General features: G+C 40.9%; 6 protein-coding genes across 9 annotated transcripts; 3 read left to right on the top strand and 3 right to left on the bottom strand.

Annotated features, from left to right (window-relative positions):
- The first annotated feature begins 579 nt into the window (after nucleotides 1-579).
- Nucleotides 580-7,277, top strand: Cyp18a1 (Cytochrome P450 18a1). The gene is made up of 5 exons (XM_071707435.1): nucleotides 580-1,513; nucleotides 2,044-2,165; nucleotides 2,572-3,001; nucleotides 3,168-3,432; nucleotides 4,247-7,277. The coding sequence occupies exons 1-5, from the start codon at nucleotides 1,096-1,098 to the stop codon at nucleotides 4,671-4,673; spliced, it is 1,662 nt and encodes a 553-aa protein (XP_071563536.1). The 5' UTR covers nucleotides 580-1,095; the 3' UTR covers nucleotides 4,674-7,277.
- A 3,707-nt stretch (nucleotides 7,278-10,984) lies between these two features.
- On the bottom strand, nucleotides 10,985-54,044 carry Phtm (cytochrome P450 enzyme phantom). The gene is made up of 13 exons (XM_071707430.1): nucleotides 53,907-54,044; nucleotides 48,270-48,454; nucleotides 47,619-47,875; nucleotides 44,898-45,013; nucleotides 36,605-36,695; nucleotides 28,091-28,218; nucleotides 25,720-26,091; nucleotides 13,714-13,862; nucleotides 13,100-13,302; nucleotides 12,023-12,308; nucleotides 11,738-11,890; nucleotides 11,330-11,504; nucleotides 10,985-11,242 (listed from the first exon to the last, which is right to left on the bottom strand). The coding sequence occupies exons 7-13, from the start codon at nucleotides 26,039-26,041 to the stop codon at nucleotides 11,064-11,066; spliced, it is 1,467 nt and encodes a 488-aa protein (XP_071563531.1). The 5' UTR covers nucleotides 26,042-26,091; nucleotides 28,091-28,218; nucleotides 36,605-36,695; nucleotides 44,898-45,013; nucleotides 47,619-47,875; nucleotides 48,270-48,454; nucleotides 53,907-54,044; the 3' UTR covers nucleotides 10,985-11,063.
- LOC139773162 (seminal metalloprotease 1-like) lies at nucleotides 52,985-54,777 on the top strand. The gene is made up of 5 exons (XM_071707434.1): nucleotides 52,985-53,192; nucleotides 53,353-53,532; nucleotides 53,844-54,146; nucleotides 54,407-54,540; nucleotides 54,613-54,777. The coding sequence occupies exons 1-5, from the start codon at nucleotides 53,042-53,044 to the stop codon at nucleotides 54,775-54,777; spliced, it is 933 nt and encodes a 310-aa protein (XP_071563535.1). The 5' UTR covers nucleotides 52,985-53,041.
- A 78-nt stretch (nucleotides 54,778-54,855) lies between these two features.
- Fu (STKc_STK36 domain-containing protein fused) lies at nucleotides 54,856-59,543 on the bottom strand. 3 transcript variants are annotated; one of them, XM_071707427.1, is made up of 10 exons: nucleotides 59,078-59,543; nucleotides 58,110-58,256; nucleotides 57,910-58,023; nucleotides 57,689-57,834; nucleotides 57,438-57,617; nucleotides 57,185-57,329; nucleotides 56,711-56,904; nucleotides 55,445-56,634; nucleotides 55,187-55,371; nucleotides 54,856-55,119 (listed from the first exon to the last, which is right to left on the bottom strand). In XM_071707427.1, the coding sequence occupies exons 1-10, from the start codon at nucleotides 59,078-59,080 to the stop codon at nucleotides 55,069-55,071; spliced, it is 2,355 nt and encodes a 784-aa protein (XP_071563528.1). In that variant the 5' UTR covers nucleotides 59,081-59,543; the 3' UTR covers nucleotides 54,856-55,068. The 3 variants fall into 3 exon arrangements, with proteins under 3 accessions (XP_071563528.1, XP_071563529.1, XP_071563530.1); XM_071707428.1 differs by lacking the exon at nucleotides 59,078-59,543 and having other exon boundaries at nucleotides 58,110-58,520; XM_071707429.1 differs by lacking the exons at nucleotides 58,110-58,256; nucleotides 59,078-59,543 and having other exon boundaries at nucleotides 57,689-57,818.
- LOC139773186 (zinc metalloproteinase nas-4-like) lies at nucleotides 59,178-60,953 on the top strand. The gene is made up of 5 exons (XM_071707462.1): nucleotides 59,178-59,388; nucleotides 59,532-59,684; nucleotides 59,849-60,175; nucleotides 60,240-60,376; nucleotides 60,543-60,953. The coding sequence occupies exons 1-5, from the start codon at nucleotides 59,178-59,180 to the stop codon at nucleotides 60,951-60,953; spliced, it is 1,239 nt and encodes a 412-aa protein (XP_071563563.1).
- A 117-nt stretch (nucleotides 60,954-61,070) lies between these two features.
- LOC139773161 (U11/U12 small nuclear ribonucleoprotein 48 kDa protein) lies at nucleotides 61,071-63,172 on the bottom strand. 2 transcript variants are annotated; one of them, XM_071707433.1, is made up of 5 exons: nucleotides 62,870-63,172; nucleotides 62,634-62,802; nucleotides 62,484-62,546; nucleotides 61,996-62,140; nucleotides 61,071-61,850 (listed from the first exon to the last, which is right to left on the bottom strand). In XM_071707433.1, exons 1-5 carry the CDS (start codon nucleotides 63,029-63,031, stop codon nucleotides 61,169-61,171), a joined length of 1,221 nt encoding a protein of 406 aa, XP_071563534.1. In that variant the 5' UTR covers nucleotides 63,032-63,172; the 3' UTR covers nucleotides 61,071-61,168. The 2 variants fall into 2 exon arrangements, with proteins under 2 accessions (XP_071563534.1, XP_071563533.1); XM_071707432.1 differs by having other exon boundaries at nucleotides 62,867-63,170.
- Between the last annotated feature and the right edge of the window lie 58,724 nt (nucleotides 63,173-121,896).

Genomic DNA, 121,896 nt, shown 5'->3' with positions numbered 1-121,896 from the left:
AGATCAAATGCGGATATTGAAAAATTCAAGATCCGTTTTTGAACCGAGACGAGATCAACAAATTCATTTATGCAATGAATCGTGCAATAAATATTCCGAGGAATGAAAATAGTAAATATTTATTTTCACAAAATTCCACGTACCACGTATCTATTTCTCCATTTTTCCGAACGAAGTGATGCATTCGACGAGACGCGATGCAGTCGCGATAGCTGTCTGCGCAAAGAATCCGATCGTCGTCGCAGCGTTGGTCGCGCCCCACCGCGATCAGGGAAGGACCCCGCGGGAAACCATCTCTCCCCACCATGATGTTCTAGGATAAGAAGCCTCGTGGTCTTGGGCCCTCCCGAGAGCGGGGATCATAGGTCCGCCCTCTACGATAAGTGGGAGAACGCCGATCGTGCGTAACATCGGTACATTTGTTGGGTGCTCCGCACTAAGGCGATCGGCGTATCCCCCACTTATACAAATCGACCCCACCGCCCACGGTGTTCCTCTCTCTGTCGTTCGGCCACCCCTCCATACCAAGGGACTGTTGGGGGCAGTAGATGATTCACTATATAAGACAGGCAAGGACAAGAAGGTGTATGCTAGTACATACAATCCTTCCGTGGCTCGCACATTTCACGACGTGGCGAGCGGCGGCGAATTCGGCTGCGGCGTTGACCGACTTTTCATTCTCTCTCTTCTTTTCCTCCTCCTCTTCTCCTAGTTGGGCTCCTTCTTACCTTCTCCTTCCTTTGCCTTGAAACTACATTGTCATTTTATATCTTTTGGGAACTTTGAACCGTCCCCTTGTAGTTTTTACCCTTCCTTACTACCCTACAGCCGAGACATCACTCATTTGTCTCGATAGGAGCAGTCACATATAAGACGTAGAGTCGAACGGACATAGTATAGTCCGAGCGGACGGAGCAAACTGTGTCGTTTTTTTTTCGTATCAAGAGACTAAGAGAAAGAGAAACGTACAAATATAGAGACTTTGTGCGATATATACGTCAGTGATAACCACGCAACGACAGGCACTCGAAGACATTTACCAGCGCTTCGAGATCACGGATCCTTGATCAATCGGTGGTCCGTGATCGATACAAGATGCTGGTGGAACAAATCATACCGCTGGTGGAACAAATCATGCCGCTGGTGGAACAAATCATGCTGTGGCTCTGGAACAAAATGGGCGGAAGCATCATCGGGGTCCTTTGCACCCTTTTAGTGTTCGCCGGCGCTTTCGCTGGTGCTTTTCTACTGGTGAAGTGGGTAATATACATCAAAAGCTTGCCGCCCGGCCCATTGGGAGTGCCGATCTGGGGCTACTTACCCTTTATGAAAAGCCCCACGCACTTGCATTTCCACGAGCTGGCCAAGAAGCACGGTAAAATATTCAGCGTCACCATAGGCTCCGGGTTGACTGTCGTTATCAGCGATTATCGCATCATCCGCGATGCGTTCAAAAGGGAGGAGTTCAGCGGCAGGCCGCGCACCGACTTCATGAGCATCCTCGACGGATACGGTAAGTGTCAAAAGCACAACAGATTCCAATAATACGCTTTAATCTCGCGACTTTATCACGCTCTCGTATCGTCGGGGCGGGTTAAAGCACTCTGCCGGCTTGCTCGTCTTTCGCACGATTTCCACATTTTATCGGTTTTATCGGGAGTTCTTCGCTCGTGCCGCGCGTCGGGATTATTCTCAATGCTGGCTGATATCGGAAACATTTTTTTTTTAGTGCGTTTTACTAAGCAAAACTAGCAAGACTATAACGAAATTGGAATACGACATTCGAGGAAACTTTACGGGTGACTTCTCTTCCGTGATCGTTTCTACGATATTTTCCGAACCGTCGCATTTCCGATCGGTCACGGCTATTGATTTCCACGGTTGCTTCTCGGTCAATGCTAGCTTGTGCTTTGAGATGTTGCAATCGATCGTCCGCGAACCGATCGATACCGTGAAAACGAAACGAGTCCACGGATGACGCGCCGCATATGAGAGAGTTATCGCGGTTTCCGTGGCTCAGCATCGTTCTCGTTGCTGTTGCAGGCATCATCAACACGGAGGGTGCCTTGTGGGAGGATCAGAGGAAATTCCTTCACAAAAATCTTAGAAGTTTCGGCATGTCGAATATCAGACGCGAAAAGACAAAAATGAACGAGAAAATCATGGTTAGTACCTAATTTGGATTTATAATCCTGCAATTTGTTGATTTATATAGCGAGTACTATAAAACTTTCAAGATGCGTATCTAAGCATTGCATCTCTACGTGATATTTTAAAATTGTGATATATAAAATATATCATTTATAATTTAATATAATACGAAGGAGATATTCTCGAGATATACGTTTTTCTTTAATTTACAATATTCTGTACTTAAATACAATATGTAAAAATTTTTTGTATTTAATTACTAATATTTTGTTTTATATTTATATTTTGTACTTAAATACAATATATAAAAATATTTTTGTGAGTACGATATTGATAAAAATTTTCATCGCATGAAAATAAATTATCAAAAAATTTAATCCAAAATACCATAAAATAAACGATCACAATATTTTGATTTAGCACGAGGTCAAAATATTTCTTAACCAAGTGGAGTCGAAGCGAGGGGCTCCCACAGACATCTCGTCCTATCTGGCTCTGTCGATCAGCAATGTCATCTGTAAGCTTACAATGAGCGTTCGCTTCCACCTTAATGACCCGAGATTCGGGAGGTTCATGAAACTCATTGACGAGGGATTCAAACTCTTCGCTTGTTTGGCGTCTGTGAATTACATACCACTGTTCCGCCACCTACCATGGTTCCACGATATCCGAAATAGGATCTCGCAGAATCGAGCGGAAATGGCTGAGTTTCACCAAAACATTATTGATGACCACAGAGAGAAATTCAACGAGGACAGCATTAACGACATCACTGATGCCTATATACACGAAATTCGGCAAGCCGAGAATAAAGGTCAAGCAGACGAGCTTTTCCAGGGAAAAGATAAAGGTGAGCAGAAATCAATTTTTTCAATCGGTTTTTTCAAAGGGTACACTACGCTAATCCCACGTCTCAGCATTATTTCAAGTAATATTAATAACATTATATTCGTATAATTTAATGATTTGTAATACGAACATTTCTTTGAACGGCTGGTTTTTTCTTCTTTACGCAGATCGTCAAATGCAACAAATTCTGGGCGATCTCTTCTCTGCGGGTATGGAGACAGTGAAAACGACATTGAAATGGGCGGAGCTTTTCATGGTGCTCAACCCGGAAATGGCAAGGGCGGTACAGGACGAATTGGATAGGGTTGTAACAAGGGCAAGATTACCCACGCTAGAGGATCTTCCCAACCTTCCAATCACAGAGGCAACGATTCAAGAGGTTCTTCGCAGGTCCAACCTCGTACCACTTGGAACTCCGCATGCTACCACAAAGTAAAACTTTACTATTTTATCTTCGATTTGTTCCCGTACGATCCTTTGACGAAAATGCTCTTTGTTGTCCATTGTGTCCGGATGGTCAGCCCTTTTGCTTTCTCTCTACGTGAGCTAAGATTTCACAACGGGTCCTCGCCTTCCTCCTCGGCGGCTTTCCGTCTGACATATCCCTCGTGCCTCGCTCGTGCGCGCGCGCGCGCGCGGGCGCGACCGTTTTGGACGATTATATTCGGCAAGAAAAAGTGAAAGCAAAAGGTGTGTGGCCTCTTGTCTGCTTTTCGGCTGGGTCGCCCCGCCTTTTCGAGGCGCCTTCGAGGTCGATGACACCGTTTCACAGAGAGCCTGTTTGAGCCGAGGCAGATGGATCGGATATCGATATCTATTGAAAATAGTTGTTAGGAATGATCGCGCATGAAAGCAGTGTTAGAAACGGCGCGGGCGGCACGGTTTCACTTCTTTGCGAAGAACGCGGCCAGAAAGAGCGTGACGAGCGCACGTGCGTGCGTGTAAAAAGCCAAGTTGGTGCCTGACTTCACCAACAGATTAATATCCCGTGACCATTGAAATATAAAATTATCAAACATTAAGCACAGCAATTAAATTTTGCGTGAAATTTTAGATTTACATGTATTATGGTTTTTTTTTATATTTAATAGAAAGTTATTGATAACGAAACGAGCCAATTTTTATCGCATATGCTTAATCATAAGAAAACATATCCTGATCCTCTCCAAGATCAATTATTTTCAATCGATTAATCGCCATTATTAGCTGGAATTTTAGTAAAAATGTTGCCTAATTAATGTTGCAGGGACGTGGAGTTGAACGGTTATAAAATCCCAGCTGGTACTACCGTGATACCGCTATTGTACTCAGTGCATATGGATACGGAACTCTGGGACGATCCGGAAGCCTTTCGGCCTAACCGTTTCCTTACCGAGGACGGTAAAGTCTTTAAGCCGAACTACTTCATACCCTTCGGAGTCGGTAAACGAATGTGCATGGGCGAAGTGTTGGCACGCATGGAACTCTTCCTGTTCTTCAGTTGCATGATGCACAACTTTAACTTGAGCCTGCCCAAAAACGCGCCTTTGCCCAGCTTGCGTGGCAATGCCGGTATCACAATATCGCCGGAACCCTTTGAGGTTTGCTTTCTGAAGAGGCCTCTTCAGACCAACTTGATGGCCTACAATAACGCTGAGGCCTCCACGCCTATTCGTAACATTGGCAGCCATTAAGTGTCCTCAACGGATTCCAGAACACGGGCACGGTACTTGTTCCTATTGCCACAGGAGAGGCGAACAAAGAGAAGAGATCCGCAAGTCGCGTGCTGACGCCATGGGGATCCCATCCACGTTCAGGCACGTGCGCATCAGCTGAGATGGAGACCCGTAAGATTATCTAATTGTACGATTAATTGTCGGAGAACGGTCGAACGTTCACGCTTTGTCAAAACCTTCACGTAAAATCAAATATTTGCAGTAAATCTTGAAATTGTTATAGCTGAAAAAATTACAGATTCATTTCGCTAAAAAATGAGAGAGTTTAGTTAAAAGTTTAGTTCTATTAAAAAACCTAAACTAACTTTTAAAAACTAAAAATTCTCTGAAATTATACATGAACGATCGTTCTCTGGAATTTAAAATAGTATATAATTAAAAATATTTTAGTGTATAATTAAAAGTGAATTGAGTCTTCAAGAACAAAAAAATTGATAGATTATAGAAAGTTACTGAAATAATTTTGCTAATAGAATAGAATGTAAGCTAGGTTCTCGAGCGTGTATCCAATACATGTCCGTCCATTTAATTTTGGCAAGATTTTATATGATCCGATTTCTAATTACGAAGTTCGTTATTGACAAATATACTTTTTACAATTTTATCTTTTATCTCTAAAATGAGATTTTATCCTTTATATCTAGGTTTTAAAAAATCTACAATTTAAATTATTAAAAAATTTTAAAAAATTTTTCAAAATTATTTAAAAAATCTACAATTTTAATTATTAAAATTTTTTTGAAAATTCGTGACCTTGCCAATCGTGGTTTCTTTTCACAGCGTTTACGAGATAAATAATTTCAAGCTGATAAAAAATTTGATTAAGAAAGAAAAGAATAGTCCACCGTATGGTAACGTATCACATACGAGCTGTGATACCGTTATCATAATCCTATTAAAAATTCTAAGTAGTCATTTTATTTTACTACGCCGGAACCGTAATAATAGATAAGTTTTGGCTACAAGTATAATAATAGGTAAATTTGTGGCTGCGGAGGTAGTTTCTTTGTAAGACAGCTAGTCTAACATCGGATGGTCGAAGGAAAGCGGAAGTCCTCCTCGGCTAGCTTAGAGTACAAAAGGAGCATTACTTCGAAGAGCCTACATCTCCTCCCTCCTCCTTCTTACTCTCACAGTCTTTTCCGAACTCATCACTCAATTCCTTAATCGTCCATGAGTATTTATTGCTTTGCAAATGTTACTTTGCTCCCGCTCACCCTTGCTCCTCGCCTCGTATTTATTCGCGCTTAGTTCTAGATCGGCGAGATCGACGGGATTCCGATGTGTCTTGGACGGTTTCGACAGCGATTTCGTGCCTAACGAGTTCGCAATCTGTCGGTTCGTCACGTTAATGACATTAATGACTCCAAATGCAACGAAACACCGATTTCGTGCCTAATGAATAACGTCAATTTTGCCACATTGTACTAAATCATGGCTCGTATCGAGGTGTTTCGTCTCTCGAAAGCTCTCAATTTGACACGGTTTTACAACGTTAACGACTTCAAAAGTGATCAAACGACACCGATCACGATCCCGAACGCCGTCGACTCGTCATAGATCTCCGCGGACGAACGAGGATGGCGGCTCATTATCCGATGCTCCTCTTTCGTTCACGATAATAACAGTTATCCGTTATTAAGACAGAGAGAAAGACAATGAGCGAGAGAGAGAGAGAGAGAGAGAGAGAGAAAGAGAGAGAGAGAGAAAGACAGTATATTTGCGTATGTAATGTTAGGTTGCATGTAAGTAAATAGATGATAGATTTGAGCGTGCGTGAACGTTAGCGTGTATTTGCTGTACGTGTTTTTAATATTATATACATAGCTGGTCGACGAATCACGTGCCGTTTGACGAGAAAATGCGAGACTGCCCTTGCACCCGAGACCGCTCGCGCCCAATATAGTTAATTTTTCTAGCGATTTTCTAACAGTGTGGGTCGTGCCAGTACTGGTCGACCCAGCTGAACAGAACAGGCCAGGCCCGTGAGCGATTTTCGTGAAAGTCGCCGTTGTGAGATTCCGTTGCGACATCCGCCATTCGGCGGACGACCACACAGCGCGGCGCGGCGGCCATTCGGAAATGAGAAAATGGAACAAAAAAATTATGTATCAAGCAAACATCGATCGGGCCGATCGGATTGATCGGCCGCTATACAGCTTGGGTGCGAGCGCGGGCTGAGGCTGTGAATCTAAGAGACCCGGGATGTACGGTCGACGAATCATTGTGACGTCGTGCAGTTCGATTTCCCAAAGATATCCCAGGCTGTGCATCCTAAACAGCGACGAGAAGCCGCGCGGCGACGTCCTGATCTCTGAGATCAGGAGGGCGAATCCGAAACGTGTACCTTTTAAGCGTACTCGACGACTGACGGACCCCTTTTAGCGGGATCGACGCCGCGCGGGCAAAGCTCCTTCGCTCAAGTATCCGATAGAGATAATTAGTCTTACCACATAGCATGCATGAATTACAGAATACCGCATTGTGTTCACCCATCGTCGACAGCGAAGAACATTTAACGTTCTTCTTTTTCTATGAAATAAAGATGTGTTTTACAACTGAGGTAACCGTCCGATAAGTGATTCATCCCTACCACCACAGTCCTAAAAAGATACTCGTTTTGTTAACAAGAATCCATTAAAAAAAAAAAGATAATAAGAAGACATTCATTTCACAGATTCTGAAAAGATTTCAAAATGCGACACAAACTTAAAATGATTCTTTTATTCTGTATTTTATAAATCATAAAACAACAAGCGTATTCAAGCGAAATAACAGTATTTAAGTGCACAGAAATATCGCTAGAGATTTCGATAGATATGCCAAGAAAACATACATTACCATTCGTAACGCTGACGAGTGTTCATCGGCCGAATATATATATATAAAAAAAACTTTGAATTCTTTATCGATCGTTCCCGCGAAAAATTTCGTCTGGAAACTGCAGTCTTGGGAACCGGATTCTTAAAGATGAGTAAAAAAAACTTGTGGTTCTTCGGCTGCATACACCATCGGCCTTCGACTCTGATCTCCGTGATCGCGCGCCCATCCCTTCCTGTCGCTGTTCAATACTTGGAGGACTTTTGCTTGGGGCCTACGAAAGAGAACTGAGCTGGACCTAGCTTTCTCTTCCACTGATCCGCTCAGTCTCGCATTTGGTAAAACGCTTTTTTTTCAATTCGTACAGGCATTCGTATTCTGCTGTGGCAAAAAACAGTCATGAATCTGATCTCGCTAGCTACTTTAACTGGGTGAGGTTAAAAAAAAAGGCCGTAATTAGCGTCAAATTGCGAAAAATTATTGCGTACTTTACTGGATAATTTTCGTGATAAAATCCTGTTTAAATGTTAAATAATAATTTTGAAAGGACAAGATTTTCATATTTGTTAGATGTTGGTTGTGATTGCTGTTTTTAAGATTTTTCTTAGCTGAAATTAACGGCTTATATACATAGCTTGAGCGTAATTGTCGGCTACAGTAATTAATTTGATATTTTCATGTATAAAATCTCGACGATTCCTGAAATTGTAAGAATAAGAAAGCTTTGGAAGCTGTTGGGGTAATTATTCACTGGTCAATAACTCTGTCAATAATCACGCGAGTTGACTCGTACGAACGGTACGTAAGATTCACGCGGCACTTCAGAACGAGAGACGAGCGCGCTTGGCGCGCGCTTACATAAGAGAAACTCGCGCGTTCTGGGTTTCTAACGAAATATCGTCGCCGAGTACATTACGCCGGGTAAGGTTAATGACACGAGAGTCAAGTGGCCCCAAACCGCGCGCAAGTTACGTAAGGTCAGCTCGGCCGGCCGCCGCGTCGCGCCGGTGCGTCCCGGGGACGTGCATTGATAATGGCGCATTTCCCGCAATATTCGTACACGCGAAAAACGCATCTTGGTTGCATCTGCTGTGCAACCGCGACACGTGGCGCCTGCTGCCCCAGTAAGGGCCCTTTTACCTCGCGCTTCGGTACGTAACTTCGTGGCCTTTTCTCGCCGAAGAGTCGGTCGAGCGCCAACTGGCCCGCCACAGTAAAGACAGAAAGTTTGAAGAACCGTTGCTTCAAGGCTTGGCTCAATGAAGCAGGAAGAGGCGTTTTGTGGTTTATTTTCTTCCTTTTTTTTATTACCCAGCACAAAGTTGAAAGTATGTTAGAGCAAGATCTCTTTTTATGGCCCGAGAGAGAATCGCTTGGATTTCTTCATTTCTATCCCGATAGAAATTCGGCTGAATATCACGATGTAATCTGTCAGAAAGTTAACCGATCGTTTCCATGTAAGAATTGATTGGCGTTTTGTTTCGTTCATCGATTTTACCTGTATTATGTGTATGCATTTACATGCACTTGCATTTTTTCCAAATTTTAAATGGACTTATTATTTGTTGTATCAATTATTTATCTTGTACGTTACCACAATCGCAAAAAACTATCTTACAGCATTTCTTACAATTAGTAAAAGTCATTAATTTATTCCTAGGTGTATTTTACCGTTAATATATAGAATGTCATCCACCTTACTATATGATAAATAACTAATTTAGATTACAGAAATAAACCTAGGGAGCAAAGTAAGATTAGTTGATTCCTTTACAAGTCAATTTCGCGTTGGCTGTGTGATTTTATATTCACAATGCGATTCGTGTATCCCCTAATGACATATTTGTACGCAAATATGTTAACGTGAATGAGAAGCAGGAAGAGGCCTTCACGAATGCATTCATCATTCATTTCGAAATTCACCTCGACCTTTTCTTTTCCTTTTAACGAAGCCAATTCCTGGTTCTTTCTTTTCTTTATCTTCGGCAGTATTTTTCTGTGGTTGAAAATGACTAGAAGAAACCGGAGTCAATTTCGGCTTAAGTGAACGGTGCGCTTATAATTTATCCAAGGTCGCTATATTGTGAGATAAAAACGCGTGTTGCATAATGCTGACGATATTTCACAAATCCGATGCGTGAAAAAGAAGAGTGGAAAAAGAGAGAGAGAGAAGAAGAGAGATATGGAGAAAGAGCGAAGCGAAGGAACGGTTTATGTAAAATCATCTCCAGACGCGCGTGATCGCGTTTGACATTTTAACGGCTTGTGTCCGCGTATTGGAAACGCATGGTGGTAAAGACGCGCCAATGCGTAAAATACGAGCGAGGTGCGTGCGAATAAGTGTACCGCTCCATTTCCATAGGGTGGACATTTTCTCGCTGCTCGCCTCGCACCGTGCGCTTTAATAAAGAACGTTCCGTTTAATATCGACGGATTGAGATATTTTGTCGATGTCGAAATATAATTTAACTGCCGCGGTTCGCAATGACGCTACAAACCGGCACGCGGACACACGTCTGACATCCTGCAGCATTCGCTATACCCATCTCGTTATTATCTGCCTTGTGAGCCTCGGCCTACCCTACATGTAAAATCGAGACGCACTTCGTCCCTCGATTTCGCTCGGCAGACATGTTAATGCAGTAAAGAAAACATACAATAGCGCAAACAATAGTGAGAGATTCTCAGTAAGGAAATGTTTTTAAAAGGAAATGCCGAAATTCCTAGATTCTTTCTTTTCTTTGTCTTCGTAGATACCTTAAGGTATCCTGAAAACAAAGAAAAGAAAGGACCTTTGGCATATCTTTTTTAATCTTTTTCATTTCCTATCTTCTTTTCGATTAGTTGCCACTCTCTCTATTTTATCTGAATAATTTCCGTCCTCTCTTTTATCTCAAGTTCAATGACTTATTCTTTCTATGTATTTCTTAGCTTTTCTGATTAGGTCTTATAACAGCTGTATCGTCGCTCCGCTATTTCTGGTGCACTCAATTTTTTGTTGAATTTCTGATTTTGACGAACTTTAATAAACTCGATAAGCTTGCAATATGCACCCAATAAAATTATTATCTATTATTATTAAAGAGATTATGACAGATTCTATTAAATAATATCGTGTATTTCAGTAACGTTTGTGATATAACTCATTACGCTTTGACCAAGTCCTCGGTCCTTGAGAAAGAAACGTAAATTGGCAGGATCGTTGAACTTTTAATAAATGTTGACATAATATGCAAAAAGAACGAGCTTGTTAATGTGTATGTTAATGTAATGTAAACGATCACTAGTCGAGTAAAATATATATTTTGTTTAAAGTTTATATTCGCAATCACAAACGGTATGAAGAAGTTCACAATAAAAGCGTGAAATATAACAGTTAAAGTGTAACGATTAATATTTGGAGTAAGAGCTAATACAGAAAAAAATAAAGCACGTATACGTAGACATAATATCTTTATGAAATTCATATGTATTTTATTTTATATAATGTCACACATATAAGAAACATTGTTGCAAGTGTATATAAGCTTATTCCCGCGATGTAAAAACTAAGCGATGCGGTTTCGGAATCAGGGTAATTCCACACTCACCCTCCAGATCGATACGCATACCGGATGGCACGGAGATAACAAATGAATGAAGAAATCTTGCGGCGAACAGAAATAATATCATCTTGGCCAGTTCGTCACCGACGCACATACGTTTACCTATCGTATTATATGAAACAAACAATGTATGTACGTTTAATATCATGCGAAACCGTTTCCGATCTTACGTCTCCCACGTAAACCTACCTGCTTGATACGGTAAAAAGGCTTTCGGCTTGACGAGGCTTCCATCCTCAGCAATAAATCTCTCCGGTTTAAACGAGAGCGGGTCGTGCCAGTACGAAGGATCGGTATGAATAGCCCATTGCAACGGAACAACCATAGTGCCTTTCGGTACATCGTAATCGCCTATTTGTGTGTCCTGAATGCAAATCATCCTGAGAGTTCACCTCAATTTTTATTTCGCGCGCACAGAAATATGTAAAATTAACCGTTCGATCGTTTGTTGCTGACGTTAATCGACTGCGAAGATATTAAATAATTATTAATGTAAGTCATAATTAGGCGCGTTCGACTTCATGGAATAAAACAGTACGAAGAAGCATCGCGCTGCCTGTTGATTCTTTCATTCTATTTGTTACTTGCTACAATTACCTCTATTGTTCCGTGAGGGATGCCGACCGGTACCACGCTCCGCAATCTTTGCGTCTCTGCGATGGCCGCCTCCAGTCGAATTAAAAGCAGTCTGTCCTCCAAACTGGGTAGCTTTTGTCCTAACAGCTCGTTCATTTCGTCCTGAATTATTTTCTGCACAGAGAGACAAGGACGCATAGGGTTCGAAGAGATTGCACGGCGGGTCGATAACTTTCCATTGAGAGGAACGTTCGCTTAAAATAATATCTCTTACGAAAAGGCATAAATTCAAGGATACAGGCGTACTTGCTCGTCCGGATGTGCTGCCATGAAGAGCAGGAACCAACGGAAAGTTGTCAAAGTTGTATCAGTGCCTGCACCATAAAGATCGGCTAGCAGGTGATAAAATTGCGGTTGTGTGAAATATCCATTGTCCTCATTGGCACTCATTGCCTCGTCGAAAGCCGCGAGGAAGCTATCCATTTTCTCGCGTCGAGCACGATGCTCGTCAATAATTTTTTGATATTCCTGATGCGTTTTTAACTTGCCACCGATAAGTGACTCCATTACTTTGCCATATCGTGGCAAAAATCTAAATAATTAGAGAAATATTCAACAAAAGAATTTAGCATTCAAATTATGTCGGTTGAAATTAATTTTTTTAACTCTTAAACGCAATGTAATTTCGCTGTTATTAACTGTAAAGTATGGTCGGTTAAATTTCTTTAAATATGCTTTATTTATATATGTAAAGAAATATATTGTTCACGTATAATATACGCCATCTAAACAAAATGAATATATAAAAGAAGATAGAAATTCGAAATAATAAATATGTGTCAGCGATTATCACAATATCCGTTTATTGACGGTGTAATTACGTTATCTTACATCCGCTTTACCATCGTTAGAACAAGCTAATTTGATTTTATAATTATAACCTTTTGTTGAGGACGTTTTATCGACAACCTTCCAGTCTAACTTATGCAAACTTAACGTGATGATTTTGCATGAATAAAAATGTCCTTCGCGCTATTTTTTTTAAACAAAGATTTGTATTTGCTCTTTGCTATACAGTTCAATTTATCATGTCACTTGCGTACGCACAAAAAGGCAGTTGCCTATCTTTCCATGTTTATCGCACAAAAGCCACCGCCTTCGATGAAAAACACGGCATTTTTTGCATGGTATAAACACTGAATAAATCATTGTCGCATCGTCAACGTGTTAATGGCTGTGCGGATCAATTTACTCAGTTTCTTTCTTCACAATAATGGTTTACTTTTCGTTAGGAGGATCAAAATCATGTGCTATAGGTATAAATCGGCGAGGATTTTCAAAGGATCTCTGTCAAGGATAATGTGTCAAGGGATATTGTCGTACCTGAGAAACGGCAAAAAATTAAGTGGCCCTGCTACTCCGATATGCTTAACTCCTTCCTCTTGCAGGTGTCGCAGCCATTTCCACACCTCGTCGTTCTCGTTGTAAACTTTACCAAACACGAGATCGTTCATCATGTTACCCACACAATGATGGAGCGTCTCGAGGGGATCAATACCGTCTTCCGTAGTGAGCTCTTTTAGTTTCTAAGATATCAATAAGGAAGGTATTTCGTCATTATTATTAATCTGCTTCCCTTTCCATATGCCTTTAGTTAACGTGAAACGATTTTGAAATATACGCTCGTAATACTTCAAATTCGTGGTAACATATCCGTGCTAACATAACGGATTGTCGAGCAAAAAAATTTTTCTTTCGATATTATATGCGCCTGTTTTTACATTAAGACTGTTAAGCGAAAACGATGGCATCGAAATGTCATGCAGAAATTAATAGCTTCATTAAATGCGATGACATTTCCAGATAAATAAATGTTAACTTGAGCATGAATTGAATATTCCTTCTAGAATGAAATGTTCGGTCATCGACATACTCGTTTAGGGGCAGATTTAGTGACACGACGGCCTTGTGTTAAATACTCTGGACGCTTAATTTACCGACGTGCACTCGTTCACGGCTACGAGAATCCTTTGTTCCATTTTGTCCCTTTTAGTACAGGGTAGTTTCGTCATGCCGAAATTCTTCAGACATCCGGCTACAAATCTTCTTTGATCTCTCCAGAGATCACCCTCCGCGCAAATGAGACCTGCGGAGTGCATAAAGAAACGCCGATAAAGGTCGATTGTCACTATCGGTAAGGCATGGTCACGAGCCGATTCAAAATCGTTGCCACTAAATTCAATGCTTTTTCGAGTTTGCGTTCACACTGCCGGTCACGCATGACCGTGTGTGAATGCAAACTCGAAAGAGCATTAAATTTGCAGTGTCAATGCAGACTCGAAAAAGCATTGCATTTATTAGTGGCAATGATTTTTGATTGATCGTGACCGGACCGCGACTGGACCGTGACTTAACCGATATGATAGTGAGAATATCGACCTTGAGTCTCGTTCGAATTTCCTCTTTCCTCTCTTTTTTTTTTCTTCCCTCGCGCGAAGGCGATCCTCGTCGCACCTTAATCACGCGGTCATAAATAAGCCGCCACCCGAACGTGCCTCCGTCGCGTTCCCTCTTTCTGCGTGGAGGCGAGCCGCGCTTCGTGGTGGGAGGGTGTAAAAAATAGCGAGAGGATTACTGTCATTCCGTAAGTAGGCGCAGCCACTGAACTCGCCGAAGGATAATCCTCGAATGAATAAACAATAATCTCTCACCGCACCCACTCACCGTCCCTCCCTTCGGCGCGCGCGTGTTCGCCGTATAAACCAGACACGGCGCGGTCGTTGATTAATAGCGATCGCGATTGCTGATTAGGCTGATGACGGCGATAGTGACAAAGTGTTCATCGCCGCTGACGTTATCCGCTCGAGTCCTTTTGTTTTCCGACTATTACCGTCGATTCCCTTTAATCGCATTTTCTACTAGTCCCCCCTTTTTTCGTGCTCGTGTGCTCACTTACTGCATATTATATTTTTATCTTGTATTTATTTTTTCAAATAGAAAACATAAAAAAGATGATAATGACAATTGAGCATAAGTACAAGTACAGATAGAATCTCACAGATGGAATCAATTTAAATTCACTCTTATATGCGCGCAGCAATCGCGCTTAATTAGCTCAATAGGAATAGTAATTATATGATTTTTATACGATGCTGGATAATTAAAGGATTATTAAGATCGAGAGACAAGACTTCGCGCCGAAGAGTTTATGCATCTGCGCGACGACGGTGAAGGTGTGTCGCTTATGTACATCTGCTACGTCGACTTTGCAGCCAGATCACACGCGAGTGTCGCCGGCGCGAGAATGATCTCGGAATCTTGATCATCGGTCAATGAGATTATCGAGGTTTACGGTCGATGTGCCGCGGGAATACAGATCGGGATCTGCGGCGTGCAATTTGTCATCATGGTATCTCGGATTATCTACTCTCTCTTTCTTTACGTTACGCGCGAATCCCTTATCAGTTATATAAGAGAAAAAAAGACGAACAGAAGTACACGTATATATCGCAAGCATATATATATAGCAAGACATCACGATTTTTAATCGGCTGTTGGCCGAGAATGGGGTCCACCTTGATTTTTGGCCGCGCATGTTTCCGCGGAACGAAAGCGAACTCGCATCGAGAGAGACGAGTATTTCTACGAATTTAGAATTCGTCATTTTGCACGCTCGAGAGTGACGAGCGCCGAGAGAAGAAATAATGAAAGTCCGCTAGAGTATAAACAGGTCACCGCGCGATGCGTGTTTGCGATACTATTTATCATTCGCAACTTGTTCTAAGAGGCAGCAGCGCTGTCGATAGGTCAGTGTCGTATTTAAATGACGCCAAGAAAACTTTCCGGGATCGCAGGTGCGCCACGTGTGCATTAATCTTTCTGCTTCATCGATCTTAAATTATCTTCGAAGTTCGCACGAAGAAATAAAATTCGTAACGTATAACTGAACTTTCGATTGTAAGATAAATTTTATATTTCTTCGCACAGTATCTCTTATAAGAGAAAAATAATTAATTCAAGGCAATTAACTTTAAGATTTATTTCGAAGTTTTGAGGCACACAAAAATAAATGTCTATTCTACATTTAATTGTAACTGACTATATTGTGTTTTCTTTATTTTTAGCAATTGACTATAATTCTAATATATATTGCAATATAGTATAAATTTCACAAGAAAATTGGAAAAGTATTAAAAAGAGAAGGGTGAAAGAGAATTGCGTATTATAGCTTTGAAGGAGTAATTTCTAAAAGGGAAAGATTACGTACACACAGCTCTAACTTTGTAGTTCGCACGTTTGTTTTTTTCATCCTCGCAATGCATCTGCGCGTGGCAGACGCGAAGCGGGGAAAGGGGGAGACTACGGACAATGAGCTCTCCTTGCCGGTCGATTCTTACGCAACTAAACACCCCGCCGCGGTGATTTCAGGGAATGACATCACTCGGGCACGGCGATCTCCGACGAATTCGCGAACCGCCAGAAATAAACCGGACGAGAGACGGATAATGCATATACACGTTCGAACGTTTCAGGGCCGGTCATTCCACCTCGACCGGCAAAAAACTCGACGAGTGCAGCGCGGGATGGAGGCGACGCGCGATAGTCGTCCTGTCCAAATACAGTCGACCGATCGATCGTGCGTTTTATGGCGTGCCATTAAAATGCCACGACAGCTTTGTCGGCCGGTTGAAAAGTGTGACTATTCGGTAATGATCCTTCGACGAGTGTCCACGACCGAATTATGCACGAGATTCCTAAGGCTGGCTGCGCGACGAGAAGCCATTAGGAAAATATAAGATCTGTTGTATCAAATAAATATAGGTATATAAAATAAAATAAATATTTGCCTACAATAATTCATTGTCCTTATCGCGCAGATAATTGCGAACAATTTTCCGATTGCAAGATTCGACGGATGAGTCAGAATAATCGTCGAAGGGATAATAACTGGTAGTCGAGGAATATTGAACAGCAAATGGTTTAAGAACTGCTCTTTAAAGATCGGAACTATTTTTCTAATTACCTGTTATTATTCAAAGAGCTAATATCGCGAACTGTTACCATTACTCAAAACTGTAAATTAATTCATTTTTTAGATATTGCTGGACATCTTGTTGTTGAAACAATTTCGAAGTTTAAGAATTTGTTCCTCCAACGTTGCTACTTTGCTAATTAATCTATCCTCTCATTAGTATACATGTATAAGAGAAAAAGATCAAGAAATTGATCGCTAATTTTTTTAAACGCATTTATCAGGCTTTAAACGGTCGCAAGCAATTAAATGCTGCTCATTTCCACTTAGCTGATGTTTTTCTTCGAAACTTTCGACCCCTAAGTGAAGTCATTATGACAAATGATACGTATTAAACATATTACCTTATTATTTGTCGAATAATTACTTGTTTGTCGATTCGCTCATTAATCGATCATCAGTACATATATGGAATTCAGGGAAAAGATTACGAGGCCGGTCATAATATTTGTATTTTATGTCCATTTCTACCAATGTAGATTAACTTTAATCTTGGTTTAACTTACTTTTTATCTTTTTTTAGCTCTAAGGATTAAAAGAAGATAAAAAGTAATTAGTTAAACCGAGATTAAAGTTAATCTACATTGGTAGAAATGGACATTTAGTTTTTATCGAGTGACAGGAAACCATTAAATATCATGTTTTTTCTGACACCATGGAAATCGTCGCAACAATTTTCTTTTACGAGGTGTGCGCTGTATGCGCAGTATGTATGTACATCTCGACTAATTGCGTTAACTCGTGAAAGCTGGGGGGGGAGGGGGGGACTCTAGATGATTACCGACGACCTTCGGGTACGCGGGTCGTGACAGGTCGACGATGTGAACGCCAGTCGTCCATACAACGCTCTGTCGCTCTTAACGGGAGAGGCCGTCGGCCCGTCCTTGCGGAGCTAACTGTAATTCCCCGCGGATGCAGAGCAGAACTGTCGACGACCGGGAGAACTTCCTTCAAGGAGACCGATAAAAGTGAGAGTCCTTCGCATCGGCGCGAGCCGCGGCCGGTCCGGGGTTCGCACGGACGTGCCTAACCTACCCAATTGCGAATAAACCGCTCGTTACGAAAACGGGAAAAGATTGATGGATCCCGAACGGCAGCCAGCGATCGAACTCGCTTCGATACGTGATCGTTAGTTGAAGGCGCATGTAAGCGCGGGAGACGGCAATTTATTTTAATTACGAGTACACAGTCGTTAACTGATATAGGTAACGTTTTCTGTAACAATTGGGCAAGCACTCTAATTTATAATAATTTACTTTTATAAATAAGTTCGTGCTATAAACAAGATTTCGAAACTGGAAGTCGTTCGGACAGGATTGCAATTTATGTTTCGGGTAGCTTTACGACGCAACGATGAAAGCTGTACAAAAGTAGTAGATGCTCAATAATTATGTAGAATGAAAAAAAGGGAGACACAAGGATAGTGCGTGGGGATCACCGCAAAGGAAAAAAATATAAAATTCCACCCACACCCAGTCCGGCGTTCGAAAGAGGAAAACAAGCCGTCCGCGGGAAAATCGCGGACGTCTTACGTCAGTGTTACACGCGCTTGTAACAAGCCAGGCGCGGGAATAGTCTCTTGGAAGCTCGGTTGTGTGTGTGTGTGTGTGTGTGTGTGTGTGTGTGTGTGTGTGTGTGTGTGTGTGTGTGTGTGTGTGTGTGTGTGTGTGTGTGTGTGTAATGTTTATTTTGCACGCGCGCCTGCACCGTTGAGTCAGTGCTGTGGTATGCCAAGTCCGATTGGAAACTGCGACGTTTCTATAACGATTTAGATCATCGGCGTTACGCGAACGTTCGCTTCTGCTCGTTACCTTCTTCGAACCCGTGTAAGAAGAACCTTACGTGGAGTGCAACTGAATTAAAAGTCTGTCAACTAACCATTCTGCATGTATCGATTCAATTTAATTGAGAATTGAGGAAGAGAGAAGTCTGACATGATTGATATTCTTTTCGCTAAATGGTGAAGCGGAAAAGCGCAACTTAAACAAAAAATAGAGAAACGAATTTCAATGGTATTCAAGCCTCTCAGAAACCAAACAGATCAACTTCTTTTTTTGTCAATTTCTTAATTTGAGTACCAGAGCGTATGATTATCTTATAGTTTCATTAAGGGGAAAATTGCTTTAAAAAAAAATTATTTTTACCATTTTTTTTCTTTAATTTTCTTAAAATATACATATATATTTAAAAATAACAGGCATCAGTATATGAACTGTCCGCTGAATGAACAGTTCACATCCTATTCATCCTATAATATTATATATTTAATTCTATAATAGAATTAAAGGCTAATTGCGCTTAAATAGGATTATCATGGATCTAAGAGGCTTATTGTAACTTTGAGAGGCTGTAATTTTGATTCAGATTAATATTTTCGGACTTTTTATTTTTATTTTTATTTTCATTTTTAAGCTCTCTCTCTCTCTCTCTCTCTCTCTCTCTCTCTCTCTCTCTCTCTCTCTCTCTCTCTCTGACATTTATGAATACGCCTTAATAATTTTTAATACCGAAAAGTTTTATTTTGTCAAATTATGAAATTAAAACTAAACGTCGGAAATTATTTTGGCTTCTGAGAAACTCATTTATTATTTTTATTATTATTTTTATTCCAGCCATAATGTAATTTTACACAACAAGTAATATACTGATTTGCGAATTTCGAATATTCGATAATATTAGGAGAGACAGTCAAGTCAATGAAAAATATGTCTAGGTGCGTTTTTTCAATAAGAATCTCCCTCCGTGATCGTTGAAGAAAGAAAAGGACGACGACGTCACCAGCAATTTTGGTATAAGTGGCCAAAAGTCGGTCGTCCTCGTCGAAGGATCCTACCAAGCGAATCGCGATGTCATAAAAGTGAATCGTGACAGAGCAATCATTTTTTTTTCTTTATCGGCCGAAATTAGCCGTCGACGTGTTGCAGTTCGTGTGGCAGCGGCAGCGGCACCAAGGACGTCGAGAATTTCAGGTTTCGTCGACCCGCTTAAAGGCCAACGCCGTCGCATCGTTCAGACACTTTTGACGATCGCCGCGATGCAGGTCGATGCACCGCGGTAACGAGAGTGGCGGCGACGATCTATCATTTTCCAAGATCAAGTCTCTCTCCCCCTTCTTCTCCCCTCTTTCCGCTGTACATCGGCGCGCCTTGCCCTCGCTGTACAAGGTGTAATGTGACAGTCTGGGATCCCCGCACTCGGTTGTTAGACTGTAATCGCGATGCCGTCATGTAATCGGCTTCAGTAACGATATCTTCGACTTTTCTACACTTGTTAGTCGGGACTAACGGCGTACGAATCGTCATATCGCATTTACATTTACATTTACATTAACACATTCGTTTTAATTATTGCCGATATTTATTTATTTTTATATATAATATTATTTTTTTGTAAGAATAAAATTTATTTAAGATAGCGTACTTTTTTTTCATTTCGCGACTGTACTCCAAATTATTGTTTAGCTAGAAAATCGCGATATATCGCATTGCGGAAAGCGTCTCAAAATTTATTATCCATATTGACGTGTCATAAAATGAAATTGTTTTCAACAAAGAATATTTCGCATGCAACGTGTAGTTTTGCGAGTGATATTCCAGGATTTAATCCAAATGCGAGAAACAGTCGATTATTTCCCGGTATTCCCGGTAGACGTGTCATAAGGATTAACATTTTCACTTTCGGTTTGTTTCCTAGAAACCTATTAATACCTTTGTGGCCGCCGGCGTTTTAGTTTCCGTTACCTTCTCGTACCTGATCACCGACCTACGGTATTTTCGATCCTTCTTAATCCTTCTTAATCTTGCCTGTTCAAATGCTCATTATAATAGGTTTCGCTAAAATGACTTCCTAGAACGAGTCTATTCCTAGAAATGCCACTATTGTATAGAATAATTTACAAGCCTCAGGTTGTGTATATTCCGATTGTTTTTCGTACTAGTTTTAATGAAAGGATCGTGCATATATTTTTAAATGCTCAAATTATCGCTGCAATTCAGTAACAGCGTCAGCATAAAAATATATATAAATCAATAGAATAGCACGCTTGTCTACAAGATTCTGTAAATCTGTACATTATAACTACATATCTATATTTTTTCGAATGCTAATTTAAAAAACGATAAAAAGAAGAATTTAGATAATTGTTAAAATATAATGATTGAATTAAATAATGGCGCGATTGCTGAAATCCAATCAGCAGAATCGATTACAAACAAATTAGACAAGAAATAAGATAAAAATATAAAAACCGTCAAACATAATGCCACAATTTATAATTCAAACCTTAATTTTTGTCATCTGTCTTTTTTTTTCTAATTCACGATTGACGGAATTCTATGAAACGCGAGTTGGTTGGTCGATTCGGCAATGCGACACGTGACGCGCGATACGAGTAGAGACTTGCGTAATATGTTTATTACGGACGGCGCGTTATCGCCATCTCGGCGCGCTCTATAATAAATTAACGCTATTACGCACGGCTTTATCCGAGCGTGGTGGGGCAACCAGTTTGCCGACCGCATAAGAAATGTGAGCGCGCCCATAAAGAGGCGCGTGTAAACGCACTGTCGAATAATTACTGGTTGCGCCGTCAGAAGGCACGCGTCGGTATTCTTCCCCGTGTCCATCTGTCAGGCATCTCCATTGTCGATTTATGTATGGCATTTCTCTCATAAATTTTTATTGAGCCACTCAAGTATAGGGTATACACCCTAAATTTACCGCGAGGCGGAGAATGAGATGCATAAATAATTGAAAAATATGAATAATTTCCAAGATACACACATTGTATTTTATCGAGAGAAACTGAAGTAATAATTTATTTACGATGCGCATAAATTTAAATAAAAAAAGAGTGAGGTATATAATTTCGAGAATTATATCGATAGTTAATGTCAAGAAGTGCAAATAGAATAAAATTTATTCCTTAATCTATTGCAAGTGGCTTTTATACAAGAAACTTTATCGAGATTTAGAACGGTATTGAATATTAGCTAGTCAAGTGTCAAATATAGTGAAATTATTGCTCTAAAGATGAAATTTTACGACATTATTAGTGCCCAGTTTTGAATGCAATTTTGCATTCTGATTCTGATATTTCAAATAACTATGTATTATTTTATAAATTATTGAGTTTATTTTCACAAACATCTTGTGAATACAATAAATGTATTTTCTTTCTTCTTTTTTTACAGACTATTTGATTATCAATTAAAATAAAATTTAAATATTGGGATATAAATGAAAAGCTATTGCATTCGTCGATTCGTCGGACAACGAGAGAGACAATGGGTTTTTATCGATAGTTTGATTTGACAGAGACATCAACGCGTGGTGATGCGCACTTTCAGACGCCTAAGTAGTAATGATCCGCAATGTCTGGTCGCTCGTCTGATTAATCCCGGCCCTCACTACTTGGAATAAGCGTTAGACACTTCAGAGAGTCTCCCTTTCCTGCCGAGTCGAATGCTCGCGGTCGATCTAACTTTAGCGAAAGTTCACGTATCACAAAATATACCTGCGGACAGTACCTGTTGTCAGAGGCGTGGCTCTCCCCACCGGGCGTTATTCCCGATGAAGAGAAAGAAAGGAAATCCACGGCGGGAGGATCTTTCCTGGATGCCCTGGTGGGGGGCACGAGAAGCGAAGGAAGGCTCTTCGAACGCAGGAGCCTTTTGTGAAAGGTAGCAGAAGCATCTCAATGTCGCGAGGGTGCACGTGCGAAGGATGTAGCTGTACTGAATGTAACTGTGCATCACGAATTCGTCGCATACGTCTAAACTGAGATAGCTTTGTTGCAATTGCTTTAGTTTTTAATTTTCAATTATTTTATCTTCAACATATATAGCTCTTTCTGCAATTTTTCCACGGCTTATTTCGCACTTTAAATTATTTCAAAAAACATGCAAGGCAAGTGTAATCTGTTATTCACATGATGAATTGATACGACGAAAATTAGAATAAATTAAAATTTTTTAAGACTCATAAAAATATGCATGAAATCTGTAAAAGTTGCGATAGCAACTCCTTGATGCAAAAGTAGCAATACAATTTTCATCAATAAGAGATATACGATATTTACAAGGATATTTTCTTAACAAGCCTATTTGCTTCTCTATGTATAAAATTAATTTCACATTATTATTCATTCTATATGCAGAACCGCATCCAAAGATATGACTTCCCAATCTCTGCTTACTCACTTTGTCGTTTATCAATTTATTGTCCTGATTATGAAATAAAGTTTTCACACAGTCCTTAAACTGTTAAGTCCTTAAACTGTCTAAATTTACTTAACAGCTATAAATATTGCATGTAAAATTCAAGAAAAGCAGGTTCTATTAAACCGTCGCCTACTGCGGAAATAAAACTTCCAATAAGTAACTGAATTCATATTTTTAAATTCGAATCCGCGAATGGCTAATCGTCCCGAGGTCGATATCGCGGTCAACTCGTGATGCACGCGAGTATTTATCGGCGCGCCGCTAGATCGGCGCGCATGTAAAAGATCGGCGGCGATAGCGGCGAAGGAAATGAATGGAGAAATCACGGGGCCGTTGACTTGGAGGCATGGCGCCTCGTAAACATCGCCGAAGGCTCACGTACACGCGCGTGTATGCACCGGGCATCGAGAGAAAAAAAAGAAAGAAAGAATGAAGAGGAAAGAAGGCTCGGGGGGGAGGGAGGGGGGAGGGACAAGGAGGCATAGGGAGCGGGGAAGGAGAGAAAGAAGCGCGCCGAAGACGGCGGATTGCGAACGGGAGAATGGGAGCTTTCGAAACGAGGTGTAAAGGTACCACCGGGTCCCGTGGTATACTTTGCCGTGAAATTATCGTCCCGCTCAACTCGGCACGGCACGGCACAGCACCGCCCGGCTCCGCTCAGCTCGGATCGCTGCCGCCGCCGCCGCCGCCGCCGCCGCTGCCGATGCCGACGACGGAATTTGTGGCCTTGCCGGCGAATTTTCAGTCGGCGGGCGAAACTTACGGCCGTTCGAGTAACCCTGTTTTCGTCTGGAAACAAAGGCCGCGCCGCACAAATCAAGGGACAGCCTCCGCGGCGAACGGTAATTTAATCCCGACTTCCGATATTCCCGATGTACATCGACGGAACGCGCCAGGCTCGGGCGTTTTGATTTCTGCATGAGATTAGAGGAACGAAGAAGCCCGGCGAGAGGCGGTAGACGTTCCCGCGATACTCTCTTATCTATCATGTATTATGTCCGCGACAGTCCGTATATCTCGAGTAACGGGGCGACTCGGAGACTCGTGTGCAGAGGACCCGCTATCAAATGTCGCGCCGCGATCGGTATAACGCTCAATCGTAAATCGAAAATCGTAACGGCACTTGGATCTAGAGTCCTCGTTATCGCGAGAACGGGACCATCCGGAGAGTAGGCTGACCAGCCTCTATTCTATTCTCCTTGATGGTTCATACCTTGGCGAAACACGCGGTTTTCTCTATCTTGACAATGATGTGCGACATCGCAATGAATTCCGACAAAAATTGCGCAATGCATACATTGCGCAATTAATTATTATAATCGCATGCTAGGCGATATTAAAGTAATGATTCGCACGTTCTTTCTGCAATGTTTCAACATTCGACATTTTAGGTACTTTATCATTACCCAAAACAAAAATGATTTTAATATAATAGACGGTGTATCTTCGGATTAAAGTAACAAATTAAGATACGAAGTTCTTCGCGCATTTATATTTATTTCAAGCCTTGGTAGGTATCAAAAGATACCGCGACCGTGTAAGAAGTAAAAATTCGATGAAGTAGAATCGGAACATAGATTCTAGAACGAGAATCGCGCGTTACTTTCGAGCGTATTCTAACGACTTCACGGAAATGTCTCAAGTGCTGTTAGAATGGCGTTGCGAGCAAATACGATGCGTTGCCGAAAGAAATTTATTTCTCGTTTACACTCCGAGCCGAGGGTATTGACGAAATGACTTTCACTGTGCGTACACGTCGGGTTATATATATGACGCGAAAGAAATGCTTGTAGGTCGAAGGTTTTAACGATCGGCAGAGACAACGAAGACGCGACGGACGCGACCCGGAAGCTCTCTAAATCCTGCGAGGGCCGAGTCGACCTCGTTCCCTTTTCCCGAGACGGTCGAGATGTTTTAGCTTCTTTTTTTTTGTGAATCCTAAAACACCACCGAACGGCCGATATGTTGTTCAACTGTTAGTAGGTTAGTCGGTCCATAGCGAATCTTCGTTCGTTAGAGGAACCGTTACGTCCTACAACGACAGTAGTGCCCTTTCATTATGACCGCCTCGCTCCATTGTTACCTGCTGACGAGTCATGCTCACATGCATACAATGCGATGCTGTACGCGCTGGGAGAGCTTGTATCTTCAAAGATTATTTAAATTGTAGGTCGAACGCGATTGGCAAAACTTTTTATAAGAACATTTTAATGGCCTTTATAAGCATTTATGTACACTGTTAAATTCGTAGTGTCAAATTATACTCAATTTAAGTCATTTTTAATCATTCCTATAGGTCGGCCACTGTTCCGCCTCAATATGTCGTTTACTGTTTTGTGTTAAAATAATAAATTTCGACACATGGTGGTAATTAAAAATAAAATGTTGTTTAACTCAAGGTATTGGTTTAAATTTCAACACATTTAATATTTAATAATGTAAGTCCATGATTCTTCTACTTATTCGAAATAAGCAGGATAATTGAAACGAATTGAGTAAGATTTACTATATCTTATCCATTACATCGATTTATAAAATGCTATGCTACCTAGGCTTTTTGTAGATTTGTAGTCAAAAATTTTAACCTGTTGCCTGCAAATATTATACCTTCCCTTTTACATTTTTATTTCAATCAGCTGTTTAATTTCAATTTTATATAGTTTGTCCTGCGATCTTTATAAATTTATTATACTTTTCTTTTATTTCTGTGGCGAATTTATTCTTATAATAAGAAAAGAAATTTCACTCACCGTATCCCTGCATCATTCCGTGCGTCAAGTACAACGGAGCCCGGCCGGCAAACGCATCCTTGGCAAAGGTCTGCCTTACCAGCTGTGGATCCGATAATAATACTGTGTACACAGAGCCCATTCGTAGCCCACAAATCGGGCCATACTTCCTCGCCAGTTCCGTCAGCGACACATGAGGACGTACGGGATCTATCCATGGTAGATAACCGAACAACGGAACCCCAGATGGTCCCGGTGGAAGTCGAAGTGACTTGCGATTTTTACAAAAGAAGACGTAGATAAGAAGCACGAGCGATACGCCCAGAATAATAAGGGCTATCATTGTGATCCCGTTTCAGCGGAAGCAGAAATGCTGCAACGATGCTGCGTCGCCTGCAAATGAAAGATGATGCTTTCGAGCGCGACACGAAATGTACTTTTTATTTTTAGCAGAAAAAGAATTACAACGTTATCTCGTTGCGAGATAATTTTTACGCAGATGCAGCCGTGCGTGAAACGACGGCATGGATCGTTTTCGTAATGAATAATGACTTTATAATCGAGTCGTTTGGATCGTCGCGTCACCGCGTTCCGTGAAAGATCCTCTCGCGCGAGATACGCGCGCGAGTCACGCGGATGTAGTAAATTACGCGAATGTGCCTCCCGACGATCCCTCGGTGATCGTGAACGTTCGTAATCGAGGGAACGCGATTTCAACTTCCAGGAACGGCAGAAGCGAGTGATAAACACAACCTTTCTCTGCGCCTACGGCGAGTGGCACGCACTCGTGTAAAGTTATCTCATTAGCGAGGCACGTGCACGTACACAATCGCCGAGAGGATAAGGAACGATTCCGTGCTGCGACTACGCGATATAGGCCGACACGTGGTCAAACACGTGCCGATGAGCCGGCGATGAATCGAGGAAGCTTACTTTCGATGGCGCGCCCGCGCCGGCGAGATTTTTATAGCCGTCAACCATCGGTTCGGTTCGCAAATGCTTAGCGGTTACGGCATTTCGTATTTTTATCAAATCCACTACGTATAAAGTTGACCCTTTCACGTCTAATGAATAATAAATGTTTCCAGTTTCCCGGATAAAATAGTAGAGATTCTCCGACAACTAGGAGAACGCTGCGCGCTTTGTTTGTGATTGATATAAATTATCTTGACTTAATAAATATTTGAATGCAGCAAATGTATTTAACCATGTAAAGAAAGAAATATATATGGATTTAAGTAATAATTACTTAATAATAAAAAATCTATTAACTGTATATATATATATATATATATATATATATATACAGTTAATAGATTTTTTATTAATGCTATATATATATATATATATAGCAAGTTCATAAAACAATTTTAGTCGCAGCGTGAAGCTATCGTACAACAACCTTAAATACAACTTATGTATGAGGGGGTACCGAAAAGTTTCTGGAATTATTTTTAAAAAAAATTTTCAAGTGTATTTACAGGTCTGAAACTTTAATCCCCTTTGAAGTACTCCACAAGTGGGAGAGGCGCTTGGATTGTTGTATTGAGTCACATGGAGAGTAGCTTAGCAATCGAACGTATTGGATCTTACTTTTAGAACCAATAAATTCAAATGGGCACTGAACGTGTCCAATGTGATTACTTTGCATTGAAGAAGAAATATATATTTACAAAAGGCGTTTATCGCACGAGTTTTTAGTCCCTGCGGTCACTTCATGTTGGTCCCTAAGGAATTCCTTTCAACATCAAATTCAAAGGAATTCCTTTGAACATTAAATTTGATTTTAGTTTAGAGACCATGATAAAGTCCGCAGGGACTAAAAACTCATGCGATAAGCGTCTTTTGTAAAGATATATTTCTTCTTCAACGCAAAATAATTTTCTTCATCTAACGTCTAATTTAAATTTTATTTTGAAACGTCACAATAGTTTTTAGAATATAATAGTAATTCGAAAATATGATTATTATATTTATACCTGTTTATTTCTTATGTAATAGAAATTGGATAATTATAAAAAAGATTCCTATTAAAATATTAAATTTGTAACTAAATCTATAAAAGTCTTTGTAACTGAAAGTTATGTTCATTAACTCATTATTTAAATATTAAAGGAATTAAAAATAACAAAACCCGTTTTCAAATATCAAAATTGAAATTCAAATTGACAGACGTGGTAAAATTAGGTATACATTCAACACTTGTTGTTCTAATATTAAACTTTGTAAAGCTTTAATAATTTTTTAGGTTATAATGCAATTTTATACACAAATCACACAAATCTGATTTCTGAGTAAGTTATGATTTAAAAACATAGGTATCCTCAGCGTATAACAATTATATAAAACGTTAGACTCGGGAAGCAAGTATAACGTTGGGAGTGAAACTTACCGAATCTGCGAGCACCGAAATCCTGCCACAGAAGCCTGCTACAGCAGCCACGATGTCCGTGGTCCTGGTGGTCCACGCCCGCTTGAATAATATTATAACTGGTTGAGCGGGAATTACGAAACTCGAATCTGTAGCAAGGAAAAAAGGATATGCGCGATTTTACATGAAGAAATGTACAGATAATTATTATTTACGTGATAAATGCCGATTGAGATAAATTCCACAATGTAGATATACATACAACTGTTGTTTTTTTTTCTTTTCGGAAGGAATACGTTGTAGGAAAGACTATTCGATGTAACATCGACCACAGTGTCGAGCTAAGTGGCGTTGCCAAGCAGTTGACGAAAGTGATCCCCGGATCGTTTGACTACCAAATGACAACTTCTCCTTGCTGCGACAGCAAAGATTTGTTCCGCGATATTCGACGACATTAGAGTAGAGATCACGTTTTCGTACGTATTAAAACTTGAGATCGAAAACTCGCATTTAAATTAAACGATATTTAATATTTTCTTAACCATTTTATCTGAACAATTACTAAGATATTTAGAGACGTCACAATATTTCACATCAGCCGATCAAGAAATCTCTTATGATATTGACATATTATTATGATATCGACATATCATGGAAGATGCTTGTGTCGTAATATCATTTATATTTAAAAATTGATTTGATATGTGTTATGAATTATTAAACGTATAATGTAGCAAGAGTAATAAAGATAAAATTTTGATACAGAATATCCTTCAAAATTCTGTATTCGCGGCACCTATGCGTCGGAAGTTTTCAATGCCTTGGAAATATTCTGCATGCATTCATGACGCCTATGCGTTCGGAAGTTTTTGGTGCCTTGGAAATATCGGAAGGTGTGCTTTGCTTTGGCTTTTATGAACCAATTAAATAATCTGTTTTGTTAGAAATGTTCGCGCTCATAATTTACGATTATTTGAAAAATATCTTATTGTTAGAACTAATTGCAGGCACGTATGTTTACTGACACTCCAATGTCCTATGCATTTTAATCTCGGTTTAATTTACTTTTTATTTTTTCCTAATTCTTATTGTCAGAACTAGAGAAAGATGAAAATTAATTTAAACCGTGATCAAAGTTAATCTACATTGGTAGAAATGGACATAAGAGTGAAATTCTATTAAATATTGCGTTTTTCTATATATAGGTACAAATTTATCGCGGATAAATAAAAGCTTCATGTAACCAAGTTCCTCATCAGTTGCGTTTATGGTCATGAGAGAACATTATGAATGTATTCCTAATACTTTTGTGCAAACGTAGACGCACACAAATTTACCAACGACCCATTGCCCTTACACACACGACTGGCCTTCTCGGCTCACCTTACGAGCACGTCTGTATGTGCACTCACCTCCGCTCACGTGAGAGCTATCGCTCGCCTCCGCCAATCACGTGCGAGTTTGTACGTCGATCGTGCAGGCCGAATTCAATTCATTTGATACGTGCCCGAACGAGTTAAAGTGAGGAAAAAAAAAGAAGAGGAAGAGCTCAATTTCCTATCGACCTACTGGCCCCTTGAAGAAGTTTGGAAGATACATTTCAACCGCCGAAGCATACTTCTCGATTTCTTGGAAAGCTATATTGGAAAGATGGTGAGAAACGGTTGAATCTTTTGGTACTAATACCCGAGACTCCCGAGAGTACTATTCCATTGTCGTGTATGGCTTATTCAAACATGCTGATTGGCTACAGGATAGAGAATTTCTGAAGACTCGAAAACTTCGAATCGAGTCGAGACTCGAAGACTTGTCGCTAACTAAACACAGTATCGATGTATACAACAGATGCTTTTATGTACAAAAATGCTGGAAAATATATAAAATATTCTATTTTTTAAAATTCGTAATGATATTTGGTTTTATCTTCATTTTTATCTTACAAAATCAAATATAATCTGTTCTATAGAAAATTAATAATTTTTTTTTCTCTTAATTTATGATTAAAAATTTACAATGGATAGTAATGACTTTCTTTGACGTTTGAAGCGCGATAAGATGAAAAGTGCGCCTTCAAATCGTTCTGAAGAAAGTGCGATGAGCCGTTGAGCGATCGGTGGACGCGCAAGCCGTCCTCGGCGCGTGCAGAATCTGCTCGCGCGCTACAGATAAATCACGCATTCGCAAACGCACGCGTACGCACAACGAAGGTACGCTACGTGAAGAGGCTGCTATGCTCGGTGAAGCCATAGCCATCGGACGCTGTAGCACCCGACGGGCGCGCCACTTTCCCTCCCGTGAATCGAACTGAATTGTGCGGAGGAGGAAGAGGAGCAGGAGAGGAGCCACCGGAGAAGATGACGAAGAGGAGACGCGCGCATGAAGAGAAGGCCGAAACGTGATCGGCCGTGCACGTTGCACGGCACGATAATTGAAACGCACTCCCGGGGCTCACCTACAATGACGGATCGCACGCACTCGGAAACGTGAGACACGTTGATGATAATTACGCGAACGCGCCGCGCAATTATCAACGATCGTACCGCCGGCGGTACCCGACCTGTCGTCATCCAGCTTTCTCGGAGGCACGCCGCGCGCTTACCCGCTGACAATGGTCCAATCCTTGCCTGACCGTGCACCCTTATGCCTACCAGATAACACGCGAGTGTTAAAACTTAAACACTGTATTAACTCGCCGAAGACTAATAATTTAATTGTCGGATTTCTAGGATTTGCACGCGCTGAGAAAAAAGGTAGAGAATTTACGCCCGATGGCTCTACAATTTCTTTTGGAGATCAGTTACTAAATAAATAGTTGCAATTGCGAGTAATTATCTCACTCTATGTTTTAATTAATTATAAATTCGACATACAAAAAAAGACGTCGAATATTCGAAGTTTCTCAAAAGAAACGGAAGACTGTGGGCTCGTTTTCTGCCCCAGAAATTAATTCGCCAGTTGTTTAAGAGAACGCACCTCAGACACTTCCTCCGACAAAGAGGCTCTAAAACTCGCAATCGATAACTGCTACGGCGCGATAGCGCGATCGCGGAGAAAAAGGGAGGAAGAGAACGAAGGGCGGACGTCGACTCCTTAATCGGCTCCTGCTCGGGCCTCGATGAATAAAACGAACGGCCGCTGATGAGAGATCAGTAGCCCCCGCAGTGGACCCCCGCGCGACTCCCTCTCCTTCTTCCGCGAGACCTCCTTGCACTGCGCCCGGTTCTGGTATGCGCCGCGGAACAGAATACAAATGCACCCGACACTATCTGACGGGACGTGCAACGACCGACAAAGGTCATTCACGACGTTAAATCTGCATATCGTTTTTCGCGCCTCTTCGCCTCGCGCGTGTCTCGTTTCATTCTCCCTCGGCGCGTTGAATTGGCCAGGTAAGGAACGTTAGGATCGCACCAGGCGAGCACCGGGCAGACGGTTGAGGTGGACGCGACCGCGTCCGACTCGATTTTGAAATGCGGGAGATTCTTGCCAGGCGCCAGGAAGACGGTTCCACGATTGACCATTTTCGTGTCGTACCGTACGATCGAGCGAAAGTAACACGAGTATTCTCAACCGCCGCGCCGTGTAAAAAACCGGTTCGACTTTTGGCATACACTGGAAACCAATTTAAATTTGATTGATCTCGAAACGTGAAAAACAATAAAATTTGTAAAATCAGCCTCGTTAAATTTACAACACTAATTATAATTCTCTTTTCATATTCGTTGCTCCCTTCTATTTTATCTCTTCTTTTCTTTCCTTGACAGACTCTACTCTTTCTTTTACAATAGAAATAGAGTAGTCTTTTCTAGTCGTGACAACGCGGAAATTTGAAACGACATAATCAATTTACGAATTTCCTTTTTTTGGCGGAGACGAGAGAATAAGCTTGGGAAGTAGACGGTAGAACAGAAGGAAGAAGCGTGGAGAGTTCGTCGTCTCGTCTAATGCGGCTGATAACCTCGCCTAAACCCGGTCGTCGTACCGGGTAGAGACGGAGGAGAGGGATGACGAATAAAAGAAAGAGAATGGTGCAGAGCGAAATAGAGGAGGGAATGGGACAGGGAGGAGGCAACCGATCGTTTCGAAATTCCGACGCAGATCACCGCACCACCGATCACGGCAGATAAATTGTAGAGCTCAATAGAATTAATCGCGGTGATCGATGTGCTCCAGATAATGGCTGCCCGCGTTAAGAGATCGTTAAGCCGCGCCGCCGAGTCGTTGAACCACTTTGAGTAATCGATGGTTTCATCCTCGGACGCATCCAGTCTGGTTTTCGCGAATCCGTGAAGCAAAAGATGCTGTTTATTATAAACTTACATTCATCCTTTCATCTACGTATTGTACTTTAAAAATGGATCTACATGCATAAGTACTTCGGACTGATCGTAACGATTTTAACAAATCCTCCACCTGTTTATAGCAAAGTTGCGTATTTGGAGACTCTGGTATTCTTAAAGAATGCGCAAATCGTAATGTACTGTTTTTCCTTTTGAGAAATGAAAGAACGCGAAAAATGGATTTCACGGTCAATCTAAAAAAATTTTTTCTTTACGACTTTTCTTTCATCTTCTCGATGATTTCGACATCTATATAATAGTTTCAACATCTTTCTTACAGCCCTATCTTATTCTAGTCAGTTTTTTCAGATTATTTCTTTTTTCATAAAGAGTTTGGGCTTACCGCCCGTTGCTTCGCGCGGCAATTCTCTTTCTTCCAAGTTTTATGAATGGCTTGTTCTTGTGTGAAACAGATTACCGTTTCCCAACAGAGCAATGAGTAGAAAATTTCAAAATTTCCACAATTCAAAAATTCCACACAGAAAATTTTTGAAAGAATTCTGTCGGGTGGTTTTGCAAAAGATTTGCCACAATGTGCCAAAGATAGCTTTTCAGTGAGAAGGCCCGCCCCTATCCCTTTGAAACATATAGACCGTTATTTACGGCCTCCACCTTCTCTTAGTCTGCACCGACCCCTAAGAACTCTCCCGAAGCACCGGCGCATAACTACCATCACCGTATAAGCGTAAGCCGGATTCTTCTCTCTGAGGCGGCGGCGGCGGCGGCGGCGGCGGCGGCGACGGCGACGGTAGACATCGGGCAGCCATCTAGATATCGTCTGCAGCGTGCATTGAACGCAGGGGGAATGCACTGAATGCAGAATGCAGGAGAGGGTACCAACCCCGGTGTTCTCTTGGGGGGCCCCAGGGCTGCAATCGCAACGGTGATCGATCGTACGTGACTGCAGAACTCAGCGCACCTTTCTCCGCAAGGATCCTTCGCGAACCTCGTCACGGATTTGAGGGTGAGAGTGTCCTCCACAGTGTCAAAGAGATCTAAAAGTGATTCGAGCGAGCAGGTCGGAAATACGAATCGGAAATACGATTATATTTCGAAGCGGCATGGAGAACGTTCGCTAAATCCGTACCTGCGAGACAGTACAAGCACCCAGAGTATGAAATATTTTTCTTTCGACTTAAGGACGACTACTCCGGGTTCAATGAAACGGATTTTTCTACGAGGACTGCCCGTGCGCGCGAAGCAACGGGCGGTAAGCAAAAGAGGTGGTACCGATAGGCACCATGTTGATAGATTTTTGTCCTGTCTTCGTTTTGCTCAAGAGAGAGAATAATGAACTCTGGGGTGCGTCGTTCTCTCAAAGCAGCATGGCTTCCCTATCGCGCGATTCTCCATGATGATCTCCTTGCTCCTTTCCAGCTCCCTCTATTCTGTCCTCAACGACCTCATAATTAAATGGATCCCATTTCGATTCCGTTGCTGCTTCCTTTGTGCTTCCAAGCGCAAAATGACCGAATGATCTTAAGCCTCCCGCTAACTTGATTTTCCGCTTTAACCGAGGCTTTAACGCTTCAAGCAGATTTTCTTTGACTTATTGTTAGAATCCGCCCGTCTTCGACATCTTTGACGATCTTTCATACGTCTTCAACGTACAAAAATAGACGACGCTTCGCTGTCTACCGAGGTAATGAAACGTGTCGTTCGACAATCAAAATATTTCATGTCAATAAATCGCTCATCAGCCACGCAAATTGATTTTTAAATAACGAAATTATTTCGGATAAAATTAATTTAAGTTTAAATCTACAGCAGTTTTTATTTAATTAACATGCATTTCTTTAGATAGGATACTAAGCAAAGATTTAAACTAGTAACGTATTTTTCAAATTGACAGAATATAATTTTCGTTAATACCAATTTTTTACTATTAACTACATTTCTGTACTAAATGTACGCCAAAGTTATGGCACGACAAATGCGCCAGTAGCGCTTATCCCTGATACGTGCACGTGCACCAATTGGAACGTCACGTTTTTGCAAGTAACGAAGAAAGTACCGGCTGCAGGCACGTTCGCGAAGAAGATTCAATTACCTTGCCATTGTTTCTCCTTTTGCTTGTCGTAGCGGCGCGGGAGTATCTATTTATATCTTGGAGATCCTGCATCTTTTTTTTTACAGGATTCCGAGGTAGGTGCTCGAGGCAACTAAGGATATCTACCAACCTATCTACCTGTTCCTGCTAAACCCTACAGGTATCGGCCTACGGTGCAACGAACGACCGGGGTCATTGGCTGGATCCAGTTATCAAGGTTGGGGTCCTTTTCCTTCGGAGAGAGATCGCCGTTTCTCCTCGGTACGGAACAACGAACTTTCCAAGCTCATTCTGTGCACCACCTATGTCTACACTAGTTAATAACGTCGACACATTCTTCGTTTTGTTTGAATTGAATAGGATGACCTCGCTATTTTAAGACTCTCTGATACGCACTTGACGAAAGAAGGAATTTTTGCACCTGACGAAAGGCTCCGCCCTCTAGATTTCCAAGAATGACCATAATGCTGTCTCGACTTGGGACTTATACGATCCTTGAGTTGTGGGGCAGTCGGCCATTCATTGGCCAAAGAATGCATTTTCGAAGGCCACCGGAGTGGAAGGTCTCAGGAATGCAGCACTTTCAAAAGACTGTAATTTATCTGCCTGTCTGCCTTAATGATAATCATTACATTTTAAATGACAGCAACATTATAAAACTAGTCGTAAGATTACAAATGTAATTTTAAAACGATTAAAATGGCTAAACGGAATCAAAAATTTTCGCTCAGGTGCAAAAATTCCATCTTTTCTCAGGTGCATATATCCAGGAGCGAGATTATCCTATTCAATCCTGACAGAGGAAGAATGTCTCGACGTCATTAAGTATCTCGTCTTTCTCCCACCAAAACTCTCTCTCTCTCTCTCTCTCTCTCTCTCTCTCTCTCTCTCTCTCTCTTCTCTGTCTTTTTGAAATCTCTTTTGGATCTCCTTGCAAGATGAAAAAAGATGGAGGTGAGCCAGAAAGGCAACAAAAGCCACGCGTACTTCGAGAACCTATGTCTATTTGAATAATACAGAGTAATAAAATAGAAATGTAATATCTATTAGCATGAAATCAAAGTTAACAAATTATTTATTTATCAAAATTGCTCAATATGATATATGCCATCTTATTGTATCTGTAAATATTTAAATGAATCAAGTAACTTTTGTTTAAAAGCATTATGTATATTATAAATCTAACAGATTTGTGCTTAAACTCTCTTTAACATTTAGAATGTAGTAATTTTAACATTTAGCAAAATTTATATTATATCATAAAGACACGTACATATATATAATTTTGAAGTTCTTCATTTCGCAGTTATTAATCGATACTCGACAATCTAATTAATAGATAGATCAAATCGTACCAGTAATACATTCTTTACAATCAATGTCGATAAGAAATATTACCATGTGATAACAATTACAACAGTTACTTGAAAAATTGACTGACGAACATATACTATTATAAATTAATATGTTAATTGTGGCACATAAGAATTTTCCAAAAATCTTCGAAGTTGTAGGTCTCTTTACTATCATCGAAATCAAAATAACGTTATCGGAGCACTTCTAATCGGACGAAAATGCGAAATGCCGATCTCTTTAGAGACGAGTGGGCGCTAATGAAAATAGAAGAGGACGAGAAGGAGGAGGAGAGAAGGAAAAGGAGGATCAAGCGTAACCGGTCCAAGGAGAGCTGCGTTCTGATAACCCAGTTTCATGTGCTATCGGTCAGATCGACCTCCCCCGCCTTTGTCGAAGCGGAACGATCCTAACTCTACCACCTCCGTAGCGCGACCGGCTCGGTCATTCAGCCGCGGATAGTCAGTGACTAGTTTGCGACTAGCGGACTAGCTCGGGCTTGGCGCTCGCCTCTTATCGTTCATCTCTTACGGCCATTTACCTCCATTCAAGAGAATATCCGCGACTCACCCCGCGCCGGCGGATTAGACGGACCTGTGGCTTTATCTTCTTTAGCGCCTCTCGGGCTAGAAAGCACGACGCGCGTTCCAAGTAGCCACGATTTTCACATAATCTCCACATAATCTCGCGCCGACGCGATTTATGTACAGATCGTATTTTCAGATACTTTCACAGAGAGGCAAACTCGGAGATTTACCTACTTATCAATTATTTTATCGCAGACGTGCTTACCTATGTGCTCGCGTAATTCCGTGCCCCTTTTCTCGTTCAAGAATAATTAGTCGCAATAGCAAGCCGCATTATGTCACAGGATCCGTCAAATCTTGAATCATAATAAAAACATTATTAATTATACAGAATTTTAGTTCATAAGTGTAGAATATTCGATATCGACTTCATAGAAATTGGAGATCCTCAATGTCGATCAAACTTAATCATGTGTTCTTGTGGATACTACATATTTTTTAAACAATTGCTCTTCACAAACGCAATTATATATTAACGTCAAGAGCTGTGCAGTTACTTGCATGCAAATGAAGTAAGTAAAACCGAACGTAACGATATATAGATATATAGATGTTATTGTACATTGCGACTGTCATAAAGATAAACAGAATTATTCGCGCCGCTTCGAATTTCTCGATATTTGTACGGCTTCGATAATCTATTTGTCGAATTCCAGTCTGCGTGGGGTACACACTCCGTTTATGTTCGCGTCGTTCTCCCGTAACAAGGCGACCGATATGATTCGCTCGGCGTAATTGGCATCGACGTACTCGTGACGAAACGTGCCGCTGCAGCGGCACACACAGGGAAGCATAAAGGCAAATTAGCAAGCCGCCGTCCATGTAGATGACTGTAACGCGAGTGCGTGATTTGAAAGTGCGATAGGCTCTGCACCCCCGCCCCGCGCCCGTCCCCTCGCCCATCCGTCCATCTCTCCCCCCGCGTGAGACAGCCAGGAAATTGGGTCGTCGAAAACCATCGATCTTCGCGATGTGCGTACACGTAGACCGGCGACCAGCTGATCGACGCTCCCCTCCCGGGTTCAACGACCTACCCTATTCGCCAACTAGATATTTGTGCCTACTTAAAGTGTTTGCACGACGGTGGACACCTCGCTGCAAAATAAACGCGGCGGCATCTCCGCCGCGTTGCACTTATGCAAGTGCGTCTTTGCACATCACTCCATCGCGATGTTACGTTTCAACCTGGCTCGCGTCGATGACTCCTTGTGGACAAACGTCGCCTTAATTTGAGTGCGCAAATATTTTGCCGCGACAGCGTTTTCACGTCGTCCCCGTCCTCTCGCACGTACGCGAGATCCCGACGCGGGAATTGTTATTTTCGCAAAGAGATCGTTACGTTGCCCGACGGGCAACGATACAACGGCTGTTTAAACGAGCTTTCCCGAAAATATCGTAATATCGCATCGACGATTACTTGACCAGTAATATAGATAATAATCAAAGAATTATTTCTTATGATATCGTACAGCGCCTGATTTAAATTTCTACGAGCATTCTTCAAAAATGAAAATAGAGGACCGATAAAATACCTATATATATAAGCTTAGCAACGTAAGAATCTAAATAAATAAACACGTTAGGAATTTGTGTCAGTCTCTTGATAGAAATCGTCGCGAAGTCGTCCAAGGGTTCAATAATAGTTTCCAAGTTGTTTTCGTCAATTTTTCACACGTGAGTAAAGAACGAAATGGACCAGATTGACTCCTTCGACGGGTGTCGAAGGGACGGTGGCAATTACGAATCTGCTCGCGCGCGCGTCAGTCGGAGATTTCACACGAGTTATGCGCGCCGGCTTTTTTTATCTCTTTCCTTCGAGAGCCGTTCCTTCGTTCGCACGGGAATTCGCAGATTCGGCACTCGCGCAAACGTGGTCGTGCGGCCGACGACCGCGACTTTCTCCTTTTATGCTAATTTCGTTAATATGCTATTTTCACGATTCTCGTATCCCCGGCTCACGCCATTGTGTGCCGGTGTTCGGCGTGCGAGAGAGAAGACGAACATTCTCCGGAGCTACGATAATTAGAGGCAAAACCAGCTGGCGACTTATTACGTAAAATTATATCAGTCGCCGTACCGCTGGGGCGAGCTTGAAAACTTAAAAGCTCATTTCTGGCTTTAATTATAAGAGGCGGGAGTGATCGAAAGTTATTGCTCGTTGTTGTTCGTGTATCGTGTATTATCTGCCTATATCAAATCGAGCGTACCGGTTTAAAATTAGTGACATTTATTTTTTTTTTCTCTGAAGATGACATATTCCGATAACGGCATTCTCGCCTTGCTCAAAGAAATACATAATTACATAAGTAACATAAGTACGGTACTTTATCGATTCAGAAGAACGTCATATCATGCGTGTACGTGTGATACGTTGCTAATTGATCGAACATTAACAACCGTTTATAGATTGCACGTAATTATCAACAAATTCAGTTCTGTTTCTGCAAGTCAGGTCAGAAGAAATTAGTATCTTTATTAAATATGCATTCTTTATTAATTATGCAATCTGACGATTCTTTGACATGTACAGGATGTTTTAAAAAAGTGTTATTTTGAGAGCAGGTAGTATTTATCGAAACAAAAAGAAAATGTCCAGTAAGCATGGGTATACCTGTTAAGATATGGGCCAGTCTTTATTGTATATACAATAGGAGGTGTGGTTTCCATTCATTGTCATACATCCTTTAACCCTACGTCTCTGAGAATCACGCACTCTTGCGAATACACCTATTATTTGCTCTCGGATTTGCTGACACGCATTAAATACTCAATATTTGTACGTCATCCATGGAAAGGGTTCAATATCTGGGTTAGGTATTGTCGCACGATGCGTACAAAGTGATGCCCCATCATGCATGAACCACATCCGTTGCCCTTGACAGAGAAGCACTTCCTCCAGTATGACAGGATTGAAGGATGTGTGACAATGAATGGGAACCACATATAAAGCACTTCCTATGGTATGTGGTAAAGATCGCCCCATATCTTAACAGATATTTGATGTAGAACTCATGTTTACTCGACATTTTCTTCCTGTTTTGATGAATACCTGGTCTCAAAATATGTAACACTTTTTTTTTTAACACTTTGTATACCCTGTTTTTTTCCTTCAAAGTATTTTAGAAATATTTACTGCATTTGAGCGAGAGCTATATTCTGATCAACTACGCTTAAACAATCATTTTAAAAATACATTCAGAAAGATTGCACGTTTCTTGAGTAGATCTATGCATAGGTAGTGCTAAAATACAGATTGACAACATTTTAAACTTATCATATATAGAAAGAAAGTTATGGAAATTTAAAGTTGAATAAAGATTTCATAATATTGATACTTTACGGCGATGAGAAATTAATTGCGCGTAAATGAAGGATTTTACGGGCGTAACATTTTCGTGCACAATTTAAGATTTATTTATCCCATCTCCGGACTTCTTAGATAAAAGATCGCAACGGTACCGACCACAGAGTCGTGTCTTATCAACGATATTAAAGCGTCTATCTACGTGGAGCTCTTGCCTATCGGATAAGGTGAGCGTGATATCCCTTGTTGCAGCATGGAATGTGCAGGCTGGTTTATTTCTCTCGTCATGTATACTCCTTGCACAAAATAATCGTCGTCGGGTTACATGTTGCTTTCCAGAACGTTGACATCAAAACAGGTTGTGACAATTATGCAAAAAGGTTTTTGATAAATTGATTATAAATATTATTTGCTACGATAACAGATTTTATACTATTTTAGTATGTATCCTTTCTTACAATTTCAGTCGTCTGCAACATGCAAATGGTAGACTTCTATTCCTAGGCAATACTTATCTGTCACAATAATCTCGACAATAATCGAGTTTTTCGAGAATGTTGCAACAAAAGTTCAGTTGCCGAATTAAAAAACCGCGTGTAGTTTCGAGAAAAATTTTAAGAAGTATTGATCTTCAGGAAAATTAATCAAATGCTCATAAACTCGATTGATTAATAGCTGTGTGGTTTGTCTTACGATAAGATGGATCGCGACAACGGCGCCGATTATGATCGCGGCTCCGTGAGGAATCGCAGAGAAAGAAACGCGCGTCCTCCTGGCTTGTTCGAGAAAAAAAAATGGATCGGACCTCGATCGATCGGTTTCTCCGAGTGGTTCGGCCAGTGCCGTAGTAAATGACATCCGCGGTATCGGTGCGAGAGCGGAGTTCGTTGCCCCGTGAAAGAAGACGGGCGCACCGGCCCCGTCGCGTTTCTGGGTTTACTGTTTCTGCCCGTTCGCGAGTGTATGCCAGCATCGCGCCTCCGTGCACGCGTTTCGTAAGCTGCACGCGAGGACTCGTCTGTGGTACCATATCGTACCGAAAGCACGAAACATAAAAGTGCGGCGCAGACGAGCACGAGGTGGACCGGCGAAAATTAGTTTCGGCGCGACGGCTCGACAGGGAATTACGAAATCGACTGTGATTGATAAACACGAAAATGCAGTTTGGACGGGTTATCTCTGCGTTGGCACACACACGTTCAGTCACTAAATCTAATTTGTACGATGAAATAATGAGTGGACACACATGTAGGATATTCGCGCACGATAAAAGATATAATTTCTTAAAAACATCGGCATTATTTAGGATTAAAATTGTTTTACTCGCAATTGATATATTTTTATTATAATCAATATATTTGACCAAAGAAAACTAAGAAAGAAAGAAAGACTAGTAATTACTTAGATTAGCAGCAATAATGGCACAAATAACAAATACTACTGACCTATGCGGGAGAAATATTGGAGGATACAAAAGAAATGAAAACTTCGAATCTTATCTTGTTATCTTTCGAGCAGAACTGAGCGTCTCTGCAGAGAATGTATTTCTGCAAGACCAATGAGCAAACCGATCATGGAACATTGTTTGTTCTTCCAGTAGCTATTTACGTACTAAAATACGTACTAACGAAGTTATTAGATAGTGTGAAATCGATTGCGCTTATGGTGACGAGTCAATATGTCACTGAAGATGCGTAGTCGTTGCGTACATGTGCGAAGTGACCCCGCAAACAGGAGCCGCTCGCGTGATAGCGCCTAGAAATGGGTAAAAAAATAAATTCACGTTGGGCAGATACGCCGCTACCACCGGTCGCGCTCGAGCAATAATCGGGACGATTGCCGCGGCTCGTAAGAAACAAATCGTGCGAAGCTGCCCGAGTGCACTTTCCTCGCGGCGTAAATGAAAACGGTCGAGTTTCTATGTCAACGCCTTCCCTCGAGGTCGTCCGGCGTGTGCGAGCGATTTCGTTTGATTTCCGTCATTTAAGGGAACGCGATCGTAGCATTACAAATTCAGACTAGACCGCATTGTAAGTTCGTCGCTATGAGAATGAGATCGCGACTCGATGTAATAACGGCGACGTATATAATTAACGTTTGATGAGGAGGCGACTTGAGCGTAAGTCACGATGTATACGAGAGGAGGCTGTGACTCACGCTTTATCAACGTCTTTGGAGCACGATCGAGGGCGAGATTGAATTGGTTTTATTACTTGATTGGAGCGACAAGAAATTGCGTAAGGTTTTATCTGAAATTTTACTTTGAACAAATTGATTATCAATATCTTAAGCGATATATTAAATTCTATTAAATGACCATACGTATACATTATTATTTTATACATTATCAAATGGTTATTTTTATTACTATCAATTTAATAAGTCGTTTCATTAGTATAAAAATTCCTTTTGGAGAATAGAAATATTTATTTTCTGCATTAGTTAAATTTAAAGTATCCAAAGAATTATAAATCTGTTATTAATTTTATATACTCGAGGTTTTACAATACATTTTCAAGTGGTAACGAAACGGAGAGAAGCGTAATATCGAAGCGTCGAGCAAGCATCTATGCTTTAACAAATGCGTCTATTTCGACTCTTTTAAGGAGAGAATCGACTGGCTCTCGAAGCAGAGTTATTGATATATTGAAGCCTAAATAATAAGTGTAAAGATATGGCTTGTTTGACATCACGAAGAACTGCGGGAGACACGTCGCGCGTAGGGCCCCACGGAAGAAGAGGGAAGTCGTCGAGCTCGTTTTTCCCGTCCTTACTTTGACGTCCACCTCCACCTCCTCTGTTTCTGATGTGGATAACCGTTTTTTTCTTTCTTCCTTTTTTTCAACCGGTCGGTTTTAGAGAGCGGAACCAGGGCCTACCCCACCAAACCACGTTTGTCCGTTTTATTACTGGGGGGAGGGGACATTAGTCCATACTCCGGGGCGTGCTCGTTATTGCACTCACGCTCTCGCCGCGCGATCGAGAGAGTCGGCCGAACAGAGAGACGCGATCGGTCGATCGTACGTATACGTACGTACGTACGTACCTGGCCGACCGGTCGTATTACGACCGCGTTTGTACCCCGTTTGGAACACACGGCGGGCCGGTCGTCGACCTGGCCCCGCGGTAGGCAAAGCAGCGCGGCGGAATTATAAAATTGTGTTACGACACCCAAAACGCGCGACGCACTCGGACTCCCCCCTCGCAAAGCGACGCAACGCTACCAGCCGTTGTCGCTGCAACTGTTTGCGCGCACCCCATTTTATATGCCGTTTTCTCAGGAAAACATCGCGAAAATGACTTTAGCTCTCGCGCAGAATTGTATTCTAGAAATATCAGTTTCTTTAGTTAGTTTCATGTTTTATTCGTGAAACACACACAACACGAATACTATATCGATTAGTTCTAACGTAGTTTAGCAATTTGCGAAAATCAGAGACAGTTTATGAAATACGGATTTAAAATTTGTGTAAAACAAGCCTTTAATGAAATTTTTAAATTGCTTAAATGGCTCATTTTATGGATAAAAGAACTGATTTTTGCGATAGTTACCGAAAAGAAGTATGCAAGTTAGTGTTAGGAAATGAAATTTCTCATGAAGAAAATATAAATAATAATACATCAAAGAAAATGTAAGGTGAACATGGATAATATCTTGTGTTTCAATAATTTAAAAATATTTTTGCACACTGTACGGACGAGTATTGATCACGGAAAGAAAGTTCTTCCATTGTAGCATCTGGAATCTTGAATCTCGAATCGAGAGGTGCGACGAACGCGTGAAATCGACCGTGAAAGAATACCGGATCGTCGAAAGCAGCGATGCTCAAAATTGCAGATTGGGCGCTATCCTGAGTATGGCAAAAAAAAGCAGAGTAATAAGAATAAAAGAAGAAGAAATAAATTTTACACGGTCAGAGAAAGATCGCCGATAGAAAAGAAGAATAAACAGAAAACTTAATTTAATTGTACGTTGCATCAAATAAAATGCACGCGATTCAAGAAACTCGAAGAGACTTTTTGAACTTATCTAATAATATTCACACACAATTTATTTTTCGAGATGCAAGATTTTTGGGAATAGAAGCTATAATATTTTAACTTAACTTATGTATATATTGCTTATATATTGTATATTTTATAAGTATTCGTTGTATCTCTTGCTTTAAGAATAAATTCTGATATGAATTTACGACTTGTTAAATTATAGTCAATGTTTGCTACGCGTTTGCAGAGTAATTTAGTTTAACACTCGAAAATATAAAAAAAAATACGATTTTACACAATTTTGTAAAATCATGATTCAGATCTCAGTAGAAAGGATGAACGAGACGTTTGGCCGATTGCTTCGGGTCATCAGGGGTCGACGTACTCGAAAGTCGAAGCTTTCCCGACTCATCGGCATGCGGGTCTCGCGAAATTGTCTATTAACGAAATTTCTAATGCGAATTTATGATAATGAACGGCCGATCGAAGATTATCCATTGCCCCGTGGCCATTTGATCTATCACGGGGCAGAGGTTCTCAATGTCCAAAATATTTCTTCCATTGCTACTGCGCGTATCTTTCTTATCTTCCTCTATTTCTTTGCCACTATATCGATATATTCGTAAATTATACATTTAAGATTAGACTGCAAGAATATTCATATGTTTGGCTACGCATTATTTTAATATGACATATATATTCATACTGTATCTTTATATGAAAAGCAAAATCTTTACCACATGAATTCCTCTAGCGTTAGAAACAATATTCGTTGCCGAAAAATATTTCACGTTCTTGTCTTAGCGATATGATATATTTTCAATGTTATTAATTTTTTATAATTCTTGATATGTTTTACAGATTTATAGCTTTTCTTTATATTAGTTAGATAAATGTCCGATAGAAATCTTGTATAATATCGAATTTGTTCTCCTAGTCGAATTTGTTTTTCAAAATTCTAATATTTTGTGCTTGACAACGATGTCTTTGGAGAGAACGAAGGCTATGAGACGGTAATAATTATTCTCTGATACAACCCGTTAGCGAATAATTCTGCTATTACAAAAAGTAAAAAAAAAACAAGTCTAAAAATGGTCTCAAGGCAAGCTTTACAGTTACTGAGAAGGAAGAACTGTTCCTTCTTCCAAAGTGTCCTTATCGAACAGTTCTACGAGAATCATACAGTCGATTCTTAAATAATACGTACCAAAAGTCACTTTGCAGGAAAATTGGAGTCATCCGGTTCCTCATCTCTTCGCGATCTCTTTGCGGTTGAAGAATAAACTCACGATGACTCAAGCTTTCTAACGCGTCACTAATGACCTGAAATTTAGAATCGTATTTTACTGCGCGCTTATGGTTTTTTAAGAAACCTGATGACATTTGTTATAACACATGAGTTAATTTTTAGATTTTAATTTGTCGATGTCGATATTAATTATACGCGAGCTCATTATCCGCACATTTCTTTATCTCTAATACATATAAACCATAAATCTCGGTATGAAAATAGAAATATATCTATACACAAAGTATAATTCAGACCAATATATTCTATGTGCAGGGGACGGATAAATTAGAAAAGAGAGAAGTGTGTAATAATGTATAAAATATATGTAACTTTAAGAACATCAATCTTATTTACGAACACCTCTTTCCGTATAAGATTATGTAATTTTACTATGTATAATAATACATAATAGTTATATAACTTTATGCATAAATATATAAAATCAGCAATAAAGTCTTTTTTATCAAGAATAATTTCTAATAAAAATATCAATGACTATGCAATTCATAAATCCGGATAAAACTTGAACAGACACATTAACAGTATAATTGTTTTAAAAAAACGTAAAGAAATTATTGCGAAAAATATTAGTATAATATAATATAATACAGTAGTATAGTACAGTATAATATAGATATAATAGTAAAGGCTCATAAGATTATAAATCAATTAAAGAATAATGGAGCGTAGAGCCGTAACAAGGTGTTGGTGTTCATATATTCTATACTTCCGTAAAGAATTAAACGAATTGTAATGTACATACTGTACATATACATATATTCCAATTTAATAAACTGCGCGCCGCAAATTTGTCGGACTTGAAACACAGCTATCTTGGAAAATTAATACCCTTCCCTACCCCGGAATTAAATCTAACCGATTTAATTGTTAAAAAAAAAACAGTATAATATATTCTCGACATTTTAAATAAACTATAATAAGCTAAGACTAGAGATTATACAGGATCATAATCGGAAAAGTTTGCCGCGGGCGAGGCCGTTTCGCGTCCCGCAAAAAGAAGAAATCCACGGAAAGAAATCGTCTCGCTGCACGGGGGGGCTGATGCGACGCGACAGGACGAGACGAGTCGTTTGGTCGAGGAGCTCGGCGATCTTGCGCGGAGGATGGGCAGCGTGTGTCGTCGGAGGTGTCGCGAAAGGTGGTGGTCGCCGAAAGGTAGTGGTCACCGAAGGTGGTGGTTTGATAAACGCGGGGGGGAAGGAACGCGCGGCGCAAGACGGAGGACACTTTCACTCTCACAGGTGCATGACCGACTCGAGAACATGAAGCTCCCCGTTCGAGAGAGCGAGAGAGAACGAAGCTGAAGGTGAGAAGGACAAGAGTGGAAGGAAGAGAGAAAGAAAGAGAGGGAGAAAGAGAGAGAAGATGACAGGGGCAGAGGGAAAGACACAGAACCACAGACAGAAAGAGAACGAAGAGCGATGGGGGGGGGGGAAGGGAAGAAGGAAGGTTTTAATGCCGCGGTAATCTCGGGTTGTTCCACAAAGTGGAGGGCTTCACGCGACCCGCTAGATAACGGCCCATCGGCCACGTGCTCGCGCGTACTAACGTCCACCTTCTCCGTCGCGCTAATACGAAATGTCTTGTACCTGTCCGTCCCTAATATCTGTCGTTAGGCCACTTTCCTACTGCGTCGGTTAGGCTCAGTTAAAAATCTAAGGCCGAGTCCAGATATGTATCGTATCACCTTATCGTATCATGATATCTTCTTATCAAAATACGAAATATATTGGTTATAATGATATGCCAAGGCCTTGTTTTTAATCTGTAAGATACGAGATACGAATACGAATTGAAAACAAGGCCTTGGCATATCATTATAACCAATATATACGATACATGTCTCATGTCTGGACCCGACCTAATGAAGCGAAAGATGCATTAGAATTATTCGAGATTCCGTTATACGTACAAAGGTTGTACTTTAATTAAAGCTCAATGCGTTAAGATTTTGATTATTCACAATCGTTATCCATATCAGAAATTAAATTACATAATTTTGTAGCCTCGACACATGATCTAATTAAGATAACCATGACGAAGAGAGATGTCTCTTAAATATTTCTTAATCCAGGTATTTGTTTTTTAAAATAGATTTTCGTAACATACGTTTAGACCTTTTCAAGACAGTGGACCCATATTTACGTATGTCTTATAATTAAGGAATGAATTAATAAAGATGGGAAATGGATATAAATCATATCTAGCTTCTTGGCAGAGAGCCATGTTACGATTGTTATCCGACATCCACGATAAAATCAGTTTATGTGAATCAACTTGGCCAACTCGCCTCGCGTTCTTTAACGATGGTGGAGCGAGTGCACGTAGCGAAACGGTGAATACGATGATCCATCGCGGTAGCGGATATGATCGCATTGAAAGCCGCGGGCACCATTGGCGACGACGAGAGGAGGGATAGAGAGGACTCGGCAGGGGGGCGAGAAAGAAAAAAAAAGAGAAAGAGAAAGAGGGAGGCAAAGAGTGAACGGGGGCGAATACGGAGGGGGAGGACGGCAGAAAGAAAGAGGGGAAGAGAGTAAGATAAAAAGAAAGAGAAAGATGGTGAACAGGGTCGATGAACCGAGGACGTTCGCGCTGTTCGCCGCGTTTACTTACTACCGAAATACATTGTTGGTCCCGATGGTCCGGAGTGGTCCCAGTGGGTCAGTGGTTCACGGGGGACCCAGAACCGAGCCCGCTGGAGATACGCGGCGCCGAAACATCCTTTACGATTTCGGCTTTCATCTGTGCCCGGAGATCAGCGAGGAGATCAACGAGGCGGTGTTACTTGTTTGCCGAAATCAGCGCGAACAATGATTATAGGAAACATGAAATTACAGCCGTTGTTCCCGCTCGCATTCGGACTAACGAAACTGAAACAGTTAAATTTATTTTGAATGAAATTTCATTCTTCTCGTTTCGCTACATCGTTCTATCATGTCTGTACTATGTATCAATTGTTGTCTGCCAAAGACGCTGAATGATAAATAACTCGTTTGTTAAATAAAGCGCGATTCGCCTAACTTTCAAATAGAGATGTTCAATTTCGCAAGTTTGATTCACTACAAGTAGCGCATCGTTCGGTGGTAGCACGTCAGATAGGCAAGCACAAAACGAGTTGACAACCGTTCATTGTTCCGAGGCAATCACAAAGCCATCGGTCGATTTTATTTGATGATCAGGCCCGAAGGGAAGAAAGGAAATTGCGTTGCAGAAGTAACGTTCGTCGAGGATCGTAAAGAAGAATAAAGAGGTTAACTGTCGTACCTAAAAATAACTCCATTCCGCCTTCGCACCCAGACTTCCATTCGCTGCATCTCAGATCCCCGTCTTTCACATTCGACAGCATCGTTTGGTAATGAACTTTGGATGCAATAGAACCGGCATGTGAAGTCAGTTAGAATAACAACTAACATTGCTCCGATATCTCTCGGTGCAGCAAACTCTGCAATCTATAAAAATTATATTTTGTTAATTAAAATATATTAAAGTGATAAACATTATTATATATATGTCTTCAAGATTTATTTGCTTTGTTATAAATAATATAATTAAAAAAAAGTAAATCTCTTTAATTTTCTCGAACATTAGACTTAGTATAATCAGTCCGCGTAAACAACAATTACAAATGAAAAGAAGTCTCATTAAAATGTAAAATACATGTCGACTGCATAAGTCACCGTGTTAGCGTATTTCTGCTAATTCTATCACTTAAAAAAAAAAAGAGTCGGTTTTACATCGCTGGCACAAAGATGAAACGTGTACTTATGTTGTTAAACCGGCGTAATTCGAGCAAGCCAAAACTTTCGCAAAAATAAAGAGGAAAAACGAAAGAGAGGAACTAAATAAACGTTGTATGTACATACAAGTGAAACTTCATGGGAAGACTTCCCCTCGGTGAAGACCGGTTACGTACTACATGATGTTGAGCGACTTCAATGAACGGACGAAACGACAGGAGAAGTCGAGTGCGAGATCTTCGAGATACTACAACCATACGCGGAATCACACCCTAATTTGGTTTATTGCGATGCTAATGATCGCGACGTTTCGTGACCGCGATGAATGTATAATACATAATACATACAGCAGCCGTAACGAAGCAGTTCGCCGGCTAGGGCTGCGTTCCAATATTCACTGCCATATTCACTGAAAATCTATAGTTTACGTCACATATACTATATAGATTTTTACTATTTTTAGTACTGGCAGTAGTGGCAGTGAATATCGGAATGTAGCTTAGAGGTTGCAGGTTATAATTTATGATCTTATTTCGTCCCATTTGTTCAATCTGCAACTGTTAACCGTAAACCCCAACCGCAATCGAGCCCGTAACCCGTAGTGTGATTACGGCTTAACGTTGCCAAGAACGGCAGTAAGCCAAGAAAATGTATTGAATAATAGTGGCCTTTTACAATTGAGGATTTACTCGCGAATGCTTTCAGCTCGGACATAGATAAATGTAAGATTACGTCTCAACTTCCTGATCGATTACGCAATGAATTACGCAGTTTGATCTTCAAGAGGGAGCTCGGCCGTTTATCAGCGACCCGGTAGCATCGTTGCGCTCGTCTTCCCAGAAACTGTGTCCCATGACGCGCGTTTACGTCCTCGAGCATATTAGAAACGGGGTAAAAGCACGCCGAATGCTCCCACGTCGGGCCAGGAGAGACCGCGGTTCGTTGACCCGCGACCACGTGGAGTAGCACGTGCATTCGCGAGAGATTTCGCGCGCGGTGCCGCGGTGAACGATCATTAAGCGACTATCGCTTGGCTCGACTCGCACGTTGGGAGCAAGGAACTGCTAATGCGACCGACGATCGTTAGAAATCTTTCACGTTTCTTGCGCCACCAGGCATTCGCCTGGCCTAATCGCTCGTTAGACAAGTCACGTGCTGCATATGCCACGCTGAATTCAACCCTACCCTACACAATGACTCCGACGATAGTACGACGACTACGACGACGGTGACGTGCCGCGGTACGCTCGTTTACATCTGCGCGAATATCTCGATCTCTGCTCTTTCGTGATTCTTTCGTGGGATTACTTATGCTCCTTTGCTCCGTTCTCGCAGCATTCGATGGAAAATAAATCCATGATACTGACGAGCATTAATAAATTTCAATAATTATTGAAAAATATGAAGTATATTTATTAACAGAGGAGTCTCTACACATTATTTTGGAATCTAAAACGAAATTTCTCTTCTTAATGAGAAATCTTAATGAGGAAAAGAGCACGCTATCTATGGAGATAAGATTTTAATATTTTCTCTTTTATCTTCCATTGCTATAGTGACAAAACTTTATTCGGCATGCGACAAATTAAAAAGAAAAATATATAGTTCTTGAAGAAATGGGCTGTTTTAGATTTATTCTAGTAATGAAATATATTATTATACAATTAAGAATGTAAAAGGAAATAAAAAGAAGTATTTTTCCCAAATATTAAAAAGAAATTTAACAGCTGAGTGCGGGAGAGTCGAACATCATTATTGCACGCGGTAGATTAATACAGAGATATTTGCTTGCTGTTCTCAGCAAAACATAGGAAGTATAACGTAGAAAATCAGTTTTGCATGAAGCTGAAAAATCGAAAATCATTATTTCAACAAACATTAAACAATTCCAAATTTTATCACTGAGAATTAACATTTGGATTACATGACGCAAACCAACTATAAGTAGTATTCTGGTCTTCGTGGGAGGTATTGATGAGAAAGAACTTGTTCGGTTCAGGAAAAGAGAAGGCAGAAAGAATGAGCAAGATTAACAACGGACAAAAGCCATTCAGTTACACAGTCGCAACAAAAGAGAATGATTTGCGGAAAGAACTATAAAAGACAAGGAGAACCTATGAAGTTTCGTTAGACGGTCGTAAAATTTTAGCTCCCCGTAGCGAACGTCAAAGAGTCATTCTGGTTCGCTTGCGGTTCCAAGAATTCCGGTTAGAATTTAGGCTATCAGAATCTGGAACGCCTCGGTCGTTGGCCTTGCCTTCGATTCCCAGCCTGCGAGATTTTCGGGCGCGACTCTGCGTATGCGGCGTGTTTGTATGTCCGTATGTTAAAACGGAGCTTTTATCTAATGAACGTCTAGACCGGTTCGCGAGCCGATCGTGCGGACGCTCGCGAATCACGCGACAATTTAGTCCCAGATCCGTTGAATGTGCGGAAGGAGAAGACGAGAAACGGCGTTCGCTTTAGCGATATACAAGCCACGGTACCATTAGAAATTTTCGATTACTCTGATTCCCCTTTGAGGTATCTAGCATCATTTTTGCTTTCTAGATAAAAATAAATAAAATCAACATTTGTTATAAGATAATAAACAACAAGTTTGTTAATGTATATACAAGTTATATTAAATAATAACGAAATACAGAAAATATTTCTAGACAGATGCAAAATTGGAGATATGAGAGATGTAGTGTGTAAACGTCTTTACTTTTCGTGTTTAGTATTCATTGTCAGTGAACTTCGTTTCTGCTTCTAAATCATATTTTTATCTATTTAAAAATGTCCAGCATCGCATTAAATAAAAGTCAGATATATATATTTTTGAATTAAATGTGTAGCATGTATAACACTGCAATAAGTATAATAATTATTACAATTGAATATATTGACAAGTGATAAAGAAAATTGATAATATTTTCGACTGTGCCGACTCTTTAAATATGAAATAATTTTTCAAATTAAAACTAACTTGATGTGCACTAAAACTATTTACAGGCATCATTGATTCGTGCAGATTGCATTTTACTCGAGTATTTAATTTCCTGTAATTATCTACGAATGCTGCATTTTGAATAGCGTTGGCTTGCTTTATGTGAGAATAACGTTCTAATTTTTGTGTTCTCTAACAATTCTAACTCGTAACAGAGTGGCTATTAGATGTGTACATTTACGTATATCGCAATCATTAATCATGCCGTTTTCGTGCATCGACGCGCGCGGCTACAAAGTCGCTATCGTTAATTTCACGCTGTATATTATAATTACACGCCTTTTTTTCTCGCCTCAGATGTGCCCGAGTGAAGACGGAGGCTGCGGACGGGCCTCGGACGCGCAGCGGAGACGGAGGGGTCCGCGGAGGGAAAGGCATGGAACGATTCGGAGATAATATACCGATGTACTGAATTACGCGGCCGGCTACCGAATCATTTTGACCCACATCCGTGAATCGTCGTTGCCTCGAGGCCGGAGATCCGAGGCGCCTTCTTCTCGGCGTTACTTTATCGAATCTGCCGTGCTGCGTTTTCAGAACGGCGATAAATAATCCGCCGAGCGAGTCGAAGAAGAAAAATCATGCCATATATTTATCTTCTAATTAATTTCTTTTAAAAAATTTAAATCAAAGTTTAATCACTAAATTATCTAATTCAAATATATGCTACATGTATAAGCAAAAGTTAATTTGAAATATATCTTTATAGAAAAAAGTATTTTATATAAACTTCTTTTGTACATATCGAGATAGTTGAGGGTAAGACTTAATTTGTATTTGCTTCGTGTATGCGTAGCTTCCTTTATGCAAATACATCGTCTCATTGTACACCGCAATAACATGTGATAATTCTGCCGGAACTTGCCATGAGACCTGTTTTCTGGCGCTATTGGGTCGCAACAGTCAGCGGGAAGATAAGCTGTGCAATTTATATTCAAGCTGTGCCCGCGATTATAATTTGTATTTGCGACTTAAATAGTTATCAAGAAGACAAGCAACACGAATATGACGATGATTATTGATGTTGCTGATCACAGGCGCCGAAGGTAACGCTAATATAGTATTAAAGAGATTGAACTGAAGAAAAAAAGAGAAAAGATGTCCACATTCCGGATTTGCGCACTTCTTATTTCACAAATCCTTTGAGATAATTTCCTTATTTGCATATCTGGTGTTTAAAAAATTCCGCTAGTGAGCGTGCTATAATGGATAAGGGTTTCGTATATAAGGAAAGGAAAGGTAGAGTTGACTTGCAGTGTCAGACTAACAATAAGTGGCGCTCTAGTTCAGGATATAAAGATAGACAGACAATGGTCTCAACGCGAATAATCTTGTTGTTCGTAGCGATCGGCGTTAGTTCAGGATTGCCTATAAGTCATCGTGGGTCCCATGGCCATCCTATACCGCCTGAGCCACGGTTTAATGGAGTTTTCGACAGTGATTACAATCACGAGGAAATTGGTAATTAAATTTCTGATGATAATTCCAGTTTTGACAGATTTGCAGCTATCCAAAATTTAAAATAAAAATTGATTTTACTCTATGGTGTTACTCGCAATAGGCGTAGTAATTTAAAAAATGCTTCGTTAAAATCTGTTGCTATTTCCTCTTTTTCTCTCAGCTAGTAACGTAAAATATTGGAGTCCGAATGATCTACAAAATGTTTGGGAATTAAGCGGTTTACACGAAGGTGATATAATGATACATCCCGATAGCCCATCGTGGAAAAATGGTCTTCTAGATGCTACAGCACGATGGCCTGGCGGTGTCGTGCCCTATTTCATACAAGAAGATGACTTTGGTAATTCTACATCTTCCTTTACATAATCGCGATAACAAATAGCGTTAGCATAAGTATTAATATTACAGATGTCATTCATTACATTTAAATTTACAAGCGAGTTTGCTACCGTTAATTAACTTATATCTTAAATTATTTGCATCGTTATCTCTTTCCGAAAGTAGAACTAGAAAGAAACAAAGAAACTCGTTTAAACTGAGACTGAACTATGTTGTTGAAATCAACTGTTAGTTCGTTATACATATATACTTCAAAACTTAGTCTTGATTCGGAAGGTTCAATTTTTGTCTAAGAATCATTAATACTTATAGATCGGGATCAAATCGAACTAATCAAAGAAGCCATGCAGGAGTATCATGAGAGAACATGCTTACGTTTTCGACCTTACAAGGATACTGACGATGATTACGTGACGATACAGGCGAAAAAGTCGGGCTGCTGGTCCTTGGTAGGTCGTCACGGTCACGGACAGGTGTTGAATCTACAGAATCCAGGATGCGTTCATCACGGTGTTGTCGTGCACGAGCTCATGCATGCCTTAGGCTTTTACCATCAGCAGAGCGCCGCGGACCGAGACGAGTGGGTCACCATACATTGGGAGAACATCAAGTCGGGTACGAACAGCTAATAATATTAATATTGCGTTTGTGTTAATAATAATTTACATTGATTTCTTATATCTATTTGTATAAAAGATCGTGTATTTATTTATTACTGTAATAATTTTTTACGGATATTTAAAATAATCTTTGAACGCCATTTGTTGAATACTTGAACGCTATTCGCATCCGAGTCAAAATGATGTCAACTAATGTGTTCTTAGAATGGATGCTCTTGTACGATGCATGAATAAAATTTTAATGAACTTTTGCAGGTAAGGAGCATAACTTCAACAAGTATGACAATCGCACTGTCACCGATTATGGTATCGCCTATGATTACAAGAGTGTCATGCACTATAGCTCCCACGCGTTCTCTAGAAATGGAGAACCTACCATTATGCCGAAGGTAATGACCGTGCGGCACTCGCAATATTCCTATTGATTTCGGTTTGTTCTCAATGTTTATGCTATTTCGCAGAAAGAGAAGGTGCAACTTGGTCAACGAGACGGACTCAGCGAAAAGGACGTGGCCAAAGTACAAGCAATGTATAAAGAGCAATGTGGCGATCGTAAACCAGAAGGAAACGGCGGCAATTCTTCTGATTCTTCCGAAGAAATTTCTATAGGATGGCTATTCAATTAAATTCACGTTTTTAAATAATCAAATTCTAAAATGTATAATAAAGCGTACCAACAAATATCTATATAGTACGTTTCCATGTTTTTAGATTAAAATGCATTTATTAATTTATAAGTCAATTTATAAAAATATCACATACTTAATTTCTTAAGTATAATTATTATCAGTCTGTCCAAAAATAAAATATTTAATCTTCAAGCATCATAAGACTTGTCGAGCAACAATAGCACTGCAAATTGGTCCCTAACAATCTCTGCTTATTTCATCCTATAACATTCAGCCGACAAGGTTTTCCTAATTGTAATACGTTAACTGTTTCAATTCATTTACAGCATCCTCTGCCGCCTAAAAATAATATTTATGTTGTATTATACAAAATCGCATAAAAATACTGTATCAATAATTAACTTACGCGTCGGACATATTCATCTTCATCCTTGATTAAGCCTTCCATGAGATTTCTGAATGATTTGTTCCAGACCTGTTGTAACGCTCTGCAGCAAAATCTACCCAACAATCTGATCATAGTACATGTCCTTGCTCGTAAGACAGTTTGTCGATGACTGAGAAGTTTATTGAGCTGTTCCACTGACGCTCCTTCAAAAAATTTCAAATATGTAAATTCATTACAAATACGATGTAAAATAGAAAATTTACAATTTCGGCTCACCGGGAGTTTTTGTACGCAGAACAACTTGTTCCACAAGCTCGGCATTCTCAGGTTGAGATCGTAGAACGTTATTTAAAATAGCGATGAGATCTGCAACGACCCTTGCCTTCCTTTTTTCTAACGTTAGTAGTTGCTGTAGAAGTGGCATTCCATTCACAATGTAAATAGCGTCGCAAAATTGCATGAGAAATTGATTCTCAATATAAACTAATCTACAAAGAACTAGCATCGCGCATTCGAGTGCTTGAAGTTCATCGGCGGATAAAGAAGATGCTGATCTCGTTCCCACGTTCACTATCGCATTCAACTCGTTATCGGAACGTTCCGACATCAACAGTTTGATGGCATAAACGAGATTTGGCACTACTCTCACATCTAAATAAACTCGTTCGATTTTCTTAAGATTTTCTTTGCTGACTGATACGGTGAATGGTAATGATAATAAACAAGTTACATATTCGACAACTCGGCAACCGGCTGCTGGATTTCTTAAAGGGGAAACAAACACCGAGACACAATTTTGTTGCAACAACGAATCAATTTCACCCTCCATAACTTCTTCCATCGATCTTTGTAAAAATGCGATCCATTCTTCGTTTTCGATCGGCTTTTCCACTGCCTTCGGGTCCCAATCTGGCAATCTCGTGTGTTTTTCAGTCAAGTTTCTTTTACCGAATTCCTGTTCATAATCCATGCTCAAGCAACTTTGCTTGCAATCACCATCACCATGTACAATTTGCTCTACGTGCGTAGATTTTTCAATTTGTTGATCTACATTGATTCCATCACCTTGAGCATTAGTATGATACATTTCCTCATTCAATTGTCGTATGGAATGACTATCATCCGTTTGCGTTTGAACAGGTTTCGAGTGATCGTCTAGTATTGGGAAATTATGTTGTACGTCTGCATTATGTGGACAGTCACTCTGACATAAAGCGTGATTTGCAGCTAAAAGATCACTTCTCAAAGATGCCCTGAGACTGAGATTTCCTAAGAGTACATCAATACTAGCGCTAGAATCAGTGCCACTTGGCTCACTACGACGTAATGCCTGACAGTGGTTTATCATATGATGGCAATATGCAGGAGACATTAGATAACCCGGTTGTGAAATACATGTTCGTTGCTGATACTCATAATGTCTTCTCTCCTGTTCTTGTAATTTTTTGATTGTTTTCTTCACAAATCTATACAAAAAATTTTAATTATTTGTATGTATACATATATGCTTTTAAAAAGAAACAATTAAAATCAATACTATACTTGGATTGATTTGCAGTACGCATGGCTAAACGCTCTAATTGTTCTTGCTTTGCTCTTGCTTGACTTGCAGATAACGGATTGGTAAATGGAGTAGATACGGTGCCACCTACTATTATTATTCGATCCTTGACAAACGGATGTTGGAGAAGATCGGGCCAAGTTAACCGCTGAGAAGGATCTTTCTGAAGTAATCCCTGAAATTAAAATTATGAATGAATTTATTAACAGAAAAATCAACACTTATTATAAGTTAAGCTATGTAAGAAGGTAAACGATCAAAATACGACTAAAATATTGGCGAGTAAGGATAATGTGGCCGTTGACCTTTTTACATATAACAGCTAACTTGAAATTATTATATAATTCAACCAATAATATAGTAATACATCTTTTCACAAATTAATAAACATCTTTACATGTACAATATACAATATACGATTGCAAAAGTATTAATATCACAATAAATATCTTTACCTCTAGGAAGCTTTTGCAGGTTGGAGAAATAAAGTCTGGCCACTTTATTTTTTCAAATTTGATCAACTTAACCAAGTGCAGTATTGAATTAGTTTGAAATGGAGGCGCACCAACCACCAACTCATAAACAATACAGCCTAAAGACCTTTTTAGAAATTATGAAATTAATTTCAAGATATATTTCCTATATAAATGAATCATAAATTATATATATATATGTATATTTAAAATATTTATGTGGCTGTACATTTACCATAAATCAGCGTTGTGATCATAGGGGTATGCGTCCATGAGTTCTGGTGCCATGTACAATGGCGTGCCTTTGATTGACGTAAGTACATGAGTACCAGTACTCATATTACGAGCAAATCCAAAATCACATAGTTTAGCTATGCCATTCGCTTCTAAGAGAACATTTTGTGGTTTGAGATCTCTAAATAACATTAATATAATTATTATAATTGCATATTATAAGCCATTCTTTGCCTTAGCTTAGATACAAACCTATGCATCACCCGATTTGAATGCAGATAATAAAGTGCGGATACTAGATCACAAGCTATTACTTGTGCTCTTTCCTCAGACAATCTACCTCCTTTGGCCAGTATGTCATATAATTCCTTATCTGCATATTCTGTTACAACCACGATCTAAATCAGATATTTTACAGAATATCTAGAAAGGTGTCTTACTTATAAACATAATTCTTTTCAAATCCGACATACTTCATTTTCTGTTTCGAATGAATCTATCATCTGCACGATATTTGGATGCTGCAGATAACGTTGAATCTCACACTCTTGACGCAGACTCTTGAGATCTGTGTCTGATCTGCCACACTGTGGAACAAGCATATCGGCGCGTTAGTCATGCAGCAAAACAAGTTATTTATAAATTTCTCTTGTTGTTTCATAGCCATTCATACCTTCCTTATCATTTTGAAAGCCACAATTTCACCATCTGAACGTTTTCTAGCTTTATACACTTGTCCAAAGGATCCCTCTCCGATGTGCTTCAGAATCTCGTACTTCTTCATCTTGAAGCTCTCGTATTTCTTCATTTTGTTGAAGTGCTGAAGATAAATGTCAAAAAATTTGCTTTTTGTATTAGTACGGTGTGCGCATGCAACAAAACGGAAACTTCACAACGCGTCAAATATAGATAACTAAATACAAGCGTCCATTATATATGTAGTGAAAGCGGGAACGAAAAGACAGCTGTTTAGTCCGCGGGATGTAACGTAGCTTGAAATTCTCTGTGTACTAACGCCATCTTAGCAAACGTGATTGAGGCAAAGCAGTAACTCAAAGTAGAAAAGTATTTGATGATAATAAAGAAATATAATTATAAAAAAAAATACAATCAGAATAATTTCAATTATAAAAAATAAATAAAGCCTGTGTTTGTTTATTCATCTTATCATAAATATGTTAAGACATTTTTAAATATTATTGTTACCATCCATCTATATTAAAATATTAAACTTTATCGAAATTGTATTGTTCTATATATGTGTATTGAAGATATTTTAATTTAATCTATGTATTAGAAAAGTCTATCTTCTTACGAAAAAATAAATTCTATTATTATCAATTATACATGATTAAACAAAAAGATTTAACAAAAATATTGATTCGCTAGAATAAAACAATTTTTTTGAAAACGAAAAATACAGATGATTTATATTAGAAGAATATTTTTCAATAAGACACACTTAATTGCTTCTGCATAATAATTCCTATCGCCGTAACAAATTAATTATACGGTGTTAAAAGATTTAACGAGAATAAAAATAAATAGAATCGTGATGGAATAATGCTTTTGTTACGCGCGACCATAACTTTTTTCTTACGACGAAACATATTCTTATGATAGCTCGAGCGTGTTACTCACCATTGGACCACCAATGAAAAGAATTCTAATACATCAACTGCGATATACGCCGGATCAGTTTTAATGCAATTATATTTTCACACTAGCGATTAGTCAGTCCATGTTTGTAGTTCGCCCAAGAAAGATGCAGGAAGCTCGATATCTTTGTGGCTCGTTTCCTTTAGCATTCCTTTTACTAGGTAGCTGGTTTGTCACGAACATTAATACATATCCGACGCAGCTTATCAATTCTTGGACAAGATCGCCACCAATATCGCTGAAACTGATAAAAACAAGGGAGACCACTTCTGGGACGACTATTAGCTATAAACGTGAGTAAAGAAATGAAGTTCATTCCTCGATTGTGCCTGGAGAACATGCAGATTTGTGTCTAGAAAATGCCATAAAGATATCTAAATAAAGATGACCTAAAAGTATTCTGATATTTTATAAATATAATATCATGTATTCACAGTTGATTCATGGTCTCAGTATGATAATCCAGAAGAAGGTGCAGAACGAGAAGGCGATATATATCAGTCGTTGAAAGCGAGGAAAACTATTACGAAGGATAAAACTTTATTATGGCCTAATGGTATCGTGAATTACTACGTTCATTCGTCCATAGGTAAGCCGTTCCTGCAATTCTAAATCGAAACAGTGACTTATATAACTAGCTAAAGACAAGCTCACAAATAATGGAATATTTTATGTATGCATTCCACTCAAAATCAAATATATTTAAGAATTGCTTGCAGGCCTAAATATTTAAGGATTTATTATCCGCTCTAGCTAATAAACCGATGAAACTCGCTATGCTGGAGGATGCGTTACGTACCATAATGTCAAAGACATGCATTAAATTCCTGCGCATTAAAGAATATGCAAAGCTCCCAGCAAATAGTTGGGTCAATATCACGGGTCATCAGAAGGGTTGCTTCTCTGAATTAGGACGTAATGCATACGGACCTACTTCTTTAAACCTAGACGTGAACTTGTGCCTTCACACAATTGGACACACGATACACGAGACGTTGCATACCCTAGGTGTATATCATGAGCATATGAGGCCAGATCGAGACAAATACATTACTATAATATGGGAAAATATAAAAAAAGGTAATCAATGCAATATATGTGTTAATAACAAACTGAAAAGAGGACTAACAAAAGATTCTTACAGAAGATGTATTCAATTTCCGTATGTTAAATAATAGTACCGTAACCGATTATGGATTACCATATGACTATGACAGCATAATGCATTATTCTATGACGGCGTTTTCTACTAATAGGTCGCTTCCTACGATAATACCTACGGTAATATCAATTTTTAGATACAATATCGAAGATACTTCGAAAACTAAATATAACTGTATATACTCAATACTAAGAATCAAATATAATACTTATTATATTTGATTCTTAGTATTGAGCAATATATAATTCTATTGATTGAATCAATAATAAAATTCTGCTTTTACAGTCGTCTTATGTGGAGATTGGCCAAAGAAGTCATTTGTCGCATTACGATATACAAAAATTGCTAATTGCTTATAACTGCACTGCCATCGGTACTAAATTGGAAAATAACAAGAAACTCAATTTGGAGAAACCTAAGAAACTTCCTAATCGCAAAAAATTACCGCAACCACAGTCGTTGAATAAAACAGTCATTGAAACAGAAGTGAAATCACATACGCCGACAATCGTTATACATAATTCAATATTAAACAAATTAGATGATAAGAATGCTGATTTAGGAAAGTCAATGGATAGACTTAATCAAGTAGCTTTTCTTAGATCTGTATATCCTATTCAACCCAATTACTATCCTGTGCCCCTGAGCCCAATATACCTATACATAAATCTTCATTTTTACTTGAATAAGAAATGAATAAGAAAATATATATTGCAAGATAAACAGAATTTTTAAAGTTAAAAAAGTAAATTTAATTGATGCTAATGAAGAATATATATACATTTCACAAAGTAAATTATAATAATACTAGAGTTGTGTCATTAACTGTGATAATTATTAACTTCAGATACACAAATCTTTAAATAGATCCCATTTTTGTCTTTACTCTTATAATTAGTTTGCAATTAGAGTCAATACTCTTTACTTCTGTCTTTTCGTTTATGATCACTATGCTTCGAATAATGTCTCTCCGATGATTTATCGCGATCTCGAGATTTATGTTTCTCTGATGATTTATCACGATCTCGAGATTTATGTTTCTGTTCGTAGTATTTATCTTTACTTCGATGTTTGTCCTTTTTATGTGACTTCCGCTCTCTCGAACGTGACGACTTCCTATATTCATGTCTGTGCTTTCTTTCCGTTGCATCTGAATATCTTTCCTGTTTGTCTCGATCTCTTGATCGGTGATAACTTCTATCTTCTGAATGGTCTCTTTTTTGAATATCTCTTTGCTTCTTATGGTGATGACCGTTCCTTTCTCCAGAATTATAGTCATTATAGTCTCGGGAAGGAGGATCTTTACTAAGAAATACTTTGTTTAAACGTTCTGTTCTATCTTGCATCTTTTCATAGCTTGTATCATCTGTTTTGGTATTCCGAACGTCTGTTACACGTCCAGAATTACTTTCTCCGGAGATATAATCTACATATATTTCCATTTGTTGATCAATCACTTCTCTGAGAATTTCAGTATGAGACTTTTTATTTGTATGAACGCCTTTATGCTTTGCTCTACGCCTCTTGAAGTTGCGCTCTCGTATCAACAATTCCAGAAAAGACAATTCTTTGTCTCCTTTTTGTTGTGCCTCCCTGAAAAATAGATTTAAAAATATTTATAAATTACAAAAAAACAACATATATAATATATAACATAGACATACTACTATATGTTACATGTATAATTATAAATATTATATTTATTCATTATAAATTTATATCTATTCATTAAACTCACAGATTATTAATATTTGCAATATCTTCTCCAATGTCTGGCTTGGCGGTATTAGCGATGACATAGTCATAGAGCGCTCTCCTCTCATCGCTGGTGAAATCTATGATAACCCTATCAGATGTACGCGGTACTAACCGCTCACCCATACCTATTATCAGTGTTAAGAATTCACATTTTTCATAGTTATAACATAATTATAATATAATCATAAAAATTGAAACATAATTAAAGTTTTCTTGCAATTTCAAAATAATAGCTGTACAGTTCTTTTCAATTGCATACTAAATAGGAAAATTACATGAGCAATTGTTAGATCGCAAATGTTATAATGTACCCATTTTGTCTTTATACGACTATAAAATATTGAATAAAGGATATGTAAAAGGATATATTGATTCTGCGGCAAGTATAACATTCACAACTCGCTGGAAAAAATTCCATTGTCATTTAACAGGCATAAGAACGCACATAGTCGTTACGTTTTTACTAACCAGTTTTCATCGTTGGATTTTGTTCTTTGGCCTTCCTGAGAACTTGTTCTTGCAGTTCCTCGTCTGGAACGGACATTTCATATAGAGATGTTTCATAGAATATCTCTAGGAAACTTATAAAGCACTCGTCCTAAGAAGCTCGTCCCTTACCAAATTTGATACAGAACGGTGAGTCCGCTGGTAAAGTTGGCTCTGATAAAGGGACATCTAGCTTTCCGTAACCCTCAGCTTTCCATTGACAAGAGGCGAGATGGTCATTGAGAGAGCCTTCCGTTAACCGGTGGGACGAATCATACGGACACGTGAGATACTCCGTATCCTATACAAACGCAATAGTTCCGTTAAAATCAACATATCTGAGACCAAGTTCCGATTACGCTTACCACGTTCGTCACGCTCTCCATCGTCCAGCCGAGGGTTCCAACGATGCTGGCGATGTCCTCGTTAACCGCATCGGTGAAGCTCCGCAGTTCCTCCAGTTGCTGCTCACGAGAGTCACTCATATTTTTTAACGTGTTGATTTCAACAGCGTTTCGCACAGAATTCATCGTATCATCAATTCATCTTGATTCACGCCTGGACCCGCTTGTACGAAATTAGGATTGATCGAGAGAGGACAGAATTACGGCGCAATGGGGTTTGGGGTTAGGATACTCGCACGAATTTACTCGTTCGCTCGTCGTACAGATGACGACATCTGTGAGTGATTATGCGAAGTAAGACGCTACAAGCTTTGGCGGATCATTCTGCGATTTATAATCAATATTTACTGTCAGTATCCTGATATTGAAGCTGCTGGAGCCCTTACATGGAAGAAAATCATACACGATCAACCGTGTAGCTCGCCGTGCCCCGCAGGCAGATATTCGCATTGCGATCATCGAGGACATTGAGGTGAACTGCACGCGCCAACTTGAAATTTGAAATTTTGAGCGCGCACCGCGTCCGGCTTCTCTCGCGTCTTTTACACGCAGATTTTTCACGTATATTCGTTCGAATCTTTGTAGAGAATGTCGAATAAGACGCGGCTGATCATCGTAATTCGCTAGGAACCACACAGGAAGCGCGCCCGACTGTTATTTCAGTCAAATTCAAATAGTTCACATTTCGGAGTATATCTCGATTTCGAGATCTTGCGAGCCAAAACTCGGCCGCCATGACAGTCTCGTCGAGTCGTCGGTGCATCGGTTCGGAGTCGGATCGCGGTCCGCAATTAATCGCGAATTTCGCCCGTTAAGAGTGCACGATGAGCACGAATTTCTATCGGGAGTGCCGACCGGAGTGACGGGCCATCGACGGAACGTATCGGTTAGCGCGGGCCTTCGCGATTAGCGTCGTTTCACCGATCGCGGCTCCGACGCTGCGCCGCGCAACCGCCGTGCAGTCAGTGCGCGGAACCGCGGTGAGTACAGATTCCGACGCCGGTAGGCGTGCGAAAATCGCCCTTACGCTTTTCGGAGAGACTCGGAGCGAGACTGGGGTGACTTTTCCACGAGGATGTGAGAAATAAGTCGAAAAATGAAGTCATAGCGATCATATCGTAGCGCGCCTGTCTCGCCTGATGGAAAATCTGCCGCTGAGTGCGGAATGTCGTAGGTCGGCGTAAAGCGTAGCGTACGGTATTATAGTATGTCAGTAGTACGAACGTGCGACAGGACCGTCGAGTGGACTTTGTGCGGTTGTAGAATCACTGGGTATAATATATTGCGTAGTAGTGCGAACGTGCGACAGTTCCGTCAAGGGAGACTCCGTGCGATCGTAGTATTATAATTATATGCATATATATTTTGCCAGTAACGCGAACGTACGACAATTCCGTATGTAATTACTGTGCGACTATAATATTATTCGTCTGATAGATTTTTTACAAATTAATTATATGCATGAATCAGTTAAAGTATGCAGTGTACTTGTGTATCTCTATATAAGTATATCAGTGTAGTAGTATTTATATAGTAATTGGTAGTATTTATGCATGCATAATCGGTACTATTTGTACATATAGTAATTAGCAATTATGATCGTTTTCTGATTAGCCGCTATCACTACGTATTATTAGTTGTTCTGTGGATTAGAAATGCAAAATTGTAGCTGCTGTAATTTTTTGTTTTAAATTATATGCATTAAGTTAATTGAAATTTGGAGTATCTTACATATGTGATGTATTTATAAACAGTGGTTGCTATTATTTTCGTGATCACTACTTGTAGTTCAGTAAATTAGAAATCGCAGTTGAAACAGTGATTTCTATCTTTAGATTATACATTTTTTTCTTACGTTTCTAATGCGTTTGAAGATTTTTTTGTACGCATTAGAAATATAAAAAGAGAAGTTTTCGAGGTGGAACGTAGCAATTGGTTATAGTTAGATTACTGCAGTTAATACTATGGTCGCTGATTTTTATGTTTAAATTATACATAACAGAAAGTTTTTTCTTACGTTTCTAATGCGTTTGAAGATTTTTTTGTACGCATTAGAAATATAAAAAGAGAAGTTTTTGAGGTGGAACGTAGCAATTGGTTATAGTTAGATTGCTGCAGTTAATACTAATACGGTCGCTGATTTTTATGTTCAAATTATACATAACAGAAAGTTTTTTCTTACGTTTCTAATGCGTTTAAATATTTTTTTGTACTTGCATTAGAAATACAAAAAGAGAAGTTTTCGAGGTGGAACGTAGCAATTGGCTAAAGTTAGTGTGCTGTAGTTAATACTATAGTCGCTACGATATAGGAATTGTTTGTTTCATCGTGTTTGAATTATGTTAATGAAAGCAAATATCGCGTTAAAATAATTCCGTAATATCTGATGTGTTAAGACAACCATTGGACGACATTATATTGATTAACGTAATCAGCGGCGGATTTTGAGGGCAAAGAAACGCAAACTTGATTTAGAGACCTTTACAAGAGATCTTAGACGCTCGGCTACTATCCGTCTAATGAAAAAGATACTCTATTGTGTGCTGGTGATAATAGTGGGTTATAATTAATCTGTGCGCGGACGTGTCGCGGAATAAAAGGAGAGTTCTGTCTTGCATTTCGCGTGTCAGTGGCGATATCGTGGCGATATCGTGAATTTGTGATTTTCTTCGAAATGTCCGTTCCTTCGAAAGTGAATGCGGTTCTAGTTTCGGAGTTCGTTCAGCAGGGCGCGTAATTAAGTGCTCGTTTGTGGGATTAATTGTTTCCTCGCTGGAGCTGGATGCGGATCATTCCTGAGGTGGAATTTGCAACGGGTGGAGCAAACTGCGATACCACAGCTGTGGTGAGTAAGACTAGTTATTTATTAATCTAAAAAAATATATACAATTATATAAAACTGTGGTAATATGTACACAACACATAAATGCGATCATTTATTAATGTTTTTTTAAATATTTGAATATGTCTAATATTAAAAAAGATTTTTATATTTTATATATATATTAACATTTTTATTGAACATTTATATTAAAATATTTGATTGCTGCAGTATTGAACTAGTAAAAGTTTAAAATGAGATTAATTGCATAATTAATAAAGTTTAAGAAATCAAATCGAAAATTTTGTACTGTAGGTATATATTTATAGTCCATTTTCTGGGCTTTGAGAGTAATGTCAATTTCTACTTTTAAGCTTTTTAAAAATCACATTCAAATAGGTTCTATGGTTCAATTTTAGACGAAAAAATATCGAGGCATGAATAATTAAATCGAGATGTATTAAAATAAAACATATAATAAAAAGAGTCATATAAAATATTTAAATAATTATTTATGTAAATTGTTGTACATAATAGTGGCATTTTTATCAAAATGAAATGAATTAAATGCTCTGATCAACGTACATAAAATTGCATGATGCACGATAATTATAACATTAATTCTTCTGTTTGAGGGCACGTTTAGCTGATTGTGAGATACAACGATTAGCGAGTGCTCATTTATTTTATTAGCATATTATACGATATTGATATCATCTACCTTCTTAATGAAAAATGATTATTCGCCATTATTGACTACGTTATTAAAGATCGCTTTTTGCGTTTAATTAAACTTAGACAACTACATTTTCGTTTGTGACTTACACATTTCTGCGTATAAATAATAAAATAATCAGTCAGTGGGCGCGCAGCTTGATTAAAAAAAAACTCATAACAATATGGAAGCTCTAGGTGCTCGTCTATTGCGCCTAATGGAAAATCCACCGTATTTGCTATTTCTTTCATCCACATAACGGTCTTCGAAATGTTCGGAGAGGTTGTTTGCATTTCAACAAATGGCGTAGCAAAAGAATCCACGCGAGAGCGGGATAACGTCGAGCGAATAGCGTGCAAACGTTGCAATGCCGATGAATTCATAAAACGCTGCTTCGAGTCAACAGACGTTTCAACGACTGCTTTAATTAAAGTCAAATTATGTAGGGAAATGTAACTGCTAACGAATACTGTCAACTCAAATGCGCATTCGAAGGAACCGGATCCGGTTCGTGTGTGCATTCGCGCATTCCGATGATCAGAGAATGAAGTGGTCATTACAAACCGTCATTATGAGCATATAACCGTTTTTCGATTTATTTCTTAATTAATATAGATCTTTATTATAACATTCTTAATAATTTCAATCGGCATTGCAACAACGAGCGAATCTTTTTTTGTAGTAAAATAAAGAGAAGATAATTACATAAAATAATATTCTATCTATACGGAACTAATTACGACTATGTGCTTAAGGATAAATATCTTACGTATCCACAATGAATTGTTTAGCTGACTGATGCGAAAATGATAATTTAAAGTTGCTATTCATCTGACAATATACACACGTCTTTCTCACTAAAGAAATTCACTAGAAGCGATCAGTTCTTGTCTTAGCCACGTTAATTAGAGGCAGTCGGTACTGTAACGACAATTTTCGCGTCGATAATTCCATCGCGGCCGCGAGTATTTCCGACATCGGCCGGGAAGAAAAGAAGAATCACTAGCTGCCGTGAATCAAAACGACAGCTACAAAAGGCAAGACAAAGTGCCTTCTCGCCGTGAGAGAACCAAATTCGCGTGCGAATCGCGCGGATGTTTCCGTCGACGTCTCCGATGAGAAAGCAGGGCGGTGAGAGGGGGTGGGGGGGGGAGGGAGAGACGGGTTGAGTAGACAAGAGAGAGAGAGAGAAAGAAATAGAGAGAAAGAGCGAGATAAAAGGAATCGCGAAAGAGAGCCGCGGGGGAAAGGCGGGAGGGGCGAGAGGCGAGAGGCGAGAGAGCGAAATGGCTCTCGACTGCCGCTACCAGACAAAGAAGCCCGTCAAGCACGATGATGGACGCCTTCATGAACGACCCTACGGAGCCCCGTACATCACTTTTATTACCGCCGTCCTCATTTTCATATTTCATATTTACATTTCTAGACCGCCGTAAATCAGCGAATTTATGGGTAATTAGGCCTTTGTGCCGTGTGGAAGCCCGCACCGAATCCGCCGAGGGCTCGGGAGCTTATCGAACGATACGGAGAGCCGACGGCGGCTTATACCGCGGTGGTGAGGGCGGACTTTTCCCTTTCGCACACCCCCCACGGCATCGCCGACAGGGCGGCTCGTTTCTTACCACCGCGCGGAGAAACGGGCGGAATGACTTTTCCCGACGAGTTTCCGTACGGGGGGCACTCGTGTGCCCCCGCTTTCTCTCTCTCTCTCTCTTTCTCTCTCTTGCCGTCTCTCTAAAGAGATTTCCGAAGTTCGCGAGGGAGGGGGGGCAGGTGGACTTCGAAGTTTCCGCGAGTAATAAAAATCTAGGGCAGATTGGAAGGATTGTTCAATTTTATTTACCGCGATGTCCGCCGCGGAAACGTGTTAAAACTTTTACATTTTCTTCGTTAAAGTGTCTCGTATCGCGCTTACCCCGCGGCCTCGCGATAATGTACCTCGAAAAGCCGCTGGCGGCGAATTGTTCCGCGAATTGATCGTGCATCGGAGATTAGGCTCGTTAGATTTTATTCTCCAAATTCGCTTAATAAGACGAAACAGTAAACAAACGGTGTCAACAAACTTGAATGAAAAATCTGCGATTTAACGCATAAAATGAATTAACGAAGTCCATAAACTTCTAGACAGATCTCTTTTCTGATGATTGCTAAACGAAGCAAATACCGATTATTATTATTAATATTTATTAATATTTTACAAAAAAGTTTCGATTTCTTTGGAAAGTTATATTTTAGGTAGCACATTGCTTTGAATAATCAACGATCGCGAGTGAAACATTAATTTTCGCGGGTCGTGCTTATCTTATGTATTTGCAACAGCGGACCGGATCCTATGACAGCTTCAAGGAAGGCGTCGGAAGTTCACGTCGATGAACGGGAGCTATTTCGAGTTCCTCAGCGTTGTTCGAGGAGAAGGCAGTGACGCTAGTAGCGAGCTACGAGCCGTTGAGCGTATTACGGCCTCATAAAGGTCTCCGTTAATATTTAATAGTGCGTTTTAATGGTGCACGCAGGTGCGAGTACATCGTGTCGTCTACTTTCCGCCCTCCTCGTGCATCCTAAGTATCTGTTAATGACGGCTTACAACGAAATGGCGAAGTTCCCTTCCTTCGGCTGTTCTTCCTAGCCCTATCCGGTTCGCTACATTGATGCGAGAGCTTCCCGCCGCGATTGTTAGTGTTATGTGTTAATGGTGCTTCTTAAATTATGATTTTACGGCTTCAACGAGAATCGTTTCGCTGCAGAGACGGCGGCCTTCATTTTTCAAACCCTCTTTTGCATCTGATCTGTTTTTACTATTTTATATAAACAGCATAGAACCATTCTCAATTTAAATGATAGTAAACGAAGTCAAATTCTAGGATTGTTAAATGTTTAAAAAATAATTGCGTTATTTAGGGTATATTTCACAGGCAGTGTTATCAACTACTGCATTTAAACATTTGATAAAAAAACAAAGACAGCAAAAAAATAATTAAGATCGTTATATTTCAACAGTTAATGATTAATGTACATGTCAATATAGCATTAATCATTAAATGTCTTAAAATATTGCAAACGTTATGTCCATTTGCGCCTTTATTTATGAATCGCACGGAGCGAACCTTCATAACATATTTATTATATCCAAATGACGCTTTTAATTGCCAAATATTGATCAATATTGATAACTGCATGTAACAATACATCAGCATCAGGACATTCGCATTTATCGAATGCAAATTATTTGATTCGTGTTGCAATATTCGGCAAACCGTCTCTAAACATTTGTTGAATGTTTATCTGGTGCATTAGCAGCTTACAGTGCATATCTAAATGCGACCAGTCGCCCAATACTTGTCAAGCCGAGATAGGTAATGCATCGTATAGATCATATGACGCGTATGACAATGTAATAATTCATATCAACGTGATAATTCCACAATTGGATGTGACAAAGGCAAAATTTGTTAAATAAACATGATATATTTATATTTGTCTCGCGTATATTTGATAAATAAATGTGCCGTTTAGAAAAAGCTAAATCCCTTGCGTGTGACACGTAACTTAAAAAATTTTACTATATTTGAAGCTTTTTGTTGATATAAAATTTCGTTACCATACAGTGATAACATCTACGTTAGCCTCAGTAATACTTATGTAAAACAAAGTATATAATAAATTATTATGTCACGGTTATTTAATTCCTCACAATTCTTTGTCAAATGAGCGCGAAGATTGAAAACACGGAAAGGGCAATCTCGTTGCGTTGACCGTGGCTGCAAGAGATTAAATGCGGATCATTTGCGCCGGTGCAGTGGTGGAACATTTGACGAATGGCCGTGTCGTCCGGGGCCGGCTTAAATCAAGTGTATCAACGTCTCGTAGCCGTCAATGCCTTGGATAGGCTATCGGCCGAACAAACGCGTTGTCGCGGCGTAATTCCGCGTCCAGCGCGAGTGAATTATACGCGTGATTGTCGCACGATACAATACGCAACGAATGCGTGATGAACGATCGGCATGGCGACCGTGCGCGCTTCAAGCCGCCTCGACGCCTTCGCGTTCCGAACAGATTCGATACGCGCGGCTCTCCGATTAGCTCGCCGGCCACGCTCGTTTTCCCGCCTGACGTATTTGCCCGCCCGCGAAGAATAACAATCAATTGTTCCCCCGTGCCTTTATCGCCGTCTTATATTTATTATATCGCGCGGCGTCTCTCGGCCGCGATATATTTCATCGATCGACGTTCGCATATACGAGCTGCGCGTTAAAAAGCCGCCTGGTTAATTCAAAATCGCTTGTCCCCGTCGCCCGTTTAATTACCCGAGCGAACTAATCTCGTCGTTTCTGCCAATCTTTCTTTCGGTAATTTACGACTGATACTCCGCGATGACGAGTATACACGCGGTCGCGATGGAGCGAGCTCTAACGACCGTTTCGAAACGATTAACGGTCGATTTCTTTTCCTCCTTTTCCGTGACTGCGTGCACGTGTGTACGTGCTATTTTTCGTGCGTATGCGTGTGCGCGTGACACGGGTACGAGACGAATCGTGGAAGCCGGTGCTCGGTCCGCTTCATATCTTAATGAGACCCGTTTGTCGTTTAAAGTTTGCCCGCTCCGTAGGGTGGCAGAAGCGTGCAAATCAAAACGGCGATTCTCTCCCTAAACCCTTTAATTAGCAGTCATAAATTGTAGCAATACAAGTTGATAATGCCTCGCCTGGTTAATTTATGCCTTCGAATTACGCTCGCTGAACGGATCCCAAAGTTTTGCATAATCGTCCTTACTCCATCGCGATAGTGCCTTTCTATTAAACAACTTTCCGCGCGAAAGACGACTCCTGACTCTTTATGCATGATGGGTCTGATGTAATCAATGATATATCGCACATTTATATAATTTATGCAGTGTGATACGAATCGCAAAATGTTCCGGAGTTATTGAGCTTCCCTCCATTTATCGATTCGGCGGTTGTTCCTTGCTAAGATTGAACGGGTGTCCTATTCTTTTTAATAACTTTTTCATGTTTTTAACTTTCAAAATTTTTTAATAATTTAGATTTAAGTTAAAATTATTTAAACAACAAATTTCACTAAAAATAAGAAGAATTTATTATTTATTCGTGAAATTCAGTTTACTAAAAGCTCTTCATTGTCACACACACAATTATTTAATACTCTATTAATAAATCATCGAGGCTCTATGTTATTAAGAATTGATTTCTTAATAACAATTTCTTAGTTCAGAGAAAGTGTGTCATAAAAAGGCTGCGGATACTTAATGAATTATTAAAATTCTATGAAAAATTAAAGTAAAGTTTAATATGAACAGGGAAATGTGTTTAGAAATATATATGTTCAGATTATATGATTTTTGATAATTAATTTGCGACTATTCCAGTTGATACAGTTATTTCTTATAATATATTTCTCGTTGAAGCGCTGCGAGTTATAAATTAATTATTAATTATTAGAAGGATCAAATCGCATAAAGATGCATTCCTAAGGAGTGGACGTAATGTGCGTATATTTACTTTAGTACCCACCTGTTGCAGTAACCTAGTTTCTTACGTACACCCACCGGAAACTTTTTAAACTTCCCAAGGATCCCCTTAAATTCCCGACCCTTACATGACGTTTAAGAATGCGCAATTAACTAGGTACGCAGTTGTAAAAGGGAGACATTCCTCACGCGTCTTTCTTTCTTTTTCTCGTTTTGCAAAGTAAGAAATAAATGAAAGGTATAGTGCAAAACATTTTATATTTATTTTTTAATTCTATCTATTTTGAATTAGGTCAGGCCGCGTGGTTTTCGTAAATGCAGGGAAATCAATAATCTTTTCTAATCATACCCGTCGAACATCAATAATTAAATTCAGTCTCATATCTGCACTTAGCAAGCGATATCATCGATCGTATCCTTGTGTTATACATGGTTTCTGAATTATGTACCAAGATGTCGCGACGATGCAGCCGATGCAGCCGATGCTGCATCGTCGCAAAAATAAGAGAAAAGAATAAGCGTCATATACTGTAAACACATTAATCGACAGTTCGAGATTGTAAAATTTTGAGTTACCTATACGCTGCTTTCGCATTTATTACGTAGAAGCTGCCTGGTACTTTAATCATTTCGTATATCACGTATGATCATTTCTAGTTTCGACTTTAAGGATAATTGAGACACGAGTTCTGTAGAATATCGAAAGAGTCTTATGTATAAATCTCAGAAAAGCAATGATCGTTTTTCAATCTGAGAGACGAATGATTGGGAGGGAATTTTCCTATAAACTACATATGTTGTACAAAAAGCATGAAGTATTATGTTTAGAATCAAATAAAGAATTATATATTTTTTTTTATTAATTAATATTTATATTAATTAATATACGAAGCATAATAATAAATCTGATAAGAAAAGTTGATATCTTGAGATTTCGAGAAACATTTACTATTCATATTTATATACTACTAAGTTCATTAATTACTAGTGTGATAATTTAATTCACTCAGAGTGCTAATACGCTTGCAGTCGATTTCGCGAGATATATCGCGTGACAAAACTACAGAAGACGTTAAAGGAACGTGTTTTTCCGCTCGCGAGGCGCCAATTAACTGCGTTACGCGCAACCTATTACCCCCGTCACACGAACTATTCCCCTTCGCGCATTTGCACGGCGTGGTTGGAATAACCCGGCGCATAAAAAAGCGCGAGGCGGGAGAGTATGGCCAAGTGGTACGGTAGTACATACCCCCTTCTCGAAGTGGAAACGTCGGGCCCTGATCGAACCCACGGCCTGCATTTGCATACAATCGCCCTTGCATTCGATCTCGCGCACTCCGGCCGCGTGCATACGCCCTCCTCCTCTCCCACTTCTTCCTCCATTTTTACTTCCTTCTTCTCTTTCCCTCTTAATGGCAGGGCAACGCGCACGCTAATTCATTGTATATTTAATATCCAGGCATCTGCGCGCAGCGCGCCACCGCGCCGGTGTGGTTGTTTTTGCTCGACGAGGCACGAAAAGGAGAAAATGCGTCGCGGCACATCGAGCCAGAGGGAAAGGGCGAATTGGGAGAGTTGAAGAGGGAGAGAAGGGTTGAGCAGTAGGGAAGGGACGACGGGGGGGGGGTGAGGCAGAGAGAGAGAGAGAGAGAGAGAGAGGGGAAGAGAGACAATCGCGGACATGGCGCGACGCGTCATTGCACGTGCACGTGCATTGATACCGATATTTATGCCCGCCAGTTAATCATGTCAAAGTCGTTTGATTTGTCGTTGGCTTTTATGGAGGGGAATTAAAACGTTCATTTCGCCACAGACACTCGCCAACAGTGACTGTCCTGCTGGTGCCGCTACTGGCCCTATGAGTTATTCTGTCGGCAGCCTTCAGGCCGAACGGCAGGGATGAGCTTTTTGTAAAATTAGCGTGCCTCGTTTACGCCGGAGAATTTGCATTTTTAACGCGAGCCACAGCTCGCCGCCCACGGCCGACCTTTTTTACCCGCCACTGCAAAATCGTCAAATCGGACACGCTGTTGATGTATGAATAGCTAATCTGTATTCCCCCGTGATTTCAATTGACCACACGATATCCCGAACTTCGTATTTACGCGGAATGTTTTCTACAGCGAAATGATAACGAGGTCCGGATATTTCTAACCGAGTATAAAATACGAATAATGTTTTACATGCTTAAAATAGGAATCCACATGGAAAATTTAGTTATCTCGTTTCTAGTGTCCATCAATATCGGTGAATAGTTTATCTGCATCGATACGCGAGAACGTATTAGAGAGTTTTTTTTGGAGTTTCCACGGGAGAGAAACATACGTTGTAGCTTTACTCAATCCATTTTTTGCGCGGCAAAGTTCTTTCTCCTTGTCTGAAAAAAGATCGAGCGAAGAGAAACGCTTTGATGAAAAGCTCACGTACGAGCAGTATCGTTGCATGGACCTTGTAATATACATAAAGCTTTATTGCCTGCCATCCGTGGAAACTTCGCTGATTGTATTGCAGGACGATAACCGTATCTGTCGCTCCCGCAATTCTCGAAGCGTACTTGATCCATCCCCGTCTTTGACTCTTCCACTTTTATCCTTTTTTCTCGCCCGCTTCTCTATTCCACCGGCATGCCACCGCGAGACTGCGATTTGTAATTTGATGTTACGATAAAGATAGTATACTCTATGAAATTTATACACATTCGCCGTGTAACACAATTTTATTTTATTTCTACTAAAATGTGCTCCATTTTCAGGAATTGTAAAATTGTCAGTTTGCAAGCCTGTAATTTTGTTGCTTCAGATTTCTACAATTATGATAACCGTGTTAACATAGAATAAATAAGAATATCATAATAGAGATATTTTCATTTTAGTCAGAAGTCATGCTAACAATAAGTCGATGCTAGAGAGAAAGAGAGAGAGAGAGAGAGAGAGAGAGAGAGAGAGAGAGAGAGAGAGAGAGAGAGAGAGAGAGAGAGAGAGAGAGAGAGAGAGAGAGAGAGAGAGAGAGAGAGAGAGAGAGAGAGAGAGAGAGAGAGAGAGAGAGAGAGAGAGAGAGAGAGAGAGAGAGAGTTTGCGAAGCCCGAACCTTCTTATTCCCTCCGGTTCGGAACAGGAGTTGAAGCTACCCGACTAATTAATTGACGTCCCTAGCCTTTGTAGACGAGATGTCAGGTACTAAAGACGGATGCCGCGAGGCTCGCGTTTGTGTCTGCTTTCGTGTTTACTGCCTTTGTCTTATAGATCATACTCTCACTGTAAGCATATCTGGAGCTTATCTCGCAGAAACTAAAGACTAATCTCACCGATTCTCCTTTCGATATCCTTGATCAGATGATCTCTATGAAAAATTTCCAATAAATTATATTTTTGGTACACGCAGAAATACATGTTATGTTGATTCTGTCACGGACAAAAGAATTATTTTGCGTTTGTATATCGAAACTTAATTTTATTAAAATTGTGTCAGTTTCAATGTATTCTCATAATTTGTATTTAGAACGTGTGTGTAACCAAAATAATTTTAAAACAATTTTAAAATAATTCTATGAAGTCCATATATCAGAGAAAATTTTGAGATATTATATGAAGCCATAGGATAAAGTGATGTAACTCAGTTATACAGGCAATTTGGTGATAATTGCATTTGCGACTATGGGCGCATGGTCTGTAATCTATTTATTATCGTCGTTTCAAAACTCATCTTTCAACGTAATATGTATTATATCATCGATATAATATATATTTTGATGTTCAGTACATTCATTTCATTCGTTAATGAGGTTAAAATTCTATCTCTTTTCCATGAATATATATAATTTAAGATTTACCAAACTTTGACATAACAGAAAATGAAAAATACAAGTTTATAATAACGTCGATTTCTTTTAATCATTTTGGGAAACAATAAAAATTCACACGGTAATTGAGTCCCTCCCTTGAAGTTGAGGAAAGAGGGCGTGAACACGCACTACTGTAGATTGTTGAGTGATTGATTTCGCAGATGCTGACACCTTAAAAAAAAAATCATATTAGCGCGTAAAAAACTGGGGGATAGAGAGAATTGTCATTCCTCCGGATCGACGAAATGGCGCATCTGCCAGGCAAGTATCTGGCGAAGGAAGAAGATCGACGCCGCGCCGCGAATTCTCACGACGTGGACAAAGTCGGTCGATGGGCAGCGGCGAGGTGGGTCCCTGGTGGATCGACAGGCGTCCATCAAGGTAGTCGGCGATATGTAAGGCCGAAAGAAGGGGGCGGAGTAAGAAGGCGAAATAACGGTGAAGGAGAGAAAGAGGAAATGAGAGGAAACCTGACGAGCTGCCTCGGTCTCTTTTCTCACCCCCTGTGGGACCGGTCCGCAGCGAGCGAAGGTGTAGAGCGCGGAAGAAAGAGAGAGAAAGAATCAAATCGGACGTACTCGGGGGTAGGAGAAAGTGAGCGAGATGGACGGAAGGAAGCAAAGCGAGACACGGCGACGGAGACGGAGACGGAGAAGGAGAAGGAGCGGAGGCGGTGGAGGCAGCAGCATAGCAGCTTCTATCACGTCGGGCGAACGGGCGGACAGCTCGGAGGCGATTTGTCTTTCATTTCGGGCTAATTTATTGCGCCCAGGCAGCTCTCTTTCTCCCTTTCCCTCTGCCCTCTTTCTTCCACGGTCGAAAACCCCCCCTCCCCCGCCGTCTTCTCTTGTGCCCCTTTGCGCCTCTTCGTCTCTCTAGCGCTATTCTCGACTCCGCACCATTCAGCCACGCCCCACCCAACTAATGTCCCACATAAAACTTGGTATCAGCGATCCTCAAACGGGGATTTACAATCCCTTCAAGCGCCGCTGTCACGATAAATCCTCCGGGGCGACGTCGATATATCTCGCGCGCGAATACTTCTGTCCCTAATGGATACCCCCTTGGTACATACAACCCGACGAGCCCGGAGTCGAAACCAGTCCGGAACCTCTCCGTATATCCGAGCGACTGCAACCACCCCTCGGGCTCCTCCGGTCATTCCCCGCTGTCGTTCTCCGTTCTATCCGTCGAGATTCGACGGATGCGGATGCGGTCTAACGATCCTTTTCTCTCGTTTGCTTCCCCGCTTCCGCCGTGACGCAATAAACACGCAACGTCGCGTTTTTGGCAATGTATCAGGCAACAACGACCTACTCCGGTATTATTTATCTATCGCGATATCCGAAACTTACAAAGTGTTCACTTCTACCCCTCTAAGAGCATAGGTTTGCATTAATGCTATTAATAAAGGACCGAGATAGTCATGTAGAAAAATTATTATTTATCTTGGATATGAATGAAAGTAAGAATTAATTCCTACAAAATGATTTCTTTGGCCCGTTCATTAATTATTAAATTAAACTGCATCATAAAAATTATGTGGATATTATTGAAATAATTTTCGTGTTTATGTACATTAGCAATCAATGTAGCTTTATAATCTTCTTCGTTTTGAAAACATTAAAAATATTTTTTATACCATTTGTGTAAATTAAAGAATATGTAAAAATTCGCATGTATAATACTACATGTTGGCGACAGAAATTTCTCTTAAAAGAATTCTTTGGACTCTTACGCATTGATAAAGATATTATAAATACACTTTTATAAGTTTCATCTGTTAATGTTCACGTACTGAAGTCCGACTATTTGCGCGTACATAGGACGTCGTTTCCTTGAATTAAAAATCGAGCAATTAAATCCACCTTGCACCCAGCTTGAATACGTGGGCGGTGCGCTGGGAACGCACACGACGCATTCGAGCGGTCTCATTCTGAAAGTGATAACGCGCAAGTAAGGAAGATATCGTACGTTATCGCCATTTGCACGATAGGATATTCCGCGTACGGTAGAAAAAAGAAGTGAGCGCGCGCGTGCGGAAAGACCTACGCGGAAAACGCATTATCTCCGGTTATAACGCCGCCCTATTAGGATATACCCGTCGTCGACAGTTAATAAGGGTAAGAGCGCGCGTTCGCGCAATTAAGAGCGGTAATAAGCGCCTTAAGGCCAATAAGATGTTACCCTAATGGAACTAGCTAACAACGCGCCGGTCCAATTATCCGCGCGCGCATTAAAATGCGTGTAAAGAAGCGATGCGAAGTCTTAACGTCGCGCATATGACCGCCGATCGTACCCCGATCTCCGATTATGAGGTCCCAACCTTGGACGACATTTCCCGCGCCCTTTCGTTGCCGCGCGGTTCACGCGATCCTCAAGGTATCTCGAATTCATACGCGCGTAAGCACCTCTAATCCCACGACGATAACGTTCGTTTATGGATTCCCGATTCGCTTAACGAGTAAACACCTTCGTCGACCGGACCGGAAAGTCGGTAGAATCTATGCGAGTTCGCTGCAGGTTTCGCGTTTTCCCTCTCTTCCTCTTTCCCATACCGAGCAAAACGACTCGCCTTCTTTTCTTCTTACTTTGTCGTCGAACGACGGTGGTATGAATATGGAGCAGCGTTGCTTCGTAATGCCACCCCGTTGTTTCGCAGCCGCGTTCTTAACCGATGCAGGTGGTGGCGAGACGACGAGGGTAGACGCTGAGGGGTCGCAGGACGGCGGGGTCGGACAGCGGAGGGCGTACGGCGGTTGGTACGGTGGCGAATGTAGAGAGAGAGAGAGAGTGAGAAAGAGGGATGGAGGAAGAGAGACACCGAGACGAGAGAGAGAGAGAGAGAGCCCGCGGCTTCTTGTCGGAGGCTTTCGGCATAAGTCCTCGTTATGATTCAACACGCCTTAAGCCGGTCTTCACGGGCCGCGGCCACCCTCTTGCCCGTCGCCACCGCTGCTCCCTCTCGCTACTCCGCTAATTCCCCCGCAAGTTCCGCATCCTCCTCGCGTCTATTCCCAAAGCACGACGTCAAGGAATATTACGCGCTTTACCGTTTATACTAGAGGCAATGTGCCTCGTGTACATTCAGGCCGCGACGTAGCGAGGATCACGGAGTTAGCGGGGAACATTTCGCGAATGCCGCTGGCATTAACTTATCGCACGAATTGTAATGTGGGATCGTGGTAGACTGGCCGCGATTCCCGATGTCTGCCATCGAGAGCATCAGGTTATCGATACTCGCTGCAAAGATCATGGTAGGATGGTTTGCCCATTACACCCTGTTGCCATAATGCCTAGATTCTAGAATATATAAGATATTCAAATATTTTAAATATTGATTTGAAAGAGATCGAAAGTAAAAGATTTTTAAATAGATGTTTGAAAAGTGTATCATTGATCTTTATTTCCATTTTTTCACTAAATGTGCGGTAAAAATATAAGACATTAAGTCAATTAATACAGCTAATGTAAAAAATTTGATGTCTTATTAACACAAGAAGGCATATATAGTTATTCTTAGAATTAATTACTAAAAATATTCTCTATAAATAAATTAAAGAAAAATGTATTTATTTATTATATTATATATTTAATGATAAATTTAACGTGTAACTTTATGCACGTTTCTGGTTTAAGGATAAAATATTAATATTTCCAATAATAATACATAATATTCGTTAATGAAAGAAAATCAAAATTTTTGACATGTAATACTATTTGCAAATATTATGTTTTGTTTTTGTACTACGAATAACTATTAACACTTTAATGAAGAAGAGAAGGAAGAGAAGAGGAAAGCAGAGATTTATACGTCGAGAAATACAAGTGCAATGGTTTAACCGTCACAACCGTATAAATTTATATCCTGCTAGAACTTTATAAAAATCGCAGGTGTGGACGGATGTTGAAAAAGTTTAGACAGCCAGAACGTTTGTGAGAGATGTATAAATTTTGGAACATGTAACATTTTTTACATGCTCGACTGAATAACGTTTTTTTCATTAGGCCGCATTTTAATCTCGCAATTGTCTAGTACCCCAATGTGATATTTCCTTTCTTTAATTACTCTAAATTTCCAAACATTGACGTTGTCAAAAAATAAATGTTAAAAATTATAGTTAAATTTTCATATCGCGCTCTACAAAAAATTTGTTAAATTCCGTATTGTTACATTAGATTAAGCGATGTTCAGATTTACAAATATTTCTTGTATAAATTGGTTGCTTTAAAATTATCTTTGCTACATCGGGAGTAACTATCGTTTTTCACCGTATCACAGCAAAAATGTATCAGTCGCGACTGCTGCAAATAAAACCGAATTGGATCTCTCAACGGCTTCTCAGCAAATTTCCGAGAAGAACGATTTTCACGCTTTAGTGCACGATTCCAGCGAAACCACTTATCTGATTGAGTCTCGCTTTTGTGAGAGTCTTTACCTCGTTAGTTGCGATTGGTCGAGCCGTTTGGACGCTATACAGAAATTTTGATATGTACAACATTGTGCGCAGACCAAGCAATATTACACGGCGTATGGAAAATGTAAACGGCATAATATTACCTTTTATTTTTACATTTTATTACTGATGATTAAAAGTACTATAATATCATTATTATTCCCGCATCATTATTTTACCCCGTGATATTTTAACGAGCGCTTTTATTAAAAACGTCAAGAATTTATTTTATTTTATACATCACTGAAACGCGGTTATAAACGTGAAAAAAATATGTATAATTCTGAACGGAACGATTTTTCAATCGTTTGAAATCGCGCGCACGCATACACACACGCACGGGTAAGTTTTATCGTGAACACAAAAGCTCGACCGAATATTAATTTAATCGATCGCGGAATCATGCGTGGCATAATCGCTGTGACCAAAAACTCGATATCCCGAGTTGCAAACGTATGGTAGGCGATAGCCGCCCTTCTTCCGTCCTTTGGTAGGGGGTAATAGGCGCAGGGCGCCTAACGAAGCGTGCGGTGTTGGTCACCGGTTTACCCCGGCCACCCCTTCGCGCACAGGGCGCGCCGGTAGCGGCCGTAACAATTATTAACCTGATTGTAATTGCACCTGATCATATACGCGGAATAACGCATGGGATGGTGTGTGTGTGTGTGTGTGTGTGTGTGTGTGTGTGTTGCGGGGAGGGAAAGCGGATGCGCCGATAGAGAATGTACCGATGAATTCGGGACTTGCGTTAGGCGAAAAGAGAGAGGTTACATGAGACAGAGAGGGTATCATTAGAACGAGGGATGAAGCAAGAAGGATAGAAAAAGAGGAGAGGAAGAGAGAGAGAGACATAGAAACAGTAGTTGTGTCGAAGGGTTGGCATTTGTGAGGTGGGCTGCGTTTAATCCTGTCGCGGATTCGGGTCTCGGGATTTGGACACTGGGATGTACACTAAAGAGAGAAAGAGAGGGTGAGAGTTAGAGAGAGAGAGAGAGAAAGAGCGCGTGCAAGGGGAGAGGGAGGCTAACGCGTGAGGGAGCGGAGAGGATCTAGGAAGAGAGAACGAGACAGATAGTGGGACGAACTGGGAGCTCGCGTGCAACAAATCAATTCACCCTCTCGCTCGTTCGCTCGCGCACGCCGCGAATAGGCCCGAGCAACGCGCGTTAGCACGCGATGCACCAGCAGTCTGTGTTGCACCGCATTCGCTCGCAGTTACACTCGCGGCCCGAGCGTTGCGGTGCGAGCGAGCTAGCGTTGTTTTACCGTAAGGGGTTAATTGCATTGCCAATAACAGATAATGCAACAATCAATGATTTAGGGGAGGAGAGGAGGGAAAGGGCAAGGGGGATGGTCGCTCAGCGCGAAGGGACCGCCGGGGTGATAGGGAGGGTACCCTGTCGCCCTCCCACTTCATCGGTTAGGTAGTCCGGCATGGCCTATACGTGCAATGATGTTTGCAACGGCGCCTCCACCCTCTAATTTAAACAGTCCCAGCAGGCTCGCGGCAGATTATCCTAACAATAATTGGTCGCGCTTCCTAAACCGTCCGGGTGTCGAGCACGCAGCTGGAGAACGCGCGATTAGGCGGTGAGAAAATTGGGCGCGGAATAGCTGCGTGACAATTCGAAATCCGAAGAAGCGACTGCTTTGGTGCGAGAGAGACATTTGTATTAAATAACTCGTGCCAATCTAATCATACGATTAGCGTAGCAACTGAGTAATATTCACTTTACAGATTTTTAACCGTGAACATTCATTACAGTTAATCATTATAGTCATAAAATATCATTCTTGCGCTGATAATATTGTAGTCTATATGATGACGCCTTCTCGGAATCTTCTTGAAATACTAAAAAATTTTAGCAGAACGCGTTAATAAACATCCAATAAATTCAATTTATAGGAAAATTAATAAAAATTTATCCTGTGTTATAATGTAGTAAGACCATTATGACCACGAGGATAGGACATTGTTATAGCTTCAACTGTAAGTTTATATGTTCATGAAATTAAAAGAGACGATAAATGAAAAGGACGGTAAAGCAATTTGGGCCGAAAGTAATATCTAGGTGAAAAGGGAAGAGAAGAAAATATCATTTATTTTGAGATATTCACAGTTATATGGTTCGTTTACAATTCATAGTAAATATATGATATTGTGTCAATATCAATTTGTTCTTTCACACTATTATAGAATTTTAATTTTTACTAAAAATGTTCCGATGTCTACAACAATGACACGAAGCAAATTGAAAAGTAATTTCTCAAAAAACATCTACTTAAACCAAATTTGAATAATTCTCTTTTGTGTGAATAATATATATAACTATACTCTCTTCAAATATAATATTAAATGACATCGTCTTTTACGCAAGCACTGGAAGGTTAATGTCTACTGGCGGGCGTCGGGGTGACATTTTCTCCGGTGCGCGGGAGTGGCAAACGCGCGCGGCGGGGTGACTGGTTGTTCTAAGTGCGTGCGTAATACGAGACCCCGTATTTCGTCGGGGCGACGTTTTCATCGCGCAATTTTTCCCGAGTTACCGTCCATATACCGAGAGTTATGTCCGTCAGGGAATTAATATAGGCAAGATTTGTTGTTATTACTGGGCGGCGAGTCGGGGGAGGGGGGGGGGCACGAGGGGGTGGTGGTACGACGGCGGAGGCTTTCTCAGGGCACAGAGTGAAGCCATTACTTACTATAACTGCCGCTAGGGTAGGACGCTGGCATTCCTGTCAGGCATCCATCATTGCAACTAATGGCTCTACTCTCCTGCCAATAACATCCGGGGGTGTACCTACGTCCAGAAACCTCGGTCTTTACTCTCTTTCGCGATCTTACTTGCGCATTTCTAAGAAGTCTACCGATTATACCGAATTTCACGATTCGTCTTAATCTTATGACTATATAATCGACTACTGTTATAAAGTAGATGACTGAAGAGAAGTTCGTGAATGTGTAATTTGGTAAATTGTTTGTCTGAACTAAAATCATAAAATTAAAATAAATGATTAATTAACAATTTTTCAAATTTTTCTCTTCTAGTCCGAATTTTGCAAACTATGAATATTGGTAGAATTTTTCTGATATTTTCTCTTGAACATTATACTTTAATCTTTGTACATTCAATTTTTAAATACTCATCTTATGTTTGTTGGAGAGTTTGAGATTATTTAATTTATCTATCATTGCGTCGCTGAAAATAACTCAAAGTAGAGCCATACGATTTATAATTTGTATTATTAATTAAATGTTACATAGCATTAACTCACGCACAACTAACTGCGTTTGACTCTCAAAGACCATTTTTCCTTGTTACTCAAAAATTAAAACAGATGTATAAAAGTAATTAATTTAATGTTTAGTTAAATAACATAATTCAGATTGCATGATTAATAAAAAATGCCAGAAATATTTAAATTTTGACGTAATGTAATAAAAATGATGCACAATATGAATGATATTACAATTTAACATTTAATCATACATATTTCAGAAAGAGTCTAAAAGGAAATTATTTAATGGGAACAATGCCCAAAGATTAAGATAATCACAACAGATAAAAGAAATTGCAATAAAAATATTTTAAGCAACATTTTTATCATTTTTATTATTCTTTAGTTATCAAAATTATTTAGATTTGTCTACCTGCAATTAATCGCATTTCTTCGAACCATAGGCTGTAATTCTTTTAAAACCAGCTTCCATTATAGTATGTGACTGCAAATCTCATTGCCAGCATAAATGGCGACAAAATGCATGTTAGGACTTCCTCGAGTTTCAGCTAACATCGCAAAAAAAAAGTACCAGCGTGTCGTCGCGAGCCACTTTTTTTCAGGAAACCGGGAAACGTTCATCGAGACGTTTTTACGGCTGTTTCAGTTCGTTTTCAAGTGCGGCTGCACAGTTACCGCGCTACCGGTATTAATTTTCCGCGCTTCCACCGGTTCGTGGAAACGTACCGGCCGCACACAGTCGTTAATTTATGTACTAACGAAATGTATAAAACGATGCGGAGCGGAATTTACTGAACCTCGAACACCAGAATGGAAAAAAAGGACTGCTCCTGCATATATAATCTTATTGTGAAATTTTTCCAAATTTTGCACCAGCTTCTCTATTGAAGTAATTAAAATAAATCAGAAATACCGAAATACCAATGCAATTTTTACACATTAAATTCTTGACGATCATGTAACAACGCAAAGTGTAGCTTATCACAATCTCGTATCTTTCGCCTAAATATTACAAATCAGCATAGGAATAATTAATTTGATAGCATCTCTAAATTCTTATTCACCGAGATTATTCTTTGAAAATAATTATACAATATCCAAAACACAATATACAAAAGTTTAACTTTTTGCTATGAAAACGGAGATTTTTCTCAAGTTTATTTATATTACAATTCTTGGATGTCGCATAAAAGAAACGTTATATTTGTACGCAAAGCTGGCTCAAATCGCGAACTATCATTCGGGCAATCAATGTTAGGCAAGAAGAGCGAGAGTTATTAAACGCTGGTAAAACGAACGGGGCCAAACGGACGGTCGCACATTATTAATCCGACAGAAATTAATCAGGCATTAGTATCGTGCCACATTTTCGTTCGAGCGGATCAGTGGATATGGAATTTCGGTGATCAGCCTTGAACAGTGGTTGCCAACGCAGTCATCCAGTAGTGGTTCAGAAATGGAGACGCTTTGATTGCTGGTAAGCCAGGCTCACATAGTGCGGGGCGAGCGAGGAAGGCAGGGGGAGAGGGATGAGGGAACGGCAGTGCGGAGAGAGACCGGGGTGTATAACAGCAACGGTCAGATAGTTATTGCTGAGCGATTTGATAGGTGGATAATGACGAGTAATGACACACCGCGGTGGGAATCGAATCCACCCCCCCTCCCCCCGCCCGCGTGCCCAACCCCCCTCGGTATGCCGCTCTCCCTCTTCGCCCCTTTTCTATCTCTCGCGCGTCTCCTCGCCATGTGCTGCCTCTACCACACGGGGGATGCGGATGTGGATATGAGATTGCGTCATGCATATGCAGCTGCATTTGGCATCGGACTATGCGCGGCCAATCACCGCCGTGAAACTTGATTGTCGCCGATTATCCCCGGTCGATCGACCTAATAAAACGCGGATATTTTCCGGCATTACTGCGGTACCACTTTCCCCGTGTGCGCCGTGATTTCGATCTTGTATTTTATGGGGAACGACCGGTCGATATCTATGGCCGTACTGTCCACGGATAGCATCGCGAATAAGGGGACTCCTCATACCTCCCCCGTTCCTCCCCCCCATTCGTTTTTTTAGCGAGGAAAATATGTGATGTAGGCAGGAACGCATTAATGTCGTGGTTTCTGTTAACAAATTCACAGCCAGATTAATCTTGTGTTCCGCTTCATCATTTTTTTTTGTACGGAGGGTCTCAAAATCGTACAATTAACTATAGAGTTCTCGGTCAAATTGTGATTGTCTTTTTTTTAGCGAAAAAATCGAAGAAGATTGTTACTTAATTTTCATATGAAAATGAGATGCTTAAAAAAATCAATTGTTCTTTAAACTAACGAGAATATTTCTGGGTAATATCCATTCCAATAATATAGGTATCAAATGTCCTGTATTTATATTGCGCCACATTTGTTTGCAGACTATTTTGAATCTGACAACATTTTATGTATATATTATAAAATAGAATGTTTGCGCAAAAACGAGAAATGGGATAGTAGTAGTTGCATGTACGCTCTGATGTTCGAGCATGCCGACGGTCACGTAGGAGCACCGATATGGATAAAATCTTGCATTTTTAATTCACACTCGTAAAGACGTGTCGCCATTCGTAATGACTTATTGTCACTACGAATAGCGTGTCACGTATCGCGTATAGTCCAGAACAGCTTTCCAAGTGTACATTTATCTTCGTGAGTGATTAGCGGAACGTTGGTATCTGTTGACATAAGGCTACACCACGTCGAGCTGAATCAGGGCTGCTCAGGGCAAACTCGTCCGTCCTGAGAAGAGTCGGTTGGTTTGTTTTATATACGCTGAGTCGCTGTCTGCCAGCCACGTAGCAACATTTACATGCTACGGAACGACCCGTAAGTACGCGAAGGAACGTGTAGCGTACACTTCCGCAGCGTGTATGCTAATCGTTGAAATTTACTATCGTCGTTTATGAGATAGGAGTACGGTAATTTAGGTACGAAGGCGTAAAAGTAATTAAAAATGTGTGGTATCGGTCTAACTTGATATTTCAGCTGTGATATTTTTTAGAATGTATACTACATAATGTATGTCGGCTTGATAAGGACTTTCTCCTTTAATTAAAATTACCGTTAAGAGAGATTCTATTATCATAATATTTTTTAAATTTTCTTTACGTTGAAAAAAATGATAATTATATCCGAAAATGTATAATCTTCAGTATACACACATACACATACACTTACTTTTATTGCGAATGATTGATTTTTTGCCGGGATACGGAGACAGTGCTCATCATTTTATCGTTGCGAAGAAAATTCTCATAGAGACACCGCGAAATTTGAAAAGCAGAGTGAAAGCTAGGGTGAAACTGGCGAGATCGCGAATCTCTCGCGATGATGGCACTCAGACTTTGCCGTGAAGAGTCAGCAGTCGTTATCGAGGCGCAAAAGAGGAAAGCAATACCTGTTGCATACGTCAGTGATTCCTCTTCCGGCACGAAAACTTTGAATATTGAGGAACGCCTCGTTATACTTGGCGAAGCTATTTTTCCCCCCTCGAGGAAACCTGCTGCTGGAAGATTTATTTTTCTGTCCAGGTTATCTAAACTTTACGTTGTAATTTTAAATCTCGAATCGTAAAATATTTTAAAAATTATCTTATTATTGTATTTGAAATATATTACATTTACATATATTTCTTTCATTATCTCATATATTTTTATATCTTCAACTGAAAGATTTAAACGTATATTTTTTCTTACTATATAAACCAAATCGAAGAATAAGTTGAATAATATTTAATATTATTAAATAGTAACTATAAAATTTAAGATATATCAATTTTGAATTATTAAAGATACAAAAATACAAAAAGTGTTGATGATAGGTATCTATACTAATTGTCGAAATAATAATATCCTATAAATAATTATCTATATATAGGGAGTGTGTGTATTCTATACAAATTTTTTGGACATTATTCTTTAATCATTATCTCCACTAGATATGATTTTGAATCGTCATAAAACAAAAATTCTTTAGCACTGCGTGTGATCTTGATTAGACATATTTATTACGAAACTCGACATAAAAATGCATACGAGAAAATCTGACGCGTATGTGTCTCGAGACATGGGTGGGGAAGAGCAGGGATGGAATAGAAGCTAAGAGCGGTGGGCGCCGTCGAAGCAACGGTTATCTCGGCAATTAATATGATTGAGGAGACATCTCTCACGTCTACGTAATATCTAGCAATGGCCCAAGTTCTGATTGCTTTCCCCGTTCCACCTACGCTTTGCCTTGCTATCTCGAGTGCCATAACCCTTGCGCGTTTCCTCGCTCCTTCCACGGTGTCCCGAGTTAACGAAGCTGAGTTACGACGCGACGGGTGCTCTAGTCGCGAGGTCATGGCTTTTTAACCTAGTTTCTAGTGCCATCCATCCCGAAAGAATATCTTATTTTCATCGTTCTCAATTTTTAACAACTTTGGATATTATTAGTGTCTAAAGTTGCGCGAGAAGTAGGATTCTTCCGGATGCAGTTGTTATCAGTATCTTTGATAACGTAGAATTCCTTATTATGTAAAAATGTATTACCGCCAGGTAAAATAAAGATTATATAAAGACAATGTAATGTCGTAAATAGTTGAGATTAACAGTGGGTGGACTAGTTAATTGTTTAGTCAATTCAATTTCATTTGACTTTAACGAGTGTTTAGCAGAACATTTCCTAGAATAGTAAGTTGCCTCGTCTTCAAGTAAAAAAACTTGCGGAGGTCAGGATGATACGACGTGGATCACGACATCTCATAAAAAGAACTTTGCGAGGAACGGTTGGGCAGATGGGTACTTAACAGAAACTTTTGGTGTAAATGTTCTCGAGATATAGAAACTGATCGCAAACAATGGTACATTTCGAGATATCACGCAGGATTTTCTTCAACAATTCTTTGGGGACCGCTCGCTAAGTCGTGCAATCCAAAGGAAACGATTTCCGCATCGCTGACCTCGCTTAGAATTTTAAGAAGAGTAGCGCGGAATTTTCGAATGAAAGAGCTGTCGAAATGAAGACTGCGGATCTGCGAGAAGATCTTCTTTAGCAAGAAGGTAAACCATCTTTTGAGACGACACTCTGCGGGAGTAATGACGCGTTGTGCGCTATAAATCCAACGATAATCGCTCGATAATTCCAAAGCAAGACTGAATTTCAAAACGGCAAAAACTTCAGAATTGACTGCGAACTTCAGGTATTTGTAACAGAGCAACATCAGAAGCATACCAGAAATTGTCTCCGAGAAAGGACTAAGCACCGCATGGCAAGAATTGAACACTCCTGCTAGCGAGCATACTTAACGGGGGAAGTTCGCACAGATCAGGTCGGGGAGTTTTGTATATTGCGCGCGCGAGAAAAAGAGAGAGAGAGAGAGAGGTTCGACGCGAGAGAGAGGAATGAGAAAAGTAGAGAGATCGAGACGACCGGGAGGGTGGAAAGGCGCGGGAGGGCACGCGGAGGGTGAGGAAAAGGGGACGGAGCGTGAAGAGGATGGGAAGAGAACGACGACCATCACACTCAAAGCGGTACGTGACACACCGGCTATGGTTCTTATCTGCCGGCCCCGTTTTCCGTCCCCGCGGTGCCACGGATTCCACAGGGTTCTCGTGATAATCCGAACATTCCGTCCTCCCTCCACGTTTGCGAGTCGACCTCCGCCTCCTCCGTCGCTTCCTACGGCATGGCATCTCTTTCCTCCGCCGCTACCCGCCGCGCCGTCGTTCCCGTCGCTCGACGCGCGCCTCCACCCCCGGTCGCTACCTAGCAGCCAGCCTCCGGGCGTCGGCTTGTATACCTTATAACCGGTATGTGACGTTATAATCGCGGGCGTGTGCTCCCCCTCGCGCGTACAGACGCATTGATGTCGAACGTGTGCGCGTGTATCACTCGCGGAGGGTTTCGTCGCGTCGCGTCGCGCCGCGCCGCGCCGCGCCGTCTCCTCGCGTAACGTTTACGTTATCGCGCGCGCGAGCGAAAGCGCGCGTACACACGTGTATGTACGTCTGCGGCGGAGCAGTGGCGCAGTTTGCGCGACTGCGTCACGGTCGGCTCGTAAACTCGGCAGCTCAGAATCAAACGCCTCATCCTCGTCGGGCACGCTAGCTCGCGTATTCCTATAATGCCCGCGGGATCGTCGATGCCACGTGATAAGTTCATTCGGAATCGAGGGGTAGAGACGTACAGGTCGTTTCTCTCGCGAAAGCTCGTCCTTGTGCAAGGAAAGTTTCTTTCTCCACGAACGGATGCATATCGTCATTGCTGTGGTTGAATGTGGCAAGCGAAAATTATGGAGAGAATGATCATCTTCGTGCTATACGTACTTGTTCCACGGGTAACTGATGGAATTTTGGTCACGCGGCTTGCACTATCGTAAATAATGCGGCGTAACGGAGAGCAATTCGGGAACTCCCGTATCTTCCCAGAGCCGACGGCGCTTCCGAACGCCGCGTTCCCCCTTGGTCGAGCTTTCCAAAGTTACCCTCATGCAATTCATTATTAATTACCTCGAAATTAGAACAACCGATGTCATGAGAAGGACAAATGTTGCTATAATACATGCTAAATGTATAATATTATTTTCTCTCCATTTTTCATGATGGTTCTTTTAGTTTCGAAATGTTGTGTCAATTGAATGATAATGATTATAAGAATACGATAGTCGACTTATTTAATTTAATGTTATACAGTACATTACTCATTGACAGATAATAAATAGGGAAAAAGTTGATTTTGATGCAGCAAGACTGTTTTAAATAATTGTTTTTTTTTTAGATCAGTTTCGAGTGAAGAATTACCATTTTTCGAAAAGAAACTCTACGATCGATAAAAAATATAGGGAATTGTGTAAACACAATTTTTGTCCGAAAAAATAATATCTATATCTCTTTATTTTAAAACGTAAAAGTTTTATTACATTATACGATAATATTAGAATTAAATTGGAATATATTTTGTTATATTATATTGTCACCTTATTTTTTTAAATATACGTCTACTTGTATTACACATTCATATATAGAATGTGGTGATATTATTAGTAATCCACAACGATATTGATCCTCGCATTATATGATCATCTAGAAATATTTTTGCCGACTCAAAGACGGTCCTGTCTGCCGCATTACGGCGAAACGGCCGATAAATTCTGCTCCGTTTTCTCCGTCGTTCAACACGGTCGCGTTCGAAAGAGGAATCGATTGTATACGAGAATGGGAGCGAATGTGGGTCGGCATTATATATGCATATCTTCTTTGCGGCCGCAACATTTCTTAGATCGTTCAATTCTGCTGCCGCAGGAAGCGGGTGAGAAAGAAAGAGAGAGAAAGAGAAAGAAGGGGTTGGACCGTTTCCGTGGTTTGTCGGACTTGGTAAGGTGCTCTCGTAAGGATGCACGCGAATCGTTTCGAGGCGGATGCTCGCGAGAAACGCAAAGGTCGAGTGGCGCAAAGTCGTTGCCGTTAAAGACGCCGCGGATAACAATGAACTCTTAACGGCAATTGGAGAAGCAATTTGAATTCCCCGCGACAAGAGGCTTACCGCCGTGGGCGTTCAATGGTCGGCGTCGAGGGGGCGTCAAGGGATTTCCGCGGAATCCCGGGAAAAGCAATTTCTTGTTAATAAAATCGCGGCGGCACCGCGACCTGAGATTTTCGATACCCGCCTGATAATTGATGCAGAACCGGCACGTCGATCTGAATTTTTTATCCGACACCGTCGCGGTTTCGCCCGGAAATGGCACACTCGCTTGTAAAACATGGCTGCGCGCTCGGTGACAAAAGGATGCGGATGCACTAACTGTGTGTGAATTGTTAACATCGCCGCGTAACGATGTGGGACTTTTGATAGATCGGTACTATGCATTTTCCAGAATCGCCGGTTAACAAACAATTTATTGCAGACATATTGTTTTATGTAGACGATAAACCTTTGCATTTTAACTAAATTAAGCTTTCCGGGACTACATGAAGATTGTAGATATTTTATGCAGTTGAAAATATAAATGGCGTAACAGTTTGTAATTTTTTAGTCGTAATCGTGATTTTCGCCCAAATTTATTGGATTATATGACGTGAAATAATATGAAAATCTAATAACTCCAGATATATCTCTGTTTTAAGAAACATTTTCCATAAATGCGACATTATTTCGAGAGCTATTTAAATTATATTTTACAGTAACATAAAAATAATCTGTTATAATACATATTTTGCCGTTAACGTACATAACCGATTTCTTTTTACTTATCAGTATCACAAAGGAAATTACACCTGTGTCGTAGAAATCGCGGAAGATGCGGAAACTCCTCGATTCTCCCGCACATTGGGCAAAATATTTCTGCCGCCTCTTTATTATTTTCTTGGATGAAGTACTCAAAGAGCCAACGCGAGCCTTTGTACGCGCGTCGCGACTTAAGACTGGTTCCTTCTTAGTTCTCGGGCATAGTATCTCGAATTGCAAATTTCGCCGCGGGTACAAGTACAAGAAACAGGCGAAAGGACGATACGACAGCGATCGCTAAGGGGCTTCTTACCTTCAGAAGTCGTTGGTTTTTAATTATCAAAGATGTAGAGAGAAATAGCGAGAGAGTGAGAGAGAACAGAGAGAAAGAGAAAGAGAAATAAACGACTCTGATGGAAACGCGAGCTCGCATTCGTCCTAATTAGCGAAGAAAAAAGTCCGCATCGACGCGCGGACGAGATAATCGCGGACGGTGTGCGCGCGTGCAATGGCAGCAAAACTTGCCCGTCGGGTGTATAAAACGATAAATAGCCGCGCGTCACGAGTGCGAGGGAGAAAAAAGGACGGGAGGATGACGGAGCGACGGAGAGAAGGCGAAAGGGAGATAAACCGAAAAAGGGAGAGAGTGAAAGAGGGGCGAGAAAGAGAGAACGAGAGGACGAACACATGTCCGTGTCACCGCCGTCTCTCCTGGCTGGATCCTGGAATTTATGCCGGCCAGTGAATCACGTCAAAATTTGATTTGTCGATGGCTTTTATAGCGGCAAGTTATTGCGCGCGTTATGTACAAATTCGGCGCGGTATACGCCGCCGGCGGCGCTACCCCGAACATTTCCACTTTGTCGGTCTCGTAATGTTTCCGAATACAGAAAAATACATCGGGGCCGCGGATATGGCGATGTGATTTGGAAATGCGCAAACCCATTAACGGGGGCTATGTAAGCTACGCTAGCGTAAATAAACATTTTAATGCTGTAACGGTCGCGTTATAAAGCCGTACGCGTATAAAAGCCTAGTAATTCTGTACCAACGGGGACAATGCGTCAAAGCACTTAACATAATTCTTGAAAGCTCGCCTGCAGCGAGGCATTTAAAAGGGATTATAAATTTCTCTCTCTCTCTCTCTCTCTCTCTTTCTTTTATTTAAAAGCGAAGATAATAAATAACATCTTAAATTGACACAGTAATCTAAAGGATAGGAAAAAATTAAGATCTAAAAATCTTAAGATTATGAAAATCAGTTTGATTGATGACTTGTTAAACATGCTGAGAAACATTTTCATCGCTTATATATTTTTAAATATTTTTGCTCTTTGTTTTTGAGAAATTATATTTCAAATATTTTTTAGACGGAATGTTATTGCAAAAGTATTACGTGAAATATAAACAATTAAAATTCATTTCGCAATTCAAATATAACTTTAAATGTAAGTAAAATATTAGCAATAATAAATATTATGTTATTTCAGTAAAGGATTAAAATCACGAGTTTTAATAAGGTTGAAAGTAATATTACAAAAGCAAATAAGCGTACAAGTCATAATTGCTAACCGATTGGTTAGTGATTCTTACAAAAATGTATTTTGCAAAAGTACATTTTGTTTATTGCATTATATATAAATAAGATTTCAGGTTCTATACATATTGCAAAATTCAAGAACATTGTTTCATATTAACATGACATATTGACGGGTTTCGAAAAATCCACATTTTTTCTTGCTCTTTCTTTCCTGTGCCATTTTACGTGAAAAAAATTTTTTTTTCTGTACACGCAGTGGGACGATCAAGCGCAGTAAATCAAGCGCACTTTTCAGTTCGCGGTACTCTTCTTCGTTGAAACAATACGCGAATATGCGAAAGCGAGCGATGAAAGAATAACGACGCAACGAGGCACTACGAAACCGCGAAGCGAGCTAAACGTCCGATCGGTCGATGTATATATCGGCGATCGCGCGACGCTGATTTTCGCGATGAAACACATCGAGTCGGACACGTCGCGTCGAGAAGTCGCTTATTCGAGGGGTATGGTTTTTTAATGCGCACGCAGCCGAGCGCGCTCGCGTTTGTATGCAAAGTACGGTCGGATTTTCCGAAGCTGCAGTACAGCGACTGCGGCTTGGAGGCACCGACGGGAGATATGCATATATCAAGCGGGCGCAACGAATATATCATTCATAATTTGTTCAGAACGGTTGATTTGTAGCCCGCGACGTGCGGCGTCGACCTGTCCTCCCCCGGTGGATCCCCGCCGCCGTACCCCTCGGGCCCCCCCTCCCTCTCTCGTTGTCCTCTTTCCCTCTCTGTTCGCGTCGAGCCGCGTCACGCGCCATTCTATCCCTCGCTCCCGCGTAGATTGAAATTAATACCCAATAATGCTTGTAAATCATTAGGGAAATGCACGAGCCGTGTTAAAACCGCGCCTCCATCCGCCGGTAACGGCGGTCACTCCATATTTGTTCAGCGGTGCTTTCGCCGATGCGCGATGGAGAGGTCACGCAGTTGCGAAAGTTCGCGTTGTCCGCGTCCGCGTTAACTATCCGGGATTATCAGGCCGGATCATTTCGTCGGCCACCTCACGCTTTGCAACGCGTTTTGCAATTGATTCTACGAGATGAGGGCTGCTCGAATTTTTTCGACATCGAATGGCTCCACTTACGCGCCATATTTCACATTTTGCGTTATAGGGATGAACGTCATAGCAAAATGTGCTCTTATATTCGCTCGTATATTTGCAGGTTTAGTTTACATGGTTGACGTCAATAATAAATCAACTTGCGAGATTTACAATAATCGGCTTATAAGAAATATTAACTCTGGATTGCTAATCACGGAATGATTGTCGATTAACATTAATATCGTTTTACATTATGTATATATACATATATATTATATATATTATAATGAAAGATTATACGAGAGTGGAACCACACAAACCGCAGTGTAATACTATCGGTAAATAATTTGTATAAATAATATTACAGAATTGCTTATTTCTTTTACATAGCCTCGATTTGATATCCATCAGACCCAATGCCTTTCAACGAAAAGTGTTATATTTAATGACACTAAAAGTCATTTATATTATATGTATTTTTGTACAATATTATCTAACTAGTCTTTCGGAATATAACCAACGATAATTTCGTATAAGAACAGAATTGTACGCGGGCAAAGATAAACGCCAGACGAGCAAAGTCTATGCCGTCCAGGAACATTTCCGAGGAGTCATAATAGCGGAAGTCTCGAATCCTGTCCCTCAGAAATCCCGAGCGTAGGTATCGAGGCGTACGGGCGACGGGCTTTATTCGGGATTTCCTGAAGTCTAACGTGGGGGGGTGGCGCGGGCTCGGTCTTGCATGTGGAGAAACGCGAACGCGAGCAGGCGCGTGTACATGCGTGCTTGTCCGCGTGTGTATGCGCGCGTGATAGTATCGGTGCTCCAGCGGCGCTTGGGAGTACCTAATCTCGCGCTTCCTAATGGTAAACCGGGGGTGCTTGCAGGGTTGCTTAGGCGCCCGGCGCGCTCTCTCGAACCGAGTATATTACACTTACTACTGCAGAAGTGATACCGAGCCAATGGGCAAACACAAGTAAATCAAGATTGCCAGTGATTTGTGGCGGCCGGAGTGCCCCGGTGAGTTCGGGCCGTGAGTTTCGTCGCTCCCTGATACCGGAAACGGCCGTTTCGACCACCAGATAAAGGTGTTTCTACGAGGAACGGCAACGACGACGACGACAACAACGACGTCGACGATAACGACGACGACGATGACGACGATGACGACGATGACGACGATGACGATGACAATGTTAGAAGCGCGGTATTTGCTGTGTCGTTAGATATATCTGGCTTTTAAATACACTCTTAACCATGTTACGGTGGTAGCTATGCAAATATATGTAGGCAAAATATATAGCAATCACTGTTTTGTAAGATTATTTATAAATTACATGAGTAGCTCTTATTAGAAGACTTATGTGTTTCTTCTATTAGATCCGCTATGATACAATAATAGAAAACAGTATATAAACGAAATGTTAATGATTCAAACTAAGTTATTTGACTTCGTATTATTTGTACACATTAAAAATTTTTTGGATGCTGAACGAGAAATTAACCAGTTCAATATAACCAGTTGTATATAATACAAACTTTCCCAATCTTAAATATTTTGATGAACAATACAGATCACAAAGGAAAGTATTTTAAATCCCAATATAATTAGAGTCTAATATCTAATGATTAATAAATAATGATCTCATTAATATGTAATATTTTCTAGATTTAATTAAAGATTAATTCAGACATAATTAATTACAAATACTGCTACAATATCCTTCCTAAACTTAAATGTTTTCGAGATAGACGACTTAGGTATTCCCTTATGAATAAAAAGGTTCATCTAAGAACGATTTATCCGACGGCATCCGATGCGCCCTTTCTTTCATCTGGATGCAAGTCTAAAAGTTCGACGAGGAGACGCGCGTACGTGCAACAGGTGGCCCATAAAGCGTGCACGTCCGTTTATCAAGGACGAACGAGTGCATTCGTATTGACTGATGGGTGTTAAGGTCCATTGTAACGGTGATGTGATCTGTACGTATCAGCCCTAAACTTGAGCGACAGGAGTGGCGATTACTCGCACTGTTTCTCATATGATGAAATCGCATGAAGTCGGCTGACTTGTAACGACACGCTCTTGTATGTTACTCATGCTTTAAACTAGCAGAAACCTATAGTCAACAATATTTTCATCGTAGCATAACATGTAACTTGAAAATCAATACGCTTGATATTACATCATGTCACGATTTATAAAATTACATCTGCGTTATCAAAGCTTCTGGTGTAAAATACGAAGTTTTAACTGCAGCTTGCGTTTGATCACTTTAAATCTTTATAAAAACTGATATAATTTGACATTTATACGTTATTTACATGCGAAGAAAAGTTGGTAATTTGCTATTATATTATTAGCAAGTGTATTAAGAACGTTGGCTGTATAAAATTGTAGTTGTAACATCTATTAGGTATCTGGTATAAAGATAAATAATTATACTCAAGAATAGTTAGCATTTATAATAGGATTTTTATCTAACGTAACTAGAGAGATTTCCCTCTAAAACCATAAGAATAATCTTGCGCACGAGTAGTGAGATACTATGGTGGAAAGAAGTGCCACAAAAGAGCTATTGTCGTCGAAATATCTCGTGGCAATAGAGCTGCGAAGATCGCAGATCAGACGGTCGCGCGCGGCTGGCCGCCGCGCGCCGGGAGGACGGGAAACTTTTATTAGCGAAATGTCTCATTAGGTGGATTTCATACCGGCGTTTGGGGGAAAGGTGGATGCGCCTTAAGGACGAAGAGGCGGGAGGGGACGCGAAACCTGGAGGATACACCTCGGCGAATTCGCAGACAAGGTGGGCCCACTGAGGCTCTGCATCACGGCCCCTCGCGGCTTGCCCCACGACGATAGTAAAAACTTTTACAGTCCTTATAATTATGGGTAATTCGCGGTAATTAACGAGGCTGGACGGAGTCACGCCGGCAATTTTCTGAGTAATATTTCTGCGACGATAATATCGCGCTTCCCTACGCCACACCGGCGTACCACCCTCGCGGTTGCCCTCGCCCCCCCGCCGTCGCTCCCCGCCGCGAGTATCAGGATTAAGAGTCCTGCCGCTACGTTCTTCGGGGATTTCCCGATCGAAGAGGACGGCGCTTGGAAGTTTCCCTCTGTGTGTCGATGAAAACTGCGGACGGCGGCGCGCTCTAAATTTCCAGGACGAAAGTTAGCTTTCCGGCGACCTCGGCGCGATATCATATTCCTTGTCATTGGGATTGTAAATTCAATGAATGAAATAATTTAACATAAATTCTTATAATTATTAAATTACAATAATTGCAGTGAAGTGAAATTATGTTACTCGCATACTTCTTATCTCCTTTTCATTATAATATTCGTATCGTAATTTAATTCACATCTTGTGAAAAAAAACCGGCGCTTTTGAGATCTGTAATTATCATTTTATATGAATCGATTCGCATGACGTACAGACGTAGCGAATTAAAAGCAAATCACGGTTAAAAAGTCAGTGCAGTTAAGTCTCCCGCTTCTTCCGTTCTTCGTAATCAAATCTGACTACCGTCCAATAATACGGATTAATGCGAAAATCGTCCGACGATTCGCCGATTTCGAGACCACTTACGCGCTCCTTAACGATCTGGGCCGATCCTCGTGTCGCGTTACCTCAACGCTCGTATAAAAGGAAGCGAAGGGGAGTCTCGTCGTGCTCTCTTTGCGCCTGGCATCGCGCAGTAAAGATCCCCCGAAACATATCCCCGCGTCGTATACGTTCGCCGGTAAACCGAAGCATAAGCGCACCGCGCCGGGATACACGCAGCCGCAATGAATGCAAGTACCAGGCTAATTTCTAATAAATATAAAGAGAGTCTCTCTCTCTCTCCTCCCCTTCCTCTTCCGCCCTTACCGTACCCGCCGCATCTCCGTTGCATGAGGACTAGATATCACTCCGGCGGTGCATGCTTCGTACCAAGATTACCCGAGATATTCAAATAAATTCTCTCCTTCCAGTCGTTCCCTCCCTCCCCCCTCTGCTCCGTCGCATCCCGTTTTCCCCTCGCGTCTATCCCCCGTTTCCTCCGTTCCCTCCTCCGTGGAGCAACTCGAATGCGCGAGTACGCTCGGCAGATTTGCGAGGGACTTCGGCGAACTCTGTGGACGCACGAGCGGCAATCTGCAAGGATCTCCTCTTCGAATTTATTTTATCGTTTCTGCTGGGAATGACGTTCCGTAACGAGACATAAATTCGCAAAGTCGGGGTAAACAGGGCCGTACGTAATGCGACCGCGCCGGTTCTTCCGCGAGCACGACATCCATACGAGTTTACAGTCTCAGCGACAAATCGGTAAAAGGCGTACACGTGTATATACGGGCCTCAATTTATGCCTTTCCTTTGCACATGCGACTGTTACGACAGTGCTCCTTAGAGCGCTTTTAATGCCTACTTATGCCAACATCTTTTAATTAATTCCGCCGCATCTCATTATCTTTATCTACCATCTTTATTTTTCGGTTGTAGTTTTGTTTTAGATTCGAGAAACATTCAAATCGGAAAGTAATTATAATATATTTTCAGTAATCTTAGAAAATTTCAGAAGATATACCGAAAAATAGACATAAGTACCAGAAGAAAATCTAAATTCTGTATGAGAATTGTCTCTTATAAAATACATTAAGATTACATGTTGAAGGCTTTTTCTTAGATTGTTAAAAAAACGAATTGTAAATGAAATTAGTTAATGTACGTAATTAATTTGTTAGAAGAGATTCGCGGATGTGTAGTAAAAGAGATAAAATATTGAACTTTCATTTGGACGATTCCAGACAGGGCGGTGCAGAGGATTTTCCTTGCCTTTTCATGAGATGTGAGTCTCGGTCTGGTAATTCGATCATTCGTATTCTCTGGCCAACCTCGGGTCTTCTCGACATCGGGCGATTGCGATTTCGTAACAGTTGCGACAACGATTCACCACGATGTTGTACGGCCAGAAGAGATTTCAGTGGAACCTATTTTTGCCGGGGAGAGCGAGAAGAGTTTGATAAGCGACTTACATAACGCATTAATATCGTAATCGTTGCTATAAATTTGCGATATTGATTTGGCAGTCCAATCACTTGATTAATTCATGTCGTTAAATTTGAATCTTAGCGTATTCTCAAACTATAATTCTTAAAATAGAATTCTTAAATAGAATTCTTAAAATATCAAGAAATAGAATGTATGTGCGTGTGTGGATGAGTGTCTATCTAATTCATAGGGATTAACTGAAACTAATTATGACTTTGGATTTAACGGTATTTCGAAACAAAAGATGAAGAGGTTTTGGAATCCCTGGAGAAAATAGATTTCGAGAAAACGGAAGCAGGCACCCCTTTTCTTTTAAAGGGGGTTGAAGGGTGCTCGAATATTGCTGATAATATGGCAGTTTGTATTCTTTGATCGAAGTGCGCGTCAAGTGACAACTCTTTGCACGCTGTGTGTTACGTTGTCTTCGATATGTGCATATAATTGTCGTGAAAAGAATCGAATCCCTTTTTCGCTACGTTCAACTTGCAAACGATGACATTTGTATCTTGCTATAGAAATAAAATTCGACAAAGATGTGATTCAATAGTCCAACTATTACACAATTAATAAGTATATCTATTTAATTGTGAGACGAATGTTTGGCAATTTTCATTAAAAGATTGTAAAATCAATTATCTAACTGTTCAGAAAATACGGTTTATTTTATTCCATGATTAATCGGCAGATCATCCGCTTTAGTATGGATCGAAAAAACACGAGAATGTTGGCTTCTTCGTCTCTCAAGAACGCGAGATCACAATAGACGGGCTTTTGACCTAAGATCGTAAGACGAAGACGAGGACGGGAACGGTAATTCGATCGTTCGTATTCCCGGAGATCGGTCGACGTGCGCCCTCGCGCAACAACAATTTCCATCGGACAGTTGACGATGTGTCGCGGCGGTTCGCCACCCACGTCCTCGTTTCCACCCCCCGCTACCCACCACAAAGCGGGTACATACACTGACGGTTGGCCGCTTGCACGGTGAGCTGAACTCAGCCCCCGTGGGGGTTGGTTGGTGCCCTCTCCTTCTCTCTTCCTCGTTCTGCTCGTTCGTTCCTTCTCTCCGTCTCTCCATCTCTCCCTCTCTCCCTCTCTTTCTCTCACTCTCACGCGCGCGGTTCGCCTAGATACGGGGTGACCAGAGGGGATTGGAGGGACAGGGGATGGTGCTGCCGCTGCTGCTCGGTATAAGCCAGTGCGCGTCAATAACCGTCCATCAGATGTAATAGCTCCCCGAGACACATCGGTTGCATTTAAATGGCTGCTTAGCCGACTCTGTCTCGACGCCGACGTGGATCTATGGAATTCCATCAAGCTCCACGGGATCCCTTATCGTCCTAACCGGGTCGTCGCGTCTCGGTCCAAGCACCCCCCAGACCCAAACCTCTCCCCCTGTCTACTCCTCTCTCGCCCACCCGCTTGCTACTGCGATTTTCTTTGCTGTTCCTAAGGAGCGCGCGCTTTCGCGGTTACTTTCTTTCTCCCGGAGACGCGAAGCACGGGGAGGGCGGGAAAAGCGGGGAAGCGAGTCGTTCTACCATTCTGCTTGCGCTCGTTTCTTCCGAACTAGAGGTTCCTTTGTCGAACTACTGGACATTCCGAGGGAAGGAAATTTGATCGACATCCTGCCTCCGATGCGGTTTCTTTCGTACTATTCGTTTCTTGAGAAAGAAACTATTTGTATAAATTGGCGAAATGAAGCACTTACAATTTTCCTTAACGTTTTTAAATAATAGTTTCATAATAGTTTTTTTAATAAATAAGAAGTAAATATATAGAGTAAAACTGAAAAGAGATTTTAGTTACCTTATTAAAATTAAATAATGCATTTAAATTGAAAGTACTTATGTTCATATAAAAATATATGAGATATTTTTATTTTTATCTAGATACAATTATCTAACATTATATTAAAAGCCTCTATAATGTTCTTCAAATGTATTTGATTTTTACTATCTCTTCTTTAAAAAAATTACTTTTGAGAACATCATCGTTTTATGTTTAATTGATCATTAGACTTAAAATTCCTATATAGCTCTAATTTAGTTTTCGCTTACAGAATTCACTAAGATATAATTATATACGTCATGCAAACATCCGCTGTAATTTTAATGAGATGCAATTAAATATTAATCGCCCTCATATTTTCTACGCGAGTGCAATTAGGGACTCGAGGAACTAACTCAGAAGTTGCACCACCTTGCAGTTTACTTTTAATTCTTCGTATCCTCCTGGCGAGGCGTGACAACGAGCGTCCTTGAGTTCCGGTGGTCGCTTTTTCCTCGAGATCGAAGAGTCACGAAGCAGACGGTCGGAGTCAGGGTAACAACCGACGGCACGGGTTAAATCTGCTGACTGCGAGGTTCCTTGATTGGCTCCATCCGCAGACCTACGTGCTCGTCACAACAGTTCATTCTGGGGGCGCGTCCCTGCACCCTAGCTTTCTGCGTCACCCTCGTCCCGAAATATCGGAATTTCCAAGTGAAACGCGTTCTCTCTCTCTCTCTCTCTCTCTCTCCCTCTCCTCCATTCGTCGCTCGCGCGCCCTGAGGGTTTAAACTGCTAAATGGCTTCCTAACGCGGAAATGATCGGTGTTGTTGAGTTCATTATCGTTCGTTGAGCTCGAATACGTGATCGGAGGTTCTGCACGTGATTATTTATCACATTCAAACAACATCTTGAAACAAACACGGCAAACTTTTATACGCAAAACCAAATAATAAAATTTTATGAAGAGGGTTGAGATCGAATTTGTTCATGATGTTCATTTCAAAGTTTAATTTTAAATTTTCGTGCGCAAGTAATGCGGATTTTAATATATCATATTATATTGCGTTTTACATGTCATTTAAAAAATGTTAAATTTATAAATTTGATATTTTTAATATCGATGATGTTGAACTTTGCTCATTTTCATGTACGAAGATATTAATCACAAACTCTATTTATGAAAGTATTTTCTACAAAGTGAAATGCACGCTGGTAAAAATATACTTTCTTTTAAGCAGACTCATCTGCATTCATCTTTCTTAACTAATTCGAATTTGAGTTTTTTTAGAGCAATAGGATTTAATAAAACTCGAAACTCAAAGTATTTATAAAGTAAAAAAATACAAGTAAATAATTTTCAAAACTATAGATTTGCATATTGTTCGCTTAAATGAGAAAGTTCATTATGAACTGAATGCAATCCGAAAGGATTTACGATCGAAGTGATCTTTATATGAGCGATATGAGATTATTCTGGTGAGATTCGCGCGACAATTTACGACGATATCGTTACGCGCGAAGCGAGCAAGGGGACGTTACATCCAATCCTGTTCGAATTCACGGGGGAGGCTCTCGCAAGGACGGGCCGAGCTTTTGCAATCCATGGAACTTGGTGGCCGCACCGGGCGTGAACTCGTTCATCTGGACGACACTCGCGAAACCGGGCGACTACTTTCGCGTTATTGCTCAATGTATAATAATTTGGGGGCAGCCCAGCGACGGACACCGTTCGCCTCCCCTCGCGCCGCGGCGAACTTAATCCCTCGCGGGGGCGGCGGGCGTGAGAAGGGGGAGAGGATGGTTAGCTGTGCCCGTTTTACCCGCGGCATCGCTCTCTGCGGAGGGTCGTCGAGGTGGCGGCGTTCGGGGGACAGAAGCGCGCGGGGGGGAGGGTGGCTACAGGCAAAAGGATCTGCATGGCGGCTCCACCGCGTCGCAAATCACTTAAACTGCGGCTGGAGCTACGCGAGGGCGAGCTCGACTCCGGGAAGGGGGAGGCGGAGGGGGGGGTCGGTTGGATAGTCGAGGATGCAGGAGACGAGGGAGGGCGTGGGTGGAAGAGGTGTAGGAGGAGGGTGATTATAAGACCGCTCGGGGTTGCTGGCTAGCGAGGTAGTACCATCCGTTATGACTATAAATCTAAGATAACAATAACGTCCCCCGCGCCTCCACGCATCCCCTTCGCTCTTTCTCGCTCGCGCCCCCCAGCCCGCTGGTCTATCTTTCTCCTCTTTACATCCGCCGCCCCCGCGCAAACTGTACCTACCCTCGCTCGTTCGCTCTGACCCCTTTGCTTCTCCTCTCTCGTTTGTCCGGCGGGCATTAATGCCCGCCTGCGCCGAGCTGCTCGCCGGCCATTCGACGCACGTGTCCTGGCCGCTCGCTCGTGCAGCACACACGCGTCATCGTATCGACATTAACGCCACGACATGTTCACCGTTACGTCCGCGAACGCGACGACAGAGACGAGAGTTCGTAGAGAGACTGAGTTAGGCCTGATCGCGATTAGAGGAGAGTTCCTTTTGCGGAGTGTCGAAACCGCCGAGATGAGAGCGTAGTGGTTCCGGCACTACGTCAACTTGCTGTAGACGGTATTGTGTGCAAAATGCAACGCGATGCGCAATCGTAGAAATAATTATATATATATGTTTCTGTTATAATTAGGCAGTATTATTCTATTATTCCTTATATTTATAGAATGTTTCCTCGATAATTAAATTAAAACATAATTGTTTTTTTATCATTTATCAAAAATTGAATTGAATTGAATTTAAAGTATGATAAAGTATGATATGTTGCATTCTGTATATGCATAAATCACTATGTAGGAATAAAAAGAATATAATGTGAAATATACCCACAGCAGAGCTTTTAAGCTGTTTCGCTCTTCGACAAATATCGATGATACAGTATGTCACAACTTGTTTAATAAATTATGAATGTTACGAAATAGTATGACAACAGCAGTTCTCTGAGTGACGTAAATACTAATAATAATAATGATGATAATGTGGATATTATATCAACTCAAAGGGCTATCAATGCGTTTGGATCGACATCAAAACGGAAGCAAAGCGAAATAATGCTTCAGGTGACGCATTAATTTTACGGTTTATTATAAGATATGTTATTATTATTGGATCTCTGCCGCTCGTGAATTTGTGACAAATCACAACCAGCCATAACTTAACTCGCGTTTCGATGGTGACCGTTAGGAAGCCAATCTTTATCGCATTAGGAAGGACTATGTATCACGCATATGTTTTCGGTCGAATTAAACTCGTTTGTACTGATGCACGCACTGTGTCTAGCCATTTGCGCAACGCACCTGCAAATTTATTGATATTAGAGGCAATGAGCGCTACAGCTGGTGCTGACCGGACCGAACGCAAGCTAAAGCATTATTTCGATAAACACCGGGAAGAAGCGCAACCCATATTGTATCACTGATGCAATAAATAAAAGATAATGTAAACTTCGTAGCGCAAACTCGAATATAAGTACGAACGATAGCTGCGGCTGTGGCACAATCGTGTTTAAAGCTATTTATCGGAGTTACTTTATATCGAAGCGCAAAAACTGTCGAAGAAACAAAACAATTTTATAAATCTCTATATAGATACATACTTTTTTATATCTCTACACGTAAATTTTATATATATATATGTTTTCTAATTTAGATATTATCTTCTTAAATGTGCATGTATTTTTTTCATGCAGCAAACAAATATCTCGAAAAATATTGTTAGAGAGATATGGCTTATAAGAGTATAAAGAGTTAAATTATTTTTGCCAAATTGTGTATTTGCCAAATTGACACCAAGTTTAAGCTATTGAATTACCTATTCACAGATCCGCGCTTTCGCATTTGTGCGCCTTGTTTGCCGAATTTCTCGTTCTCTCTCTTTCTCTCTCTCTCTCTTTCTTTCTTTCTCTCTCCAACGACAAAGAAGTGCGGAACGATATTTCGCCGCTTGAGTTCGCACATCGCGATAACGCCGCTGATTTAACGTTTACGTCGACAACGCTTTTAATTGGGCTTATTGCCGTAAACAGCGTGCGCGTTAATGAAAAGTACCACGGCGCGGCATTACTATTCGGTACATTAAGTCGCCAAATGAAATTCACAATCGATGACCGCGCTGGACCGTCGGCGAAAGAGTAATAATGCATCGCGATAAATATGTATACGAGTTTATCGTAATAATGAGTTCACTGATTCCTGGCACAGAGGGAGAGGGACACAGAGGTAGGTAGGTGGGATTGGCCGTGCAGGACGGCGCGACGGGAGGCCCGAGGGAGGGTGGCGGAGGCGACGGGGGTGGCGGTCGAAGTTGGGTTATTTTATTGGGAATTTTGGCGAGTCGTCGCTCGAATTTGCGAATCGCGCCTGTTCGATAGCTTTCAAAGGTAAATTAATATCGCGCCATGAACACGTGCCCATCCGATGCACTGATGAGCTTAATGAGAACGGAAGTAAAGAGCCGTGGATAAATGTTACTTTGATCAGGCACTAATTGGGCTTGCGGGCTAAACTCTAATTGTCCGTGAGCTCAAAAGGCAACGGGCGGAGGATATTTCGACGAATTGATTTTGGCAGAAATAATTTCGCGCGATTCTCGCGCACAGGTCGGCCGCCGTTTGTGCCGTTTGCGAGACACAGAGGTTAATCCGAGGGATGGACGCGGAAGAACGGTCGGACAAAACGCAGTGGGTGCAACGTGTCCGTCCTGCAATAAGGAAAATGTAGGAATGAAGAGCCGTTTGGGTACATCTGCTGCTGCGTCGTCCATCACGTCCGCTCTACCGGGGCCAGCTAATACACGTATAATTACTCCTTTCTAAGATTTATTTTAATTAGCCCCTATATCTTCTCTAACGACCAGCGCTCTGATTTAGCACAAACTGTTTCATCCCTACTTAACGGCGTGGTGTAACGTCTCCAGCCTGAAACCCTTTTACGACTTCAATCCCCTTTTAGTCCGCTAAACCGACGCGGTCTTGTTGTGTATCGAGCGACATGTTAAAAACTGGGGCGATACGCTCGATCGCAAGGTCGAGATAAGTCGGAGTATTGCTACGATAAAACGATAACTGTGGATATGGTCGTAAATACGATCGCCTTCTGACTCTTCGTTAATTACCCGCAGCACGCTAAAGCAATATATCACGAGCGTTAACTCATTGCACGGGAACTAACATAAATGTCATCTTTTCTATTCTGAAGTTATGATCCAATTATATTTCACCATTTAACATGTTCGATGTCACGAAAGTTTCAGGTGAACCAATTGGGTCAGGAGAGAATCTGTGCACGCTTTTTCACCTTATAGTCGTTAACATTCTGATAAATTAACTCTATGAAACACAATCGTATTATAAATTTATTAATGTATCTTTCTTTTTATTATTATAATAATTTAAAAAATAATTTAGTTTTTTTTTAAATACGACTAAAAGTAAGAAATATTCTAAGATTTAAATGGAAGCATAGAGAAAGTTTATTCTTTTCATCCTCTTGCAAACGTAATCGTTTTTAATAAAATTTTACTAAAATTTTACTAAAATGTAATTATGTACGTTTGTTTTATTGTATTTACTTATAGAAATTTTAAATGTTATCATGTACCTGCGTCATAAATTCACTTCGACTCTCTGAAATTAAGACAAAGACAATTTATCTTTCTTTTTTAAATATGTTCCTTCAGAGACAATTGTAACAGTTAACGATTTAACAGACGCTAACGCCGCACTGATAAACTCAGTCGATTAACGGTGTCGGTTATTCGCGACGGTGTGCGACGCGGTGCGCGATCGGTGTTCCTAAGGGTAGCACTAAATCAGCCTCTGACGTCCCGGCCCGGTCTTAGCTCGGTTTTCGCCGGTAATATTGTTATCATTAGTGATTAGGAGCGGCCGTCGGCGGTGAGGGTGCGAGTTAACCAAGAAGACGGAGAAGCGTGGGTCGGGCGAGGGGGGTTTGAGGAGAGGAGGCCCTCTTCGTTAGCCGTGCTCGTTGGGTGGCGCGGCCCGCTCGCTCCATTAACCCGTTCATAGGCGATCCAGCGTCGTGGCGTTGTCTCACACCCCCGTAAGCCGGCAGTAAATCACCTCCGGCTCTCTCCCACCGCCACCCTCCGCGTCCCATTCCCATCCACCCGCCCTCTTCCGTCTCTTCCTCCATCGCCTCGGAAACCGTGGCGGCGCGCAAACCCGAAACTCAAGCCAAACATACGAACAACCAACGTCGAGTCGCGCGCGGGGGGTGTAAGATCGCCTGCGAATCCGTAATCGCCGTAAACCTGAGGACTTAGGTGGTCGGGAGTACGGATTCGCTATCTGCACGCGTATACACACATGTGCACGTGCTCACACGCCGAAAGACGAAAAGGCGCGTGCGCGCGTGTACGAGCTTCTCGCAGTGCAAACGGAGAACATTCGAGCGTAGGACGAAAGAGTGAAAGAGAGAGAGAGAGAGAGACCGAGAGATATAACGCGAACGAAGAGGGAGAGATGAGGAGAACATCGGCGGTCGCCTCTAGCCTAAATCTATATTTCCACCGCCCATATTCCCGTATCTGTTCATCTGGTACCGGCGACCTAACCGTGGCAGAAGCGTTTCGCGCCACCTTACCCCTTTCATCCTGTACCGTTCCATCCCGTTCCACTGCGCTGTGGGAGAGGGAGAGAAAGAGAGAAAGAGAGGGAGAGAGATCCCGTTGCCTCTCCGTGCTCCCGAACAACCACCTACGCCTCGAACTCGCACCCTCTTCTGCCACCACCTCTCTCCTCCCTTCTCCGCTAAGCGACAAATCCTCGTGGTGCTCCTACGGACCGGTACAGCGCGACGGCACGAGCACATTTCCCTGAAATACGACGTCCCCGGGAGCATAAACGCCGTTACTATTCCCACAAGTTGTAACTGGTGTTAATTATTGACTTGATATATATATAATACACATATATATATACATATATATACATATATATGTACCGAACCAACGAAGCGACCATGGACGCGCGGGGATGTTCGAGCACTCACGGCGCGGGGTGAGTTTGCACAAGCGGAGTTATTCGCGCGCGACGCTCCCTGCCGATATCTGATTATCGTCCGTCTTTGGTGCGATAGCGCAAATAATTAAACGTTCCGCGGCTCCCCCCTTCCCTCCCACGCGTTTATATTCGCGGAGGGATTGGCCGCTCACGCTGTGAAACGGGAAGCGAGCGGATTCCGGAGCTTTACTGGAATGATTCTTACTTTTGCTTGTCGTCGTTATCGAAGTCGTTGACGACGGACTTAAATTTTATGCTGTAAGAATAATTCAGACTTATCTCTTTAAATCATTTTTGTATAAAATGACTCTTGTTGTATTGGATATTTGTTAATTAAATAATGATAGACAATGTCATAAATCAATTGACAAAGATCTCATGTGACAATAACTATATGATTCGAAGAAATAAAGTGATAAGAATTGAATCGAATTATGTGTATAAATATTTCAACAAAGTAATAACGCATTAATAACGAAGAGAATAACTTGCTGCTCAGATTTACGAGCAAAATGTACTATCTGCCTTTAACTGCTTTCTTCGCGGACGTACTCCGCCGGATCTTTTGTAGCGTCCCCCTTTTTTACGCACGGTAAATTCCTCGTGGGTCGCATGGGACAGATGCCTGGAGTTTACCCCACGATGACGCCGCAGATGCCGCATTCCGCGTGACTGTCTCGAGTGTCGTCGCGCGCTGAAGGGAACATTAAACGAGGATTTACGAAAACAGGCAGTCGGAAAAAAGGTCCGTGCCGGCCATCGCGCGCCGGCACCCGTATTTGTACATTTGCGAATATTTCCCCGACGCGCGCGTGATTTTCATTTTTCATAAAAGAAGAGCGCTTGCCTCGGCGGAAGAAGTTTAGAGAGGGCAGCGTTATTAAAGGATCTTTGTATCGTACTGGAGAAGTCAGAATCTGTGACTATTGTGATACATGATTTATTCCACTGTTTTGATATTCAATATATGTGAACGACAACGGTACAATTTGCTTGGTTCACTAGCATGCTTGTCTGTTAACTTATTATTTCATGCTATTTTATAGCGTACGATTAAAATAAAAAACAGTTTTATATCAATTTTATTTAACCAATCAGCAGATTAGTTAGATTCTTACTTTTTGATTTAGACATCTCTTTTTTCGATGTATAGAGATATGTTGACATTTCGCGGAAACAGATTCATGGCGATACAAATTACTGAGCACCTGATATCGCGATGGCGGCGATATCAGGTGTACGGGGGCGAATTAACGCAAAGAAAGGGTCGATGCGAGCTGAAAGTGTTGAGGGAAGGGGGTTGATACCGCAGCAGGCAAAACGGTGCCTGCAGACGCCCGGTTGTTAAGCAGTAAGCATGAAAGATGGTGATGCCGCCCGAGGGAACTCCTTCCGCTACTTTCATTATTAAAGGTCCCTTCATAATTGACGGACTTGCCACGCAGTTTTCAGCGGAACTCGGCGCCGGTCTCTCGTGAAACCACCCCACCGACCGACAATGCCGCGAACTTTTTCGGTGTCTCCTGGAAGCGTGTACCGAGCATCGAATAAATCGAATTGCGAATTTGGTTGGATGCAAATATGCATCCGCGAATTTTGCCCGTCCGACTTATCGTGTACCTTTAATGCGAGGGTTTGCTCTGAAACCGTCATTTCTATAAGGAAGATCCAGAATTGTAAGAAATTTGTGTGAGAAAAAATTTGCGAAGATATACTTTGCACTTTATACTGCTTCATACTGCAGTTATGGAGGTATAGATTCTCTATGATATTGGATTTAGCTACAATCTGCTTTTGTTCTGCAAGTTCTGCTATAAATACTGCATTTCGTTAACTATAGTAGATACAGTAATAAAAAATGTTAGATGCAGCAAAATATGCAGCATTAATAATTTCTTTAAATGCTTGAGTGCGCCAACATATTATAAAATACATTTTTAAAATTTATAGATAATAAACCTCATAGATACTTTTAAAATCTACATGAAATAAATCAGATGTTACAAGTTTTTATGATAGGCATACAATATTCTGAGTACCAATCGTTACAATATTTTCCTAATGTATACGTATTTCAATTTTGGAGCGAGCGTAAGAATATCCGTATAAAGCAGTTCAATGAAAATTACAAAGTACGCATTCTTGAGCACAATTACCGTCTAACCACAAATAAATCTCATAGCGGGAATACGTAAACGAGACGGACGATCGCGGAAAGCAGTTCGTTTGTCGTTTCGATTTGTTTCTAGAGAGGAAAGCTACCTTCTAAGCAGACGAATCGTGTGTATGGAAGGGCCCCCCGCCTACGCATTCCCTGCCATCGTAGGAAGCATCCGGCTAAATTGAAAGTTCCGTCTGAGAGGGAAATACATTTGTAAATGAAACAGGAGTCGCGAGCGCGTATGCCAGCGGAAGCCCGCGGCTATTCAATCTAACCAGGGCACAAAGCTAATAGAAATCCTACGTCTTTCGCATAAAGGAAACCGTGAAATAAAATCGAATGTGAATCCTCTTGCGCAGATTACCAATAACTTGAACGCTCTCGCTCGCGAGATTAGCGGAATCAACTCAACCCGCGGTATGTTTGCCAATCGAAACATTGCTGACCGTATGAAAACAGATTTTAGAATGCTAGCCTTTGTTTGATACTTAAGGGTTTCTCTCTAAGGGAAGTAATTAATAAATTTATTAAACATTTCGAAGGTCTCCGAGCCAGTTCGAGCTATTTGATGGTTGCACAGATTATAAAAGATTGGAGTAAAATTAATGCATTATAAAACTAAATATTGATAATTAATAATAAATATATATTATAATATGATACAATAAATTGATAAATAATAAGTTATCTCATGAGATTGCTCCGCTGTCGCTGTCGCCCGGTGACTGCCTTCTCTCAGATTTCTTCGATACACATATACAACATTAGAAGCACTGCAGTTAATTACGATCGCGCATGCACTAATCACCAGAATAAGAGGATCGCGCGGCACTTTGCACAGCTCTCTTGATTAATCGCATATAACGCGTAATACATTAGAACGAAAGAATTACACGATAAAAATATGATCATATGAAGTTATAATCCACTCGACACTTGCGATTTCTCGCAAATTAACGAAATGAACGAATCTTAAGCGGCTGAAAGCTAAGATATCAAATGCCGAATTTATGCTTGGTAGACATTAAAATGCGAGATTAATTACAATTATATCTATTAGTTAAACGCATCGTGACGCCATTTGACTCAATCATTATCCGTGATAGTTCGTTAATAATCGAATAATTTCATAAAACGATTGCAGTTTCATCCTGATATCGTACAATTAATAAACTTGAAATAAGACGCGATGAGCCATCCAAAATACATACATACTTAAAATTCAGTATAGCGTTTTCTCGCAGTACTTATTGGGATCGCGGTTTGAGAGATAATCAAGAGACACAGTAGTGTCTCGCACCAAGTACACGCGCAGCGCGAGATCGCCTCGTATATTTACTCGATTTTGAGATTCTCAAAACGGCTGAACCGATAAATTCTAAGTAGGATCAATGGATAGCTTGGATACGTATTACATAACAAAAGTGTTTTTATTTAACTCTATACACGGAGCGATTCACGTCGCTGTGCCTGCCGATTTGAGTTTCGCCGTGTGTTCGATAACAATGCGACCTTGTATAAACACAACGGAGCGTCACGCCATACGGCGATATGCCACAAAAAGAAAAACAAATACCGAGTGTCGCTCTCAAACACACACGCACATACACACAGAGCCAAACTATCACCGCTACGAAATATTTAATGTATGACGTTGTGTTAGGCGACAGGTGATGGGAACTGCTCCGTGTGTTCCGGTCTCTCGAACTGCGATCGCGGCAAGTACTAAGACATGCTACTATCGTTCCCTATGAACAGTTAGTAATAACTAAATGTCAAATATTCTCTATATTTCCTGTACTTCTAATTACTTTCGGTGAATAAGCAATTATCACACGTGAAATCTAACGTTTATTTGAACAATGAAATTTATTTTCCTCCGATCGAAAGTATCTACGTAAATTAATTAATATTATTATCTCCCGTTAAATTTTTATATCGCGAGATGAATAAAATTGCGAGTTTAATGAATCAAGAAAATGAGATCGCCGCGAAAAGTGTGACGGCTTATTTCCTTTATTTATTAAAATTATATAATTTTCCAGTTTTTCGATTAACGGGGCAACGCGAGTGGCGTTGTGGTGCGTTTAACTGTTAAATACAATCGTAATTAATTCCATATTTTTAATATTTACCTCAACCACGTAGATTCGGCGTTTCATCGATAAATTATTAAAATCCAACACTGTTCGAGGTTCATTCATTGCGTTAATTTGAAATATCATAGCGAATTGTTAGCTTTTTTGTCATTCTTCCATTGTAGTAGAGTCGTAGTAGTAAAGTGCGCGTTCTGTACGATTAACAGCATGAATATCGTGCAAAGTGTCACGATATCATCGCATCGCATTCTGATATTTAATGCGCGCACGATCGTAATTAACCATGTTTTCGCTGGTGAGTGTTATTGTCATAAAGAGGTAACAACAAGAGAGAAAGAGACAATCTGAGGAGGCATCGAACGATAGCGGAGAAACTATAGGGTGAATAATTTATATATTTTTCTGCTTATTGCTTGCAAAACAAAACCCATTTATAATTATTTTATACGTGTAATAATATTATTTTTTATATATTGATCTCTTCAACGACCTTAGCACTGTATGCGTTTAGTTCAATATTGTTGAAAAAACGGCAAATGAATATTCACCACAAAAGTTTTAATTATTTTTATTCTTTTTATTTTTGTTCAATTACTATTTGTTTAATTGGATTCATCGGATAGAATATAACTAAATAAAAAATGTATTACTTATTTTAATTTTAAAAATTTTTCATTGAAGAGATTAATTATTTTGATTACTATTATACGCTATTATAATTTGAATATATTTGTTTCTTACAGTTCAACGAATAAGTTATGACGAAATATGACGACTTCGCTGCAGCGCATCGTATCGGTGAGTGATAATTATTTTCTATTTTAACTTGAGGCAATGGATCCGTGAGAATTACATTATACATATAAAATATATATACAGATGTAAGCATCAAATTATAATAACATAAGAATATTACAAATAGAACATTTTATAAATCCATTGCCTTGAAATGGACTACCATCCTGAAATTCCAATATTTATTCTGGGATGTTTAATTATTGCGGAATGTGTATTATGCGTATTCAGTGCGCGTTTGTTACGCACATATGTTAAATTACGGATACGTTACTTAAAATTCGTAGAACATTTGTAGATTTATTTCGACGATAGCACTATTACCGCAATTCCCATTTTCGTATCTCGATTCGGCGAAATCCCGAAGTCGCGGAATATCCGTCTAAGTTCGTGCGGAGAAATTTCGAGAGGAAAGAAACACGGACTCGCGCGCGCGATCCTCGTGGTTCTCGAGATCGATCGGGAATTCTTTTAGCGTGAGAGCTCGCCCATTTCAGGAGGAATTAAGGTTAAGATTTAATTTCTGATTAGGCGGCATCGTGCTCTCCCGCGGGAGCAATCTCGCTCGGCCATTGTGACTGACAGAAACGCGCGATTCCACGAGATGGAAGGACCGACCGGCATACGAATCGCCTGCTTTAACCACTTCCAGCTAGCATTTCGACTAATAACGACTAACCCTCTAGCAGCATTCTACCTATAATGGTATGCGCTAGCGCGAATCTCCCATTTCCTTGTATATACATATACATATAGATACGTAACGAAGGCACGGATTTCCTATCCGTTGAAGAAGCAGCTTCTTATCGTATGACCGTCTGCACCTTCTCGCTGGAGCGGTTTTGCGGCGCGAATGACGACAATACGAAGCTTATCGCGCTTTTAGTAGACAAATTTTCGTATTATCGCGGAAACGAACGTAGTATACGTCACGCAATCAAAGAAGTATCGAAATTTTATTCCGATTTTTAAAATAAGGTATGAACAAAATGTAATCGTCTTCACGACGATTTACTATATTAATTGTATTTAGAAACACTTATTGATTTAAATTTGAACTTTATTCGCAAGTATTTTGTAACAATGTTTGCATAAGCAGCTCTGGAGACACGAATCGTTGTGCGAGACAACATGAAAAGCACCAAAAATTAAAAATCCTTGAAATTATACGTGTCTTAAATCCTGCACTTAAAATTTTTTCGTATCTTTTTCGTTTGCTCTTGTCCAGCGGGGCGCGGATAATATCGCAATATGCGGTCGAAGGAGCGCGATATGGAATTAAGATTCCGAGGAGGACGAATTTCCGGGATCTCGGTATTAGACTAACGCGGGCTTAAGTCCTCAAGATAATTTACCGTTCAAACGTTAACCGGGCACGGGTCGGCTCCTCCGGTCGGATGCACGGGCGGATGAGAGAGGATAGGAGAAGAAAGACGGAAAGAGAAAGAGAGAGGGAGAGAGAGGAAAGGAGAAAGGGTGAGCGAGAAAGGGGGAGGGAAGAAAGGAGAGTAACGTTCTCCTGGGCCTGACAACGCCACGACGACTCCCGGCTCCCGAGCTTTTTACCCTCGCTGCCGGTGACACATTTCTTGATTTTCAGAACAATGGCGCCATGCGGCAAGGAGGGTGTGTAAGACCGCGTGGTAAACAAGGTAGTACACGTACCTGGCAAGTAAGTACATGAAGCCGACCGGCGCGGCGGCGGCCGCGGCGTGGCGATTCGAAATGCGCATCGCGTACCGTAACGCGCCGTTCCCCCGGCGCTCGTAGAATCGAACACGGTGGCCTCGCGAAAATTCGCGGAGAAAAGCACGGCGGAGGAATGTGCCTCGTGCAGGGACCGCTACCAGAGGACGACCTTTTTAAGAACTGCGCGAGCAAAAGGATCTCCAGGGCGACTTCGGTATTCCCTTTACGTTTTCCGTATCTAGATCGGGACCCTTCTCTTTGAATGCGAATCGGGGAAATCAGGAAATGACGTCCGGGGAGTATCGAAGTCATCGAGGGACGGGGGAATATTTATCGACGTTATTTGGATTCGGACGATGGCAGCCTGTAACGGTAATGCTGAACCTGTGTGGAGAACGTGCGTTTGCTATTACCAGCGTGTTCCCTTTGACTCCCTTTGGGAGCCGGTATGTCTTTCTCATTGGCAATTGTCGGCGTCAGTGAGGTGGAATTCTAATGGTGTGGATTTTAATTAGATTAGAGTTAATTAGATTGCTGCGTTATATTCAGCGTTCATGTAAGCGCAATTAAATTTCGAGCAATTAATTGTTTAGGTATGAATCAGGTTGAAATGTCTTTTTGGGGAGTCAGTGGATTCGTATCGTTAATAACCAACCAATTACATTTGCTCCTAATTTTCCGAATATACAATTAACAGCCGATTACACTCGCGGCGAAATCAGAAATCGAACAATGCCCGGCGCTACTTAAGATTCGAACATGCGATATCAAGGACGAGGAGGAGTGCCACGTCCTTCGCGCAAGATCCAGACGAAGCCGACAATGCGATCCGCGCGCTCGATATCGTCGTTTTATCTCAGAATTGACGAGTTCTACGCGGATAATAAGAGAAAGATGAACGAATAAGAGAACGAGAGAGGGCGAGAAAGGGAAAGAGAGAGAGAGAGAGGACGCTGAAGGACATGGTATTAGTGGGGAAGAAAGGGAAGAAAGAGCGACAGACGTCTCGTTCTGGCCAGACGGTGGACGGAACCATTCGCAAGAGACTCCTGCAAGCGAAGGGATGAACTAGCGCCGGATGATTATTTCGTGGATCTCCGGGATTGAATCCGCGTTGGAGGGTGCTTGAGGGTGCGTCCAGGCCTTCGAGAATGAGAGTCCGTCGGCTCGGCTTTTCATCCGGTACGACCTTCCAGCATCGACTGCGACCGCCACTCCCGGCACACGGGGGTGTCACGAGCCAGCCCAACGCCGCCGACAGGGGAACGCTCCCTCGTCCCCCCGTTTCCTTCTCCCCTGCCTCCTGATGCTCCTCGTCGCAAGCTCGCTGCCACCCCCGAAGAAGCTCTTTATCTAACCGCGAATAATCGGACAATTTTCCACGTCACCGCGCTCGCTCGTCTTGCGACGAGTACTCGCCGTGTCTACCCCCTCCTCCCCTCCTCGCCTCTAGCTTTTGCGAGGAGGCAAAAGGGAATCGAGGATGGTGAGAAGTTATCGCGGCACTCGTCGTGAATCACGGATGCCGTGAGCTCACGGCCGCTCGAAAAGCCATCAGTCTTGTGGCTTGTGAGTGAAAGCATATGACAAGTGCTTCAACATCTTTGGGTGATGTCCATATATCAGATCATAGATATCAAAAGACGATATTAAATAACTGATCATAGGTATTGAACGTTTGTTTTAATATGAACCGATAGTTATTCGTCATTGAGAGTTAGAAAGTTGTTTTGACTTTGAATTAATTTATAAATACAGAACGAAACTGACCAACAAATCTTGTTTTTTTAGATAATCTTTACTAGGTTTTACTTTATATGACAGATATTTAGCTCATTTGGTTCAGAATTTGATTTTCTTGTTTATTTTTTTATTTATTAATATAAGATATTTCATTTCTCTAAACGTTTTTTAAATGATAAGTAGATATTATAAAAATTAAATTTGGTTAGAACCAGACATAACAAATGCAAATGAGGAAAACAAAGTTTATTTGTATGCGTACTTTCAAACTGTGATATTCGCGCTCATATTCCTTCAATGAACGGACGGTTATAAGAAGCGTAAGATACATCCGAGTAGGCGTTACGTCTAAGAAAGTCTTTTTACATCCTTAACGCGGATTCGACGTCACGGGAAGGATCGCGGTCCAAATTTTAATCAGCCCGCGAGAGTATCTTCTGCCCCAGTTTCGAAGTGCAGATTCGCGTTCCGGAATGTCAGGGTGAATCAGTCAGGGGGTCGAAAGACGCGGCGCGATTCTATTTAGCGGCACGTCGTTTGACGGGGTTTATTGGGGGTGCAACAGGTCGGGTTAGACTGGAGTGTGTTCTCTCACCACCATCATTAGTCAACGTCACCACCCGGCTCTCTCACTGTGTACCTACCTCCACGCTCGGCTCCGTTCTCTCTGTCCCACCCTCCCACCCTCTCCTACTCTCTCACCGCCTCTCTGTCTCCCTCTGTATCTATTACCGGTATAACGTCGACTACTAAATCGCCCGGCGCCTCCACCAGCCGCTCGGTCATGCGTGCGGCTTCACCTCGAAATCGCGGAAACGTTTCGTAACGGTTCGTTCAACTAACTGTTTCACTGACGCGATTCCGACTGTAAAACAGAATCGCGTTCACGTACGTACTTGGAACTTGCGTTTCTTAATTGAAATCTGTAATGAATGTGGTATTCAAGGAAATAATCCTTTAGATGAAAAGAAATCGATTATATTTATACAATTGACTGCGTTGAAAAACATGTAGAACCTATCTCTATATTAACGTAATATCTAATATTAAACATGATTAACTTATCTTTATTTACAATATAAAGACGATATTCTGTGTGAATTTGGACTAAGGATTAGACGTGTCATGCAATGCTAAATATGCATACTGAGAACAAAATCGATAAATTCTTTACGAATGATCCTTTACGTTATCGATTATTACACAAATATCACGTATTAACACTATTCGCATTCTATTGCTATCGGGATTGTCCTCGGACTATTCCGACAATTCAAATTTTGGTAGGCAGATCCCCTAATGCCCGAAACAGTAGCTCGCAGCTTCCCAACGCGATCGCCACCGAAACGTCTCGCCAGACGCGTTTTTTGTTAAACCATGCGCCGGATATCATAACACCGGAAAAGCAGTAACAACGATACCACGGGCCTCTGTCTCGTCGGATCGCGTAATCCCGGCAGGATCATCCCATTGTTGTTTAGCCCACGTGTGGATACGAGCTTTGGAGTTTCACGAGCAGAAGCCACACCGCCGCGCGCTTTCCTCACTCTCTTTCTCTTTCTCTATCCAAGCCATATTTCCCGCGGTTCCTGCGTGTTCTCTCTGCCCCCCGAGTAAGTATAAGCTCTTTCCAACAAATCCACCACCTCATTTAGTGCCACACCGGGGATTAGCGCGAAAGCCTTCTTCTTGTGTCGCGCAACACGTCTGACCACGTATACGCGCGCGCTACTGTATGCTAATTCTTCGCGGACGCCCGTAATAACCGGGACACATTCTAATTTTCCTGCCCGCAAAACCAGTCGGCTGCAAACGCCGACGTTACTCCTTAAACTTTCCATGAATGCACTCATTCTTCCTCCCGGTTCAGTGGATAGCGCTGTGTATTTTCAATAGAATATATTAACGATTATAAAATCTCTTCTCCCCTACAATTTTTACGATCACCATTCCGATAGGACATTTATTGCGCTGTTTTATGATATGTCTGTCATGAAAACTTTCGTATTCAAAGAAAGATTACGCAATATAACTTAAAAAATTAAAAGAATGATACAGATAAGGAAGGTTAAATTTAAGGGTAAAATAAAAAATTAATTTTTAATCGCAGCAGACATGCAATATGTTTTTCGCGAGATCAAACTAGGCTATTGAAAAACTTGATAAGCCGTTTGGCAATGCGATGTAATATTTCGTTTAAAGAATTTAAATATAAGCTGACCATTATTAATCGGATCATCATTTTATTCCGATTATTGCTCATTTTCCCCGAAATTGTAGGGTCATAATTTGTACGACTATCGAGAGAATTACAATCAATAACTGGAAACGTCATCACGCGTGTATCGTGCAAATATTAATTCTATTTTGTTGAATTTTTCACGAATTACGAAACAAATGTTTTTAACATGCTTGTTAGTTGGATTATCGAAATATTCGGCGAAATAAATTTCCAAATTTTTTAAAATGCTTAACGTTAAAAGCGAGGTTAAAAGGTATGTACAGTAAAATATTTCATTGATTATATTAATACATATTTGATAATGAAATTATCATGTAATATTACTTCTAATATCGTACTCATAAATATACAAAATAATGCAATATTAATCAGTTAATTACACGATACACATTTGTTGTCACTACACAGAGTCTTTTCGTGGAATATTTATAAACGTGCCTCATTCTAGAGCAAGGAAATTCTTGTTAACGTATCAAGCTAATACTTTTGATTCCGTGGACCGACGTGCGGATTTGCACGGGGCAGGCTTCGTAAAGTCAAGTAATTCCAGCGTGTTCCTCGTGATCGGATTGAGCTAGCCTCGGTGTAGGAAGGTTGAAAGCCGCTGTCAACATCTCTCAGTGGACAGCGCTGTCTGGCCCGTAAACCTTGTTATCAACCACCGGCCATTAGGGGTCCAAGGCGACAAAATGCCGAGCAAAGTGCCATCTTTCCCGAATAATTACGCTCCACATTGTCGATGCTATCGCGGCCCACGTACCTTCCTTATCCGCTTGCTTGAATTAGGAACGCGGGGAGCTTAACGATTTCAATTGAGGGCGTTACCAACGCTTTCTCAAAGCCTGCGCGTGAATTAAAACGCGCTTAAAAGCGCGCGTCCTTAAAAGCGTGCATAAACAGGACGGCGATAATGCAATATATTTCAGAGACATTCGGGCGCGCGCTGTGGCGAGTAAACGGTCTCGAAAACGCGTACTTTAAACGCAAGAAGAATCTCGTATCTCCCGACTTTATCCCGCTATATCTTTAACGTAGAACTTCTGCCGTGAAATTGTGTATCGATCATTTTCTGCAACAGTCTTAAAAAATGCTCCTCATATATCATATAAAATATCTTACGAGATGTTCAAAATCTTTATCGTAGAATACTACTTGCACATATAAATTTTCAAGATAATAACAAACGATAAATATCATTCGTTATAATAATTTTTCTCGATATCAATGACATCTTTCTAAAATAATGTAAGCCAGTTTTAAGATGAAACATAGGTATCTTCTTATATCCGAAGAAAACTAAGATAATACTTGAGAAGAGTCATGTTTATAAAATTCTATTTACATTACTCGTACAAAATTTTGTAAAATGCAACGTCGTAATAATTTGCCAATAATTTATATAGAAAATTGGGGCACAATATTTTGAGGGTTGCCACGTTGTTTGAGAACGGTTCGCGCCGTTAGCGGCGACGGTGGCTGCGACTGCAACGCGAGGGGGTGGCGGATGGGGGTAGGGGGTGCAAACGCCTGTCGACCCATCGCTCATACCACGTTTCTCGTACACACGCTGATCTAGTTGTATTTATGCCGGCAGTGAATCACGTCGAAGGTTTGATTTGTCGATGGCTTTTATGGACGGGAATTAACGCGTGCAGCGCTTCGCATTTTGTTACTGCAAATGCTCACCACCCTCCCCCGCCCCTGCTCGGCCCCACTCGCCCGTCCCCATCCTCTTTCGGCTACTCCAACATTTCCGAATGACCGGTAGTCGCTCGATGATTTGTACTTCCACTTTGCCAATTTTTTTAATGCGGAAACAGCGGTCGAACGAGCGCCGCTATTGCGTTGCTTTTTTCAACGCTGCGCTCGATCAATAATGATTTAAATTATTTTTTTGGATACGTGAAGTTGACAAATTGCGGGACAGGAAGCGTATTGGATTAATTAAAATGCACGGCCAAAAGAGAAAATAAGTTGGCTATATAAAAGTTTAAATATAATAGTGAGCGACACAACCTGTTGAAAGATCGATTTGTTGGATTAAACTTAAACATGATAACTTGCTAAAGTTATTAAAGTAAATTGTTAAACGTTTTGCTCTATGTGTGAAATATTATACATTTTATATTAAGATATATTTTATTTAAATAGTAACAAAGAAAGACATAGCTTCTCTCTCGTTGTTTTCGTTGAAAGCCTTTTCATTGAGAAATCATTCGAAAGTAGGAGACATCTCTGTTTTACAATGAAAAAGAAGAATGATTAATAAATACTTGTCATTTCCGAATAATTTCTGAAAGATCTTAAATATATGATTTTGAGAATTGATAAAATACCATCTTTCCTATCATTTGTTCGTAGTACTGTATGTACGTGATGTATGTGAGTTCTCCTTAAGATTTATAACTTGTGCTAATTAAAAAGATTTATGGCATCCTCCTTTCCGAATAGCCCTTATCGGTATCATTCGGATTTTCCGGTCCTTTCTCCTCGAGCAAGCGATCGTTTCCTCGTCCCTATCACTGCGACTGGCCTCCCCGTGAGGCTGTAGAGGGGGTCGCGTTTAAGCTTCGAGGAGGAAAGCTCCGAAAGAAACAGGACTGGACGACATTCGCCCCTTCGACCACCGTGGATCAGAGACACCCTCTTCCCCCGCTACGCACCCTTACGGCGCACATCGAGAAGACCCATAAAACCAAGTGGGGTGGAATAACAATAAACTATCCTTATAAATCTTGGCCGGGGCGACACCGGGCGGTTTCGATAGCGCGACCGATTATCTTGGGAAATGTGTTTTCTCTCGCGGAATAGAAACTCGCTGCAAGATTATGGCTGACGAAAAGGAGAAACGGGCTTAAACGAACGTCGGCAGACTTGATTTGCTTAACGTTTACGAGTCGTTACAGTGCCCCATAAATCTCTTTAACTTCTCGGCTGTGCTATGCATGGGGACAAAGAACGGCATCT

The sequence above is a fragment of the Temnothorax nylanderi genome, unplaced genomic scaffold (assembly GCF_030848795.1).
Source record: "Temnothorax nylanderi isolate EJ_2023f unplaced genomic scaffold, tnyl_v1.0 TNYL_tig0058_pilon, whole genome shotgun sequence".
Classification (NCBI taxonomy): Eukaryota; Metazoa; Arthropoda; class Insecta; order Hymenoptera; family Formicidae; genus Temnothorax; species Temnothorax nylanderi.
Note: the sequence above shows the minus strand (reverse complement) of the source record. Positions and strands in the feature narration are given on the sequence as shown.

Bases quoted from the DNA above. Each gene is read 5' to 3' on its own strand.
- Cyp18a1 (XM_071707435.1), top strand. From the start codon at position 1,096: ATGCTGGTGGAACAAATCATACCGCTGGTGGAACAAATCATGCCGCTG. The intron at 1,514-2,043 runs GTAAGTGTCAAA...TTGCTGTTGCAG, and splicing joins GAGCATCCTCGACGGATACG to GCATCATCAACACGGAGGGT. The intron at 3,002-3,167 runs GTGAGCAGAAAT...TTCTTTACGCAG, and splicing joins TTTCCAGGGAAAAGATAAAG to ATCGTCAAATGCAACAAATT.
- Phtm (XM_071707430.1), bottom strand. From the start codon at position 26,041: ATGATAGCCCTTATTATTCTGGGCGTATCGCTCGTGCTTCTTATCTAC. The intron at 11,891-12,022 runs GTACGCCTGTAT...CTCTCTGTGCAG, and splicing joins CAGCACATCCGGACGAGCAA to AAAATAATTCAGGACGAAAT. The intron at 11,505-11,737 runs GTAATTGTAGCA...ATTTGCATTCAG, and splicing joins TCCCTCACGGAACAATAGAG to GACACACAAATAGGCGATTA.
- LOC139773186 (XM_071707462.1), top strand. From the start codon at position 59,178: ATGTTTGTAGTTCGCCCAAGAAAGATGCAGGAAGCTCGATATCTTTGT. The intron at 59,685-59,848 runs GTAAGCCGTTCC...TATCCGCTCTAG, and splicing joins CTACGTTCATTCGTCCATAG to CTAATAAACCGATGAAACTC. The intron at 60,176-60,239 runs GTAATCAATGCA...AGATTCTTACAG, and splicing joins ATGGGAAAATATAAAAAAAG to AAGATGTATTCAATTTCCGT.
- LOC139773161 (XM_071707432.1), bottom strand. From the start codon at position 63,031: ATGAATTCTGTGCGAAACGCTGTTGAAATCAACACGTTAAAAAATATG. The intron at 62,803-62,866 runs GTAAGCGTAATC...GCGTTTGTATAG, and splicing joins TGGAGAGCGTGACGAACGTG to GATACGGAGTATCTCACGTG. The intron at 62,141-62,483 runs GTTAGTAAAAAC...CACTGATAATAG, and splicing joins AAATCCAACGATGAAAACTG to GTATGGGTGAGCGGTTAGTA.
- LOC139773162 (XM_071707434.1), top strand. From the start codon at position 53,042: ATGGTCTCAACGCGAATAATCTTGTTGTTCGTAGCGATCGGCGTTAGT. The intron at 53,533-53,843 runs GTAATTCTACAT...TAATACTTATAG, and splicing joins CATACAAGAAGATGACTTTG to ATCGGGATCAAATCGAACTA. The intron at 54,147-54,406 runs GTACGAACAGCT...GAACTTTTGCAG, and splicing joins TTGGGAGAACATCAAGTCGG to GTAAGGAGCATAACTTCAAC.
- Fu (XM_071707427.1), bottom strand. The intron at 57,618-57,688 runs GTTTGTATCTAA...AATGTTATTTAG, and splicing joins TCAAATCGGGTGATGCATAG to AGATCTCAAACCACAAAATG. The intron at 55,120-55,186 runs GTAAGTTAATTA...TATTATTTTTAG, and splicing joins AAGATGAATATGTCCGACGC to GCGGCAGAGGATGCTGTAAA.